The 144,179-nt window shown below is 39.7% G+C and overlaps 3 protein-coding genes across 3 annotated transcripts in view; 2 read left to right on the plus strand and 1 right to left on the minus strand.

Annotated features, from left to right (window-relative positions):
• Positions 1 to 16,282, plus strand: part of ATP6V0A4 (ATPase H+ transporting V0 subunit a4) — a 60,015-nt gene extending 43,733 nt beyond the window's left edge. Inside the window, exons 17-22 of the mRNA XM_070756312.1 lie at positions 1 to 93; positions 6,743 to 6,850; positions 9,474 to 9,605; positions 10,377 to 10,494; positions 12,868 to 13,039; positions 16,034 to 16,282. The exon at positions 1 to 93 is cut by the window's left edge and continues 124 nt beyond it. Of these exons, the coding sequence (XP_070612413.1) occupies positions 1 to 93; positions 6,743 to 6,850; positions 9,474 to 9,605; positions 10,377 to 10,494; positions 12,868 to 13,039; positions 16,034 to 16,124 (714 nt within the window). The 3' untranslated portion in view covers positions 16,125 to 16,282. The remainder of the gene's footprint in view (positions 94 to 6,742; positions 6,851 to 9,473; positions 9,606 to 10,376; positions 10,495 to 12,867; positions 13,040 to 16,033) is intronic.
• An 11,365-nt stretch (positions 16,283 to 27,647) lies between these two features.
• On the plus strand, positions 27,648 to 58,203 carry SVOPL (SVOP like). Its single transcript, XM_070754971.1, has 12 exons — positions 27,648 to 27,719; positions 32,547 to 32,671; positions 33,119 to 33,182; positions 37,010 to 37,135; positions 40,120 to 40,248; positions 43,708 to 43,781; positions 46,508 to 46,713; positions 49,428 to 49,539; positions 51,729 to 51,810; positions 52,516 to 52,605; positions 53,843 to 53,956; positions 58,084 to 58,203. The coding sequence occupies exons 1-12, from the start codon at positions 27,648 to 27,650 to the stop codon at positions 58,201 to 58,203; spliced, it is 1,314 nt and encodes a 437-aa protein (XP_070611072.1).
• A 565-nt stretch (positions 58,204 to 58,768) lies between these two features.
• On the minus strand, positions 58,769 to 108,759 carry TRIM24 (tripartite motif containing 24). Its single transcript, XM_070756313.1, has 19 exons — positions 107,978 to 108,759; positions 93,769 to 93,887; positions 90,370 to 90,517; positions 84,250 to 84,382; positions 83,779 to 83,895; positions 80,839 to 80,953; positions 79,800 to 79,946; positions 75,717 to 75,834; positions 73,561 to 73,847; positions 72,538 to 72,705; positions 72,036 to 72,215; positions 71,483 to 71,618; positions 70,824 to 70,896; positions 68,702 to 68,870; positions 66,147 to 66,433; positions 64,834 to 64,969; positions 63,835 to 63,909; positions 59,788 to 59,937; positions 58,769 to 59,454 (listed from the first exon to the last, which is right to left on the minus strand). The coding sequence occupies exons 1-19, from the start codon at positions 108,357 to 108,359 to the stop codon at positions 59,248 to 59,250; spliced, it is 3,147 nt and encodes a 1,048-aa protein (XP_070612414.1). The 5' UTR covers positions 108,360 to 108,759; the 3' UTR covers positions 58,769 to 59,247.
• Positions 108,760 to 144,179: the final 35,420 nt, after the last annotated feature.

Genomic DNA, 144,179 nt, shown 5'->3' on the forward strand with positions numbered 1-144,179 from the left:
GTCCAGGAGGCTCCAAGCATCCTCATTCACTTTATTAATATGTTTATGTTTAGCTACAACGATGCAACAAATCCTCCTTTATACAAGCACCAGGTATAAATGTCTATGGAGATTCTCAGTCTTAGATCATGGTTGTCCCAAAGGTGCTTTTTTTCAAGAGGCAACTGGACTTTCTAGTTTTTCATTAAAGACGTTTAGCTTCTCATCCAAGAAGCTTCTTCAGCTCTTGGATGAGTAGAAGAAGACGAAAAACCAGAAAGTCCAGTTCTCTCTTGAAAAAACCACCTTTGGGACATCAGGTATAAATGTTTCATTTACAACTAAGAGTGTCAAATGAAATCTATCATGCACCTGTTAGTTATGATTCAGTCCTTCTCATTTCAGCACACCTATTTAAAAGTGGATGGTTTGGGGATATAATCTCTTCTTTTTCTCAAGGAAGTGCATTTCAGTCAACCAGAGAGCAAATTTATTATACAGGTAGTCCTGAACATAATTGAGCCCAAAATTCCTATTGCTAAGTTAGATATTTGTTAAGTTAGTTTTGCCCCCATTACAACTTTTCTTGACACAATTGTTAGATTAATAATAATAATAATAATAATAATAATAATAATAATTATTATTATTATTATTATTATTATTAATTAGATTTGTATGCCGCCCCTCTCCGAGAACTCAGAGCGGCTCACAACAACAATAGATACAATGAAATACAAATCCAATATAAACTATATTAAAAAACAATTCTAAAACAATCGTACCAATCTCATATGTTGAGTCAGGAAAGGTAAGGGGAAAAATCAATCCCCCCATGCTTGGCGGTATAGATGGGTCTTCAACATCTTACGGAAGGCAAGGAGGGTGGGGGCAATTCGAATCTCAGAGGGGAGTTGATTCCAGAAGGCCGGGGCCACCACAGGGAAGGCTCTTCCCCTAGGTCCCGCCAGACAACGTTTAGTCGACGGAACCCGGAGAAGGTTGACTCTGTGTGACCTAATTGGCCGCTGGGATTCATGCAGCAGATTCAGTGCAGTTGATAAGTTAGTAATCCAGTTGTTAAGTGAATCTGGCTTCCCCATTGACTGTGACCTTGCGACACAGCAATGGTCATAGTATGAACCATTTGCCAAGGATCTGAATTTTGATTTTATGACCCTGGGGAATGGGGATACTAAAAAGGTTGTAACCGTGAAAAATGATCATAGGCCACTTTTTTCAGTGCCATTGTAATTTTGAATGGTCACTAAATGAACTGTTGTAAATTGAGGCATACCCCATCCTTGTCGCCATTGTTAAATCACTGCACCGGAGACTCTTACTGTTCAAACATATTTATTTTGGAAGGCATAACATCCAACTGGTCCTCTCAACAGTTAACTCCCAACAAGGGCAACGGCTAATCCGTTGCCCTATTTATACTTTTTCTTAAGCGCGGGAACTTCTCTGACAACCGTTTATTTTTGGCGGCAACCTAAAACTAGCCGCGTCTTAACCAATCAGTGAATTTCTCTTTATTTCTTTAAACGAACATAACACCTATACATATGGAGAAGAAAATATTTCTTTTTAAAATGGCAGCTTCTGTTAATCTACAGTATGTTTTCCCTGAGAAGCAACCTTGTATTGTGATAGCCGCAAATTCTGAAGTTAACTGATTTAAACTCAAAGAGATTCAGTCTCAGTTTTCTTTACAGAGACAGGCTATCAAATGGTGGCATCTCTAAACAATATTTTGGATCATATTTCTGTTCAGTTAATCCTAACATAGTAATTAATATGACATCTCTCAGTTTGGAATTATTACAAATACATCTTGTATTTTGAAATTTGAAAATTTTTAGGCTTACGAACGTTTTGCATTACATGTCTGGACACAAGCACATAATGGCAACAACTGTGTGATGATCCTGTTGTCCATATGCTGTCATTTTGGTGTTATGGTAGTTTGATATTAGACAGTGCTGCAGATAAGCATTCACTATCATATATTGCAATAGTGATATAGATACTAATTCAAGTGTGTAGATATATTCCTGGGACCGCATATCAAGTTGGTCCTTGGCATATTATATAGCAGAGCTGTCAAATTAATAATAATAATAATAATAATAATAATAATAATAATAATAATAATAATAATAATAATTTATTAGATTTGTATGCCACCCCTCTCCGAAGACTCGGGGCGGCTCACAACAGTAATAAAAAGCAGTATAGTAATAGAACAAATCTAATAATAAAAAGATATATAAAACCCCAACAATTAAAAACCATACAGCACATACCAAATATAAAATATAAAAGCCTGGGGGAGATGTCTTAATTCCCCATGCCTGGCGATATAGGTGGGTCTTGAGTAATTTGCGAAAGACCCACCTACATCTGGCCCGTGGGCCAAAATTCCTGGCCCACGGGCCAGATGTGTCATATACTGCCCACACCCACGCCTGGTTTAGCAAAGGGGGGAGGGGAATCCCGATATGTCATATGACGTCACTGTGATGAAGTGAATTTGACATCCCTGTTATATAGTACAACCCAGCATGAATATCAAGTTTTGCGTTGTCAAGTAGACGTGAGGTGGCTCAACCATTTTTCAATTGCTGCAATTTCACTGTAGTTTTCAAAAATGTATTTTTATCTATATTTATTGTTAGTGGCTTTGAGTTATTTGTTCAGACGGGCATCTCTGCAAGTTTGTTAAGATGACCATCTCTACCAAATTTGTTAAAAGAATAAGTGGAACAAATATCTGGATTCCCATAACACGTAATGCCAAACAAATCGAGTTCTAGCTTACTCTGAAACTAACTGGAATTTGATAATCTTTATATAATGCACTGAGAAAGAAGTATAAAGTCTGCATTCACAGATTGGGCAAAATCAAACACAACAAAATATTTTATAGTTTAAAGCATTATGTTTTATAGGAAGCCAGACTCAGAGAAACATTATTATAAAAACTCATATTGATTGATTGATTTTGTCCAATATACAATGAGGGTTTTAGTAGGTATACATTATTTAGCTGGCTTTGGAATCAGTAGCAGAATGATTGGCTACAAAACTGGGCAGCTGGTATATAATCCTCCACCTACCTGCAGCCTGGATTATTTGGACCATTAATTATGTTTGTTAAAAATAAATGAATATAGTAAAATACATGATGAAGGTTATAGAGGATATACTCATAGTAAAATATATCGAAGAAAGAATAGAAGAAAAGTTATAGGAATAGAACATATCAATGATAATATTATTTATTTATTTATTTATTTAATGATTTAATTTTATTTAATTAAATAATTATTTCATTATTTATTATTTAGCTGGCTTTGGAATCAGTAGCAGAATGATTGGCTAAGCAGGTCATAAACTGGCTACAAAACTGGGCAGCTGGTATATAATCCTCCACCTACCTGCAACCTGGATTATTTGGACCATTAATTATGTTTGTTAAAAATAAATGAATATAGTAAAATACATGATGAAGGTTATAGAGGATATACTCATAGTAAAATATATCGAAGAAAGAATAGAAGAAAAGTTATAGGAATAGAACATATCAATGATAATATTATTTATTTATTTATTTAATGATTTAATTTTATTTAATTAAATAATTATTTAATTATTTAATATTTAGCTGGCTTTGGAATCAGTAGCAAAATGGTTGGCTAAGCAGGTCATAAACTGGCTACAAAACTGGGCAGCTGGTATATAATCCTCCACCTACCTGCAGCCTGGATTATTTGGACCATTAATTATGTTTGTTAAAAAAAAATAGATATTCAGATCTAATAAGTTTTGAATACGCAGAACGTGTAAAGTGATTTGTTTAGAGAATGGTGATCAAATAGCCTGCCTCAAAAACACCACTCAAACTGAAGGATTTAGGCCACGATATAGAATTTGCAATGCAGAGAAAGAGAGAGAGGGGGAAAAAATTAGTAAGACAGCACGTATTTTCAAACGCAAATGATGAATTGGGTTGTTTACTTACTCAAGGGCAATATTGCAATGAGCTTGCTATCTTTGTCTAACCATCTTGCATTCTCTTGAAGCAAACTCAGTATCGTATCTGTTCACTTCCAGCTGGGAATGTCAAATTGGAAGGGAAATAATTTTATTTGGCTCTGTGGTATTCATGGGAAAGGTTCAAAAATCAAGATGGACTCCGCAACTGCATAAATAAAATCCCTGCCCCTTGTTTACGCGTGCTGTGCAACATATTATTAAAAAGGCAGCATTTCAATCACACAACCAGTGGCTTAATTTTTGTAGAACCCTCATTCCTAACCCCTGTGCCCAATTACTATTTAAAACATATACTGTGACTCCTTATAGATGATTAATTTATTCTTTCAGGCAGAGGCTGACTTGAGAAATCTTTCTCATTCTGCCCAAGCTGAGTTAACTCTTGACCTCAGTCAGTTACATGCAAGTAGACTCATTGGAAAAGTCATAATTTAAGATAGTATAGTTAGGTTTCCAAACATAGAAACATAGAAGTCTGACGGCAGAAAAAGACCTCCTGGTCCATCTAGTCTGCCCTTATACTATTTTCTGTATTTTATCTTAGGATGGATATATGTTTATCCCAGGCATGTTTAAATTCAGTTACTGTGGATTTATCTACCACGTCTGCTGGAAGTTTGTTCCAAGGATCTACTACTCTTTCAGTAAAATAATATTTTCTCATGTTGCTTTTGATCTTTCCCCCAACTAACTTCAGATTGTGTCCCCTTGTTCTTGTGTTCACTTTCCTATTAAAAACACTTCCCTCCTGGACCTTATTTAACCCTTTAACATATTTAAATGTTTCGATCATGTCCCCCCTTTTCCTTCTGTCCTCCAGACTATACAGATTGAGTTCATTAAGTCTTTCCTGATACGTTTTATGCTTAAGACCTTCCACCATTCTTATAGCCCGTCTTTGGACCCGTTCAATTTTGTCAATATCTTTTTGTAGGTGAGGTCTCCAGAACTGAACACAGTATTCCAAATGTTGCTCTCACCAGCGCTCTATATAGCGGGATCATAATCTCCCTCTTCCTGCTTGTTATACCTCTAGCTATGCAGCCAAGCATCCTACTTGCTTTCCCTACCGCCTGACTGCACTGCTCACCCATTTTGAGACTGTCAGAAATCACTACCCCTAAATCCTTTTCTTCTGAAGTATTTGCTAACACACAACTGCCAATACAATACTCAGATTGAGGATTCCTTTTCCCCAAGTGCATTATTTTACATTTGGAAACATTAAACTGAAGTTTCCATTGCTTTGACCATTTATCTAGTAAAGCTAAATCATTTACCATATTACAGACGCCTCCAGGAATATCAACCCTATTGCACACTTTAGAGTCATCGGCAAATAGGCAAACCTTCCCTACCAAACCTTCACTTGATGGCAGCAAAGAGTTACTGTTCTGTATGTGGGGTGGGTTTTTTTTGCTGCCATCTAATGACTATCCAGATTTTTGCATCCCACTTGTGGTAACCCTACTGTAATATCTTTTCTCTGCTTCTGAAGCTTGTTGAACAAACCATGATAGCTTAGTGCAACTCACATACCATGTACTGTAGAAGCCATTTTTGCATGCAAGTATGATATAAGGCCCAGCTGGACATTTCAATATTTCAGCCACATTGTTGTGGTTAAAGGTTCTCCATCTGATCATGATACTTTTCTACAAAAAAATCATACTTCAAGTAAGAAATATGTATGCAATTAGCTGCAGCCATATGCTTATGGTTTTCGGTACGTATTCTGTGATTATAGCAAAACAGAAATGGATTTCATGTAAGTATTAATAGGTGTAAAAGAAGGATGGAACCAGTGATGGGTGCCTACGGGTACAGTCAGGTACGCAGAACCGGTAGGAAAAAATGATCCCCCCCCCCCCTTCCAGGCTCTGGGTATGTTTTTCCTATTGCAGTAAATGAGATTGAATGTGTATAATTTTAGAAGAGCTGTTCATGTGTGTATGTGTGTACATACATATACAGTTTATATAGTAGACAATGTATATATAGTAGATAATCTGAAGTTAGTTGGGGGGAAAATCAAAAGCAACATGAGAAAATAATATTTTACTGAAAGAGTAGTAGATCCTTGGAACAAACTTCCAGCAGACCTGGTAGATAAATCCACAGTAACTGAATTTAAACACGCCTGGGATAAACATATATCCATCCTAAGTATAAGGGCAGACTAGATGGACCATGAGGTCTTTTTCCGCCGTCAGACTTCTATGTTTCTAGTTTCTATATTTTTGTGTGCCTGTGTGTAATATGTATGTACACACATGGCATAAATACATAGAATTAAATAGTATATTTTGGATGTTCAGTAATAGTAAATAGGGAAATTTTATCTCTTTGAGGCAAGGAGAGGCCAGGCACCCTAACCCAAACCCTTGACGTGAGTGACATCAAGTTGGTCACCTTTAAGTCAGTCACATGACCTTTAAGCCACCCCAGGTCACATGATTGTCAAGCCACTCCCACCTGATCACATGGCCAGCAAGCCACACCCACAAAATAAGCCAGCGTGGTAGTAAAACGTTTTGCAGCCCTTCACTGGGTGGAACCCGCAAATCTTTGATATGGAAAACTTACAGATGTCACACGTTGTGCCAGCCATTATTTCTTTAGACATAGGTGGTTGATTAGTTGGGGTTATTTGGCTTAGAGCACTGTATGATAGTATCAACTGCCTTTTTTATCCCTCTAGCGAGAAGTCCAAACTTTCCTGGTTATTTTCGCCTTGATGGCCGTACCTTGGATGCTTCTGATTCAGCCTTTTATTATTCGAGCCAAGCATCAGAAAGCTCAGAGATTGGTAAGTAAAAGGGTCATAAAGATGTTGAATTGTAGAATTGGAAGGCATCCCAAGAATCATGTAAGCCAACCTTTTGCAATATATGGGGGGGGGGGGAATATATAAGTAATCAGTGAGAGATAAGAATCAATCTTCTTAAAAACCTTTATTTTATTTATTTTATTTATTTATTCATTTGTCCAATACACAGATACATAGGAAGAAAAATAGACATGTGATAATATAAAAGAGGGTGAAAGTGAACTTAGAGGAGAGGATATATGAAAGGAAGAGAATATATAAGATAAGTGAAAGAAAGGAGAGACAATTGGACAGGGGACGAAAGGCACACCAGTGCACTTATTTACGCCCCTTACTGGCCTCTTAGGAACCTGGAGAGGTCAATCGTGGAGAGTCTAAGGGAGAAATGTTGGGGGTAGAGGGTTGACACAATTGAGTCCGGTAATGAGTTCCACGCTTCGATAACTCGATTGTTGAAATCATATTTTTTACAGTCAAGTTTGGCGCGGTTCGTATTAAGTTTGAATCTGTTGCGTGCTCTTGTGTTATTGCGGTTGAAGCTGAAGTCGTCATTGACTGGTAGAACATTGCAGCATATGATCTTGTGGGCAATTCTCAAGTCGTGTTTTAGGCGCCGTAGTTCTAGGCTTTCTAGGCCCAGGATTGTTAGTCTATTTTCGTAGGATATTCTGTTTCGAGTGGAGGAGTGAAGGGCTCTTCTAGTGAAATATCTTTGGACATTTTCAAGGGTGTTGATGTCTGAGATGTGGTATGGGTTCCAGACAGATGAGCAATAGTCTAGGATGGGTGTGGCAAAAGTTTTGTAGGCTCTTGTGAGTAGAGTGAGATTGCCTGAGCGAAAGCTGCGTAGGATCAGGTTAACAACTCTAGATGCTTTTTTGGCGATATTGTTGCAGTGGGCTTTAGCACTTAGGTCATTCGATATTAGTATTCCAAGGTCTTTTACAGAATGTGGGTTAGCAGTTTAGAGGTGGGGAATCACCGCTACTGTAAGAAGACTGTTCCACTGTAGTACAGATCTTATCATCCCTAGCCCCATCATCATTCTTTTATATATAAACGAAATCTAGGTATCTGTAATATTAGAACATAGAATAAGACAGTTGGAAATAATCTTGGGGGTCTTTTCCAAGACCTTGCTTGAGCAGGAGACCCTTTATTTATTATTTATTTTATTTATTTATTAAGTTTGTATGCCGCCCCTCTCCGTAGACTCAGGGCGGCTCACAACAGTAATAGAAAAACAGTGTACAATACAAATCTAATAATTAAGACTAAAACTCCATAATTTAAGAAAACATACACACAACACACCATACATAAACAGTATAGGCCTGGGGAAGTTATCTCAGTTCCCCCACGCCTGACGGCAGAGGTGGGTTCTAAGGAGCTTACGAAAGGCCAGGAGGGTGGGGGCAGTTCTAATCCCAGGGGGGAGCTGGTTCCAGAGGGTCGGGGCCGCCACAGAGAAGGCTCTTCCCCTGGGCCCTGCCAAACATAGACCCAAATCTGTCTTCATTGGCTAGACCAGGGGTGTCAAACTCTCAGCCTGCGGGCCAGATGCATCACACTCTAGCTACAACCACTCCCAGTTTAGCAAAGGGGGGAAAAGTTAGGTGTCAACAAAATGACCATGCGGGTTTGACATCCCTGGACTAGAAGAAGCTAGAAGAAGCTTTCCCATGATTCCAGGAAGTGCATGCATGCTTTTTTTCACATCAGGTTGGAAATATTGCAAGTTTAATTAAGATTTCCTGTGCAGAAATCATAAGTGTTATCACGGAGCCTCATTTCTTGATTTGTACAATTACAGCGGTACCTCTACCTACAAACGCCTGTACTTACGAACTTTTCTAGATAAGAACCGGGTGTTCAAGATTTTTTGGCCTCTTCTCAAGAACCATTTTCCACTTACAAACCCGAACCTCTGAAACTGTAACCAGAAAAGGCAGGGAGAAGCCTCTGTGGGGCCTCTCTAGGAATCTCCTGGGAGGAAACAGGGCCGGAAAAGGCGGGGAGAAGCCTCCGTGGGGCCTCTCTAGGAGTCTCCTGGGAGGAAACAGGGCCGGAAAAGGCGGGGAGAAGCCTCCGTGGGGCCTCTCTAGGAATCTCCTGGGAGGAAACAGGGCCAGAAAAGGCGGGGAGAAGCCTCTGTGGGGCCTCTCTAGGAATCTCCTGGGAGGAAACAGGGCCGGAAAAGGCGGGGAGAAGCCTCCGTGGGGCCTCTCTAGGAGTCTCCTGGGAGGAAACAGGGCCGGAAAAGGCGGGGAGAAGCCTCCGTGGGGCCTCTCTAGGAATCTCCTGGGAGGAAACAGGGCCGGAAAAGGCGGGGAGAAGCCTCCGTGGGGCCTCTCTAGGAGTCTCCTGGGAGGAAACAGGGTCTTCACCCTCCCTGTGATTTTTCCCAATCACACACATTATTTGCTTTTATATTGATTCCTATGGGAAAATTGCTTCTTCTTACAAACTTTTTTTACTTAAGAACCTGGACACGGAATGAATTAAGTTCATAAGTAGAGGTACCAGTGTATTGGAAAAAAATATAGGAACTCGGAGGATTATTATTGCATATGATAATCAATCTCTGTTGGTTTCTCTTAAGTTGGCTTCATCAAATCTGTCAGAAAGTCCTACTGGTGATATTGAAGTAGAGATCAAGGACCCCAACCACTCTCAGAAAACAAATCAAGAAGTTGATACCGTTGGAGGCCATGGAGGTCATGATCATGAACAAGTAAGATGTAGGAGTTGGAAGATTTAAAGGAAGGGACAGGGCAATAACTCAACAAATTTAGTATAATTTGGTGATGGTATGTATGTGAGGAGAAAGGGGGAAATGCTTAAAATGTTTTGGTGCCTGTGGAACTCAATTTCAATTTATGTGGAACGCATTTAAGTTTCTAGATGTAGTGCTCTTTAGAACCCATTTACTCTAGTGGTGTTTAGAAACATAGAAACATGGAAGATTGATGGCAGAAAAAGACCTCATGGTCCATCTAGTCTGCCCTTATACTATTTCCTGTATTTATCTTAGGATGGATATATGTTTATCCCAGGCATGTTTAAATTCAGTGGATTTACCAACCACGTCTGCTGGAAGTTTGTTCCAAGCATCTACTACTCTTTCAGTAAAATAATATTTTCTCACGTTGCTTCTGATTTCCCCCCCAACTAACCTCATTGTGCCCCCTTGTTCTTGTGCTCACTGTCCTGTTAAAAACACTTCCCTCCTGAACCTTGTTTAACCTTTTAACATATTTAAATGTTTCGATCATAGTCCTCCAGACTATGCAGATTGAGTTCATTAAGTTTTTCCTGATACATTTTATGCTGAAGACTTTCCACCATTTTTGTAGCTCGTCTTTAGAATAACCTGACTGATATCAATAGGATTTATTGAAAAATATCTAAATCAAGTTCCACTTATTGCAGTGCAATAGAAATAAGAAACCCTATAGGAGTATTCAACCTTATTTTCTTTGTTTTTCGAAAACCCTTATTGCAGTTCAACTTTGGAGACATCTGCGTGCACCAGGCGATCCACACCATTGAATATTGCTTGGGTTGCATTTCCAATACAGCTTCCTATCTCCGGCTATGGGCACTTAGTCTGGCCCATGCACGTAAGTCTGCAGCTACTGATCCTCTTGCCTATGAGAAATAGTTAAGAACATAAGAGAGCCGGGGTGGCGCAGAGTGCTGTACTGCAGGCCACTGAAGTTGACTGTAGATCTGAAGGTCAGCAGTTCAGATCTCATCACCGGCTCAAGGTTGACTCAGCCTTCCATCCTTCCGAGGTGGGTAAAATGAGGACCCCGATTGTGGGGGCAATATGCTGGCTCTGTTAAAAAGTGCTGTTGCTAACATGTTGAAAGCCGTCCTGAGTCTAAGGAGAAGGGCGGCATAAAAATTGAATGAAGGAATGAATGAATGAATGAATGAATGGATGAATGAATGGATAAATAAGTAAGTAAGTGAGTGAGTGAGTGAGTGAGTGAGTGAGTGAGTGAGTGAGTGAGTGAGTGAGTGAATGAGCCATGCTGAGTCAGGCCAAAGCCCATCGAGTCCAACATTCTGTCACACAGTGGCCCACTAATTGTCCATGGGGATCTTGAGCAGAAAGAGAAGGCAAAACCCTCCCTTTCCCTGGCCCCCCAACAAATGGTACTCAAGGGAATCCTGCCTGCCTCAACCAACATAGATGCAACACTTGGACATCCGTTTCAATAACCACCGATGCACTCAGCATCCATGAATCTATCCAATCCTGCCTTGACGCTATCAAGGCTGACAGCTGTCATGACCTCTTCTGGAAGTGAATTCCATAAACCAACGACCCTCTCGGTGAAGAAATATTTCCCTTTATTTGTCCTCGCTTTCTTACCTATGAGCTTTAGGGAGTGCCCCCTCGTCCTAGCATTGTGTGATAGAGAAAAGAATGAGGACGCTAATCTCTAACCTTCACCACAATGTCAGTCGATGACCTGCTGACCACTGGGCACTGCTTGTTCTCTTTGGCTGGCTTCCCGCTACAGGATAGTAATACCAACTTCCGCCGCAAACATTCCCTGCAAGAGCTATGTGCATTGTAACCTTGTTTTCTGGATAACCCTCGTATTTGTGCACTTTAGTTCTTAGCAGTTTTATCCTGTGTTCCTAGTTGTAGGGATTCTTTCCTTGCTCTTCCAGAACGTTGTAATTTTTTATTGGAATAGAGAAGGGTGAAGGTGGTGCAGGGACATCTACAGGAGGGATCAAAAATGTAAAATGGTCTCTGTGACCATGCCATTCAGCCTGTGATTCCCCTAGTCATAACTGCTATCTTGTATCTCCCGGTTGGACACTTTGGGAGTATCACTTCTGTCAATGTTTTCCTGCTATTTGCCATAATTGTCATTTAGGTCAGACAGAAGAAGACCAAGATGCCCTGGAGTGCGTAGAACTTAGATTTTTGGATCTTTCTCTGCAGGAATTGGTGATTTTAAGGGAGAAATGAGTGCCTTGAGGCCCTCTTTGCACCCACTCCCGAATCAGCCTAATTCTTTTTGGGGAGAATGTGGGTTTTATGATCTGAAATGAGTGCCTTAAACTTAAACCTTGGCACCTAGTAAAAAAAGCCTCCTTGGGCCAATTCTGTTCGCAATGGCTATGTAGGTATGACCTTCAAGCTTCATGGAATTCAGCTGAGCACGAAGTTCTTCTGGGATGCAAGGGAATACAGTGATACCTCGTCTTATAAACCCCTCGTCATACAAACTTTTCGAGATACAAACCCGAGGTTTAAGCTTTTTTTGCCTCTTCTTCCAAACTATTTTCACCTTACAAACCCAAGCCGCCACCACTGGGATGCCCCGCCTCCAGACTTCTGTTGCCAGCGAAGCGCCCATTTTTGCGCTGCTGGGATTCCCCTGAGGCTCCCCTCCATGGGAAACCCCACCTCCGGACTTCCGTGTTTTGCGATGCTGCAGGGGAATCCCAGCAGCGCAAAATCGGGTGCTTCCGTGGCAACGGAAGTCCGGAGATGGGGTTTCCCAGTGAGGGGAGCCTCAACAAAATCGCAAAAACATGGAAGTCTGGAGGTGGGGTTTCGAGGACTTCCGTGTTTTTGCAATGATTCAATTTCACTGATGCTCCCTTCGCTGGGAAACCCCACCTCCGGACTTCCATTGCCAGGGAAGTACCCGTTTTTGCACTGCTGGGATTCCCCTGCAGCATCACAAAAACACGGAAGTCCGGAGGTGGGGTTTCCCATGGAGGGGAGCCTCAGAGGAATCCCAGCAGCACAAAAACAGGCGCTTCGGTTGACAAAAGGGGTGAGTTTTGGGCTTGCACGCATTAATCGCTTTTCCATTGATTCCTATGGGAAACATTGTTTCGTCTTACAAACTTTTCATCTTACAAACCTCGTCCCGGAACCAATTAAGTTCGTAAGACGAGGTATCCCTGAATTTAAGTGTGTTTCTCTTTTTTCTCTCTTGTGTTTCCTTGTTGTTCAGAGCTGTCGGAAGTTCTTTGGATGTTGCTGTTTTCATTAGGCTTTAAAGTGACCGGCTGGTTAGGACTCATTGGGGTTTTCGTCTTCTTTGCCATATTTGCTGTCCTGACAGTAGCCATTCTACTCATCATGGAAGGTCTTTCTGCCTTTCTCCACGCACTAAGGCTTCACTGGTAAGTGTGGTTGTATAAGAACTTTAAGAACACAGATGTTTCCTTCTGAGCCAGCCAAAAAAAAAAGCCCACAAACAACACCCAAACAAACCACAGCTATAGGAAGGTACATACATTTCCTGTAATGTTTGCAGTGTAATGCTCAAAGAACAGTTGAAATATGCATATAAATATGCATGATAATATGGGTAATGGGTTGTGATTCTTTTTAAAGATAAACCTTATTAAAAAATTTAAAGAAACAGAATTAACCAACATGTTTGACATTAGTTGAGGTTTTTAGGCTTACATTTCAGCAGTTTGCTGTTCTTTCTTCTTTATATATTTTATATATAACATATTGGTATATACATAATATACCTTATTGGTTACATAGTTGTCTTATCACTTAAGCCTAGACTAAATTTATACCTGGTAAAAAGAAAAAAGAAAGAAAGGAGAAAAAGAAAGGAAAGGGAAAAAAAAAAGGAAATTGGGAAAATTGGTACGAATGGTTGGATCAGAAAAAATATATATACAAAGCATAAAAGATGCAAAACAAACAACATCTTGGCTCATAGGATATACGAAATAAACAGACCATGCCAACAGCCGATAGAAATAAACCTTATCCCAAATATGATATACATAGAAACTAACGAATACCATATTGATAACCAGCAGATCACATGACAATAAATACCACCTCTGCATATATTCATATACAGTGATACCTTGTCTTACGAACCCCTCTTCATACGAAATTTTCATGATACGAACCCAGTGCTTAAGATTTTTTTGCCTCTTATCCCGAACTATTTTCACCTTACGAACCTGAGCCGCCGCCGCTGGGATGCCCCGCCTCTGGACTTCCGTTGTCAGCCGAAGCGCGGGGATTCCCCTGAGGCTCATTCAAAGCAGTGCCGGCAAAAATGAAGGGAATCCCTTCATTTTTGCCAGTGCTGCTTCGGCTGGCAATGGAAGTTTGGAGGTGGGGTTTCCCAGTGAGGGGAGCCACAGGGGAATCCCCACGCTTCGGCTGACAATGGAAGTCCGGAGGTGGGGTTTCCCAGCGAGGGGAGGCTCAGGGGAATCCCCATGCTTCGGCTGGCAATGGAAGTCTGGAGGTGGGATTTTCCAGCGAGAGGAGCCTCAGGAATCCCCATGCTTCGGCTGACAATAGAAGTCCAGAGGTGGGGTTTCCCAGCGAGAGGAGCCTCAGGGGAATCCCCGTGCTTCGGCTGGCAACGGACGTCCGGAGGCGGGGATTCCCAGCATTGCAAGGCAAAAGGGGTGATTTTGGGGATGGGGTTGCATGCATTATTTGCTTTTACATTGATTCCTATGGGGGAAATTGCTTCGTCTTACGAACTTTTCATCTTACGAACCTGGTCACGGAACTAATTAAGTTTGTAAGATGAGGTATCATTGTATATATATATTATTATAAATAAATGTACCTTACTGTGTAATAACTGTATTTGCAAATCAGGAACTTACTAATTGCATAAATGTGCTTAGGAACAGTTTGCTCAACTGCATGAGTCAACTGAAATAGTTGACCAACAGCACTCTTTTTCCCTTTCTTCCTTCTTTCTTTCTTTACTTTTCCTCCCTTTTTCTTTTTCATGCTTGTGAAATATTGACAGGGCCCTAGACTGGAACCATATTGAATGAGTATGATGGGAGTTTTAGTTTAACATATTTGGTAGGTCAGGAGTAAAATGCTCCCGGTTCGCTTGTGCCTGTCAGTCATCAGAGAGTCGGTGCGAAGGGAATTTGAAACTCCACCCACCTGCCCAAATGCTGCCATTTGGATTATTTTACATTCTGCGCATGTGCAAAGCGCTCTGTGCATGCGCAGATGGTAAAAAAAACCCAAATGGTGGTGCCCAGGCATATGGCCGGAGCCTTGCGCTCCCTTCACGACTGGCTGTCCGACGACGATTGGCAGGCATGAGTGAATCAGGAACATTTTATCCATGAAACAATCCCACAACAATAATGCCACTCAAGGTGCCTTTCTTAAGTGGTCCCGGTAGCAACAGAGTACAGTGGTACCTCTACTTACGAACTTAATTTGTTCCGTGACCGGGTTCTTAAGTAGAAAAGTTTGTAAGAAGAAGCAATTTTTCCCATAGGAATCAATGTAAAAGCAATGCATGCAATTGGGGAAACCACAGGGAGGGTGGAGGCCCTGTTCCAGGAGATTCCTAGAGAGGCCTCACAGAGGCTTCTCCCCACCTTTTCCGGCCCTATTTTCTCCCAGGAGATTCCTAGAGAGGCCCCACACAGGCTTTCCCCTGTCTTTTCCGGCCCTGTTTCCTTCCAGGAGATTCCTATTGCGGCCCACAGAGGTTTCTACCCGTCTTTTCCGACCCTGTTTCCTCCCAGGAGATTCCTAAAGAGGCCCCACGGAGGCTTCTACCCGCCTTTTCCGACCCTGTTTCCTCCCAGAAGATTCCTAGAGAGGCCCCATGGAGGGTTCTCCCCACCTTTTCCAGCCCTGTTTCCTCCCAGGAGATTCCTAGAGAGGTCCCACGGAGGCTTCTCTCCACCTTTTCCGGCCCTGTTTCCTCCCAGGGGATTCCTAGGGAGGCCCCATGGAGGCTTCTAACCGCCTTTTCTGGCCCTGTTTCCTCCCAGGAGATTCCTAGAGAGGCCCCACGGAGGGTTCTCCCCGGTTACAGTTTTGGAGGCTCAGGTTTGTAAGTGGAAAATGGTTCTTGAGAAGAAAAATCTTGAACACCCGGTTCTTATCTAGAAATGTTCGTAAGTAGAGGCGTTCGTAGGTAGAGGTACCACTGTAGTTGGAAACTATACCCTTCTAATTTCTTCCAAATTTCAAAAATTGTTCCATTGAGGGATATTTTCATCTTTTGGAGGGGGGGGGGGGGACACTCTTTCTCCTTTTTCTTTTTTTCTTTTTGCAAACTGCTTTTTAAAAAATTTTCATAGAAAAATGGGGTTAAAAACAATAAAACTAAAGAAATGATTTAATCTTTTTCCTTTTAGGGTGGAATTTCAGAACAAATTCTATTCTGGTTCTGGCTCTCCTTTTTCACCATTCTCCTTCAAGGCCATAATAGAAAGGATGGAAGAATGACTCCGGTTAATGATGCTGCAATCTGAAACTTCTGAGGTTTCTCAGGCTATTCTTTTCCTTGATGAGCATCTCCTTGAGAATTAAGAGCCAGAAAGGATACAGAACTTCCCCACTATGTGTTGTCAGAGACAAGCATAATAAAAACTCTACCTATTCTCCAGATGTGTTGAGACTTTGACTCTTTCGCTGCTTAAGAATTCTGAAAAATGTGCTTCTAGCACTTCTGGGGTGTACTAGGTTGGAAAAAAACTGCTTTCCATTTGCAATTCATTTAAAAAAAAATAACCCTGTCAAACAATTAGAGCAGTCTTTTTCAACGTTAGCAACTGTGGACCTTCAACTCTTAGAATTCCCCAACCAGAAGTTTGTTTATTTATTTCTCAAGCATGTACAAGGTAGTAGGTATTGTTATAAACATAAACATGAGCAAAGTACATACAGGTAAATTAGGCAATAGGACAGTAGGATGGGGACGGTAGGCACAATGGTGTGTTTATGCACGCCCAGGGGTGGGCTACTGCCTGGACGGCGGGGGTACACAGCGGGGTAGCGAAAATGGAGGCTCCACCCCAGAGCACCCAATTTGCACTGAAAGATGTTGAAAGAAAACGCAATTTGAGAAGACTGGAAAACGTTGTTCTTCAATGGAAGAGAGGTCACCTAGGTACGCTCTTTAGCTACTTTGTAACTAAGATAAATACAAAAATCCAACTTTCCACTGCAGAAATATCATTACAATTTATTTCTTTCATGGGGAGCAAGCATGCAATAGTACTTTCTTTTTCATCAGAGATGGGAAGGAAAAAAAACTCAAAAAAACCTAGAGCTGCCATATGAATCTCAGCGACTAGTTAGGTCCTACAGAGTTGGCCTTCTCCATGTCCCGTCAACCAGACAATGTTGTTTGGCAGGGCCAAGGGGAAGAGCCTTCTCTGTGAGGGCCCTGGCCCTCTGGAATCAACTCCCCCTGGAGATTTGCACTGCCCCCATCCTCCTTGCCTTCCGCAAGAGTCTTAAGACTCACTTATGTCGCCAGGCTTGAGGTAATTAGGTCTTGGCTCTCCTGGCCAATAAATGTGATGTATGGTTGAGATCTGAATGTGTATGATTGATTTTTAATATATTGGGATTTTAGGTTGTGTAGTTTATTTATTTATTTATTTGTTTGTTTGTTTGTTTGTTTGTTTGATTGATTGATTTTTATGCCGCCCTTCTCCTTAGACTCAGGGCAGCTTACAACAGGTTAGCAATAGCACTTCTCAACAGAGCCAGGCTATTGCCCCCACAATCCGGGTCCTCCTTTTACCCACCTCGGAAGGATGGAAGGCTGAGTCAACCTTGAGCCGGTGATGAGATTTGAACCGCTGACCTTCAGATCTACAGTCAGCTTCAGTGGCCTGCAGTACAGCACTCTACCTGCTGCGCCACCCCGGCTCAAAGTTTTAATTCATCAGATTTGTCTTTCTATAACATTGTTTTATATTATATGCTGTAAGCCACCCCGAGTCTTCGGAGAGGGGCAGCATACAAATCTAATAAATTGAATGAATGAATGAATGAATGAATGAATGAATGAATGAATGAATGAATAAATGTACCATTAAATATCTACAAAGGATGCCTTGATTCATGCACTAAGATGAAAATTTGAAGCACCTCAACAATGCCTGATTGATTTCACTCTGAGTGAAATCTTGTATTACTGGACAAGGAATTGCACCCAGAATGTATTGACTATCTGTAAACTGGTTGTGAGAATCCTCGTTTACATGACAGCCTTATGATAAATACAACATCATATCCAATTGGGACACTTCAGTGAAGTATCTCCCATCAGTTTAAATCAACTCTGAATTTTACAGGACAAAACAAAAGACAAGCATTCTTGACGTAATTCTAGTTGTGTATGCGATTTCACTGTTTTAAGAGGTTTTCAGATGCGACTGCTCAAGCTTTTCTCCTTACCCCCATTTTCGGAACACCATGGGATATTGTTGCAATGGCTTTTATCCAAATGATCAGAATTTAAGTGGAAAGAAGATTATCTGAAACGGAATATGTTTGTGTACTTCTGAAAGAAAAGATTTCTTTCATCCTTTCAAATGCAGCCTATTCCGGCTGCCAAGTTTTCTTTCCTGTACAGCTAAATAGACTGTACATGTGAAGCAGGATCCAACCATTTTAGTTCTTACCTCATTGATCAATATTATTATTATTATTATTATTATTATTATTATTATTAATAATAATAATAATAATAATAATAATAATTGGATTTGTATGCCGCCTCTCTCCGCAGACTCGGGGCGGCTAACAACAGTGGTAAAACAACATGAACAATCCAATTAATGAAAACAACTAAAAAAGCCTTATTATAAAAAAACCAAACATACACACAAACATACCATGCATAACTTGTAATAGCCTAGGGGGAAAGGATAACTTAACTCCCCCATGCCTGGCGACAAAGGTGGGTCTTAAGTAATTTGCGAAAGACAGGGAGGGTGGGGGCCGTTCTAATCTCTGGGGGGAGTTGGTTCCAGAGGGCCGGGGCTGCCACAGAGAAGGCTCTTCCCCTGGGGCCCGCCAAACGACATTGTTTGGTCGACGGGACCCGGAGAAGGCCAACTCTGTGGGACCTTATCGGCCGCTGGGATTCATGCGGTAGAAGGCGGTTCTGGATGTATTCTGGCTCAATGCCATGTAGGGCTTTAAAGGTCATTACCAACACTTTGAATTGTGACCGGAAACCGATCGGCAGCCAGTGCAGGCCGCGGAGTGTTGCAGAAACGTGGGCGAATCTAGGATTATGCTCCTAAATCTCTAGTTCTAAATTAAATCTCTAGCCAGAACTGGCCAGAGCTGTTTTATTACCCGATAAAAAGAAAAGGATGGCACCAGAAATCAGCTGATTTATCCCAATTTATCAACTGACTTTTCAGCAGTGATGATGGGACATTTGGAGGGCAGCGGGCTACCTAAAGATGCTCTGAGCCCACAGCATGGCATGGCCTCTGTAAGGGATTAAAAACTAAGTACTGTTATGCCAGGTCCTTCATTAAGAGCCTCCCTAATGAGATAGGAATGTAAATTCAAACACACACACCGTCTCAGAGTAAAAAGAAAATCAGTTTATCCAAAAATAGTGCTGTACGCATGCACTTTAAACAGAGCCAAAATTACTCTCACGCAGATAACAGTCCTGGAATGTGTAAGGGTATACAAAAATGGATAGATATATAAATTTAACTATCTATATACAGTACTTATCCATCTATATATTTTCATATATTTATACACCTATATATCTATATCTATTTATATGTATATGAGAGGCTGGCCGATTTAACGCCCAGCCGACAGTTGCCAATGGCGAGAACCAACTCGGTACCCCCATCAGCTGGGGGTGTTGCCCGCGGCAGCGCGGGAATGCCCCAGACTACCCAGTGGCCACTAGGGCATTCTGGGAAGCCGGGGGCAGGGCGTGTGCCCTTTATCAGGGCTTGCTCTCCACCCTAGCTTCCCTTGCCCCCCCCAAGCTCACCACGCAACGGACAGTACTTATATACAGTACTTATATCTATCCATCTAGTTATCTTTTTAAATATAAACAAACATATTTTGTTTATATTTAAAATAACACTGTAAAATAAGAAACATAAAGAAATGGGTAAAGATCTGTAAAAATTATTGGGATGTGTATATTTTTAATTTGAAAAATTCAATAAATAAAAATTTAAAAAACAGATCAGTAAAACTGAGGAACTGAAAATAAATATACACGAAAGGTTTCACAAAAATAAGAAATGGAGAGAAACAAATAGACAGATTCATCCATGTTTCTTTTCAAACCTTCTTAGAAGATTTGCTGAATTCAGACTAGCAACATACAGTGCAAGATATATATGTGAGCAATGCATTTGCATTATTGCAATTTGACCCTTCTCTGCTTCCTTCTTGTTGTGGTTAGCTCTGGTCCAGCTCCTGCCCCAAGGACTGTGGATGTGGGGGAGACATCCACATGCTGCAGGCCTGTTTTGCCCCCAGTGGAATCTGCTGATGAAGGCTCCTCTGACCAAGAAGACATGAGTGACATGGAGGAGAGTGTGGCAGACAGCTCAGAAGGAGATCAATTATCTAGCTCCTCCTTGGATTCAGAACAAGAGTTAATGATACAGCCACGCATGCGGAGAGTGATGCATAGGCAATAACAACTGAGAGATTATTATCAAAGAAAATGAGGCCACCTGTGGTTGGATGGGGCTGTGGTAATTAGTGAGGCTGCTATAAATAGCAGCCTGTGGGTTTGACCATTGTGGAGGATTATCTGATCGTTGTATTTCGTGATTGCTTTACTGACTTTGACATTTTGTGTGCTGATTTTTCCCTGCTTTGCAACTAAACCAGATCAAAGTGTGTTTCACTTTGTGAAAGAAGAAGGACTGTGAATTGCCTCACAGCTGCAAGCTAAGTATCACAGAACTGATAAGGGAATTGTACAAATTACCAGTTTGTTTGGAGACGAGTGCTCTTTGCTATACCAAAAGAGGGCTTAGTTTAAGTGAATTTTCATTATAAAGAACATTGTTTTGAATTTTCAAATGTGTGTGTCTGAAATTTGTACCTGTGAATTTTTGGGAGGAGTCTACCAGAGAGCCCGACAGAGCACTTCTCTGGCTTGTTTTAATCAATCACTGAAATAACAGAGCCAATTTTTTGTGAGAATGCAAGAGCAGCAGTGATATATGGGACTGAAATAAAAATCCTGACTTGCTTGAAAAAAAAAAGGTAAACCTACAGCAAAAGAGCATACAATTACACACTTGTTAAGAAATTCCTGGTTTGGCCACCTGCTCTCTAAGCAGAGGGAAATAATTACTAGGAAGGTCTTAAACCTGAAATCTGAAGAGGCAAAGATGTTATAATGGGAACTGTACACCTTCAGCCATGAAGGGAAGTGGTAAATCCAGGTGTATTGCATGATTATAGCAAGCATAGTAGAGCTACATATTTGAAAAGACAAGGAGAGAGCAAGCCCTGACAATTGTTTGACAAAAGGTAAGACAAAATATTCAATATGTAGATATCAAACAAGTTATGGTAGGTCTCCAATTCCCCCTCCCCTCTTATTGTAAGAATTTAATTTACTTAACTGTTTTTAGAAATGATTTTTATGTTATCAGTGCAGTGCTGACCTGATATTCTCCAGATGTGTTTGGTGACAACTTTCATCACCAGCAACTACTATTTGGAACATAGTTCCCTCTAAGCTGAGCAGTGAGCAATCGCTCACTTAAAAATCATCATCAGCTCAGAGTTTTCCAAACCTGCCCAGAAGCCGAGAGGGAAAGAGTGAGAGGGAAGGAGAGAGAGAGGAAGAGAGGAGGAGAGAGAAACAGATAGAAAAAAGAGAGGAAGGAAAAGAGAAAGAAAAAGAATGGGAGTAAGGAAGAGAGAAAGAAAATCAAAATCTAGTTTGAAACGAGATCAACTATTTAAGTGGCATTTTGATATTGATAGAGTTGCCCTAAGATGAGCTCACTGTTATAGACACACAGTACAGTATTTTATTTTGAAATTCTCTGAGGCAAAACAGGGTGGGTTTTTTATTTGTTTGTTTGTTTGTTTGTTTATTTATTATTTCTGTGCCGCCCAGTCCCGAAGGGACTGCCGCTCAGACACTATAGTTTTCCACCACCACCCCCCCAAAAAAAATAGAAGGAACACTGATCTGGAAGATAGGGGATGTAATGTCAGATTGTGAAAAAGATTGGTCTGGAAATAAAAATCAGCCACAGACCTTATTGAATATCTTGAGGTTTCAACTCTCAATGTAATCTACCTACAAGGATGGCTGTGGAAATCAAGTAGGGATGGTGTAATAAATAAAAATGTAATAAAGGAATAGGGAGATTGTGATCCCGCTGTACAGAGCGCTGGTGAGACAGGTGAATTACTGTGTCCAGTTCTAGAGACCTCACCTACAAAAATATGATAAAATTGAACGGGTCCAAAGACGGGCCACAAAAATGGTGGAAGGTCTTAAGCATAAAACATACCAGGAAAGACTTAATGAACTCAATCTGGAGGACAGAAGGAAAAGGGGGAACATGATCGAAACATTTAAACATGTTGCAGGTTTAAGGTTCAGGAGGAAAGTGTTTTTAATAGGAAAGTAAATCCAAGAACAAGGGGGCACAATCGGAGGTTAGTTGGGGCTAAGATCAGAAGCAACACCAGAAAATATTATTTTACTGAAAAAGTAATAGATGCTTGGAACAGACGTGGTTGGTAAATCCACAGTAACTGAATTTAAACATGCCTGAGATAAACATATATCTGTCCTAACATAAAATACAGGAAATAGTATAAGAGCCGACTGGATGGACCATGAGGTCTTTTTCTACCATCAATCTTCTATGTTTCTATGTTTCTATAAACTTGTAAATGTATTCACATTTTTTTGTGACTAATTCCTGTCGAATACAAGTGTTTTTCTGTATTAAGATGGATTACCCTGCACAATAATTCTGACCACGAAGGAATTCATACATTTGCTAAGTATTGCAGTGCTCTCTTATACTGTTGTAATTATCCATCCCTTCAGTAATAATTATTTTGTTATTAGCATTCATTATCAAATTGTTGTCATCTGAAATGAGGACTAGCCATTTTATAGAATTCACAATTTGTTTTACATAAAGCCAGAAGAATATTTACTTAGATTTAAAACTGGTTTGAATGAAGTAGGCATAATTTACAAAGCAATGTCCAGTTTAAGCAGAGCTTAGTTTTGATCAGTTCTTTGAACTCAGTTCTTCAAACCCAGGAGCAGCAGCCAACAGCCCTTAAAGAAATGGTCTTTTGTATCAGAGATGGGGAAACATTTGGCATCTGGATTTTGATTTGCGGTGGCTCTTTTTTAAAGTAATTCATGCCCAACAGTAGCAGATAAAAAATAGATGAGCAGGAGAAATTCAAGTACGAAATAATTTCAGGGAACAAAGTACTATAGGTATGCCCATGTTACACCAACACTCCGCAGTCTGCATTGGCTGCCGATCAGTTTCCAGTCACAATTCAAAGTGTTGGTTATGGCCTATAAAGCCCTTCATGGCATCGGGCCAGAATATCTCCGAGACCACCTTCTGCCACACGAATCCCAGCGTCCAGTTAGGTCCCACAGAGTTGGCCTTCTCCGGGTCCCGTAAACTAAACAATGTCGTCTGGTGGAACCCAGGGGAAGAGCCTTCTCTGTGGCGGCCCCAACCCTCCGGAACCAGCTCCTCCCGGAGATTAGAATTGCCCCCACCCTCCTTGCCTTTCGTAAACTTCTTAAAACCCACCTTTGCCATCAGGCATGGGGGAACTGAAATATCTCCCCCGGGCCTATACAGCTTATGCATGGTATGTTTGTATGTATGTTTCTTTTTTTAATAAGGGTTTTTTAGCGATTTTTAATTATTAGATTTGCTTATATTGTATTATTACTGCTGTGAGCCACCCAAGTCTACGGAGAGGGGCGGCATACAAATTTAATTATTATTAATAATAATAATAATAATAATAATAATAATAATAATAATATATGTATTTATCTGAGCCCAAAGCTTTAAGAAGATCCCTTTATATCTTCTGCGTAGTTTTCAACTGAATTAAGAGTTTCTACATACAGAACCTCCAAGTAAATTAAGGAAAATTGAAAGATGTCAGTCAAGCACCAACAAGGAACAAATGCTGTAACTGTTGAGGAAATGGAAACTCGGGAACAGGAGTCAAAAAAAGGTAATATAGTTTGGTGTTCATCTTTCTCTCAGTTGTGAGTTCTTGGCTAAAGTTCCCTCAAAGTCTTAATGATTTCTTACAGAATTACAAAACTTTGAAAGCTTTAAATTCTCTCTCCCCTCAACTGAAAAGTTGGGAAATTGCTAACATAATTTAGGCATACTTTAATATTATGCACACTGAGCAGTTTTGGGATGTAGGTGCATACAATATTCTTGACACTTATGGACAAAATGTGACTTAACCAAACTTATAACAACTTCTTGGTGGATGGTCTTCTGTTTCCCTCTCATAATTCTCTATTTGAAATCATCTTCTGTTTCAACCACCCTTACATAAGATTCTTCTTTTGTGCATTAAAAAAAATCAAATTTAGTAAATAAATAGTTATCAGAAGGAAGGCAACAGGCAAATTCCCATTGATAGCTTTTGGATAGAGATGAGGTAAACAGCATATATAATTATAGACTTGTGAATAATAGTGAAATTAATTATTTTTATATGTGCATATTAGTGTGTATTTGGGGAAAATCTGTATTTCACCCTCCTGTGTTTTTGTAATGTTTTCTATGCTTAAGAATAATGAACAAATGCTAATTTATTCTATTTATTATATCTATTAATATTCTGTTTAATATTATAGAGCAAAAGACTTTTACAGTAGAAGAAGCTGTGGAAACAATTGGTTTTGGGAGATTCCACATTGCACTCTTTATGATTATGGGTAGCACTGGTGTAAGTTTTTTTTTTATTAATATTGCAATGAAATTTATCATCATTTCCTAAATTTTTTCCCCTTTGCAAAAGTGGCATCAATTTTATTTATTGTTGAGAAACATTTTGAATTTATTTCAAATTCCATGGTAATTGTATATTTTTATTTTTATTTTATTAGATCTCCCATACCTGTGTACAGTACTGTACAGAGGCATAGGAGATCTGGAATGAGCATTGAAAATCCCCTTTTTGTGTCTTCGATATGTTGAAAACTATATACAGGTACATATTTAAAATACTGTTTCCTATGTTCTTCCCTAAAGGTGGTAGAAGCTATGGAAATCATGCTGATTGCTGTAGTGGGTCCTGTCATCCGATGTGAATGGCAGCTTAAAAACTGGCAAGTGGCTTTAGTGACTACAGTGAGTAGAATTTATTTGTTTGTTTGTTTGTTTGTTTATTGATTTGATTTGATTTGAGTTGAGTTGAGTTGAGTTGAGTTGATTTGATTTGATTTGATTTGATTTGATTTGATTTGATTTGATTTGATTTGATTTGATTTGATTTGATTTGTATCCCGCACCTCTCCGTAGACTCGGGGCGGCTAACAGCAATAATAAAAACAGCGTATAACAAATCTAATATTTAAAATGACTAAAAATCCTTATTAAAAACCAAACATACACACAAACATACCATGCATAAATTGTATAGGCCTGGGGGGAAAGGAGTATCTCAAGTCCCCTATGCCTGAGGGAGGTGGATTTTAAGGAGCTTACGAAAGGCAAGGAGGGTGGGGGCAATTCTGATCTCTGGGGGGAGCTGGTTCCAGAGGGCCGGGGCCGCCACAGAGAAGGCTCTTCCCCTGGATCCCGCCAAACGACATTGTTTAGTTGACAGGACCCGGAGAAGGCCAACTCTTTGGGACTGCAGTACAGAATTGTACAGTTCAGTGGCCTGCAGTACAGAATTGCTACAGAGTCATTGTCAGATCGCAAAAGCTCTATATAGTGCCATATAATTGAAGGGGGTGAGGGGGGATCCCTGAATGTATCCACCTGCCTTTTACCTTTTGGTTGCTGCTATTTTATAACTTTTATCCTTGCGATTTTCTCACTTTTCTTGGACTGTATTAAGGGCGGAGGGCCATGTGAGTTTTTTGTGCTTGATAGAATTTTCTTATTCAGATTCCAAAAATCCTTTGACCTACCGTATTTTTCAGTGTATAAGACACACTGGAGTATAAGATGCACCTTAATTTTTGGGGAGGAAAATAGGGAAAAGAATTTTCTTACCAGATATTCATCAGGCTAACATCCTTTCCTTTGTCAGCTGCAGCACATTATTTTATCCCCTGGTTAGGGCTTTAAAAAAAAAAACAAGTCAGTAAGAGCTGGGAACATTGTTAGGGCTGGAAAGAAACATGCAGAGTAAGTAGATCAATGAAAAAACAACCTGCAAAGACTTAGAGGGCTTTGAAAACATTGTTCACAGAGAGTAACAATGAAAGAGCTTGCAAGCGGGTAAGAGCTGGGAACACCGTTAGCACCTGATTAGGGCTGGAAAGAAACATTTGCAGCAAGTTAGAGCAATGAGAAATACTCTGTAAAGACTTAGGGCTTGGAAAACTTTCTTCACAAAGAGTAACAATGAAGGAACCTGCAAGGAAGAGCTGGGAATATTATTAGCACCTAGTTAGGGCTGAAAAAAAAGCTTCGAAAAAAGCTGCACTCAGAGTATAAGACGCACCTGAAATTTCAGCCTCTTTTAGGGAGAAAAAGGGTGCGTCTTATACTCTGACAAATATGGTATGTCTGAACAGAAATGTCTTGGATCAATCTTGGCTTCCAAATAAAACCAAACCAGGTCTCCAAAATAAATAGTCATATATATTTATTTTATTTATTTATTTATTGTTAGAGTTGAAAGGGACCATGCAGGTCATCCAGTCCACCCCCTTGCCTGAGCAGGAATCCTAAAGCACCCCAGCCAAGTGGCAGTCCAATCTCCTCTTGAAAGTGTCCAGAGTTGGGGAGTTCACAAGCTCCGTAGGCAGGTTGTTCCACTGGTTGATTGGTCTGACCGTCGGGAAGTTCTTCCTTACTTCTAGGTTGAATCTCTCCTTGGTCAGCTTCCAGCCGTTGTTCCTCATCCGGCCCTCTAGTGCTCTGGAGAATAGAGTGGCCCCCTCCTCTCTGTGGCAACCCCTCATATACCTGTATACAGCTATCATGTCCCCTCTGGCCCTCCTTTTCTCTAGGCTATCCATGCCCAGTTCCCGCAATCTTTCTTCATAAGTCTTGGTTTCAAGTCCCCTAATAATTTTGGTTGCTCTTTTCTGTACCTTCTCCAGAGTTTCAACGTCTCTTTTGAATTGTGGTGACCAGAACTGGATGCAGTACTCCAGATATGGTCTGACCAGGGCGTAGTAGAGTGGTATTAATACATCCCTGGTCTTGGAGTGTATCCCCCCCCCTATATATATATATTTCATCTGCTCAACTAAGAATATTTGTAATAATACTTTCCACTCCTTTCATTTTTCTAATATTCTAAAATAGCCTCCTGTAATTGCTTTTCAAATTACTGTATGGCTATAATAATTTTCATTAGTGAATATAAAAGAACTGTAAAGAGAGCCTTTAATTGACCTTAAGCTACTGAAACTGAAAACTTCAACCTCAGTGAAGAATTGAGGGATCAGTAATTAGATAAGGGGGTCTAAAGATGGGCTCTTGACATTTAACACAACTGTACTATATCATATTCTTTCTTGTCTGTCTGGAAGCTATCATTTCCTTTGTCTTAGTGACCCCAACAATAGAAATCTGGTCATTCCCATGCTGATTATTTTAAGAACATTAATAATTGACCAGATAAAAATTTGTGATGGTACAGGTAGAAAAGACAGAGCTTCTGGAAGACAGAGCTAAATGTGTTTTAATGTTAGTTTCTCATTCATTTGTGTATTAAATCACTGTTTGATCTTGCTTGGAACTGAACATGATGACTTTCTTCCAGATGGTTTTTTTTGGCTACATGGTGGCTAGTGTAACATTTGGGATGCTAGCAGATAAATTCGGTCGTTGTAAGGTAAGTGCTTTTTTAAAATGTTTCATTTAATTTTTTAATAATAATTTTATTATACTGTTCAGTTACATACTGAATAATTCTAATCGTGCTTTTGCTCTTTACTCTCTCTACCTTTTTTAAAAAGTCGTTTTTCTCCAAAGATTGGACAAAATTCACCTGATGAATGTTACAAAACGTGTTGATTCAAAGATTCTTAACAGTTAAATCAATTAAAGTGCAATTCCTAAAGTGATGAAAACTCACTTTTTTGTCCAGCTCTTAGTTTATATAGCCAGTGATAGTGAACCTTTTTTTCTTTGGGTGCTAAAAGAACGTGGGTGCACACTATCACATATGCATGAGTGCCCACACCCATAATTCAATGCCTGGGGAGGGTGAAAACAGCTTCCCTCGCCTCCTGGAGGCCCTCTGGAGGCCAAAATTGGCCTGTTTCCCAACTTCTGGTGAGCCCAGTAGGCTCATGTTTCGCCCACCTCTGGCTCCAAAGGCTTCCCTGGAGCTGGGGGAGGGTAAAAACACCCTCTCCCATCCCCCCAGAGGCTCTCCAGAAGCAAAAAGCATCCTCCCAGAACCTCTGTGCAAGCCAAAAATCAGCTCGCCGACACACATATGCATGTTGGAGCTGAGCTAAGGCAACAGCTCCCGTGCCAGCAGATATGGCTCTGTGTACCACCTGTGGCACCTGTGCCATAGGTTCGCCATCACTGATATAGGCTATATTATGACTGAACTTAAATGAAATCCTTTGAGTTCCATCTTCTCTATTCACGAGCCAACTGCACAAACCTCAGTTCTGCAGTTTATTTACTGTAGGAGTCCAGAGTGCTTGTGGGCAATCTCACAATCTCTCCTTTGCCCAGAAAGATTTCATGGGCCAGAACTTATCTTCTGGTCATTGATCTCTGCTACCGTGTATCCTTCAGGGATCTCCAGCTCATCATGTTCTCACTGAAAGTTCTCATATTGATCTTCTTATATGGTATCATTAAACTTGTAAGAAAGAACATATCTTTTCTTTTTAAAAATAAATAAATAAATTTTATTAGTTTTTAATAATGACAGCGGATATACACTACACAAAAGACAAGTGCACGGTGATATGTGCTCCCACCACCAAACATCATTCATTCAGACCCCTCCACTGAAATGAGGGTGTACTGATTTATATTATTTTAAACCAAGAACATTACCATGTTTACAAATTACAGAGTGATTCCAGTTTATTCTTTATAACTCAGTCTCGAATTCTACTAACCGTAAAACCTCTATCCCTGTCCCATCTTCCCATAATTTTTTTTCACTTTATTTTCATTCATCATATTCATTTTTGTATCCACAATTTCAAATTGAATGTGTTCCTCTATGTAGCGGTACCAATTTTGTATTGTCTATTTTGTTGCATCCTTAAAACCTAAGCCTATTACCGCTTGGACAGAACATATCTTTTCTTGATATAGAAAATCAACAGCTGTTGGATGAACTCCACAGGGAAGTATGCTGAACTCAGATTATTTCACTTTATATACTTTCTCATACATCAAATACGTCAATACAAAGGTTTTTTTTCAAATTTGGCTGTAAATTTTGCCTCCAAAATATAATATCCTTTTTATCATAGGCAGTGAAGGGTTACCAAAATGTTTACTATCACACTGTGGGTGTGGCTTATGCATTTTCTTTCAACATCTTTCTGGGCAAAATGGGTGCTTTGGGGTGGAGCTCCATTTTTGCTACCCCACTGTGTTTTCCCCCATCCGGGCAGTAGCCCACCCCTGATAATAGACCAATACAGTGATCCCCCGATTATCGCGAGGGTTCCGTTCCAAGACCCCTCGCGATAATCGATATTTCGGGATGTAGTGGTGCGGAAGTAAAAACACCATCTGTGCATGCGCGCCCCTTTTTCCATGGCCGCACATGCGCAGATGGTGGAGTTTGCGTGTGGGCGGCGGGGAAGACCCAGGGAAGACCCAGGGAAGGTTCCTTCGGCCGCCCAACAGCTGATCTTGCCGCTCGCTTGCAGCACGGCAGCAGCGAGGAGCCGAAGATGGGGTTTCCCCGTTGCTCAGGCAACGGGGAAACCCCATCTTCGGCTCCTCGCTGCTGCCGCACTGCCGAGCAGATCAGCTGGTGGGCGGCCGAAGGAACCTTCCCTGGGTGCCGCCCGCCGCTCGAGAGCAAGAGGGGGAGAGATAGAGAAAGAGAGAGAAGGAAAGAAAGAGATGAGAGAGGGAGGAAGAGAGTGTGAGAGAGGAAGAAGCAAGATAGAGAAAGAGAGAGAGAAAGAAAGATGAGAAAGGAAGGGAGTGACGTCATCGGGTGGAAAAATCGCGATATAGCGTTTCGCAATTATCGAGATCGCGAAACTCGGGGGATCACTGTAATGTAAAAGCATATGTTCTACCAGTTTTCCTGTTTTGCACAATTTTATAGCTTTTCACTTCTCTATTTTCTTAACCTTATGCACACATACTATATATATGTATGATGGGTTCCTCCCTTTACAATCGCTTCCTATGTGCTAAAGAAAGCATAAGCGAGAATATTTTTTTACATGCTGAGGCAAAGTTCTTTTATGCTGAATGAAGCATTCATTCGCTTCTCCTTAGTTCCCCTCACCATATTTACATACATACATTTTTTGCTACACTCATCTATATATACACACACATTTATTTCTGCACATATTATACATATACAACAAATCAACATCTGAAGTTGTGGACGTTCTTACCTGCTGAAAACTTTTTGAATTTAAAGAGGATGCCATCTTATGCTTTAAAAGTTCACTTACTGAAGTGTAGGACAAAAGCTTCCATGATCCACAAAGCTCTTCAAACTTATTTATTTTCCTTGCTCTATTTCACTACTTTTGAAATATTCACAAGTATTTCTTTATAAATTCATCATTCAACATTTTTCTCTTATTTTTTTGGAGCAAGCACTCTTTTATATGCATATTTTTCTTATCTACAACTTCATCATTCCACTAAATATCTCATCAGCAAAACTACATAGACACTTCCTGGTTCACCAGTTGGGGTCCTATTTGGACAGGGAGTCATTTCTCACAGTCGCTCATGCCCTCATCACCTTGAGAATGCAGTCGCGAGTGCAATCATGGGCCTCCCCAGATATGCCCGTGTTTCATCATCACTCCGCGGCTTGCACAGTTTCCTGTCACAATTCGAAGTGTTGGTTATGACTTATAAAGCCCTACATGGCATCGGACAAAAATACCTCCAGGACCGCCTGCTGCCGCACGAATCCCAGTGACCAATTAGGTCCCACAGAATTGGCCTTCTCCGGGTCCCATCGACAAAACAATGCCATCTGGTGGGACCCAGGGGAAGAGCCTTCTCTGTGGTGGCCCAGGCTCTCTGGAATCAGCTCCCCCCCGGAAATTAGGACTGCCCCGACCCTCCTTGCCTTTCACAAACTTTTGAAAACCCATCTATGTCGCCAGGCATGGAGGAATTGATATATCCTTAGCTGTCTTGACTTTATGTATGGTGTGTTTGGGTGGTATGACTGTTTTTAATAGGGGGCTTTAAAATTGTTTTAACATTAGATTTGTATATGATGTTTTACTTGTTGTGAGCCGCTCCGAGTACTTGGAGAGGGGCGGCATACAAATCTAATAAAAATTATTTTTTTTATTATTATTATTATTATTATCTCCACATTTTGTAACTTAACAGCTTTCACTTTGATCCTTAGAGTTTCCATATTATTTTTCATTGTATTCTCATTTATTCTGTTGGAAAATTTATTTGTTTCCTTTCTCTTCCCTTTCCCCCCACCTTCTCTTCCAGCAGTTGTACTTTCATTATTGTTTCTTTAACTTGTTTTGTTTTCTTCCTATTTCCCCCCCCCCAAAACTCCAAGTTAATAGTACTGTACCTTTTAGATTTACATTCATTTCTTTGTCAAATGTAAGCTGGCTGGGTGACTTTGGGCCAGTAACACTCTCTCGTAGTTATGTTTACTATCTTAAGTTATTTATAAAAGTAACTAAGGCAAGATAAAAAATAATAACAATTTATCAATTTAATTTTAATTAAATTTCACTAAAGTAGGTGAACATCATATTTTATGCATTTTATCTGGAACACACACACGCACGCACGCACGCACGCACGCACACACACACACACACACACACACATATATATATATATATATATTGATTGATTGATTGATTGGATTTGTATGCCGCCCCTCCCTGGAGACTCAGGGCAGCTAACAGCAACAATAAAGCAGTGTACAATAGTAGTCTGATGTTAGAAACAATTAAAAACCCATTAATATAAAAAAAACCCAAACATACATACATACATATCATGCCTAGAATTGTAAAGGCCTAGGGGGAAGAGGGTCTCAATTCCCCCCATGCCTGATGGCAGAGGTGGGTTTTAAGCAGCTTACGAAAGGCAAGGAGGGTGGAGGCAATTCTAATCTTTGGGGGGAGTTGGTTCCAGAGGGCCGGGGCCGCCACAGAGAAGGCTCTTCCCCTGGGTCCTGCCAAGCGACATTCTTTAGTTGACGGGACCCGGAGAAGATCCACTCTGTGGGACCTAGCTGGTCACTGGGATTCATGCAGCAGAAGGTGGTCCCTGAGATAATCTGGTCCGGTGCCATGAAGGGCTTTATGCAATATAGTGACACACATTCAAGAAATATGTATTTCAGTGCAAGCTTAATTATGTTTTTTTCCTAGTGTGAAATGTTCAGAACTCATCTGCAAAGAAAACTTGAGATAAATATCCTACAGTGCTAAATGTTGCTTTGAAGTCAATGACTTCCTGTCTATGAATTGTCTCCCAGGTTTTAATCATCTCTTTTGCGTGGGGAGCCTATTTCTCTTTGCTGACATCGTTTTCTCCTTCGTACGTCTGGTTTGTCTTTCTTCGAGCCCTCGTAGGATGTGGCGTATCAGGTCATTCACAAGGGTAATGTCATAGTGCAAATAATAATAAGAGAAATGTCAGCATTCTCATGTGATGTTGTGTACATTCTGATGTTTTTAATGCATGCATATTTTACCATAGGATCAGAACTCAGAAGTACTATGGGTATAGCCAATTGCATATAATATTTATAATCTTCCAGAGCAGATTAACATATATTTCTTACTTTTTCAAGTTCTAGGTTTAAGCCTAAAATAAAACAGTTCAGTTATAATTGATGAGTGTTGCAATAAAAAAAAACAGTGAAGGCTTGGGTTGGGTTTGTTTAGGTGAGGTCAGATTGATTGGGTACTTTGTATGAATCTGGTCATTATGCCTACTTCAACAAACTCTTATTAAAACAAACCTGGAAGTATTTGGACCCAATAAATAACATTTCTTTTTCTTTCATTAATCTTCTTATCTTCTTTCCTTACCTTTTTTTTAAAGGCTTATAATAAAAACAGAATATTTGCCCACAAAATACCGTGGTTATGTTTTGCCATTATCACAGGTAAGCCAAAAATCTATTTGCTGAGAAATATATCAATACAGTGTTCCCTTGACTTTCGTGGGGGATGCGTTCCGAGACCACCCGCGAAAGTTGAATTTCCATGAGAGAGATGCTGAGAGATGCGGAAGTAAATACACTATTTTTGGCTATGGACAGTATCACAACCCCTAAAGTGCAATTTCCCCTTCCCTTAGCAACCATTTAGATTATTACTCACCATGTTTATTTAAAGTTTATTAAAAAAATATTTAATAAAGGCGGACGAAAGTTTAGCGATGACATATGACGCCATCGGGCGGGAAAAACTGTGGTATAGGGGGAAAAACAGCGAAGTATTTTTTCAATTGATATTTTTGAAAAACCGTGGTATAGACTTTTCGTGAAGTTTGAACCCGCGAAAATCGAGGGAACACTGTATATCACTATTTATACCAACAAAGCATACTTCAGGCTGTATTAAAAACCATTAAGAGTTTTTAAATGGGGAAAAAAAGGTTTATAAGAGGCAAAGATCTGTGCAATTTTGCGTGGATAATTTTCTTTCATTTTTCTTATATCGAAGTGGTCATGGACAGTCAATGAAACTGAATAGAGGTTAAGGACAGATAAAGTCCTTCTCCATACATTGGGCAATTACAGTGATGGCATTTGTTGCGAGAAGTTGTAGGGATAGCTAACAATTTGAACAGTTTTCCAAGAAAGATGAATTTTTAGGGGATACAGGTATAACTGGCCTCAACTAAAGAGAAGGTCAAGGGATGACACCTCCAAAAGAAGCATGCTTCCCGTTCCCAGATCATCCCCTCTGAATGGGGAGTAAATCAGCTGCTTCTTTAAGACCAGATAAAACAGAGTTATCCATATCTGATATGCTGCTCTACTTTATGGTGATGTGTGAATATTGCCTGCATCATTTTATGAAAGCAAAGTAGAAGAAGTAAAAGTCCCTAGAGTTGGGGAGAATGGTTGGGAAGAGAGAATGAGACAGAGAGTTTGTTGCCAAGAAAAAAACAACATAAGATGGAGGGATGGAGCTCAGCTCAAAATAAATAGGAATAGCACTCTGACTTATGTATTGTTTCACAGTGCTTTGCAGTTGTTGTGGTTGGTTCACAGCCAGCTCCTTTAATCAGAGACTCTGAAGAGGAGGAACTGATCCATCTGAGCTGTCAGAGGAGTCAGATAGTGAGGAGGAGATGGATATTGAGGGTCCTGCAGAGAATATAAAACACCCAGCTAGGGCCTTGTCTGGGTCTGGTGAGGAGGAGGAGATTGTGGATCCTACTTTAGACGCACAGGTGAGAAGAATGCGTGAGAGGCAAGAGCAGATACACAGATGAAGAAAGAGGCCTTGAATACTGCAATGCACAGTGTGTAATCACAGTGTTCAAAAGGGAAGGAAATTGGAAGGTTCCCTTTGCAGGAAATCAACATTTATACCTACAAGAGGGAAAGAGCAAGTTCAGAGTTTTTCCTTCTCTCAAATATTGCTGCAAAAAATATAGTTTTGAGAAGTCTGAGTATTTCTGCTTCAGCCAAGCTAAAGGCTTTAAGTTACAACTCTGTTTTTGGAACATTCCTTATCGGTTTTGCCACTCGCTTTGAATTTTGGCAGTCGGCAGACATTATTTGCTTTAATTTGTGCTTTTCAACAAGTTTGCTTGTACAATAGACTATTATACTTCCCAACTCTGTGTCTGATTGCTAATTGCTGTCTGGTCGTGGAGTCAATAAAACAACAGCCCCCTCTAAGTGGTTTAGAAAGTCATCATATTGCCCCCAATAATCTGGGTCGTCATTTTACATACCTCGGAAAGATGGAAGAGCCTGGTCAGATTCGAACTGCCAAATTGCAGTCAGCAGAAGTAGCTGCAGTACTGCACTCTAACCACTGCACCACCTTGGCTCTTGTTATGGGTGGGTGTTGGTGGGAGGTATCATTACTGAATTGTAATGGTTATGGGTTTCTTAAGCTGCCTTAAAAGTTTTTCAGGTAGTCCTCAACTTACAACCATTTGTTTAGTGATCATTTGAAGTTACAATGGCACATTTAGACTTAGCATTTAGACTTATATACCCCTTCACAGTGCTTTACAGACCTCTCTAAGTGGTTTACAGAGAGTAAGCCTGTTTTCCCCAACAATCTGGGTCCTCGTTTTACTGATCTTGGAAGGATGGAAGGCTGAGTCAAACTTGAGCCTACTGAGATTCGATCTGCCAAACTGCTGGCAGCCGCTGATCAGCAGAAGTAGCTTGCAGTACTGCACTCTAACCACTGTGCCACCGAGTCTCAATATCCCCATGGTTACGTGATCAAAATTTGGGGGCTTACAACTAACATGTGTTTATAACAGTTGGACTAACTAGGGTCATATGATCACATTTGTAACCTTCCCAATCAGCTTCTGACGAGCAAAGTCAATGTGGGAAGGTTTGTTCAATGACCTCATGGTTCATTTAACAATGCAGTGATTCATTTAACAACGGTGGCAAGAAAATGCCATAAAATTAGGCAAAATTCACTTAACAACTGCCTTGCTTATGATCAGAAACTTGGAGGGTCGGTTGAAGACTACCTATAGGAATACATAGTCAGAAGTAAATAAAATCTGGGATCCAAGGAACTTTCTTAGACATCTCCATCTGCTACATTTCATGGGATTTTGACCATCTACCTTTGAACTCTCACAAGCAGTTGTTGATATTGCCCAGGGTTCTATTGAAGTCCATTACACCTGACACAGTCTTTTCCTGTCCCAATCAAAGGAATTGGAAATGTTTACTCCCTTTTTTCAGTATTAATTTCTCTTGCAATGAATAATTGATTTATTGATTTCAATTCAGCACGAGCAAGTGGGATGAGGTTAGAGCTATCATTAAATAAACTTGTTAAATATAATTGGGAAACTTTTAGCTCTGTACAAGTTTTGTTCTGTCGGGCTCTCTGGCAAAATCCTCCCGAAAAAGTCAGATACAAATTTCAGACACACACATGTTTGAAAATTCAAAACAATGTTCTTTATAATGAAAATTCACTTAAACTAAGCCCTCTTTTGGTATAGCAAAGAGCACTCATCTCCAAACAAACTGGTAATTTGTACAAGTCCCTTATCAGTTCTGAGATACTTAGCTTGCAGCTGTGAGGCAATTCACAGTCCTTCTTCTTTCACAAAGTGAAACACACTTTGCTCTGGTTTAGTTTCAAAGCGGGGAAAAATCAACACACAAAATGTCAAAGTCAGTAAAGCAGTCACGAAACACAACGATCAGATAATCCTCCACAATGGCCAAACCCACAGGCTGCTATTTATAGCAGCCTCACTAATTACCACAGCCCCACCCAACCACAGGTGGCCTGATTTTCTTTGATAATAATCTCTCAGTTGTTGTTGCCTATGCATCGCTCTCCACATGCGTATCATTAACTCTTGTTCTGAATCCAAGGAGGAGCTAGATAATTGATCTCCTTCTGAGCTGTCTGCCACACTCTCCTCCTCCCTGTCATTCATGTCTTCTTGGTCAGAGAAGCCTTCATCAGCAGATTCCACCGGGGGCAAAACAGGCCTGCAGCATGTGGATGTCTCCCCCACATCCACAGTCCTTGGGGCAGGAGCAGGGCCAGAGCTAACCACAACACATTCTGAGAAAGATTGAGAGCTGACATTCAAGCTTCAAGAACCAACCGATAACCATTTTGCTTAACTCAATATTTTAATTGTGTTTTATGCAGCAACTCAGTTTAAACAAAGACGTGGATATTGAAAGAATGTAAAGATGTAGAAAACCTCATTGTCTCCTAATCCATCCTTTGTTTTTCCATTTCACAGGTATTTTGGTTGTCAGGTTCCTTATTAATTATTGGATTGGCGTCGGTTGTTAACCCAACTCTTGGCTGGCGGTGGCTGATCCGAATTGCTTCTATTCCAGGCATTCTACTTCTCCTCGTATTTAAGGTCTGAAAGACTTCAAACTTAGTTTTGCAAATAGAGAGTTAGGTAGAAAGGTATGTGGTAGTAGTGGGTTCTAAAACCCATTGCTATTGGTTCGACACAATGCTTCTATGCATGCGCAGATGTGCCCCAGATAGGTAGGCTGAGCCTTCGGCCACTGTTTCTACCATTTTTCAGAACCGGGCCAATACGGGAGCAATCCCCATGTTACACCAACACTCCGCAGTCTGCATTGGTTGCCGATCAATTTCCGGTCACAATTCAAAGTGTTGGTTATGACCTATAAAGTCCTTCATGGCATCGGACCAGAATATCTGTGAGACCGCCTTCTGCTGCATGAATCCCAGCGACCGATTAGGTCCCACAGAGTCGGCCTTCTCCGGGTCCCGCCAACTAAACAATGTCGGTTGGTGGGCCCCAGGGGAAGAGCCTTCTCTGTGGCGGCCCCGACTCTCTGGAACCAGCTCCCCCCAGAGATTAGAACTGCCCCTACCCTCCTTGCCTTTCGTAAACTCCTCAAAACCCACCTTTGTCGTCAGGCATGGAGGCATTGAGATATCTCCCCCGGGCCTATACAATTTATGTATGGTATGTTTGTAGGTATGTCTGCTTAATAATGGGGTCTTCTTAACTACTTTAAATTTTAAATTGTAAATTATTAGATTTGTTATGAATTGTTTTATTATGTTGTGAGCTGCCCCGAGTCTATGGAAAGGGGTGGCATACAAATCTAATAAATCAATAAATCAATAAATCAATAAATCAATAAATCAATAAATCAATAAATCAATAAATCAATAAATCAATAAATCAATAAATCAATAAATCAATAAATCAATAAATCCACCACTGGTGTGTGGGTATGTATATGTGTAGATAATTCTTGTTTATAAAGAAATTCATAGATGCTGGCAAATTATCAACATTTTTATCAGCTAATATCAGGCAAAATGCTCAACTGTATCTGTCAAATTCAATAGATTTAGTTTGTGATAAAGAGAGCATTGTTGTGCATGCTTAGCTTGAAACTCTTCTAAAGAGGATGAACCTATCATAATACAGAGAGCAGAGGTAACTTCATATCTGAAACTTATTTGGATACAGAAGCAGATTTTATATCCCAATCCTTTCATATGGGAAAAAAAACCTTTCAGACTGAATAGTAATTCAATAATTAGTAATTTTCCAACCAATCGATGAAGTAATGTAGGAATATCTTGTTTCTAATGAAAAGTTATATAAATGAAATTCCTAGGTGTGGAGAATAATAATAATTTTATAATAATTTATTAGATTTGTATGCCGCCCCTCTCCAAAGACTCGGGGCGGCTCACAACAACAATAATAACAATGTTACAATGTAAACAAATCTAATATTAAAAACATCTAAAACCCCCAACATTTAAAAACCATGCACCACACGCATACCATACATAAAAATATAAAAGCCTCAATTCCCCCATGCCTGGCAATACAGGTGGGTCTTAAGCAATTTACAAAACACCAGGAGGGTGGGGGAAGTTCTAATCTCTGGGGGGAGTTGATTCCAGAGGGCTGGGGCCACCACAGAGAAGGCTCATCCCCTGGGGCCCGCCAGGTAACGTTGACCCAGAGAAGGCCAACTCTGTGGGACCTTATCAGCTGCTGGGATTCGTGCGGCAGGAGACAGTCCTGAAGGTATTCTGGTCCAATGCCATGTAGGGCTTTATAGGTAATCAGCAGCCAATGCAAGCCATGGAGTGTTGGAGAGACGTGGGCGAACCTAGGTAACCCCACAATGGCTCTCGCGGTCGCATTCTGCATGATCTGAAGTTTCCGAACACTTTTCAAAGGTAGCCCCATGTAGAGAGCATTGCAGTAGTCGAACCTCGAGGTGATGAGGGCATGAGCGACTGTGAGCAATGACTCCCTGTCCAAATAGGGCCGCAACTGGTGCACCAGGCGAACCTGGGCAAACGCCCTCCTCGCCACAGCCAAAAGATGTTCCAATGTCAGCTCTGGATCGAGGAGGACACCAAAGTTGCGGACCCTCTCCGAGGGGGGCAATGATTCCACCCCTAGGGTAATGGACGGACAGATGGAATTGTCCTTGGGAGGCAGAACCCACAGCCACTCCGTCTTGTCGGGGTTGAGTTTGAGCTTGTTGTCACCCATCCAGACCCCAACAGCCTCCAGGCACTGGTACATCACTTCCACCACTTCGCTGACTGGAAGCCTCCATAGGGCCTCTCTAGGAATCTCCTGGGAGGAAACAGGGCCAGAAAAGGCGGGAGAAGCCTCCGTGGGGCGTCTCTAGGAATCTCCTGGGAGGAAACAGGGCCTCCACCCTCCCTGTGGTTTCCCCAATCACATGCATTATTTGCTTTTACATTGATTCCTATGGGAAAAATTGCTTCTTCTTACAAACTTTTCTACTTAAGAACCTGGTCATGGAACGAATTAAGTTTGTAAGTAGAGGTACCACTGTATTACAAAAGTGCTCTGATGCCAACTTAACCTACAAGTGAGGAAAAGGGAACCTAGGGGTGACTTCCAAAGCCAAGAATGCCAATTGTATCCCAGTAACTTTCTGGCTAAGAAACAGTCCATTTTACATTACTCTCTGTGCTAAGTCATACAAAATGTTTATGCTTCCATTCTGTTTGGACACCAATTTTATTCAGACAAATTGGTAGACTTGTAATTGCATACATAAGCACCAGTATTCATTTATCTTTTGGGGGTTTATTGGAATTGTTTCTAGCTATAGTTGTAATTTGCGGATTAGCACTTTCTATTACTTTCTGATACACTGTCCGAAAATGGCTTGTGTGTGGGCAGAAAGCATTGTACAAATTGCTCTGCAGTGACTCATCGTATTGATCTGAACGTTATAATGCTAAAACAGATACCACATCGAATCCAGTCTTTATTACAACAAGAGTATAAGATTGATGGTGCGCTGGAAATGCTGGTGCTTGTTTATCTAACTCATTTGTATTTTGCAGTTTATCCCCGAGTCTGCTCGATATAACGTATCTTGTGGAAATGATAAAGCGGCCCTCGCTACTCTCCAGTGGATTGCTAAAATGAACCGTTCTGTTATGCCTGAAGGAAAGTTGGTCGAAACTGTTGAAGTAAGTTTTTCAATATTTTTGTTAACCTCCTTCCTCCAAACCATGAGGTGCAGACTGATTCCCATTATTAAATTATCCATCTGCTGACTATCCAGCCATTAAAACGGTGTTTCTCAACGTTGGCATGTTGAGAAATGTGTGGACTTTAAATCCCAGAATTCCCTAGCCATCATAATAATAATAATAATAATAATAATAATAATAATAATAATAATAATTACTATTATTATTATTTATTAGATTTGTATGCTGCCCCTCTCCGAAGACTCGGGACGGTTCACAACACAATACACAATGTACAAATCCAATATTAAAAACAGATTAAAACCCTTATCATAAAAGTTAATCACACAACCCAAGCAAACCATACATAAATCATAGTAGCTATAGAGAATATCAACTTCCCCAAGCCTGGGGAAACCACAGGGAGGGTGGAGGCCCTGTTTCCTCCCAGGAGATTCCTAGAGAGGCCCCTTGGAGGCTTCCAGTCAGCAAAGTAGTGGAAGTGATGTGCCAGTGCCTGGAGGCTGTGGGTTTTTAAGACCTTGCGAAAGGCAAGGAGAGTGGGGGCAGTTCTAATCTCTGGGGGAAGTTGATTCCAGAGGGCTGGGACCGCCACAGAGAAGGCTCTTCCCCTTGGTCCCACCAGACGGTATTGCTTAGTCAACAGGACCTGGAGAAGGCCAACTCTGTGGGACCTAACCAGTTGCTGGGATTCATGCGGCAGAAGGCGATCCCAAAGGTATTCATGTAGCATGCTCCACACATCTTCAACTGCCATGGTTGAGAAACACTGTGTTAAACTATGACAGCAGACTTGATCACCTAAAACAGTGATGGCGAACCTATGGCACGGGTGCCACAGGTGGCACGCAGAGCCGTATTTGGTGGCATGCAAGCCATTGCTCTAGCTCAGCTCCAAAGTGCATGTGTGTGCGAGGCAGCTGATTCTGGGCTTGCAAGGAGGCTCTGGGAGGGTATTTTTGGCTTCCAGAGAGCCTCCGGGGGGATGAGGGAGGGCATTTTTATCTTACCCCGGCTCCTTTGGAGCCTGTGGTGGGCGAAACAAGCCTACTGGGCGCACCAGAAATTGGGAAACAGGCTGTTTCCAGCTTCCAGAGGGCCTCTGGGGGATGGGAGAAGCTGTTTTTGCCCTCCCCAGGCATTGAATTATGGGTGTGGATAGCGCACGCACACTCTTTCAGCACCCAAGGAAAAAAATGCTTGCCATCACTGACCTAAATGGTAGCCTTCTTAAATAAAGTAATTAAAGGCCATAAAGTACAATAATGATGCTTAACTATCTGTTCACATCAATGGAATTTAATTTACTAGATATTACAAAAGACAAGAAGATCTTATTGGTACAACTCTTCTTTTCTTATATACCGTATTTTTTGGAGTATAAGACACATCAGAGTATAAGATGGACCTTAGTTTTGAGAGAGGAAAATAGGGAGAAAAAGTCTACCTACCAGGTATTCATCTGAGTATCAGCTGGTCAGCTTTAGCATATTATTTTATGCCCTGGTTAGGGCTGGAAAAAAAACTTTTTCAGAGGGAATAGCAATGAAAACAAGCCTGCAAAGACTTAGGGCTATAAAAAAACTTGAGAGTAGCAATGAAAAAATCTTGCAAGCCAGAAAGATCGTTCGAACCTTGTTAGGGCTGGGGGGGCAATTTTTTGGGAGGGAATAGCAATAAAAACAAGACTTAGGGCTGGGGGGTAAAAATTGAGTAGCAATGAAAAAAAATCCCGCAAGCCAGGAAGATCGTTAGCACCGCGTTAGGGCTAGAAAAAACCTTCAAAAGGTACATTCAGAGTATAATACACACCCAAATTCTCAGCCTCTTTTAGGTTGGGGGGGAAGGTGGGTCCTTATACTCCAAAAAATATGGTATTCCATTGTTGGCACAACGTATGACACAATCATAATATGTATTGTGCAAGCTGTAGTGAAATGAAGTGAACACTGCAGTCAACTCCTGTTCTGCCGGGCTCTCTGATAGGAGGCTCCCGAAAATTCAAGGGTACAAATTTCAGACACACACACACATTTGAAAATTCAAAACAATGTTCTTTATCACAAAATTCAAAATAAACAAAGCACTCTTTTTGTATTGCAAAGAGCACTCGTCCCAAAACAACCGGGTAGTCTGTACAATTTCCCTTAAGCAGTCATTAAGTAGTTAGCTAGTAGTTGTGAGGAAACTTCACACCCCTTCTTCCAATGAAGTGAGACACACACACACACACACACACACACACACGTTGCTCTGCTTTGGTTTCAAAGGCATGAAAAAGCAACAAAGTCCAGCAACACAAGATTCCTGACGAACTCTGATCAGATATTCTTCCACAATGGCCAAACCCACATGCTGCTATTTATAGCAGCAGCCCTAATTACTGGAGCCCCACCCAAACACAGGTAGCCTCCATTATTTCCTGTAATATGTTCTTACTTGGTCTTTTCTATGCATAATTCTGCGCTTGCGTGGGTCCAAAATGTCATCATCTGAATCAACGGAAGATAAGGGAGATTGACTGCCTGGGCTGTGTGCCAAGCCCCCCTCTGCTGAGTCACTCCCACCTTCTTCTTCGTCTGAGGAAACTAAACCAGTGATTTTCAACCTTTTTTGAGTCGCGGCACATTTTTTTACATTTACGAAACCCTGGGGCACATTGAGCGAGGGGGGGGGGGCGCTAAAAAAAGTTTGGACAAAAAAATTATCTCTCTCTCTTCTTCCCTTTCGCTCTATTTCTCTGGCCCTCCCTCTTTCTCTCCCTTACTCTTTCTCTCTCTCTCTCCATCCCTCTTTCTTTCTCTTCCTTCCTCTTTTTTGCTCTTTCTCTCTCCCTCCCTCCCTCCCTCTATGACTTTCTCTCTCTCTCCTTCCCTCCCTCCATCTCTCTCTATCTCTTGCTTTCTTTCTCTTTCTCTCTCTTTCTCTCTCTTGCTTTCTTTTTCTTGTTCTTTCTCTCTCTCTTGTTCTTTTTCTCTCTCTCGCTCTTTGTCTCTTGCTTGCTTTCTCTCTCTATCTCTTGCTTTCTTGCTCTCTCTCTTTCTTTCTCTCTCTGAGCTTCGCGGCACACCTGACCATGTCTCGCGGCACACTAGTGTGCCACGGCACACTGGTTGAAAAACACTGAACTAAACTCTGAACTGATTCTGTCGGCAATAACACAGGCCTGTGACATGTTGAAGTTTCCCCTGCATCCACCTCCCCATTCCCTGGGGCAGGAGCTGGGCCAGAGCCAACCACAACAACTCCCAATGTCCAAGATGTGGCCTTACAGATGTTTCTGAATTTTATTTTGTCTATGTTTGCTTGGGCTACCAGGAGTTACTGAACTGAAATTTAGATTAAATTCAATGTTTCAAAGCTTGGGATGTGTCTTCAGCACCTGAGCAGCACATATCCTGTGCATTTCTGACTGTTTCTTTAACATATTTCTAGGAAAACCGAGGTAGATTCAAAGACCTATTTGATCCCAAATACTTACGGACATCTTTGCAAATATGGATTATATGGTAATTTCATACGATTTTCTTTTTTCAAACTGCAATGCACGAGGTAAAATTAATGAATGCTAAAGGGAAAATTTAGATTTATTTTGTTTTTGAATGTATTACATAGCTCCCAACTCTGATTAACTTCAGAATAAAAATTACTATTCTGAAGCTAATCAGAATAGCAAGCAATTATTATAGTAATTTAACTTACATTTATTCATTATATTCTCTGTAGGATGCTCTGCTTGGCCTTCTCCAGCCAAGCATCCTTCACGGTTCCATCCATTTGACACATTGAAATATAAATTCTAACCAACAAAATTTTATTTTACTGTTACTTTATCGGTTCTAGGATCAGTGCAAAATTTTAAATCCATTTTGAAATTACGAGAAGTTGAACCATTTAATCCAAGTGTACAAAAGGATTATTTGAATTGCTTCATTCAGTAGCAAACATTTTGTTCATCCTTGCATACTGGAAATTGTATGGGTAATTAATAGTATTTACCAATCCCTTAAAAGTTTGGTGTACTGTTAATTAGTTTGATACCATGAAGTCCTTTCCTGTTCCAGTTGGGACTATCAAATGTACCAGTGGTGGGTTCTAGTTAACTTATCTAGGTCCTCAGCAGTCAGGATTCAGGCCCGGCTACAGCACGGAAACTGCTTTGGTCGCGCTGATGGATGATCTCTGGCGGGCCCGGGACAGGGGTTTATCCTCTGTCCTGGTGCTTCTTGACCTCTCAGCGGCTTTCGATACCATCGACCATGGTATCCTTCTGCACCGGCTGGAGGGGTTGGGAGTGGGAGGCACTGTCCTTCAGTGGTTCTCTTCCTACCTCTCTGGCCGGTCGCAGTCGGTGTTAGTGGGGGGTCAGAGGTCGACCTCTAGGTTACTCCCTTGTGGGGTGCCTCAGGGGTCGGTCCTCTCCCCCCTACTATTTAATATCTACATGAAACCGCTGGGTGAGATCATCCAAGGGCATGGGGTGAGGTATCATCAGTATGCAGATGATACCCAGCTTTACATCTCCACCCCTTGTCCAGTCGGCGAAGCAGTGGAAGTGATGTGCCGGTGCTTGGAGGCTGTTGGGGTCTGGATGGGTGTCAACAGACTCAAACTCAACCCGGATAAGACGGAGTGGCTGTGGGTTTTGCCTCCCAAGGACAATTCCATCTGTCCATCCATCACCCTGGGGGGGGAGTCACTAAACCCCTCAGAGAGGGTCCGCAACTTGGTCGTCCTCCTCGATCCACAGCTCACATTAGAGAAACATCTTTCAGCTGTGGCGAGGGGGGCGTTTGCCCAGGTTCGTCTGGTGCACCAGTTGCGGCCCTATTTGGACCGGGAGTCACTGCTCACAGTCACTCATGCCCTCATCACCTCGAGGCTCGACTACTGTAACGCTCTCTACATGGGGCTACCTTTGAAAAGTGTTCGGAAACTTCAGATCGTGCAGAATGCAGCTGCGAGAGCTATCATGGGCTTTCCTAAATTTGCCCATGTCACACCAACACTCCGCAGTCTGCATTGGTTGCCGATCAGTTTCCGGTCACAATTCAAAGTGTTGGTTATGACCTATAAAGCCCTTCATGGCACCGGACCAGAATATCTCCGGGACCGCCTTCTGCCGCACGAATCCCAGCGACCAGTTAGGTCCCACAGAGTTGGCCTTCTCCGGGTCCCGTCAACTAAACAATGTCGTTTGGCGGGACCCAGGGGAAGAGCCTTCTCTGTGGCGGCCCCGACCCTTTGGAATCAACTCCCCCCAGATATCAGAGTTGCCCCCACCCTCCTAGCCTTTCGTAAGCTCCTTAAAACCCACCTCTGTCGTCAGGCATGGGGGAATTGACATGTTCCTTCCCCCTAGGCTTATAAAATTTGTGTATGGTATGCTAGTGTGTATGATTGGTTTTTAACTTGTGGTGTTCTTAAAATTAATTTAATATTGGATTTGTCTTGTATTGCTGTTGCTGTGAGCCGCCCCGAGTCTGCGGAGAGGGGCGGCATACAAATCTGATTAAACTAAACTAAACTAAACTAACTTCCCTACTGGTTCGCATTGTGTCGGAAGTGTGTCACCACGGAAATGATCCATGGCACATGCGCAGAAGCCTTTGTGCATGTGCAGAGAGAGGGGTTTTTTTGCAAGCTGTGGTGACCCCAGGACTGATTTGGGAGCGTGGACTGGCAGTCATCATTGCCAGTTCAGCAAGCAGTGGCAAATTTCCACTACTGGTTCTAAAGCAACCCACCACTGAAATGTATCCTGTAGATCAGTGGTTCTCAACTTTCTAATGCTGTGACCTTTAATAGAGTTCCTCATTTATTTTATTTATTTATTTATTGGATTTGTATGCCGCCCCTCTCTGCAGACTCGGGGCGGCTAACAACAATGATAAAAAACAACATGTAACAATCCAATTTAATAAAACAACCATAAGTCTAGCACCTATTCTTCCAACACAGCTTTAAGCTGATTGGCAGGAAGGTCAGAGGGACACTCCCACTGATTGGTCGGATTGTAAAAATATGTTCCAAGGTGCCAGAATAGAAGCTTTACTTCCTAACACCATCTTTTCCCATGGTCTTAGGCGACCCATGTGAAACGGTCGTTCGACCCCTAAACGGGTCCCGACCCCCAGGTTGAGAACCACTACTGTAGATGCATCTTATTATCTGTGGAAAATATTCTAAAGAAGGATTGTTTCCCATTGCTAACTCGGTTTGTTTTCTATGACAGGCTTGGAATTTCTTTTGCTTATTATGGTGTCATCCTGGCCAGTGCAGAATTACTGGAGAAGGACCTGGTTTGTTCAATGGGAGGATCAGCTGCAGAGGCAGGGCAGGGTCACCCTCAGGAGGAGTTTCAGAGCCCTTGTCTCTGCCACACCTTTGCACCATCTGATTACCAGATCATGTTCATCAGCACAATGGGAGAAATTGCATGTAATTTCCCATCCTCCTTCTGCCTTTATTTAAAATAAGCGTGGAGGATGGGAAGGAGACCACAAAGTTACCTTGAGTAATGTGCTGCTGCCCCCACGGGGGAGGAGGGCACAGTGGGGGTAGTAAGTTTCTGCACTATTTATTGAATACTTAATAGCTTTTTTATTGTCCTTCCTTCTCTAGTACCTGTTATGCCGGGCTTCACGTTATGAGCCCCAATTAAGTCAGAAATGTAAATTCAAACACACCCGCTGTTGTAAAGTAAACAGAAAAGCTGTTTATCCAAGATAAGGCTGTGCACACACACTTTAAACTGAACAAATTAGCTCTCACACAGATAACCATCCTTGAAAGCTGTGAGACAAAAACAAACAGAGCAGATAAGAGCAGCTGTGAGAGCGTCACAGCCACCTCTTCGAGTGAATCCACAAGATTTACTTAGCTGTGAAATATCCCAAAAAAGTCTGTGAAAGTCTAGGAACAAAGCCAGCACAATATGTCCTTCTCCAAACGGATAAACTCCCACATGTGCTCTCTGCAATGCTGGCAATTTATCAGCAACCCCATTCGCCTAATTGCCTCAGCCACTGGTGTTCTCCCTTATCTCCGAAGATAGCTGCGCAGTTGGTCCCGTCTAGCCATGAACCTTAAAATGTTCCTGTGCTCCTCAAGAAATAATGCTGTCTATCATTTTTTCCCTTTTTGTGGCTACTCAAGTAATGTGACTTAATCAACTGAAAAAGATTCCAAGCACCTATTTGAAAACTTATTTTGCTCGGTAAGCCACTCCCACCCAGTCACATGATCTTTAAGCCACCCCCGGCCACATGATTATCAAGCCACTCCCACCTGGTCACATGGCCGGTAAGTCACTCCTACCTAGTCACATGAGCATCAAGCCACACCCACAAAATAAGCCAGTGTGGCAGTAAAAGTTTTGGCAGCCCATCACTGGTTACCTTCCACAACTAGATGCACACTTACACACATAGATTTTCAGACAGATACAGACTGTTGTGTAACTTTAGGAATTCTGTATGAAAAACAACTCACTTGCTGTTGTCAACTGCTTTCATTAATGTATTTATTTAGGAATGTTAAGACCTGCCCTTAATCTCACTAATTTCAGCTCTTGAAGTTCACACATTATCAAGTTGCCAAGGTTGAGAAACATTGAACTAGATCAGGGGTGGGTTCCACTTCACTACTGTTCTGTCGGGTTCTCTGGTAGACTCCTCCCAAAAATTCACAGGTACAAATTTCAGACACACACACACGTTTGAAAATTCAAAACAATGTTCTTTATAATGAAACTTCACTTAACCTAAGCCCTCTTTTGGTATAGCAAACAAACTGGTCTCCAAACAAACTGGTAATTTGTACAGGTCCCTTATCAGTTCTGTGATACTTAGCTTGCAGCTGTGAGGCAATTCAGTCCTTCTTCTTTCACAAAGTGAAACACACTTTGCTCTGGTTTAGTTTCAAAGCGGGGAAAAATCAGCACACAAAAGGTCAAAGTCAGTAAAGCAGTCACAAAACACAACGATAAGATAATCATCCACAATGGCCAAACCTACAGGCTGCTATTTATAGCAGCCTCACTAATTACCACAGCCCCACCCAACTACAGGTGGCCTCATTTTCTTTGATAATAATCTCTCAGTTGTTGTTGCCTATGCATCGCTCTCCGCATGCGTGGCTGTATCATTAACTCTTGTTCTGAATCCAAGGAGGAGCTAGATAATTGATCTCCTTCTGAGCTGTCTGCCCCACTCTCCTCCTCCCTGTCACTCATGTCTTCTTGGTCAGAGGAGCCTTCATCAGCAGATTCCACCGGGGGCAAAACAGGCCTGCAGCATGTGGATGTCTCCCCCACATCCACAGTCCTTGGGGCAGGAGCTGGGCCAGAGCTAACCACAACAACTACTGGTTCACATTCACAATGAAAATGCATGTTTTGCTCATGTGCGCGCCCCGTCATGTCATGCAAAAGACCCATAATGACCCTCTGCAGGTTTTTTTTTTGCAAACTATGGCTAACAGAGGACAGGTCCGGGAGCATGGACTGCTGGTTATTGCTGCCGATTCGGCAAGCGGTGGTAAATTTCCACTACTGGTTCTACATAACCGGTCTGAATTGACAGAAACCCATCACTGAACAAGATGCTGATCTAGTTACAAAATCCCCGTTTGTTGTTTTCAAGTAATCATAGGGAAGCAATAAAGAAAATAGTTGTCAATAGCACTGGTCAACACAAAAAAATCATCAGCAAATGCAATATGTCTGTTTTATGGAGTTTGATGTGCCGATTCAAAAATATGCTTAGTTTTGCTCTATCACATAAAGTTTCTGATATAGAAGCATTTTTGTTATTACGCTATTTCCACATTTTCAATGCATGTGGTAATTACTGTTTTCCTAATGTCACCGGTATATTTCCTATATCTTATAATAATATTGCTGCTCTATGGAAACTATACCTGCTACAGAAAAACTATATACATTTTTGAAATCAGAACAAAAAAGATTCAGAAAAGTACAAGGTCAACTGCAATGATTACCCAAATTTTTTTTTTGGTAGAGCTGTGTAGTCTTTCCTAAGATGGTAGAGGTGTATGTGTTTTTGTGATAATTATTTAGTAATGATTCAGTTAATTAATTGAATTTTACAAGGTGACATCTTTTTCTCCTTCTTTTCCTTTTTAAAAAATAGTAAATCCCTTAAATATTCTTGTCATCAATTTCCTGGGAAGACGAGTGAGCTTGACAATAACAATGGGATGCACTGCTGTCTTCTTTCTTTTCCTCAATATATGCACCACAATGTAAGTGTCTTGGGTGGGAACATATTATGATGAAATGGCTTGGATTCCAATGCTTGCAACATCTTCTAGCCTCTAGTATAGTCAACCATATTTTGAGAAATGGACATTTAAAACATTTTACATTTAAAATAAGTGAGAATTTCAAGTCTGATGGCATAAGGTATTCTGTTTTTATTTATTTTATTTTTATTTATTATTTAGATTTGTATGCCGCCCCTCTCCGCAGACTCGGGGCGGCTCACAACAAGTGAAAAAACAATCTACAACAAATCTAAATTACTGTTTAAAAATATTTAAAAGACCCCATATTCTAAACATACATACATACAAACATACCATTCATAAATTGTATCTGCCCGGGGGAGATGTTTCAGTTCCCCATGCCTGACGACAGAGGTGGGTCTTAAGGAGTTTACGAAAGGCAAGGAGAGTAGGGGCAGTTCTAATCTCCGGGGGGAGTTGATTCCAGAGGGCCGGGGCCGCCACAGAGAAGGCTCTTCCCCTGGGGCCCGCCAACCGACATTGTTTAGTTGACGGGACCCGGAGAAGGCCCACTCTGTGGGACCTAATCGGTTGCTGGGATTCGTGCGGCAGCAGGCGGTCTCGGAGATATTCTGGTCCAGTGCCATGAAGGGCTTTAAAGGTCATAACCAACACTTTGAATTGTGACCGTAAATTGATCGGCAACCAATGCAGACTGCGGAGTGTTGGTGAAACATGGGCATACCTAGGCATTCTGCACGATCTGAAGTTTCCGAACACTTTTCAAAGGTATTTCCATGTAGAGAGCATTACAGTAGTCGAACCTCGAGGTGATGAGGGCATGAGTGACTGTGAGTAATGAGTCCCGGTCCAGATAGGGCCGCAACTGGTGCACCAGGCGAACCTGGGCAAACGCCCCCCTCGCCACAGCTGAAAGATGGTTCTCTAATGTGAGCTGTGGATCGAGGAGGACGCCCCCTGTTGCGACCAGAGTGGAAGTCTTCTAGTGAAATATCTCTGGACACGTTCAATTGTATGTTTGATATGCAGTGCGAGTTTCAGACAAATAAGTTGTATTCAAGAATTGGTCTAACTAATGTTTTGTATGCTCTGGTTAGTAGTGTAATATTACCAGAGAAGAAGCTACGCAAGATTAGTTACAACTCTTAATGCCTTCTTGACGATGCTATTACAGTGGGCTTTGGTACTTAGATAGGACTACTCCAAGGCCCTTGACAGAGTGAGGGTTGTCTACAAGGTTGTGTCTACTCAGCTTGTATTTTGTGTTCTGATTCTTTTTGCCAATTTGTAACAGAGCATTTGTTGGTCGAGATTTGGAATTGCCAATTGTTTGGCCATTCTAACAGAAAGTTAATATACTAATCAATCACCGATAAAGTTAAGCATGCTGGGAAAATGTAACCATAATGTCACAATATGATGACAACTATTACTTCCAAAGAGAAAGGTCAGGAATCTATTATCAAAGAACAGCATTTAGATAAAGCATTATTGAATAGAAATGACACATTGAGATATTAATCATTTACATGCATTCCAGCATTTTCTGTTGAAAAAAAAATCTTCTCCCAAATAATTCTATTTGACTAGAATTTGGATGATAGGAAATTAAAATTGGATAGGGAACAATTTTTGGAAAGAATGTCAGGATTTTTTTAAAAAAAAGAATCCGAAAAGCTTGTTTTTCAGGCAAATTAGTGGACAAGCATTGTTAAAGTCAAATTAATTGAATTTACAAAAAAAAAAAAAAATCTTGCCTAAGAAACACGTGGAAACCTTTCATTGTACTTCCTACATGATCCCAATCCTGACTAGAGAGAAAAAAACAGAATGTATAATTATCTCATGGATAAGACATTTTGGGATAAACAACGAAGCTAAATGACAGAAATTCAGAATAGTTAACTGGTTACTTATCTGTAATTGATGTTAAACAGCCACCTGCAGTCTTCTACTATTTATATTATAGTTTATTATTTAAGTTATATTTACATATACTATTAGGTTTATGTTATAGAACTAATTTTTGGTAGAAATATGTCCCCCTTGCATTACATATAATCTTTTCTCCTCAATAGCCATTCAAACAATCCAAGATCATATCAGTGGGACACACTACTAAACTATTGGGCTTTGTTATTATATTATTACATTACTTTCTTCATATCTTTTCTCTTTATTTCTAGTACTGGTCTTATTGGTTTCCTCTTTATGCTTCGTGCTTTTGTAGCTGCAAATTTCAATACTATTTATATTTACACAGCAGAGGTAAGACCCTCTTGGTTTATTGAATTGCAAAGTGAAAAACTACATAAATTATGTTTCTTAATAACTTTTTATAACTTATGTTTCTTAATAACTTTTTATAACTTTTCTGCTCAGCAGGATACACTTTGGCCAGTTTACTCAGAACTCTCACTGTTTATTATTTAATTCCATACAAAATAATACGGCATTTCAACCTAAGCCAGGATAGACAGGAACTGTATGCTAACTAGTTGTTTTCAAAGAAGACTTTTTAAAAATTTACTGTATTGAAATTTTTTAAAGCATTTTAAAAATACATTATCTTTGTAAACATTGCTAATTTTATGAATCTGTTCTTAAAAATGAGGGCTAATGTTTTGTACTGAAGTGCTGCACTGGAATGAAATTTAGAGAATTGATATTTTGATCCCAGGAAACTAACTAAATTCAACAAAACTCTGGGATTATCTCTAGGCATAAGATAACCAATTTTTTTTAAATTTTGTAATGCTTAGTTATATTTTTCCCCCTCTGGACCCATTCGGAAGCCGCCCCGAGTCTTCGGAGAGGGGCGGCATACAAATCTAATAAATAATAATAATAATAATTATTATTATTATCAGTAATGTTTTTAAAAGAAAAATTGATGTCATACTGCCCTCAGCTTCATTCAATACTTTTTCTGTCACAGAGGTTATGCTATATGTTTTTACTACTGTCTTATAGGTTTATCCTACCACCATGAGAGCTGTGGGATTAGGGACCAGTGGCTCCCTATGTCGTATAGGTGCTATGGTAGCACCTTTTATAGCACAAGTAAGGCATCTTTTAAGAATTTCACTGCATATATAGGAAAAGATTCCTGGCAAATATTTTTGGTATACTGTATAGAATATATAGATTGATTGATTGATGTTTAAAGATTCAGATTTGTAAGATTCTGGCTGTTTTTATAAATTAATAATTTATTTTCAGAATGTTTGGAGGGACGGAGACATCAAGAAAGCTAAATTGATATTAATGTGCTAACAATGCAGAATCCTGTTTTGGTTATGGTACAAATAAAGGGAAAAATGTGATAAACCTTTTCATTTAAAAATGAAAGGACAAGTTTTTTAAAAAACCTTAATTGCAAGAAATACTCAAAACAGCACCACTCATTTATTGAAACTTAGAAGGTACAATATGAATAAATATAACAATTCGGCAAGAAGTTAGGAGAAAGGGGTTAATTTCATCGGCTGCTTAAATATCATTTTATATTTTATTATAAAGTATACTTTCTTAATTAAAAATACTTGATATTAACTCACTAATAGGAAAGTGATTCTAGCTCATCTTTATTTTAGTGGAGAAAAATGAAATCCTTGAACTTTTCCAATAAAACCAACAGAACTGAATTTGTATAGGCTGTTGAATTTATAAATAAATGAATTCATAAGACAGTGAACTACTCTAATAATTTCAACAGATGCAGTATGATGTAGTTCACAAAAGCTTGTGCCGCGATAAATGAAAGGGCCATTATAAATTTAATATTACTTGCTGAAAACGTATAATCTCCTTTTCTACTCTAGCACAATGCTTAAGGTGGCTTACAACATAATTAAAAACCAGGTATAATATCATTTCAAAGAAATGAAAAAAGATGTTCAAACTTTTCCTTTTTATAGCTTGAGGAGAACTTGCAGTCCCCTAGAGCTTCGTGTGGAGGAAATGAATCTCATAATATATTACTTAAAGCAACAGCCTTGTATTTTCCTAACTGAACCCTTTTAAAAGCTATAATTTATTCCTACATGCATGTGCAAATTGTAATAGCAAATTTACTTCCTCCACAACCTGCCCCCCATGAATAAACTTTCCTTACGAAAAATTTGGTATTGCAATTCCATGCTAACGTCCTCCAAATATGTTCAGTTCATGTCTGGAAAGATAAGTTCTATTGAAAGACAAGTTCAATCCATAAAATAAATAGCCCAGAAAGGATTTACAGATGAATTGTCAGAATTGCACGACAGCATGACACTACTAATGCATTATCTAATTGTAGGTACTTATGAATGCTTCTTTCTTGGGGGCAATGTGCCTTTTTGCCTTGGTTTGCACTGTGTGTGCTATCTCTGCATTCACTCTTCCAATAGAGACCAAAGGGCGATCGCTTCAGGTGGGTAGTTCATTTTGCTTCTGAATAGAAGGGTCCCAAAAAGAACTCTTTTCCCACCTTTGGTTCCATTAACAAATATAAAGCCCTTCCTGACATTATTTTAGGAAGTGAAATTATTTTTAAAGACTTTTGTATGTGAAGTCAACTACGGCATGATCCCTAAAACAAATGGCTAACAACTTGATAATGCAATAATTCAAAAGCAAATGCAAATATAGGCAGTTCTCATCTTATGACCACAATTGGTACCAGAATTAAGTGAGGCAGTTATTGAAATACTGTATACCGAATTTTACAACTTTTTTGGCCACAGCTGTTTCCCATGATTGTTAAATCAGTTCTGCTTTTCCCATTGATTCTGCTTGCTCGTAGCTGGGAGGGAAGGTCAGAAATGGCAATGAACCTGGGACACGGCAGCCACCATGGATACGTGCTTGTTGACAAGTGCCTAAATTTTGACCCCATGACTGTAAGGTCACTGCAAAAATCATAAATAGAAGGACCGGTCATCACTTTTTTCAGCATGGTTATAACTTCAAATCTTAAATCTGAGTCATCAGAGGACATCAATCATATCCCAGGACCCATGGTGGCTCAATATCAGAATGCAGTATTGCAGGCTAACTCTTCCCACAGCCAGTAATTAGATCCTAACTGGCCCAAACTCGACTCGCTTCTGTCCTTCCAAGGGCAATAAAATGGGGACCCATATTGTTGGGGATATTATGGAGCAGTATATAAATCTAAGTGCTACTGCTACCATAATCAAGCTATCTTGTGAAGAATGCTACAGATACAACCATGAGAAGGTATGGTATAAAGTGGCTTGTGAAGAATGAGATATACTTTTATAGAGCCGAGGTGGCACAGCAGGTTAGAGTGCAGTAATGCAGTCCACTAAAGCTGACTGTAGATCTGGTCAGCGGTTCAAATCTCTTCACTGGCAATATGCTGGCTCTGTTAAAAAGTGCTATTGCTAACATGTTGTAAGCCGCCCTGAGTCTAAGGAGCAGGGCGGCATAAAAAATGGAATTAATGAATGAATGAATGAACATTGCAGTTAAAAAATTAAAGAGAATGAAGTACGGTATATTCTAATGCAAGTATTGCTTCAGAAAAGTTGACCATCAGGATAATTTAAAAGTGTCACCTTTTTAACTTTAGGATTAAAATATTAGTTAACTTTGTAAAGCTTCATTGCAACAAATGATTGACTCATGCAAAATAATTAAAATCTGGTTTTTTTTAATAACCTTTTCAGCAAAGAAAGTAATTGTTAATTCTTGGAAGAGGAAGACGACGTTAGGTGCTCGAATCTTGTGTGGCCTGTAACAATTCTGAAAATGTGTTTTCAAGATTAAACTAGTCTCTCCAATACATTATCAATATAATCATTAAAATATATCTATGCTTAAGAAGGAAGTTTAAAAGCTGTCACCAGAGTTTCAAGTGCATCATATAGTCTGGGCCAAATAACAAAAACAAGAAACCACAATGACAGCTTCAGCTAGCATATGCATATTTTGTTCACACCATCATGAAAGTGGAGTTTTCTACATTAATCTGTATACCTGTGACAATTCTTTTCTTTTTTCCCCTTTCCTTCCCCTTCCTGGGGTATATATAAGTTACTCCTTCCCATCTCTGGAATTTTGTGCATATTGAGTGGACAGAGCAGAGACTTGCATCGTATTAAATAACCCACTACACTATGGTTCCTCAAACTTGGTAACTTTAAACTTATGGACTTCAACTCCCAGAGTTCTCCAGTCAAGAATTCTGGGAGTTGGAAGTTTACAAGCTTTAAAGTTGCCAAATCTGAAGACCTCTACGTAAATATTTCTTCAGCCTCTTGGATCAATTTTTCTTTACAAGATTTTCTTTTTGCAATGATTAGATTTTTCTCAATTTTTTATACAAACTATCCTAACATTTTTAAACTTTATTAACTTTGTTTCCATTATCTGAAACAAAGGCAGATTTCTTTATTTGTAAGTTGATTATCAATACTGTATTTGTCAAAGAATACGGAATGCCTGGGTTTGGTTAATATTGAATCTATCCTACTTATTTACTCAGCTTAATGAAAAAGATTATTTACGCAGCTCTGTTTATCTGTTTACAGAAGAATGTCTAACTTTTACCCTAGAAAAACAAGAGTCTTTAATTAAGACTCTTGTTTTTCTAGGGTAAAAGTTAGACATTCTTCTGTTTACTTAGCAATTACACCTTGATTTTATTTGTCTGTATACATTAAACATTTAACATTGTTACTAAACTTAGTCATGATAATCTTTTGTACTTGTATACATGTACACAATAAATTTGTTATAAAAAACAAATGCAAGTCTGAGAAAAGCAGAGCTTTTGAACATGGGGCCTGCTCAGCTCAGAGAGATTTATTCCTAACTTGGACAGTCTTTGCTCAAGAAATCATGTATCTATGTATTGATCAGCTAAATAAAGTCAACCTTACATAGATTTTTAAAAACATGCCTAACATAAAGTCACGTTTATTGTCAAGTACTGTATTGCATTTTTCTTTATTCCACGATATGAAGTTGAATATGCTATTCATTTTCACTGATAAGACAAATAAAACATTCCTTCAGAGGTAGCTAATTAATGACTTTTATCTTGGGATGTACTAACTGCTTAAGAGCTCTATAATTCAATATTTGAATTAGCTGCGCAATGGCTTCTTTGTTGTCTCTTTTATATTTTCTTAATTATTTCTATATGATTGTAGAAAATATCAGAAGTAAGAACCTCAGGATAATTTATTAAGCTATATATACTGAAACCTTCTGATGAATATCTGCCACTGGATTTTGGATGCTCATGATTGGTGTTCTTCCAGCGACGTGATAATCTAAGAGTAATTTAAACAAGTAAGATAGAGAAGTTTAAATTTACTTCTGCAGTTTCCTGAAGTGAAAATAAGAATGTGAATAAAGAGATTTGCGTTCCAAGTGGAAAATAAATTGAAATGAGAAAAATTGGTTAAGGTAGGACGATAATGTTGTGGCCTGCCTGCGTTCCACACAACTGGTCATGGATCCAGAGGACCAGGAGATGATTGTGGCCAGTTCATCCCGTGCACCTGGCACCTAAGTACAATTTTGAGGAGGGCTCGGTGCCAAAGGCTGAAAGCCAACCAGGGCCTTCTGCACCTTCTCAGTTTGAGCTGAGTGTCTCAGGAGAAGAGGAGGAGCCTCTGCTTGATGCTAGGGCACGCAGGGCAGCTAGCAGATGTGACTGGCTCTGAAGGAGGTCTCCTCGTGAGCAGGCTAATTGGCCACACTGAGGCTATTTAAGGCGTAAGCACATAGAGTCACTTGCTAGAGACAATGTGATTGATTCATTAAACCTAGTTTTGCTGTGTTCTGACTTTCCTGCTTTCTGAACTCTGGATTATCACTCTGAAAATAATTAGTACCAGGCTGTCGGCCAACCTCTGTGAGTTTTGATAACTGTGGAGTTAATTGCCTTTGGGGGTTTGATATTGGGCCACTCTTAAGAAGAGAAAGTAACATTTTGACTTATTGAGAAAATAACATTTCTGCTTTGTATTAACTTTCTATCATAGTCGATAAGATGATTTATTTGTAGTAAATAATACTGTTTGCCAAAAATGGTGTGTGCGTCATTTCTAAGGGGACTCCGCACTGGGACACAACAGATAATGCTTTCTATATCAGGTTAGGAAGAGGCTTCCTGGTCCAGAAATGGGTGCAATTAATTTGTACAAAGACTTTCTAGTTATGGCTACCACCTGTTCCTTCAGCAGCAACTGAGAGTCCAGGAACACCTCTTGATAATATGCTAACTCTGAGAAAGTGTTTCCTATCAACAATAACAACTCATCCCACTTCAAGTTGCCAAAAACCCCAAGCTATTTCAACTTGCCAATTTGTCAGACTTTGTCCTCCCAGAGGCCTTGAAAGTGCTCACTTATTCAAAAGGGACCTGTTGCCCAAAACAGGGCCACCATCTTCAGATGCAGTGAGAGTGATAAAGCATGCATATCTGGTCTTAACTTTACTTGGTCAGCTTTGTCTTTGTCTCTAGTGGTAAGTTATGTATCTTTTCCTTTGTTTATTTCCCAAAAATTGTCTGTAAACCAGGAAGCCATAGTCACAGAGTCCACAAAGGCACAATACAATCAGTCCCTCAATTATTTTGAACAGGCCCATGCTAGTATACCCAACCTTTCTGCATTGGGAAGCAGTTACTGGGAATCGTAGGGTCAAGAACTAATGATGATCCAGTACTACCTCAGATCGTTTTGCCATTGCCCTGAGACAAAAACAGATTCATGTCTGACTTCTGCTGGGAACTGGGCTTCAATTTCACAAAGTATATTACATCCAGGTACATGTGGGAAATGTACTACAGGTTACTACAGCCTACTGAATATCCACTCCACCCGTATCCTAGCCTTGCGTCTCAAACCCACGATGGCACGTTTCTGAGATGAAAGCACTCCTGCACCAAACGTTTTGGTAATACCTGCATGGTATGTTTTGGCAATACCTACTGGTCAGCCCCCTCATTTACAATCAAATTATATATGACACAGGTTTCATTACAGGCTGACTGAGGGCATTCAACAGCAACAGTCAGAGTTCAAGGCATCTGAGGCTCCAGAGACCAGGCTCTGGACAGAGTATAGGGGCTGGAACGCAGCAATAGTAATATGCACTAGGTTCCTTTCCCTCCCCATCTCCTACTATATCTACCAATGCTCATACCCAGTTTGCCAACTAATGTTACATTAAGATTTTTCTGATCACACAAAGACACAAATGCTTAGGCTTTCAAAGAATTTTAATTCATCTCGCCACATGTTAGAACACAAGTCACTATCTGGTGAAACTACAATTTCATTGTACTTCTCAGAAATTTAAGACAATAGCATACCACGTGCCTTTTCTACCCTCCAATGACTAATGTTTAAAGTATAGTACAATTGTAAAGAATTTTGGCCAGCCACATCTTTTAGTAATTTTTATTTTTTCTAAGACCCCATTTTCTTAAAATAATAATTTCCAATTTTAATTTAACTAGTTGTTTTTAATTTTTTCCTCCCAAAACATCCTAGTATTTCCTGGACTGAGAGTATAATTTATTTCCAAACAATCATGGTAGATATATACCAACAGGAGAAGGCATTACTTCCAGTTAAATGTCCCTTATGCGTAGAAATCAATGATGTCAAAAATTAATTTTTAGAAAATGAAAAATTGATAACTATTTAAATAAAAAATGCTTACATATAAGCAGCGTACTTAAAAAAAATGATGCTCTTCCCATTTGAGGCGTTTTTTCCGGGGTTGTACAAATTCATCATCTGAGTCATCTGTTGAGGCGGGACTATTTTTATCAGAATGGCAATAAGGCTGAACAGAGAATTTTCTATCCGAAAAAAGGTTCTTCAAAAGTTCCTCAAAATAAGAACTTAGTTTCATTCCAGCACCAGCTACTTCAGAATCAGGCTGTTGGAGAAATTAAACATATTAATGGTGTTAGTATAATATGTTTCTAAATGAACTGCATAAAATATTGCTAGAAAAGTTTGTGAAATTTTATTTTGGAAATAGACAAATGAATCTGAAGGGCTTTGGCAATACTCTCTCTCTCTCTTGTGTGTGTGTGTGTGTGTGTGTGTTACTGATTTTGGTAGATTGATGACATAACTATTTTGCAAGATGTGGCTCACCTGTCATCCATCCTTACTCACACCCAGAGTTGAGCCTTTCACAATACCGCTTAACAATTATGGTTTCTTAGTAATGTGTATAAAAATATATTATACTCTTTTTTATCACCTCATTAAATTCAGCACAATTTTGAAATATCAGCCTGAAATCAGCTATAACATCTTCTGGTTTTGAATATATTGTGTGATGTTCCTGCAATTTATTCTTTATTTTTGACAAATCCATTGGTTTCTTAATTATTTTGTAGTAGTCAGGCACCTAAAACGAAATAGATAAGAATTTTCAGAAGTTTAGTTTAGGTTTTATTTTTCTGTTATTTTGGAATTTAAAAAGTTACATTGCAGATATTTACCCAGATGGCCATTAGATGTACAGAAATGTATTCCTATGTCATGAATGAAAACATATGAAAAGTATATTTTCAGCTGTAGTATTTCTAAAACAGATAGCAAGCTATACCATGGATGATTATACATTACATTTGTTTATTTACTAGGCTTAAAAGTCACTCCTTGCCAGTGCTCCAGGAAGATATTATTAATTATTAAACATATTAATTATTATTAATTATTATTATTAAGATAATATGACTGATGGTATATAAAAAAAGTTGGACCAGGAGGGTTATATTTTACCTATCCCAATCTGGCCACATATTATCCACAAGTTAAATTAAATTCCATACTTCTTCATCTAGTCTAAGTCCTGATTTCCTCCAAATATTTGCCATGGCAGCTACACCACCCCCAAACAACTATCCCCCCCAAAAGGAAGACTAGAGACTGGCTAACAGTTATTTACTATTTCTAGGTCAAGCAATGGCTGGGAATGAAATTGCCACCACCACCTTCAAAACTGATGGCAACATGGATTTCTGTCTGGGGCTGATAATGTTAGCTGATCTCTCTTCTTGTCCCTTAATTCTTTTTTTCTTTAAGTAGAATGAAATCCTATGCTACATGGCAATATTTCATCAAACTGGTAAATTAAGAATTTTTATTGTAATGTACAACCAGCTACAGCTGATTATTTTATTCTAAATACATCAACTAGAACCAACAAAGCTCAGTGAACTACAGTTGTATCACCTCACCCATCTCTATCAAAAGCAGAAGACAACATCCTGCTGACTTATGAAGTCAAAAGAACTGTTTTTCTTAAACAGTTACCACAGAGCCTAACAAAAATTTTAAACAGATTGAGGAAGTCTCTAACCAAGGTGTCAAATTAAAAACCAGAAGATGACAAAATGTACTAGTCACAATCTTGTGAATAATTATATTACTTTCCTGCAGCTATAATTGTGTAGAGAAAATATGTGTATGATTGACACAGAGAACATTCCTAAACAACTTGCGGTATAGAATTCACGGAGATCTTCTTTTTCTGCCTATTGATTTTTAAAATTGGAAATGAATATCTGTATAAAATACCCATACAAAAAATGTTCTAGGGCTGGAGAACAAGTTTAAATATTACTTCTGTTCAATTGCTGTTTGTACATATAACAGAAGGCTTTCTACACAGAATTAGACAAAAATCAGAAAAATCCTAGATATAGTGGGGTTGTAAAAAGAATACTGTATAGTATACCTATTATTCTGATTTTACTAAGGAGGTTGCAGAGAAGAGAAGCAGCTTTTCTAAAGCATATGATTTTGCTAAAACTGCACAGCTGCAGTTTAGAGCAGAGGTCCCCAACCTTTTTTGCACCAGGGACCGGCTTTAAGCTAGACCAGTTTTCCATGGCCCGGTGGGGGGGGGGGGAGCTAGCTGTCAGCGGCGCCGTAAAAGGGGCGATCAAGAGAGGAATGGGTGAATGAATGGACGGAGGGTGGGATGGAAGGAAGGAAAGAGGGAAGGGACAGGAACAAAAGAAGGGTGCAAAGGAAGCAAGGAAAGGTGTGAAAGGGGAGAGTAAGAGAGGAAGGAGTGAAAGAAGGGAATGAGGGAGGAAAGAAGGGAGGAAGGAAAAGGAAAGCAAGAAATGGAGGGAGGAAAGGAAGGAAAGAAAGAAAGAAAGAAAGAAAGGGGGAAGGGACAGGAACAGAGGAAGGAAGCAAGGAAACTTATGAAAGGGGAGAGTAAGGGAAGAAGGTAGGAAGGAGAAAGAAAAGAAGAAATAGAGGAAGGGAAGGTAAAAGAGAGAAAGAAAAAGAGCAAGAAAGAAAGCAAGAAAGAGAAAGAAAGAAAGGCAACTTCAAAGAAAGGCTCACTGAGCATCTCTCACTCTCTCTCTCTTTCTATCCCTCTTTCTTTCTTTCTCTTCCTTTCTCTCTCTCCTCTTCCTTTATCTCCTCTCTCTCTCCCTCTCTCTTTCTCTCCCCCCTCTCTCCCCCTTTCCCTCTCTCCCTCTCTTGCTATCTCTCCCCCCTCTCCCTCTCTTTCTCCCTCTCCCTCTCTTTCTCTCTCTCCCCCCTCTCTCTTTCTCTCTCTCTCCCCCTCTTTCTCTCTCTTCTTCTCACTTTCTCTCTCTTGTTTTCTTTCTGTCTCTTTTGCTTTCTCTCTCTCTCACTCTTTCTTGTTTTCTTTCTCACGCTCTTTCTCTCTCTTGTTCTCTCTCTTGCTATCTCTTTCTCTCCCCCCCTTTCTCACTCTCTCTTTCTCACTTTCTCTCTATCTTGCTGTCTGTTGCTCTCACTCACTCTCGTTCTCTCTCCGTTCTTCTCAGCGATGACGCGCGCACGCCCTGCCCGCCTCACCTTTGCGAGAGCACTTTCGCCCCGGGCTCTCAGCAAGGGGGTTTGCAGGAGAGGCGGGGCCGGCGAAGGTGATATTGAATGTCGGGGGAGAACGGGCGGTTGCGCGCGCTCCCTATCCCCCTGCTAGCCCACTCGGAATATTCAAAATAAGAAAAGCCTTCGCCGGCAAAGGTTTTTCTTATTTTGAATATTCCGAGTGGGCTAGCAGGGAGATAGGGAGCGCGCGCAACCGCCCGTTCTCCCCCGACATTCAATATCACCTTCGCCGGCCTCCGCTGAGAAAAGCCTTTGCCGGCATTTCCTCTCGGCGTCAAGGAGGCGCAGCGGCGGGCGGAGAGAGGGAAGGGGGGGCAGCGGCGTCCCTCCTGGCCTTGGCGGGCCGCCCGACCCTCCCCACCTCCTGCAAACGCGGCGGGCGGCGGGGGGAGAGCGAGGAGCCGGTTCCGGCGGGCGCGGGGCTTGGCTGGCTGGCGGGGGGAGCGCCGCTGGTGGTGCAGAAAGGCCGAGGGGGCCCTGGCGCCGCGGACCGGCTGAAAAGCCTCAACGGCCCGGTCCCGGTCCGCGGACCGGCGGTTGGGGACCTCTGGTTTAGAGGATGTGGTCTCTGCTACATTTTCTGTTAACTATCAGGAAGAAGTAAAAAAAAAGTTTCAAAATCAGCTGGGGCTTTTTAAAAAATGGGACTTAAAGCTGATGCTTGTTTTTTTTATATACTATTATCTATTAACAAATAATAAAGTGTCATGTTCAATCTTAACTAGCAAAAATCTTAATATCCAAAAATAAAAAAAAATAAAAAAATCTCAACACCCCACCCTTTTTGAATATTAAGAACCTTTAGAACAAATTTTATTACTGGGTGATTTTCCTTCAATCATCAGGAAAAGCAGTTTCATGTAAGTTTAAGAACTTAAAGAAATTGGACGAGATTTCTTTAAGAGATTAGACAACCGTTTATCTGAAATGGTATAGGGTTTCTTGCCTGAGCAGGAGGTGGGACTAGGTCTCTTTTATATGGTCCCTTTCAACTCTATTATTTAATCTGTTCTATTCTATATTTGGAAATAAACTACAAAAGGGTTGAGTGGAACATTAGTTTTGGAGATTTCTTAAATGGACTAAGGGGCCAGATTGACTGGAGATAAGGATATGAAATAATACGTGGTTTAAAATCTTCTTAAAATAAATGAATAGTCTGAATTTAGGAGTAAAATTCATTCTTTCCTTGGCAAAATGTTATGGATTAGAGAAAAACATGGGAAGAGAGACCTTGAAGGTTGACTACTAGAAACAACTGGAAAGAACTGAACATTATAATTAAAGAAGACATTGCATTGCATTATATTATAGAATGGAGTCGGTTTATTTTTAAGCACAATGCATAAATCTTCTTGTTTAACCAATAATGGGTACAAACAAATATCAGTGATTAGTAGTAAAGTTAATAACCTACTGTGGGAGGGACTGGATCTTGAAAAGCAAGACTCATTTCATGGCAGTAAAGGTATAGAAGTAATCTTTCACATTTCTATATATTGGAACAGAAATAACTAAAATTATTTGGATCATTAGCTTTAAAGTTTACAACAGCATTGTAAAACTATATAAACATGCAATTTTTAACATAACAATAAATTTACTCAAATCCTTGACTTTTTTCCTCATCCTCAATAGATTTCTTCCTACCAATATTTTTAGTTTAATATTCACAAATGTGAAATATCTCATTTCAATTTCTGAGACAACATATATTTCACTGATAAAGGCATATTTCATATGAAGCACAGATATAGCCAAGTTGAATATTCCATGTCTCATACCCATTTGTTACTTGATATTTATGTAAATATCGCATTTTTATATTTCCGAAGCAAAGGAAACTCAAGTTCATATTAATATAATATTCAAGAGGTGCATACTGCTCTGATTCTAAGTGTTGAGTAGACCAAATTGGTACATATGCAATTCATATCGATATCCAGGTATCACTGTTAAAAAAGTGCTTAAATACATAACATTAAAACCATCATAATAGCATTCTATAATAGTTAATAAAGAAAAATTTGAACACTTGAAATGTACATGTGCATGGCTAATAGAAAATCAGAAGAGTTGAACCTGTGGTGTTGCAGGCTAGAATGCAGTATTGCAGGCTAACTCTGTTCATAGTCTGAAGTTTGATCTTGATCATCTCAAGGTTGAATCAGCCATTCCAATGTTGGTAAAATGAGAACCCAGATTGTTGGGGGCAATATACTGACTGTAAATCACTTAGAAGCCTGTAGAACACTGTGAAGTGGTATATAAGTCTAATTGCTATTGCTATTATGCTATTTCTATCTGTATTTTGTCTCAGATACTTAATACTAATTAATTCATCATTTTATTTATCTTGCACTTTTTCTTTTTTCAAAACCTAGTTTGTAGTATTAACACAATACAATGACATTACCCTCTGATCTATTGGTGCCAAGACCAGACTGCCTTCCAGGGTTTTTCCCCCTTCAGAAACATGGCTTGAGACATCACAATCATATTCTACTTCGGGTTTAGACAAATCACGGCAGAATGTGCAAATCCATTCACCACTGGGGAGGGGGGGAAATGAAAAAAGAAGATTGACATAACTCTCCCATTTTTGCATTCTAAATGCTTGCAAGCTTTTTTGTACACCTATATTTTACAATGAATGTTACAGTGGTTAAAAAGAAGCCAATGATAGAGAAATTATATTGTTCAATTTTGAGTTGCTCAGCCAATCAGATAGAGAATAACCACTGAGATGGTAGGTATTAAAATAGTTATCCTTAAAATAGGTACAATAACTTTTGAGTGGAATCAAATTGTTCAAACATTAAAATTCTTCTCAAATGAAACTGAAAGAGCAAAAGGTCAAAAAGACCTGTTTCCTAAATGATTACTTCATGGCTTTGATAAATGTTTTATGGGAAAGAAGATAGAAGACTAGAATGTTCTTAAAATGCTACTCTCCACTTGTCACCTCCTTCTCCAATAATCCATATCTTTGCTGCAATAGGCCTGTGTGAATAGTTTTCTCTTCTCAAAGCAGGAGAAAGAGAGCTATCTAGATGGTAGAAAAAGCTGGTAAGGGCCATTCTCAACTAGCTTTGGCAAATCTATTTTCTTAGTAATCCTTAGACAAGAAAGCAAAGTATTGGTTATGAGTGGGTATTACAATTGTTGCCCTTATTTAATTTATTTATCACATTTCTATACCATCCAACATACTCATTTGCCCATACCTATTGAAAGAAAGCACCAGAAACAATACCATGGATATCTTTGGGATTTAATAGAGACTGACTTACAGCTCTTAATGATTAGCAGCATTAAATGGAAAACATAGATCCCACAGAAATATAACTGAAAAGAAGTGATATCATTATGTAATGTACCTACTTAAAGTCTATTATTTAGTTGTATAATATCTGAAGTTGGAAAAAATATTGTTGATTTTTAAGCAGCATTCTATAAGAAAAAAAAGCCAATATTCTAGATTTATTTGTTATGCATTAAAATTGAAACAAATACAGCTATTGCATCCAGGTTCATTTATCAGCCTACATAAATATGAATTAAAGATTGGAAAACCTTCTGCAATTACACATTCCACAGTGGTATTTTGTTTTATAAATCCACAGACTAAATCTCATACAGAAAATTTCAGTTAGTTTTAAAACTAAATGCAATCATTTAAATAACGTTTGAGTTCATACCATAGATGAGCATGATTTTAGACTTTACCTTGGAAAATTCCTGAGTGTAGGAACATGACATGAAAGGTGGAACACTTTGGGACATTTTTCACAACACAGAAGTTCTCCTCCATTCTGACATACTGCACACCAATCCTCATTAGGATCATCATCTTTTCTGCCATCTCCATCATGTGGAGAGCCTATCCATGTTGTCTTGCCATTGGATGGCTGGTCACCCGTACTGTCTGGTGCTTCTGTTCTCAACACTGATGCTTCCGACGAGAGGCTCCTATTCAGTAACACTGAAGAAAGAATGGCTCTTGAAAACCTGGACTGTAGACAAAAAATATCTAATTTCATTAAAATGAAGTATCTTTTTTTGCACATGTCTATATATACACATAGAATCATGCCTCTTTGACAAATCATACATATTATCTAGCCAATTGATTCAGCTGGACATGTCCTTATAAAGAGTATATTATATCAAAGATTTGAACATTTTTACCTTAGATTTTTTAAAAAACCACCAAGACTTCATTAAATATTTTTATGATAGCTTTATATAAAATGCCTCTGTGGAAAGGAAATTGACTCTTTCTACCACATAGTCTTCCTGTCTCAATCAAGACAAATGTTTTAAAATCACAAACTAGAGTAGATTCTGAACAAATTGAAAATGCAATGGGAAACACAAAATGTAATTGGGTCAATATTTGTTCTGTCTGATGTAAACCTGAAAACTTTTTCCTAAAATAAGAGAAAAGGTGGTTGTACGACCCTCCTCAAGAAGCCAGCTCTGGATCCAATTAACTTGAAAAACTATCTCCCTGTCTCCAATCTTCCTTTTATAGGGAAGGTTGTTGAGAAGAAGGTGGTGGCGCTCCAGCTCCTGCAGTCCTTGAACAAAGCCGAGTACTTAGAGACCCTTATCAGTTGGGTTTCAGGCTCGGCTACAGCACTGAAACTGCTTTGGTCGCGCTGATGGATGATCTCTGACAAGGCCCGATTGGGAACATTCCTCTATCTTGGTCCTTCTTGACCTCTCAGTGGCTTTCGATACTATCGACCATGGTATCCTTCTGTGTCAACTGGAGGGGCCGGGAGCGGAAGGCACCGTACTGAGGTGATTCTCCTCCTACTTCTCCAGTCGGTTGCAGTCGGTATTGGTAGGGGGATAGAGGTCTACTCCTAGGCCCCGCCTTTGTGCCTCAGGGGTCAGTCCTCTCCCACCTGTTGTCTAACATCTACATAAAACTGCTGGGTGAGATCATCCGACGACACGGGGTAAAGTTCCAGCAGTACGCTGACAACACTCAGTTGTATATCTCCACCCCGTGTCAATTCAGTGAAGCATTGGACGTGATGTGCCGGTATCTGGAGGCTGTGAGGGTCTGGATGGGAGTAAACAGACTCAAATTCAACCCCAATCTCACCCTGGCTGTGGGTTCTGCCTCCCAAGGACTGTTCCACCTGTCCATAATTGGGGGGGGGGGGTGGGTTAACCCCCTCAAAGTAGTTCCGTAATCTGGGGGTCCTCCTAGATCCACAGCTGTGATTAGAACAACATCTCTCAGCTGTGGCTAGGGGGACTTTCACACAGGTCCACCTGGTGCAACAGTTATGGATCTATTTGGATAGGGAGTCTCTTCTCACAGTCACTTGTCACCTTGTGGCTCGACTATTGCAATATTGCAACGGGGCTACTCTTAAAAAACATCTTGAGACGTCAATTAATCCAGAACGCAGCCATGAGAGCCGTTGTGCGTGTGCCTAGGTACATAACTCCAACACTCCGCAAGCTGCACTGGCTACCAATCGGTTTCCAGACACAATTTAAGGTGTTGGTTTATCACCTATAAAGCCCTACATGGCTTAGGACCAGATTTATGGGACCATCTTCTGCCTTACACTTCCCAGATGCCTATTAGAGCCCACAGGACCAGCCTTTTCCGGGTACCTTCAGCCAAACAGTGTGGGCTGGCGGGACCGTGGGGAAGGACTTTCTCTGTGGCAGCCCCGTCGCTCTGGAACCAATGGCCCTCAGAGATCCACACTGCCCCCACCCTCCTGGCATTCCAGGAAACTTAAAATATGGCTTTGTCAGCAGGCCTGGGGTCATTGAGCGACAGCACTCTACTCCGGCCCAGAAGTGATGATTGTTTTTATTGATTATTTTATTGGGTTTTTAATTGTTGTATACTTTTTAAAATTACTGTATGCTGCCCAGAGTCTGCAAGAGGTTGGGTGGCCTATAAATCCAAATCCAAAAGCTGCTTTCCTCAGAGATTTTGATGAACAAATGTTAAAATCACAACTGAACAGGATGTTTGTATAAAAAGCACTATTTCTCAGACATTGGCTAAATGCACTTTCTTGGAATTTCTAGAGGGCACTTTTGTGTATTTTTGCAACTGCCTCTGGTGACTTTGGGGTCTTTTGGCCACAGATAAAATTAACTGATTGATTGATACTGCACTCTCCAAATAAACAATATTTGTTTCTAAGGTTTCTTTTGCAGAAATAATGTAACCCAACTAATTTATAAAACAAAGTTAGTGCCTTTTTGTATTTAAGATTATTTTTCATAATTGTGATTACATTTTGATTACGGGGTTCTTCATCTGTTCCCTGCTTCACTATGACAACTGGGAAATCATAGTTCTCACTTGGTACACCAGACTCTTGTTTTATTCTGATAGGCTCTAACATGACCACAGGGACTCTCTGTGTTGAATCTGCACCTGAGAGTTTGCCGGAAGAAGTAGAGCTGTAATTGAAGAAAAAAAGGAAAGATCAAATGAGATTTGCACTACAGTGTTCCCTCGATTTTCGCGGGTTCAAACTTCGCGAATAGCCTATACCACGGTTTTTCAAAAAATATTAATTAAAAAATACTTCGCGGTTTTTTTCCTATATCACGGTTTTTCCCACCCGATGACGTCATATGTCATCGCCAAACTAATAATTTTTGCAAATAAATAACAAAATAATTATTGTTAATAAATAATTATGTTTATAAATATCAGGATCACTAAGTGTCTTATTCAGTAGTGAGTACCAGTAATAATGGTGAGTAAATGATTGTTAAGGGAATGGGAAATGGTAATTTAGGGGTTTAAAGTATTAAGGGATGGCTTGTGATACTGTCCAAAGCCAAAAATGGTGTATTTACTTCCCCATCTCTACTTCGCGGAAATTCGACTTTCGCGGGCGGTCTCGGAACGCATCCCCCGCGAAAATCGAGGGAACACTGTATTTGAATCAGAAATATTGCCTGCATAAGGTGTGCCATAATTTTTCCATAAAGCTCAGGGTTTAATCTGGATAACCCGAAGCCTGATTAATGTAATAGTTTGACAGAAATTATTGTATTTTTCAGAATATAAGATGCACCCCCCCCCCCAAGGTCTTATAGATTGAATACAGGTGTTTTCAGCCTCCCAAGCCCTCCGCACTTCGTGCTTTTGCCCTCCCAGGCCCCCAGAAGAATTCTGCAGTGATCTGCATGGCCCTTTATATCCAAAAACAGGCCCTTTTTCAGCAAAAACATACTTGGTTTTGGCCTATAGAGTGGTTCTGTGTGATGGGGAGGGCAAAAATGCAATGCGTAGAGGGCTTGGGAGCCCCAAAACAAGCATGTTTTTGGCAAAAACGGGCCATGTGAAGCACTGCTGAGTGCTTCTGGGGGCCAGGGAGGCCAAAAACTTGACACGCAGGCCAAAAACTATTTCTTTCTTTTTTTCCTCCTATAAATTCAAGTGCATTTTATAGTCTAGAACAGTGATGGCAAACCTTTCTTTCCTCGGGTGCCAAAAAACCGTGGGTGCGCGCTATCGCGCATGCTCAAGCTCCCACACCCATAATTCAATGCCTGGGGAGGATAAAAAAAGCTTCCCCTAACACCCCCCCCCCTGAAGGCCCTCTAGAAGCTGGAAACGGCCTGTTTCCCAATTTCTGGTAGGTCCAGTAATTTCGCCATCCCCAGGCTCCAAAGGCTTCCCTGGAGATGGGGGAGGGCGTTTTTGACTTCCAGGGAGCCTCCTTCATCCCCCCAGAGGCTCTCTGGAACTCCTAGAGCCTCAGTATGAGCCAAAATTCAGATGGCCGGTACACACATGCACATTGGTGGTGAGCTAGGGCAATGGCTCACATGCCAGCAGATATGGCTTTGCGTGTCAACTGTGGCACCTATGCCATAGGTTCGCCATCACTGGTCTAGAAAATACAGTATGTATTTTCAAAAAACATTAAACATTTTTGCATACATTTCAGCTACAAAATTAAAATGGGTGTATTATCAAACAAAATGATAAAAAGTATAGTAATTTCTTTGTCTATTTGTATTTTTGCTTCATCTAGCCCTAATTTTTAAATATTTAAAATCTAATCTTTCCAAAGACTATTATCAAAACTCTATTTAATTAACAATATTTACATTTCTCTTGTTTTTTGTAGAATCAATATAGCATTTATCTTTATATCATATATGTTTTTAGAAATTATGTTTTGTGTATTTTATACCTTGTATGCGTATCCCTACCAGCTTAATATATATTGCTGGCTATTGATGGACATTCCTATTTCATGGCCATATTGGTTTGGGAATTATTGAAAATATAGCCCACATCCCAAAAATATAAAATTTAGGGAAGATTATGCTAATCTATTTAATTTTTTTTAAAAAAAATAGAATCCGTATTTACTAACATGGTCCACTTACCTGCCTCGACTTCCTACGCTAGAGGCACTGGGTGAATGCATTGGAGGATGGATACCAGAGACAGTAACCAACCCTAAATCATCAGGGAAAAATCATCAGGTTAGCATAATATCTATTAATATTTGAAATACACATTAATCTGCATTTTAAATATTAGTAAATTATCTATTGTTTATTTTTTTACTTAAAACCAAGAAATAAAAACAAACATCCATTCTTCAGTTTTAAAAAACAAAAAATTCCAGTGGCCAAGATGAAGGATTGTTTTATTTTTTCAGACTTTAATTTTTTCGTTGTGCTCTAGTTGCTATCTTTCTTTAAAAATTATAATCAGCATTGCCTTCAGTATTGCCATAATGCTCCCCGTTTTAGTTCTAGATTACTCCACTCTCTACTTTTTATATTCATTTAATTCTGTATACGGTTAAAATTATTTATCTTCTCTTCTATTATTACTATATTGTCTTTTTAAAAAAGCTCTACAAATCTTTCTAGAATTTCTCTTTCACTAGTTATTAGGCCACCAGCAAAAGTGTTATTTCTGCATTAAATATATTATTTCATGTGATTATGTATTTCTCCTTTCCAATGCTTTAGATCTTGTATGTGTCTAAGAGTGTAATAATAATAAGTTTTTAAAATGATAATAGCTGTCATACCAGAAAGTCCTGGAGATGGAACTGAAGAGTTAGGAGACTGCACAGTTTTGCGCGAAGATTGTTTGGTTTGGGTGTATTCTGTAAATGCCTCTCTCTTCCCAATATTTTCCAATGGTACACTTCCTGAACAGTCAATCTTAATATAATGAGAGACTGTAAGGATTCTAGATAGGAAAACATTATCTCACTACTTCTCAACAAAAAGCAATTACAGTTTCCTTTAATAACAAAGTGTGTTGAAAGTTATGGGTGTTTGGGACAGAGGACTTAAAGAAAATTTAAATATTATACAGGTGCAAGTTCTTAATTGCTGGAAAAGTCATTAAGAACACAAACACATTGGAACTTGATCATTAATGTCACTGAAAAGGATTAAATTATTAAAAAGACACTTCTAGAATATGCTCTAAAAAGAACTCACTAATTTATGCACTAGCTATACTTTAATCCCAAACTGTTTGGCATAATTCAACCAAGTTTTGTATTACAATAAAGCAGCATGCTGGAATAATAAATCTTTTTAAAAAGACAAAAAAGTATAACACTATCTCACATCTGGTAAAGAAGGCAAGGTACAGGAACCACTTATTGTTGAATTAAGATCAAACCCAGATGGAACAAAAGTCTTCCCATCATTTCCAGCAGCACTATTAATAGTCGGACTGGATGGAGTTGAAGTTGTACTGCTAGCACTTGACGAAGTAGCCAAAACTTGACCACTGTGGATCTGCCACTAGAAAAAGGGAGAGGAAGAAAATAATTTAATTCCTAATCCATTTACAGATATTAAAGCTCCATGAAACATTGTGGATAAGGATTGATAGAACTATGCTTAATTATTAATATTAAAGCTGATAAAAGTAGCTCTGAAATTAAAGTGCAAAAATTATTCCAAATAAGCAAGCCAACCAACAAAAATGTGTCTCCTTTCCAATAATATAACTATTGAGCTGGCTAATTTATCTTGCTTCTAGATAGCAAAATAGATTTGATAACGTATTTTAAGATTTTTGGAAAGTATGATATAATATTACATATCACAAGGAAGAATGTACCTGTTTAATGGCTTGCTGTGCCAAAATTGCCATCTGTAGGGGAGATGGCTTTACAGATGCATGTGGTAGGCTTTGATTTTGAGGAAACCTCGCTGGCTGAGGCAGAGGAACTGGTGCTATGGATTTGAAATTGTGATTCTGAAAGTTTACCAAACGTGGAGGCAGCGGCTGGAAAGGCAAAAACAACATTCTTAGCTAATAGGTCATTAGTTATAGCAAATATTTTCTTAAATGGTAGGGAAAGAAATTATAAAGGATAAATCATTTCTGAAGTGGTATTCATTTCCAACATGAAGCAGTGCAGCCTGAAAAAAATAAGAGTTTCATAGTTTGTTTAAAGGGGAAAAGTTACACAGGAGCCTGAAATGGGAGTGGCTTAAATCTATTAATATTTTAGGAACTCTAGAGCAGGCCCTGAGCTCCTAGAACAGTGATGGCGAACCTTTTTTTCCACAGGTGCCAAAAGAGCATGTGCGTGCGCTATCGCGCATGCATGAGTGCCCACACCCACAATTCAATGCCTGGGGAGGGTGAAAAAAGCTTCCCCCATCCCCCAGAAGCCCTCTGGAGGTTGGAAAAAGCCTGTTTCCCAACTTCTGATAGGTCCAGTAGGTTCGTGTTTCACCTTCCTCAGACTCCAAACACCCTCTCCCATCCCCCCAAAGATAAAAATGCCCTCCCCCATCCTCCCGGAGACTCTCTGGAAGTCAAAAATGCCCTCTCAGAGCCTCTGTGCAAGCCAAAAATCAGCTGGGCAGCACACACATGCACGTTGGAGCTGAGCTAAGGCAACGGCTCATGTGCCAGCAGATATGGCTACATGTGCAATCTGTGACACCCATGCCATAGGTTCGCCATCAATGTCCTAGAATGAGATAAAATATAGTTACAAAGTGTAGTCAAATGCACAAAACGTTAATCTTTGTAATAATGTTTTCGATGTCTCCTAGCTAATTTTACCTTTTCCTCTGAATAAAGTTGAAATAGCTAAATGTTTTCTACTCTGGACTTGCCCTAACTTACCTGAGGAGGTGGAGGAGGTGGTAGTGGTGGTGGTGGAGTCTGTTGTATGGGTCCTGCAATTCTAGGTTCTGGAAGCCCCACGGGACCTGCCCTCCGCTGTGCCTGCTGCCTCTGAGCCATCACTTGCTGCTGCATGTGCTGAAGTCGAAGTTGAGCTAAACTGATCTGCGTTGGGAACTTGGATAGTTGATTTGAAGGCGAGCCACTTTGTGGCTGTATGTGTGGTTCCGTCACGGGGCTTTTAGGCATATGAGGTGGGAGCTCACTATCTTCAAGTACCAAAGAACCTGAATAAAGATTTTATGAATAAAATATTTATGAGTTACATTTTTACTACAGATAATTCTATCACAATGATAACTCTCTTTTCTGGCATCATTGACAACCCTCTGTGTTAAACATCCTTTGTTAAACTAGTACTACTTTGTTAGACATTATTTGCCTGAAAGAATATAAATTCATTAAAGTATTGGTCAGGCATTTATAAACTTCCAGGTACAGGTAATCCTGGACTTACAACAGTTTATTCAATCACTGTTTGAAGTTACAACAGCACTGAAATAAGTGACTATGTCCGCTTTTCACACTTAAGACCACTGCAGCATGCCCATAGTCATCAAAATTCATGATTGGAAAGGACTCATATTTATGATGGTTGCAGTCTTCTGGGGTCATGTGATCACTTTTTGCGACTTTCCAAGAAGCAAGTCAATGGGGAAGCCAGATCACTTAACGACTGGGTACTAGTAACTTACCGTATTTTTTAGAGTATAAGACGCACCTTTTTCCTTCCTAAAAGAGGCTGATAATTTGGGTGCATCTTATACCCTGAATGCAGCTTTTTTTTCCAGCCCTAACTAGCTGCTGACGATCTTCCCAGCTCTTTCCTTGCAGGCTCTTTCATTGTTTCCCTCTGCGAATAATGTTTGTAAGGTTTTTTTCATTGCTCTAACTTGCTCCTAATAAGTTTCTTTCTAGCCCTAACCAGGTGCTAATGATGTTCCCAGTCTTACCCCCTTGCCAGCTTTCATTGTTGCTCTCTGCAAAGAATGTTTTCCAAGCCCTAAGACTTTCCAGTGTTTTTTTCATTGCTCTGATTTGCTCCAAATAAGTTTCTTTCCAGCCCTAAACAGGTGCTATGTTCCCAGCTGTTACCTGCTTGCAAGCTCTTTCATTATTGCTCTCTCCGAATAAAGTTTTTTTACAGCTCTAACCAGGGAATAAAATAATGTGCGGCTAAGGATCTAGTCAGATGAATGCCTGGTAAGCAGACTCTTTTTCCTATTTTCTTCCCCAAAAAATAAGGTGCGTCTTATATTCCGGTGCATCTTATACTCTGAAAAATACGGTAACTGCGGTACTTCACTTAACAACTGTGGCAAGAAAGTCGTAAAAAGTCAGCCAAATTCATTTAACAAATGTCCCACTTAACCGTAGCAATTTTGAGCTCCATTGTGGTCATAAGTGGAAGACTACCTGTATATATTTGACAAATTACTTATTAATATGGCACTCTATTAAATTTTCCTATATAATGTCACTTTAATTAATGAATTTGTACATTTTGGGATACATAGTTGTAAGTTAGGGCTCCAATACCAGACTGGTCCACTACCAGTCCTTGAGTCTTTCGGAACTGGACTATAGAAGTGATGTGCGAACATGTGTATCCCAACTTACATAAATGTGGATGAATATATGTATATGTATCACACAAATGGAGCTGCACATATGTGTGCTTGCCTGCCACACATGGGAAACCATCCCCTCCCCTCTCCCCATCAGGTTGCCAAAAAGGTTGGGGAACTCTGATGCAGTAAACTACAATGATGCATAGCTAGAAAAGCTATAGCCAACTGAGACATTGTATCATCTACAAATAGAGCAAAGCAAATTGAGTGTACCAGAACATACACAAGGAATGCACACCGTCACATACAATTTTATCTTCATATAGGATTTCCCATGCTAGAGACAGAATGGAGGGCAAACCAAAAGGAAAAACATGTTTCACTCAAGAGATGTATTCAATAAAATGTGTATTCTACTTATTTCAAACAGTACTTAACATAAATCAAATACAATTATTGTATTGTGGTAAATGTATCAAGTAATATCAAGTTTCTATTAACAAAACCAAATGGAGTTCATCATACCTAAGTTGAAAATATTTTGGGCCCAGAAACTAGGATCACAGTGAAATTGAATGATAGTATTAGATACTGGTAAGGCATCACACCTTGCCCTAAGGAGGTATCGTAATCGGTATATAATCTAGAAAAAGAATAAGATTATATTAATATTAAACTATCTCAGTGCGACAGAACATTACAGATGACTCATAACTGGTGACATAGGGGCAATATAGCCCATTGGTCATTTTACATTTTATTTTTTTTAAGCTGCTCTGAGTCTACAGAGAAGGGCAGTCTAGAAGTCCAACCAGCAAACAAACAAACAAGCGAATGTTCTAGTAATTTTCATAGACCATCTATTGACAATCAAGGAATACAGAAGACTACAATTTGGAATGTTAGCAGGAATATAAGGTTAAAAACCTGAATTAATGAATGAAAAAAACATTTTTTATTTATTTGTTAAATTTATAACACACTCTGATTTCCAAAAATTCTACTGGACATTTTTTAAACTAAGAGAAAGATGTAACCAATTTGAATAAATGATCTCATTTTATGCAGTACAGTTGAAGAATACAGAGAGGGAAATGAAAGTTTAGGTTCAAACTTATGAATGATTAATATAGAGAAAAGCTGGGTTAACTAGATTATTTTCATGTGCACCAGAATAATCAAATTACATATTTGGACAATTGCATTATAGTTACAGTGAATATTACGTTCCAGTGAATTGTGATCATGAAAGTATCAGGAATTGTTTTGGGAAAGTATGCGACATTTTGAACGAATGTGATGCAGGAAAAACCATTCTGTTAAGACACAAATTGATGAGTGAGAAGGCAAGGAAAGAGGCCTAATTAGGAGAATCAAGAATCAATGATAATGCTGGTTGTTTGGGTGAATAATTGCTCTGAAACAGAACTGTTTGCTTTAAAAATATCATTTAGGCATAGGTCATGGTGCTCAAAGCTCTATTAAACATAAGAAGAGCCATGCTGAATCAGGCCAAAGCCCATCTAGTCCAGCATTCTGTGTCACATTGTGGCCCACCAATTGTCCTTGGGGATCTTGAGCAGAAAGTGAAGGCAAAACCCTCCCTTTCCCGACCCCCAACAAATGGTGCTCAAGGAAATCCTGCCTGCCTCTACCAAAATAGAGGCAGCACATGGGCATCCGTTTCATTAACCACCGATACACTTAGCATCCATGAATCCGTCTAATTCTGCCTTGAAGCTATCAAGGTTGACAGCTGTCACGACCTCTACTGAAAGTGAATTCCATAAACCTACGACCCTCTGGGTGAAGCAGAGTATAAACCCAAATAAATTAAAACAAGTGCACACAAGACAACACTAAATGGATTTAAACGTACTCCTAAATTTATTATTTATGATCATATAGTGAACTAAAAGCTCCGAGTGTGGGATAGGTCCATATACCAGAGTGTCGAGAGAGGATGTTGATGAACAACGGATATAATGGAAGAAAGGAATGAAACAAAAGTAGTGAGGAAACAGGAGTGAAAGTAGAACAACTGTAGGAAGAAAAAGTAGGACTCATGTAAGAAAATAATTAGAAGACAGTATAATCTCTTAGCATAATGAATTAAAGAGGACTTAAGGAAAGATAATATGGAACAGTTTTTTCAAACTTGGCAATTTTAAGATGCATGGACCTCAGCACCCAGTCAGAAAAAATGACGCACAAAAAAAAAATGAAAAGGACATTGAAGGGATTAAAAATCAAGATTCTTAAAAAGTTAAAGAAAGGAAAATAAAATTGGATAATTTGATCACAGTTAAAGTAGATATATTGTTATCTCTGTTAAGCCTTAAATAGATTTTTGCTTTTAAGGATTGGTTTATAGGTAAGAGATGAAATACTACTTGAAGAGATAATCTATTGTAATTTACTAACACATTTATACTTGTGATGAAGAGGAAAATCATTTCTTTCAAGCAAAACTGCTACTAATATCTCCCTCGAGTGTTTTCTTCATTACACTAAACATACAATACCTAATTTCCTTAGGCGACCACTGTATGATTTAGTCTAGAGATCCCTTATCATCTTTGTTGCTTTTCTCTGTACTCTTTCTAGAGCAGTCTTGGTGAATTAAAACCTCGCAGCTCATCAGAGCCATGCTCTGGAAAAGCTGAACTTCCAGGTTCTGGTACGCATACACACCCAACAATCAGCTGGCCAGCACACTTGCAGACCTCAGTTTTCGGCACTCTCATAGTTACTAAGATTGAGCCAGGTCCCCCCTATTTTATACGTATGCATTTGTTGCAGGATCTTACTTTTCTCACCAATGAACTTCATCTTATTGGATAGGGCTCAACGCACAAGTCTGTCAAGATCAGACTTTCTCAGTCTGATGTGGCCCCTTGGGAGAATCAGTTAATTCTCCCAAGGGGCCAGATGAGAAGCTATGACTGTGTTATAAGGCTGCCCTGCTGCCCCATTCCCTGCTGACACCCCAAGACCCTTGCTGCTTCACCCTCAAACAGAGATTTGCTAACTTTGGGAGTAATTCATGACCTTTCCCGATAGCTTTCCTATTGACATTATTTGTAAGAAGCCAGCAAGGAAGATAGTGACTTTGGTTCTCCCAAATGCCTGGATAATTATGTGATTATACGTTTGTGTGATGGCTAAAACTTCAGAGATCAGAAGTACATCCATTTTTTTCAGCACTGCCACAATTTTGAATGATTATTGAACAAATGGATGTAAGCCAAGGACTAGCTGTGTATCAGTTATGTAAACATTTGAAAGAGGTTTGCACAATAGAAATATCCCTCAGGTTTCCCCACTTGTCTTCCTCTGTATATGCATGTAGTTTCTCGATGGCATTTTGCTACACAGAAAACTGCAAATCTGCAGTTTTCTTATAAATATAATTGTGATGTTACACAAACAGCTAATAACAATTTTTTTTTAGAAAATTTCCTTTTTAATGGACCAGAAATGAAGAGTGGAAATGAGTAGAAAATCTAACTTTGCTTCACATGAACAAAGGGAGAGTTTGTGCAAAGAACATCAGTATACCTCTCAAACAGAAACATACAGAATTGTGCATACCTTATCTTAAAAAGTAGCAATGGTATTTGTTATGTACTTACATAAGCAGAAAATAAAATTACAATACAATTTAGGTGGGCAGCAAATAAAAAATTAAAACGATAGGTTCTAACTTTTATAAAATTGTTCTAAAACTATTTTTAATTACATTGTGTAATTTAGTATCTGATAATCCTGGTGTAAATTGAATCCATCCTGTTGATCAGGATTCTGATAACTCTTGATGATTGGTTTAAAAAGATCCAAATGTTGAAATGAAAGAAATAAAATTCAGGTTTTAGTAGGGCTTTCAGAGTTGTGGGGACCTCAATTAAATAATCACAAGCTTACAGCTGAACATATGATCATAACTACAAGATGCTTCTGTACCTTATTTCTTGTAAGCAAAGTTCCAGTTATGTAACTTAGAATCCTATCTATGCTAGCTTGAAATTGCATTCGGGGGTCTTCCAGCCTTATGGGAGAACCTATCTTTGTCCAGCACTGTATAAATGTGACTTAGAGGGAGCACTTGATCTCTGTCTCCTTGTTCACACCAAGCCACACTTGCTCCCTGCTTGACACATCACAACTACTGTAATAATCTTTTTCTCTTCAGATTTTTAGATTATCATTATTCTTTCCCACTGCCTCAAAAAACAGCTAAGTTATTAAAAAAACCAGGAAATTCAAACGAAGCCTGATTTCATCTGAGGATATCAATAATAGAAGAAAATATTCCTCCTCAACACAATGACAGCAAAAGGAACACTTTTTGCAATTAAAATTTCACAAAGTTGACAAAGTCAAGATTTCAAATACTTTTTCCTATCCATTTCTCCAGAATAGCATTTTCTTCAAACTTCAATGCTTCTAATGTAAGTTATACTTAAGGCAGAATTTAGAATCTTAAAAATATGAGCTTCCATTATAAATTATCTTTTCCATACTGCTGCAAATGTATTTCTGAAAAAGAGATGGAAAAAGCTGAAAAACTGTAAGGATTGCAAATTCAATCTAATGATTTTTCCATACCAAACGTTTGCTGTACAATAAGGCTGTGCTGCTCCCACTGGAGACAGCCCATTTAGAAAAGTTCATAACATGTTCCACTTGTTTAGAAAGTCCTGACATTTCTTGCTCCTGTTGTAAAAGCTTTGCCCGGTGCTCCTTAGCTAGACACTGCAACGAAGAAAGACAAGGTCATAATCATTTCTGCAGATCAAACCATTAAGTCATTATTCTACTTTTGTGTACAGTATATCACATTCCATCTCTTCAAGATGACCCGGCGCTACCTGGGTATTTTTTCACGCTAATCACCCCAGCCTCTTGTGCATGTGCACACAAACCCTGCTGATTGTCATTTGGAAAAATCCTGTTTTAGTAAGCACTCAGAAGCCAAGAAGAACATACATGGCAAATTTCAGGTTTGCAGGCTTTACGGTTCTGGAGATTTCGTGATTATGGAATGAGTGGTTTTTGCTTTTATATATATAGATATTGAAATCCTTTACTATATTAATACTTAGGAAATCTTTGATTCAATGATTATTCTCATTTTGCTTTGTACTAAAACAAATAAAAACTTATTTGAATAAAAATACTGAGATAGCATAAAACTATTCAATTTTACACATTCCATTTATCAGATGAAAAATGATATTATATGTAGTCTTCAATTTAAGAGCATTTAAAATTACAATGGAATGGAGCAAATGATGGTCATGACTACGCTCAAAATTCCAGCTGTCTTAACACCTGTGATCTCATGACAATGATCTGGATTCTTGGCAACTGGCTCACATTTATCACTGAATACAATACCATATGATCAGAGGATCACCGCTTGTGACTTACTGGCTTTCCCAGAAAATGAATAGGGAGACTAGCAGGGAAGATTGCAAATTGCTTGATTCTGCATATATTTAATTTTCTTGACAACAATATGGAAGTCAAGACAACAATAAGGAAACCACTGCCTCCTTTAAAATATCTTTTTCAAATTTCCATACATCAAGTACTTTGCACTAAAGACCACTTTAATAGTGTCCCTTGGGAAAATAAAATCTACCTCAAGCTGATGCAGCAGAGCTTTTCCCTTTTTGTTTATTTCTACCATCAATGTGAAAATAGCAACTTTAACATCTTGTTCCACCAATTTTTGATTCCGATTCACTTCATGGATTCTATAAAACGTAGAAAGACTATTTAGTATATTTATAACAGTACAGTGATCACAATTTGTGATGTTGCTGATGTTCAGATCTTGATAGGATATAAAATAGCACAGTAGCATATAATTAAGAATAAATCTTCAAGCTTAACACCTGATGACTTCTGCATATTTAACTTTTTTGACAACAATACGGAGTACTTTGCCACTGCCTCCTTTAAAATATCTTTTTCAAATTTCCAATGTAGTCTTGTGTTTCCCAGCTAATTATTAACCAGTTTAAATCCTGCTTACCTTTCAAAATCAACCAAGGTTGCTCAAATGCTACCTCCCTAAACATAATTTGCACATTTCAAAACTACACAAAACACCCCAACGAAAGTTAGATGCAGCACAATGTTATGTTTTTTGTCATTTTTCTTGGTGTTAATATGATTGACAAGAAATCAAAGTGCAACATAAGTATCTGGGATGGCATGGCAGTGTGATTTTTTTTCAACATAGGTATTTACATAACAATATCTTAATATCTGCAGGATGTAAGTCTATGCACACCAAAATATACAAGCGATGTGTGTGTGTGTGTGTGTTTATAATTGCAAAAAGGCATTATAGTGTGTCAGTCAATATCTTTAAGCCTCAAGAAAACACAGAAAGACTGGAGAAAACACCATATTAAAGCAACTAATAACTGTCAAAACCTAGTGTACACAGCCCTGGCACCTTAGCTCTTTCATTATTCTGATTCTTTTTTAAATACTAGCAAGGTGCAGCAACAGGTTCACAGAGAATATGGACTCAAACAATTATTGTTTTGCTTAGAAAAATGTGTGTAGTACTATATTAAAATATGTGCAAAAGCTAGTGCACCCATTTACTGTGACATAACAGGCCCCCATCTCCATCATGCCTGATTGAAATAATTTTACCTAAGAGTGCTGCATGGTTAAGTAACTATTATAACTAGAAGGGAAAATGGAAGGTATCTCTAATAGATAAGCAAGGAAATGCTACACAATAAACCGAAGGGGAATAGGAGAGTAAATTTTACCACTGATGGGTTTACAAGGGTAGAATGAAAAGCAATGCCTCCAGTGGTATAAGTCAGCAACAGTACTGATATGCTAGAAGCTCTGATGCATTATTAAGTATCATTCACTTTAATTGGCATGAAGTTGCTACTAGAAAAAGTGATATTACTATGTTTATGAAATGGAAATCTGCAGTGAGTATTCATCAGGGTACTTTAAACGACATATCATGATTGAATTTCTGACTGTCAAAGGATTCTTTCCATTTGAAATTCACTATCAAGCCCAGGTTGTTTATGGTGATGACTGTTGATGGGAGCACTGCCCAAAAAATGTAAAGATGGTGAATCAGAAGAGGCAATTTAAGCCATGAACAAGATGACTTGTGACAACGGCTGAGCTTTACACAAGAAATGTTGATGAACTGATTAGGAAAATTGGTAGATCACTTGAAAGGAATCTGCTGCCAAGCTTGGCATTTTATATGAACAATATTTATGCTTTTCTCTTCCATGTAAGAAAGATTGCAAGATGCTCCTCACAGGCTGATGGCAGAAATGAAACCTTCAAGAATTGAAATTTGTTGGTAACTGTTGTCATATTATACGAATGAAACTGAGGAATTTCTTCATAGAATAGGCTGATTATTATAACCCAGAAATGAAGCATCAATCCACAAACAACATCATTAAGTTTCACCGGTGAAAGAAAAATTCAAAAACTAGGCTTTGGCAGGAAAACTCCTGATTACCGTTTTTTGGGATGCAGATGGTGTTGTCCACATTGACTATCCAGAACTAAACATCACTATGAATTCAGAGCACCATAATTGATACTCAAAACTTTGAAACAATGATTAAGCAGAGTTCAGAAGCACAAGAAAGAAGTTTTTCTGTAACATGACCATAGTAGGCTTCACACATCACAAGCCATCCAAGAGGCAATTGCGAATTTGGATCAGATTGTCTTACCCTGGTCTGCCATACACTCCAGACTTGGTGCCATCTGACTTCTACCTTTTCCCCAAAATAATTTGTGGGCATCTATTTGACTCAAATGAAGATTTGGAAAGGACTGTCAGGACCTGGTTGAAGAGACAAAGTGTGGAGTTCTTTCACGATGGCTTTAAGAAGTTTTCTATTGTTGGGAGAAGTTTGTAGTGAATGGTGGGGGTTGTGTGAAGAAGTAAATATAGGTAACGAGCTCATTTCCTGGAATATTTTGCTGTTTAATTTATTAAAGAATACCACTATTAAACTAAAACTATGGAGGCAAAGGCATTACTTTTCATTCAACCCTGTTTTTTCCCCCTTTAAAAATATCTGGACAGCTTTATAGTAAGACAACAGCTCATCTCCTCCATAATCTTTTCCTGATTATATTTATCAGACCATGCAATCTCCAAGTTACCCCTTCTGCCAAAATTATTATATTTTAGGCAGCATGATTTAGGGTAGGAATTGTTTTTCTTTCTCTGTGTCCATTGCATTCATCTTGCTTATAAATAATCTGCAGATATTTTCTTGGCCACTGTAAGAAAAGATTTATGCTTTGTTCTGATTAACCGCCACTTTGATATTATTAAAACATACTTAAGAATAAATACATTCAAAGTCTTCCAGGCTCAAAATTATCTTACTCTGATTATCTTTTATGCATTTTCACATGCATATATTAAACTCATTATTCTACATATCAAATTTATAGAGAGGTAAAAACTAAATGAATCAAATTACCAGGAATAAAACTAAAGGAGCTAATTGAGATATTAAAATATTATTTAATACTGCAAAATAAAACTGAATACCTATTTTGAATCTGCTCCCTTGTATATTTTATATAATTGCTTTTTTCCATTAATTTTGTAATAAAAGTATCAATTATTACTTTTTGATTCTGAAAGGCTTCTTCTATAAACTGGTATCTGCAAAAGGAAGAAAGAAAGAAATAAATAAAAAAGGAAGGAAGGAAGGAAGGAAGGAAGGAAGGAAGGAAGGAAGGAAGGAAGGAAAGAAACATGTTTACATTAGGTATATTTTATATATAGTCTTTTAAAAATACATAGACCATAACTGAATAGAGAAGAAAAAAGAAAAAAAATCAAAAGATGTAAATGTAATCTATAAATCATGTCAAATTATACATATACAAACCAAATTACAAAAAAAATAAAAATCGGGCTAGCCTATATCTTGCGATCCACACTTCTCTAATAGACTCTTATTAGTTATGTATCCAACTTTGTCTCTTTTTTTGTCAGATATATTCACTTTAATACCTGTGTTCTTTGTGCTCCAACAACTGACAATCCCGACACGTCAATTTGTCACAAGTTTCACAATAGAGTTTCAACTGTTCTTTTTTGTGGTAAGTGCAGAACACAGGTCTTTGATTGGTTACACCAACAGCTTCTGTTAAAAAAGAAAAAAGGGGGAAATTTCTGATAGATAGGAATGAACTGTTATAGACCTGGACTAAAACCAAAAGTTAACTCAACTAATACAATTTTGCCACTTTTAAAGTCTAGAAACAGGGCAAAGTTTCTTTTCTTTTGTTCTCAATAGTCTCTCTCTCACACACATTTTAATCATATTTGCTTTACTGTTTCAAAATATTTGGAAAATTACTTAATGGATTCTCTGAAATGAACTTTAAAATGTTACATTCCTGAAAGGATGCAAAAGTTTGTCCCCACAGAGACAATGCATACAAAATATTTCTATCTTCTGAACTTTAATATTGCATAAATATATACAGTAGTACCTCATCTTATGAACTTAATTCATTCCATGACGAGGTTCATAAGTAGAAGTTCGTAAGATGAAACAATGTTTCCCATAGGAATCAATGTAAAAGCAAATAATGCGTGCAAACCCATTAGGAAAATCCAAACTTTAAGGATTTTTTTTAAAAAGCGGTGGGTGGACAAAGTGAAGGCTAACAGAGTGGAGACAGACAGCGAGGAGAAGAGTGAATGGAGGTCCTAACGAAGGCTAACGCCACCCCAAATTGCTCCCAAAATCACCCCTCCAGATGCTTGCTACGCCGCCCCAAATCTCTCCCAAAATCACCCCTCCAGAAGCTTCCTACGTTGCCCCAAATTGCTCCTAAAATCGCCCTTCCAAAACCTTCCTACATTGCCCCAAATCGCCTCTCCAAAACCTTCCTACGTTGCCCCAAATCACTCCAAAAATCACCCCTCCAAAAGCTTCCTATGTTGCCCCAAATCACTCCTAAAATCTCCCCTCCAAAAGCTTCCTACGTTGCCCCGAATCATTCCTAAAATCACCCCTCCAGCCGCTTTCTATACCACCCCAAATTGAGGTCCTAACGAAGGCAAATGGAGTGAAGAAAGGCAGCAAGGAGAAAACAGGCAAACACTTACTATGCCACCCAAATCAAGGTCCTAACGAAGGCAAATGGAGTGAAGAAAGGCAGCAAGGAGAAAACAGGCAAACACTTACTATGCCACCCAAATCAAGGTCCTAACGAAGGCAAATGGAGTGAAGAAAGGCAGCAAGGAGAAACCAGGTATTTTGAAAGGAGAGGTGATTTTGGAAGACCATGGAAGTGATTTGGGGTGGCATAGAAAGCTTTTGGGGGAGCGATTTTGGAGGCGATTTGGGGTGGTATAGGAAGCTTTTGGAGGGGTGATTTTGGGAGCAATTTGGAGCGGTGCAGGAAGCTTTTGGGGGAGCAATTTTGGAGGCTATTTTGGGCGGTGTAGGAAGCTTTTGGAGGGGTAACTTTGGGAGCAATTTGGAGCGATGTAGGAAGCTTTTGGAAGGGTGATTTTGGGAGCAATTTGGAGCGGTGCAGGAAGCTTTGGAGGAGCGATTTTGGGAGTGAGATGGGGCAAAGGAAGTGGTAATTTAGGGGGGATTTTGGCAGTGGGATGGGGCGGCTGTGGGGAGCAGAGGAAGAGGAGGGCTAGGGGGAAAAGCGGCAGGGAAATGGGGAGCTCCAGCGTTCCCCGCTTCGGGACTGCAGGTGCAAGTAAAAGGAGGCGGGGAATCCTGGCGGGGGTGGCAAGCAAATGGGAAATCCTGGTGGTGGCAGTCACAAGGCAGGGGAATCCCTACAGCAGTAAGGGAGCGCACACGCAGTTAGAGAGCCCAGGCACCTGGGCTTGGGTTCGTAAGGTGAAAATGGTTCTTAAGAAGAGGCAAACAAATCTTAAAACACAGGGTTTGTATCTTGAAAAGTTTGCATGGAGAGGCGTTCGTAAGATGAGGTATCACTGTATTCTCTTTTAAAATGTTATGATTTTTTCATTGTTTTGTTTCTTTGTGCACCACTTGGAATCCCATTGAGTTGGGCAATTTTACAAAAGGTTAAAAATAAAATATTTATTTCATACACATTTTTCAGATGATAAAATCTGAAAACATGTTACAAATCATAATTTATCAAAACAGGAAAAAAGTATAAAAACATTATTTTCTCATTGCCTTTTAACAGATTATATCAACATTGCTATCTAGTAAATTTTTAAACAGGCCAAACAGAAATACAAAATGACCCCCCCCCCCCCAATTATTGGACTAACCCATTCCAACCATTTAATCCATTGCAAATTCACTGCAATCTAGTGCAGTCCTCTATATGACAATCTCCATTCTGGCCCCTTTCAACATTGGTTGTAGCAGCAAGAAGAAATTACCCAAAAGAATATATTTGTCAGATTCTTGGTATACACTCAGCCTACAGTTTTCTTGAACAAAATGATTCAAGATTCATTATCTGATCATTGGAAATCTTATGGAGGAAGTTAGGCTTTCAGACTTTTAATAAGAACAAGCACTTTAGCAAGGTTTTTCTTTAAAAAGATTAAGCTAAGGATCTTAGGCATGCTGAATTTCATGCTTAGCAACATATGAACTGAATGTCATTTAAGACAATTTAAAGACTGTTAATCACAAAGCAAGAATAAGAGGAATTTCCTAACCTTTCAAAGGCATAATTTTATATCTAGTCTTGTGGCAGCAATCTCACAGACTTACAAAAAAATCTTGGCAGATCCTCAGCACGAACTGACTGATTTCACAAGATTTCACAATGAAATCCACAAAATCTTTGAAAAAAAAATCTAGGAAATAATAGCATTTTCAATTAGCCAATCAAATGTACTATTTTCTTGTTCTGTTTGATAAGATGTACTGTATATTTCGGTGTATAAGACGCACCCTTTTCTTCCCTAAAAGAAGCTGATAATTAGGGTGCGTCTTATACTCTGAATGTAGCTTTCCCCACCCCAGCCCTAACTAGCTGCTAACGATCTTCCCAGCTCTTACCTTCATTGTTTCTCTCTGTGAAGAATGTTTTCCAAGCCCTAAGTCTTTGAAAGGTTTTTTTTAAATTGCTCTAACTTGTTCGAGTAAGTTTGTTTCCAGCCCTAACCAGGTGCTAACAATGATCCCAGCTCTTACCCGCTTGCAAGCTCTTACATTGTTACACCCTGGCAAGAATGTTTTCCAAACCCTGTCATTGATTTTTTTTTAATTCTCTATTTGTTCCAAATGTTTCTTTCCAGCCCTAACCAGGTGCTAACAATGTCTCTAGCTTTTGCCGGCTTGCAAGCTCTTTCATTGTTACTCTCTGCCAAGAATGTTCTCCAAATCCTGTCTTTGTAGGGGTTTTTTTTTCATTGCTTTACTTGCTCCAGATCAGAGTCTGCGGAGGGGCGGCATACAAATCTAATAAATTATTATATTATTATTATTATTTCTTTCCAGCCCTAACCAGGTGCTATTAATGTTCCCAAGTTCTTTCATTATTAATCTCTGTGAAGAATGTAATCCAAATCCTAAATCTTTACAGGGTTTTTTTCCATTGATCTAACTTGCTCCAAATGTTTCTTTCCAGCCCTAACGAGGTCCTAATGATATTCCCAGCTCTTACCCACTTGCAAGCTCTTTCACTGTTACTCTCTCAGAATAAAGGGTTTTTTTAATCCCTTAACCAGGGGATTAAATAATGTGCTGAAACTGACCAGATTTACCAGATGAAGACCTGGTAAGCAGATTCTTTTCCCTATTTTCCTCCCCAGAAACTAAGGTGCGTCTTATACTCCGGTGCATCTTATACTCCAAAAATACTGTAAGTATTTCAAAGAATACAACCATATTACTAGATCTAGACATATTCCTTGGTGATAAAGCCTATTCGTAAATTTGGATATTTTCTATTGTTAAGGGCAGTTATGATAAAATGAGGTTTTTGTTCTTTTAAAAAAAATGAAAGTAGGAATGTGTTTTTTAAGGAACTGAAACACGATGGCATAGTTAAGAAAAACAGCAAATAGCCAAGATAAATTTAGACAGCTATAGCACTTTAAATATAAATGAAAGTGAAGAACATTATCTAAAATCTGGATGATAGTACAGTGATACCTCGTCTTACAAACCCCTCGTCATATAAACTTTTTGAGATACAAACCCGGGGTTTAAGATTTTTTTGCCTCTTCTTCCAAACTATTTTCATCTTACAAACCCAAGCCGCTGCCACTGGGATGCCCCGCCTCCAGACTTCTGTTGCCAGCGAAGCGCCCGTTTTTGCGCTGCTGGGATTCCCCTGAGGCTCCTCTACATGGGAAACTCCACCTCCAGACTTCCGTGTTTTTGTGATGCTGCAGGGGAATCCCAGCAGTGCAAAAATGGGCATTTCGCTGGCAATGGAAGTCCGAAGATGGGGTTTCCCAGCGAGGGGAGCCTCAGCGAAATTGCAGCATAACAATAACATGGCAGTCCATATCTGCTGGCACATGAGCCATTGCTCTAATTCAGCTCCTGTTTTCGCCCTCCTCAGGCAGTGAATTATGAGTGTGCGCGACAGTGTGCACCCACGGTCTGTCCGAGGAAAAAAAGGTTCGCCATCACTGCAGTATAGGTTTAAGCTTCTAGAATTTAATGTTAAGAGTCTAAGAAGGGTTATTGGAAAGATTAAAAGTATGACTCTTTTCAAACTAGCTTTTCCAACCTCATCAGAGTCATCCAAACACTGATCTATTCTTAACTGAAATGTATCCCTCCCCTTTCTTTGAAAATAAATAAGCTAAAACTAAAACCAGTTTGGTCAAATGATTGTTGTGGTCTGCCTGCGGCCTGAGCAGCTGGCAGCAGATTCAGACAGCAAGGCGGCTGGGGAGGAACCTGGGCCATGCCTGGAGTCTGGAGAAGGCTCAGTGCCAGAGGCAAGACCATCTGAAAGGTCTGTCCCTCCTCCAGAACCTGACATGAGTGAGGAAGAACAGGAAGACCCTGCTCTCAACTCTTGCATGCGCAGAGCTGCCAGAAGGCAAGAACAGTTCCACAGAAGGACTATTCAGAAGTAAGGTTTGGGGATAATTGGCTCCTCACATAGGCTATATAACTGGAGAATACGAAAGTGTTTGTTGCAGGGAGCATTTAGGTTCATCTGTAGATCTCGTCATTGCAACTCAAGACTCAGTTTTATTCCTGTTTGCCAAATTTTTCCTGCAAATTGGTCTTTGGCAGTTAGCCAAAAAAGAGCAAGGTTTGTGTGTGTTATCTGCTTTTCCCTGAAAGACTTTAGACAGACTTGTTTTGTTTGGATTTATGATGACTGCTAATGAAGATAGTTAGCAGCTGTTACAATAAAAAGAGGTTTGTGAGATGCTGCTTGTGCTGTTATGTTTAATTAGCAAGCCTAGGTCAGAACAGTGGTTAAGGTGCTGTCAGGGTTCCAACCTATGTCCTAATAAAAGCAGGAGGCTCAGACCATTTTTTCAAGAAAAATCCAGTTGTTTATTAGGAGTGCCATGTTGGCACAAACCAAGTGAACCCAGCTCTGACTTCATTCAGTTCACGCCTTGCCTCTGTACCTGTTTCCCCCTCCTCCCAAGGTATGTTACCAGTCACATTCCCCAACAAAGCAATTTCACAGGTTATAGAAGTCACTCCCTCTGACCGTTGCGAGTCTCTGCGGAGATGGCCTTGACTTCGGGTGGCTAGGATTTGTTTTGTTTTGACTCAGGTGCAAATCCTGCGAGACACAATTTCCCATCTCCTGCCTATGGCAACTCGGGGCGGGTCAGGAAAGCTTTGCGAATTGACAGACACCAGGTTTGAAAGTAGAAGAAAAAAATCTTGCTGTAGTCAAGTGAGTGACCTTGAGCCAAACACACTCTCTCAAAGCAATCCACCTCAGAGGGATTTTTGTTGTGGGGAGAATAAGAGGAGGAAGTTGTGTTGGATATGTTCACTGCCTTAAATTATGTGTAAAAATAATAAAGGCAGACTGTAAACAATCAAAACAAAAGAAAACCTAGTTCTTGCAATCAAGCTAACCTTCAAATAAATCCTGGGCTGGCAAGATAACTTAATAAAATAAAACCAAAACACACAAACAGTATCTGAACAGTACAATGGATCTTTACCTGGAGAAACCTCTTCTTTCTGTCTAACTGTATGGTCTTTTGTGAATTTCACTCTTTGATGAGCCTGTATACACGTCTTACACAACCACTCTACACAGTCCACACAAAACCCATTGGCTTCTGCATTGTCTTCACAGCTTGTACAAACCTGAAAAATTAGAAACAAAATGTATTTTGAAACAAATGACGTAGTGACATTGAAACTATTATGAAAATAGTGTTCCCCCTCCTCAAGAAGCCTTCCCTGGACCCAACCGTATTCAACAACTATCGTCCTGTCTCCTACCTTCCCTTTATGGGAAGGTTGTTGAGAAGGTGGTGTCACTCCAGCTCCAGCGGTCCTTGGAAGACGCCGATTATCTAGGCCCTCAGCAGTCAGGATTCAGACCTGGCTACAGCACGGAAACTGCTTTGGTCGCGCTGATGGTTGATCTCTGGTGGGCCTGGGACCTCTCACCGGCTTTCAATACCATCAATCACGGTATCCTTCTGCACCGACTGGAGGGGCTGGGAGTGTGAGGCACCGTTTTACGGTGTTTCTCCTCCTACCTCTCTGGTCGGTCACAGTCGGTGTTAGCAGGGGGGCAGAGGTCGACTCCTAGGTCCATACCTTGTGGGATTCCTCAGGGGTCGGTTCTCTCCCTTCTGCTGTTTAATATCTACATGAAACCGCTGGGTGAGATCATCCAAGGGCATGGGGTGAGTTACCACCAGTACACTGACGACACTCAGCTGTACATCTCCACCCCATGTCCACTCAGCGAAGCAGTGGAAGTAATGTGCCGGTGTCTGGAGTCTGTCAGGGTCTGGATGGGTGTCAACAGGCTCAGACTCAATCCAGACAAGACGGAGTGGCTGTGGGTACTGCCTCCCAAGGACACGTCCATCTGTCCGTCCATCACCCGGGGGGAAGGGAATTATTGACCCCCTCAGAGAGGGTTCACAACTTGGGCGTCCCCCTCGATCCACAGCTAACTCTGGAACACCATTTTTTGGCTGTGGCGAGGGGGACGTTTGCCCGGGTTCGCCTGGTGCACCAGTTGCGGCCTTACTTGGACAGGGAGTCTTTGCTCACAGTCACTCATGCCCTTATCACCTTGAGGTTCAACTACTGCAATGCTCTCTACATGGGGTTACCTTTGAAGAGTGTTCAGAAACTTCAACTCGCCCAAAATGCAGCCGTGCAAACAGTCTTGGGCTTTCTAAGAAATGCCCGCAACTTACCATCACTATGTGGACTGCATTGGCTGCCAATCTGTTTCCGGACACAATTCAAAGTGTTGATTATGACCTATAAAGCCCTACATGGCATAGGACCAGACTATCTCCGAGACTGCCTTCTGCCGCACGAATCCCAGCGACCGGTGAGGTCCCACAGAATTGGTCTCCTTAGGGTCCCATTGACCAAACAATGTCAGCTGGCGGGACCTAGGGGAAGAGCCTTCTCTGTGGGGGGTCCCAGACCTCTGGAATCAGCTCCCTCCGGAGATTCGCACTGCCCAAACCCTCCTCGCCTTCCGGAAGAGTTTAAAAACTCATCTTTGCCGCCAGGCCTGGGGTTCCTTAGATCTTCCCGACTGACCAATGAATGCTTTAGTTTGATTGTTGAATGAATTATATTGATGATTTTTCTTTTTTAATTAGAATTTTAAAGACTGTTTTTAATGTATTAATTGGATTGCTATTATTGTTTCTTGTTTTTTTGCACATGCTCTGAGCTGCCCCGAGACCTCGGAGAGGGGTGGCATACAAATCCAATTAATTAATTAATTAATTAATTAATTAATTAATTAATTAATTAATTATCAAAATATAGTTTTTGATTAACCAGGACCAGAATGGCAATGGTGCAATGCTGTAAATTAAAAATAGAAGTGTTCAGAAATAGAAGTGTTTATTTATTTTTATTTTATTTTATTTATTTTATTGGACTTATAAGCCGCCCAACTCCAGATGGACTCTGGGTGGCGTATATAAATAAAACCATATATAACAATAAAACAATTTTAAACCCCAGCATTCAACATTCATCCCTGGTAGTCTGGAGCGAGGAGCTATAGTTCAACAGCCCCAGGCCTGCTAGCAAATCCATGTTTTTAGGGCCTTCTGGAAAGCCAGGAGGGTGGGGCGGTGTGGATCTTTGGGGACAGTTGGTTCCAGAGAGCCTGCGCCACTACAGGGAAGCCCCCTCCCCCCCCCCGGTATTAATAGTTTATTTTTATCAATTAACAAAATGCAAAATAAATGAACAGAAGTGAAATCCAAATCAAATAAGTATTTGGTGTGATCACCCTTTATCTTCAAAACAGTGTCAATACTTCTAGGCACACAATTTTTGAAGGTAGAATTTTTATAGTTGGTTCTGCCCTCCCCACCTGGCAGACAGACTCAACCTTCTCTCTATGACGTGAGATATAAGCAGATTTCAATCAGTAGACTTCAGTGATAATATAAAGATCTCTATATTCACAGGTACTTAAATTCTTGTTCCGAATTTCCAACACTGCCCCTCATGGTTATGTGACATATTTGAGGCACATTTACAACTGTTTACAGCACTCCATGGTCACATGCGTTCCATTTATATTTTTGCCAAAACCCATTATTTATTTCTAATTACTGACAAAAATGTCTCATAAAATACAATGGATTCACTTAATGTCCACCACATTATCTTTATGGACACCATGTTCAATTACTGAGTGCTGCAAAAAAAGGTCACAGAATTAGGTCAGTTACATAAGTGACCCACTTTATTACTCTCATGACTTACGGCCCTAATTGGCAGGCTACACTATGGTAATAAATTGAGGGTTATTTGTATATATAAAATCTCATCTCCTCTGATAACATGACAGATCTGCACAATAATGGCACTGGAATTAGTTTCAGTCTTTCATCTCATGAAGTAAATTTTAAACACATGTTCTATCTTTACTGGAAATAAAGGAGCTTTCTGAAAATATCCTCCGTAAATTCACTCAGGTTTCATTAATTTGGGAGGTTTTCAATAACCAATCACAAATCGATATTTCCTCCATGTTTGGACTCTAATTGATTTATCCAAAATATTATGAGAGATTTGACTTACAGTGTCATGGCTATGTAATTGACCTCTGTATCTAGTCATTTTTCTTGCATCTGTTTTAAATCACTCTTAGGCTGAGCCAGTTCTTGTTAGCTCAGCTTCAAGACTTGTACTTTAATTAGGAGTAGAAGAATCATCCTTTGCCATTTTTAGTAGAAGAATCATCCTTTGCCATTTTTCCCAGCACAGCAAATAGTTTTTCTTGCTCCCAGCATTGTCGGCAAGGATCGGGTCAGAGCCTCTGCCGGCCAAGATCAGCAATAGAATATCACATTTGGTTTTAGGAATCCCCAAAACACACATACACATACCCTATTTGACTTTTCCACTGTACTACTGGGAACTTCAGTAGTATCCTTCACAAAGATGTTGTCAATAATATGTCTTTCTGCACATTCCTGGCCACAAATTGGACAGCGAACAACACCAACTATTGGGGGGGGAAAGTATAAGGCAAATTATAAATCAGACATTATTCACTCATTTTTCAGGATTTTTTTTTATCATAATCAATAGTGTCCCATTGCTTAGCAGCAAATAATACATTCTCCTCAGCTTATCATTGTTTCTTCTCTAAGCCGCACATCAATACATTAAAACTTTATTTTACATTAATAAATTCCTTAAACCAGAGTATAAGACCTACAGTGATCCCTCGATTATCGCGGGGGTTACGTTCCAAGACCTCCCGCGATAATCGATTTTCCACGGCATAGTGGTACGGAAGTAAAAACACCATCTGCGCATGCGTACCCTTTTTTCCATGGCCGCGAATGCGCAGATGGTGGAGCCAGGGAGCGATGAAGCCGACAAAGATTGCTTTGAATGTCGGCTGCCCCCGCCCCCCCAGCACCCGCCCGCCCGCCGTTCACCTGCCCGCTCGCCTATTCACCTGCCCGCCCGCCGCTCGCCCGTTCACCCGCCGGTTCACCCGCCTGCCCGCCGCTCGCCCGTTCACCCGGCCACCCAGCCGCTCGTTCACCCACCCGCCGTTCGCCCGGCCACCCGCCGTTCACCCGGCCGCTCGAGAGCAAGAGGGGGAGAGATAGAGAAAGAGAGAGAAGGAAAGAAAGAGATGAGAGAGGGAGGAAGAGAGTGTGAGAGAGGAAGAAGCAAGATAGAGAAAGAGAGAGAGAAAGATGAGAAAGGAAGGAAGAGAGTGAGAGAGAGGAAGAAAGAGAGAGAGAGAAGAGTGGAAGGAAGAGAGAAATGATAGAAAAAAGGGGAGAAAAAAAGAGAAATGAGAAAATGATTGAAGCAGAGAATGACAGGAAAGAAAGAAAAAGAGACAGAGAAGTGACTCTTGGTGATGACGTATGACGTCATCGGGTGGGAAAAACCGTGGTATAGCAAAAAAACCGTGGAGTATTTTTTAATTAATATTTTTTGAAAAACCGTTGTATAGCGTTTCGCGAAAATCGAGACAGCGAAAATCGAGGGATCACTGTATCTTGGGAATACTTTTTACAAACATGTTTACTTTTTACAACTATCTACACTTTTTACAAACTTCAAACTTGTCAGCTTTAAGACTTGTGAACTTCAACTCCCAGAATTCCTCCTTCAGTCATGCTAGTTCAGGAATGTTGAAGTTGAAGTCCACAAGTCTTAAACTTGCCAAGTTTGAAGATCCATGTACCCCTAATCCCTAACCCAGAGGTTTTCAAACTCAACAGCTTTAAGACTAGTAGACTTAAACTCCCAGAATTCTTCCTCTAGTCATACTAGATGGGATAAAGGCAAAAACAGCCCCATTTTTTGCAAAAACCAGGCCATTTTCGGCCATTTTCTCCCGCAAAACTTGAGTGGGCAAAGCATCTGAGAAGCCTGCAGACTGCTCTTGGGTGTTGGGGGAAGGCAAAAATGGTATTAAGCTATGTGGAATGTATAATTAGTAGCTGGATACCCGTGCTTCACTATGAAACTGAACTACTTAGCATGGAATAGAATGTCTTAATTCCCAGGCCACAGGCCGGATGAGCCACATGGTGGCCATACCCATTGGCAGTTGGAACAGTTCTTTTCAGGGGGAAAGGGAGTAGAACGTCTAACTCCTTAACATCAGAGTGTGTTAATAATAATATAAGAAATAATAATATAAGAAATAACTTAATGATCTAATGGTCATTTAGAAAAATCATTTCTTATTGAGTGTTCTGCCTGGCCTCAAGCCACTCAAGAACAAAGTAATGAATCAAATACTGTACACCCACTCAGATTTGTAAATATCAAACAAGGATTGTTCTTTATGTTCAGAAAACTGCAAACCACGAAGTTTCAGAGTAATGTGAGTTTAAGTAGGCAATAGGTCAGAGTTAATTAATCCAGTCCGTGCAAGAGACTTTCAGGCTTACAGCAACCAGCAATAACTCACAATTAGAATATCAGAATATCACAGAAATCCAAGGACCAAAACAAAACAAAGGCCAAAACAAAACCACGATGCATCAATGTCTCTCTCCAAAGCCAAACGATAATCTCCCACACAGATCACTCCAACCCTCTCCTTTTTCAAGGTTGCAGCAGCACCATTAAATCTTATCACCTGTGCCCTATAATATGTTTCTGCGTTTGTGCAGCTGCCCTTTTCTTCCCAGCATTCTCCGGACCCGATCATTCAGAATAGGATTACTCATTAACTCTTCCCTGACTGATTCAGATGAACCTCTGGCTGGAGAGCTGACTGAATCCATTCCCCTCTCTGTCTCTCCAGTCCCTTCCTGCTCTCTGTCTTTCCCTGTCTCTGCTTCTGGTTCACTGTCTGATTCCTCCTGCAACCAGACTGGTCTTTTGTGAACAGATGGCCCCCACTCCTCGGCATCAAAATCAGCCACCACAGGAGCTGGCCTGAAGCCAACCACAACAATGAGGACCCGCACTGTGGGGGCAATATGCTGGCTCTGTTGAAAAAAGTGCTATTGCTAACATGTTGTAAGCCGCCCTGAGTCTAAGGAGAAGGGCAGCATAAAAATTGAATAAATAAAATAAATTTAAAAAAAACAGTGAGCACCTAGAAGCCAAGAGGAACATACATGCCTAGTTTCAAGTTTGTAGACTTTCGTGATGATGTGAGTGGTATTTGGTTTTTATATAGAGAGATTTAGACTCAGGTCATACCATATGCATCTCACCTTATATGTAAGTCAGATCATATGCATTTTTATGAACTGATTAGTATTTTTAAAAATGGTAACATTCAGATACTTGAATATATAATAATATAAATGTATTTGAATTTACAGCATTGTAAGGATACAAATATTGTATAAAGAACATCAACAGAAAAGATGCAGTTTTATAAGTAAAGGAAACTAGTTGTATTATGTATGATACAGAGAATTATTCATGATTTTATAAAATATGCAAATATTCGGACATTAAAAGCATTCAACTAACTTCATCTGACACTGGTTATTATTCTGAAAAAGTACTGTGAGATACAATGCTTCTTCAAGAAGAGTGGTGCTCAGTTTGTAAGAATATACTTTGGTAATTACCTAGATACTGAAATGATTTGAAACCAAGAATAAGCTGAAGGAGAAAGACCAAACTCTAATGAAAGACCTAGATTATAAAGGTCAAACACTTAATGCCCTCCTTCTAAGAAACAACATAATGAGTTTCTAATGAACTCAAATACAACAAGAAAACCCAGAAATAAAAGATCAAGGGAGTTATCTTTTCCTATTGTTGTTCCCATACACTAACATGTAAAGCAGTGGTCCCCAAACTACGGTCCGCGGGACGCATGCAGCCCACTGAGGCCATTTATCCAGCCCGTGGGTGAGTGACAGCGCACCATATTTTATACCTCCAGTGCCACTAACAGTCCGTTGCTGGGGGGCAGGGACCATGGCTGTTGGGAGATTGCTGTCGGGGCAGCAGGAGCCCGCTGACATCAAGCCCTGCACCGGCCAGCAAAGCCGCCCGCCCAGGGAAGCAGCACGCTTTTCAAACGCACGCTTTTCAAATGCGCTGCTTCCCCGGGCAGCCAGCTTTGCTTGCCGCTGCCGGGCTTGACATCAGCAGACCCCTGCTGCCCCAACAGCAACCCCCTGACCGCCGTGCTTGCCTTGTGCCGCAGGGGTGGGGGAGGCCGCAAGCCCCTTGCCTCCACCGCCTCTTCTTCCACCGCCCCACTGCCTGAGCCTAGGCTGTTGGAAGATCCAGTGTCGCTTTTGCTAAAGATAGGCAAAAAAAAGAGAGGGGGGAAGGAAGGTAGGAGGGGGGGAAAGAGAGGGAGAGAGAAAGGGAGGGAGGCTGGCTGTGGGTGGGTTGGTTTTGTGGGAAGCGGCAGCAACAACGACCGGAGGAGGCGGCATTGGGGGCCCAGAGGAAGGTGCAGCAGGTTGAGGGGAGGGCTGCGGCAGCAGTTGTTTCAACATGGCACTGGTGGTGGCGGGGGGGGGGAAGGGCCAGGCGCCCCTGCTCTGTCCTCGCTTCAAGGCCTTCAACAAAAAATATGGTGAAAAAAATATAGAGAAAAAAAGGGGAAGGTCGAGTGGAGGAGAGAGGGAAGGGACAGCCGAGACCCTCACCCCACATCTCCTAGGCTTTATGCGCTGCTGCTTCTTTTAAAAAAGCAGTGAGTTCAAAAAAGCCACGGCAGGGAGGATTAAGGGCGATTCTGTCAAGGCAGCCGAAGCAATGTCAAAAGAAGCCCGGGTGTTTCAAGAATTTTTTTCTCTTAAGCTCCGTGATACAAGGCAAGAAAGAAAGGGAGGAAGAGAGAAAGAGAGGGGGGAAGAAAGAGGGAGAGAAAGGGAGGGGAGAGAAAGAGAAAAGAGAGAGAGAAGTGACTCTTGATTTAAGCATATGGTAAAAAGCACCCAAATAATAACAGAGAAAAAAAACCCAGCCCTCACCTATTTTTGGAAATGGTACAAGAGTTCACACACACACACACACACACAGGGGAGGAGACAGGGATGGAGAGAGAGAGAGTGAGAGGGGGAAGGAATGAGAGAAAAAGGGAGGAAGAGGAAGAAATGAGAAACAAATGAGAGAGAAAAGGGATAGACAGGAGAGGTACCCTGAAATGAGAACAGTGGTAGAAATTTGAGGAGCGATGATTGATTATTAAATATGGATTGACTATTGGTAAAAGATATATTTAGTGGTTGTTTAATATTAGGATGTATTAATTTGTAAAATTGGATTAGAATTGTAGAACTATAGTGGTACCTCGTCTTACGAACTTAATTCATTCTGTGACCAGGTTCGTAAGTAGAAAGATTCGTAAGATGAAACAATGTTTCCTATAGGAATCAATGCAAAAGCAAATGCGTGAAAAATAATTAGGAAAATCCAAAACTTTACGGCTTTAAAAAAAGAAAGCGGCGACCGGAGGAAGCGGCAGGCGAGAGGTTATTTTGGAAGTGAGATTGGGCACAGAACGTAGCAGCAGGCAAGGGCATATTGAAGAGACTTCAGGCACAGAACGTAGCAGGAATCCAGGGGCATATTGAAGAGACTTCGGGCATAGAACGTAGCAGGAAGCCAGGGGCATATTGAAGAGACTTCAGGCACAGAACGTAGCAGGAATCCAGGGGTATATTGAAGAGACTTCGGGCATAGAACGTAGCAGGAAGCCAGGGGCATATTGAAGAGACTTCGGGCACAGAACGTAGCAGGAAGCCAGGGGCATATTCCTTTCCAAGACTAATTACTTTATGTTTCTGGCCACATATTGAAATTGAGATGGTCACTTCTATACTTCTGTATGCTAATCTATCATTCATTCACGGAGAGTAGAACTGATAACCTTATAACCGCAAAATATTTGTGTTGCTATCTACAGAGAACTGTATATTTTACTAGTGATATATTAAATGTATTTTCAAGGAGAACGGCTACATTTTGCAGCTAGCTATTGCTGTCAAATCACTGGATTTCATTAAAATTTGCCTAGTGCAGTATTTGTAATATATCATTTTATTCACTTATTATACTCACCTCTTCTTTCTTTTTAAATTTTCTTCTCAAGATAAACATTTAAACTGACAAATATATTAAACTAGCAGTGGGATACACTTAAATCCATTTTAGGGTAGGCAGTGAGTCAATATTTTGTCATATATAGCTTTAAAAATTCAATATTTCAGTATTTTAGCTCTATTTTTTTAGTATCTTTTATCTTTGGTGATGAAAAAGCCATTTGCTCCACTGGAGATGTCTAGCAGCACAACAAAGAAATAAGCTATTTTAATCAATTTCTCTCCCTTCCAAAGGTTTCAACATGATTAGATATATAGGGTGTACTACATAAAAATTAATATGGAATATGGTAATGGAGCGGGATATCAACAATCGCCTTCCTCATGAGTCTAGTATCAGAAAGCTCTGGACTGTATGCCACTGGGATACAATTCCTTATCTATGCTTCTCTAACAAGCAATATTTTGTTTTTCCCATCCCAACTTTGAGATATACTCTGCAGTATTAATTCTTCTACTTTATTTATTTATTTATATCTTGCCTTTATTATTTTATAAATAACTCAAAGCGGCCAAAATATACAACTCATTTTCCTCATCCTATTTCCCACAATAACCCTGTGAGGTGAGTTGGGCTCAAAGAGAATAACTGGTCCAAGTCCACTCAGCTGGCTTTCATGTTTAAGATGGGACTAGAACTCATGATCTCCTACTTTCTAGACTCCTACCTTAAGCTTTAATGGCTTCCCCGGATGCCAGTGATGAGGAAGAGCCAGTTACAGGGACTTTGGAGTGGGGCACAGAGTAGCATCAGGAAGACCAGGAATGGATTGGCATGAGGAGGAAAGATCTGGAAACTTGGAGGGTTGTTGGAGGAGCAACCAGATAAATGTCTGGCTGAAGAGACAGAAAAGATACAGCTGCAAACGGGAGGCTTGCCTGACCGGCACAGGGCAGAGAAGGGGCACTGCAGAGTCAGTTAGCAGGGATGAGGAACTGCTTCCTCTGTTGGACCCCATGGTGCACAGGGCAGGATGGAGGTACAACAAAGGTCAGCAAACTACTCACAAGGAGATAGCTTCAACCCTCCTAATGAGATGCACCAGCTGGTGGCTACTTAGCCCAGCGCATAGAGCAAAGCAACATTGGAGACAACCTGGCCGTTTCCTGCAGAACATGTGCTCTGACTTTGTGACTCATGATTGTGCTTGTCCTTTTATGATTCCGAACCTGTGTGTTCTTTGCTGACCTTATGCCTGGACCTTGCATTTTGTACTTGGATTCTGGACTTGGAGCTTGTCTTTCATTATCATGCTTGCACTTTGGACTTTGCCTGGACTTCGTACTTCGTGTGTGTTTTCTGAACTTGTGCCTTGCCATTGGACTTTGTATGTGCCTTTAATTTCATGTCTTGGTTGTGTAAACCCGGACTTATTGGGACTTTCTATTTCTTCTGAGTAAAACCTGGGTAATTACTTTAGAGACTTGCAGTACCTCAATGAAGTATTTAAAACCCCTACGGGTATGGTTGCATGGTCTGGGACAGGACATAACCACCAGACCAAACTGGCTGTTTGTATCCCTCGTTTTGTAATTTATGTTTTCTCTATGTTAACAATACAAAGTACAAAAAAAGTTTTTTAAAAAAAGCTTTTAAAAAAACATATGTAGAGAATACCTCTACAAATGCCAGTAGGCAGACATGTACTGTTCTATGACTGTGCTCACATCTACAACGTAGCAACTCTTGTAAGCACTAATCAGTAAAATGTTCTGGCCTGATTTCATGTAATCTCTATGGTCTTTCTACTGCTTGCTTTTGTCCAGCTTTAATCCCAGTAAGTTCTGAAAATGATTCAATGAAAAATTGCATTGATGTTTTAGGAAAGTTCCAGAAATTCTTATGTTGTTTATTATAATTACTTCAATTATATTCATTTATTTAGATTTTTTTTCAGGATAACAAGTTCTCATAGCACAGCTTAAAAACAAAAGAAACAAATAGTAATAAATATACAATGACCATAAAAGATTCTGGGATCATTTTCACAGAACAGTACAGAGGAGAAGAAAAATAATTCTAGTACCTTCTCCTCTTTTTTCAGGGATGCAGAAGGCAGGTGGTAATAGCCAGGGTAGTAAAAATAACTAGTTAGGAGTAGCATAATCATTGTTATTGCCCCAAGGCTGCAAAACAAATCCCTTTTACTTCAATTCCAGTATTTTTGAAACATGTGTCACATATATTTACAATAAATGTATTTATCGCTTTAGTTTCTTTGATTACAATTTATTATTTGCTTGCATTATTCTTTTTTGTTCTGCTAATTATATGTCATTGTGTCAACAAGTCATTTTTAACTCCTACAGACAGCACAGATTTTTTCCCAAGATGATCTGTTCCCAACCTTTTCTTTCAAATCTCTCAATGGTACTGTAACTATGTCAATCCATCTTTTTTGGTAATCCTGTTCTTCTTTCCTTCTATCTTTCCCAGCATTAGAACTTTTCCAGAGAACTGGGTATTCATATGTATCCAAAATAATATCATTTCAGAATGGTCATTTGTGCCCTGGGAAAAATCTCTAGCTTGATTTCTTTACAAAGATCCATTATTTCTTCGGTCCACAATATTCTCAGGTATCTCTTTTCATATCAAAATTCAAAAGCATCATACTCTTCCTATCCTGCATCTTAAAAGTCCACCTTTCATTTGGAATGGAGTGTCACAGGTAATACCATGGCTTGTATGGTTTATTGTAACATCAAATATGTGTGTGTGTGTGTGTGTGTGTTTTCCATCGGATTATATTATTATTTATTAATTGAATTTGTATATATGTATATTATATTAAATATACAGTGCTCAAAAATAAATAAATAAATAAATAAATAAAGGGAACACTTAACTTCAAGTAAATCAAACTTCTGTGAAATCAAACTGTCCACTTAGGAAGCAGCACTGATTGACAATCAATTTCACATGTTGTTGTGCAAATGGAATAGTAGTCCAAATGAAATATTCAATGAGAATATTACATTCATTCAGATCTAGAATATGTTATTTGAGTGTTCCCTTTATTTTTGCGAGCAATACAGTGTTCCCTTGATTTTCACGGGGGATGCGTTCCGAGACCGCCCGCAAAAGTCGAATTTCCGCGAAGTAGAGATGTGGAAGTAAATACACCATTTTTGGCTATGAACAGTATCACAAGCCTTCCCTTAACACTTTAAACCCCTAAATTACCATTTCCCATTCCCTTAACAACCATTTATTCACCATTATTACTGGTACTCACCATTGAATAAGACACTTAGTGATCCTGACATTTATAAACATAATTATTTATTAACAATAATTATTTTTTTTGTTATTTATTTGCAAAAATTATTAATTTGGCAATGACATATGATGTCATCAGGTGGGAAAAACCGTGGTATAGAAAAACCCCCGCAAAGTATTTTTTAATTAATATTTTTTGAAAAACCATTGTATAGGCTATTCGCGAAGTTCGAACCCGCGAAAATTGAGGGAACACTATATATTATACCAGGGTGATTCGACAGCACACACACACACACCACTGGTACAAGCTGAGAGGAGGAGAGCTGTAATCTAGAAGTTAAAGCCACTGCCTTACAAGGCAGACCCTGCAGGTTCAAATCCCAGTAAGGGCATGGGTAGCTGATGAGAGCATAATAAACTTGAAATAGATCTACACTAGTCTTCCTTTTCCTTTTTATTACAGTATCAGCAAAAATATGCTATACATACACACACACACACACACACATTATATATATATATGAATGATGTACAGTAGTCATAAAATGTGACATCGCATTGGTATTGCTTACTAATGGCAATCCTGGTGGTTATTATAATCCCAACACATGTTAAATGGGAAGTCAAGGGAGTTCCAGGTAAGGAGTGCTGGCGTGACACAGGGTGAAGGGGAGATCTGGCGTAAGCTATGTGTGAGTTTGGGGGAGGAACGTCATCATTGCTGTAGCGTGAGTTTAGAAAGGTCAGGGGGAAAAGTATAGGGTGTACACATGCAAAACCAGAAGGCTGGGGAAGGAGAGTACTCTTGGGGAAGATCCAATTTATCAAAGCAACTTATGATCTTCCCTCCTGGTCTCCCCATTGACTGATTGTAGGAAGCTGGCAAAGAAGGTTGGCAATAATATCACTGCAGGATACCTGCAACTAGTTGTGACTGCAAGCTACCTGCCATGAATACATGGCGACAATGGAACTTCACAAGTTCTAAGTACCTTTGTTCAGTGGCCTCATACCTTCAAATAATTACTTGAACTGTCAAGAATTACTTGTATAAATGTATTCCTTCAGTAGTACAATGCATGATGGCTAATTTATATTTGTAAAGCTAGTCCTCACTTACCAACCTGCTGTTTGAACTTACAACAGTGTTGAACAGTGTTGTAACCGGTCCTCAAAATTGTGGCCATTGCAAAGTCCCCACTGTAACATAATCACGATTCAGGTATTTAGCAACTGGCATTCATTTATGACAGCTGCAGGATCCCAATCATATGATTGCTATTTGCACCTTTCACTGCCAGCTTCCAATAAGCCATGTCAGTGAGGAAGCTGATAAGTTGCTAGTCCCAGTCACATGATGTTCACACTTAACAAGGTGCTTAACAAATACAGCTGGAACTGATGTCATAAATTAGTGTGGTCATGTATTTTCCTTATCAACCAAGCCACTTAGCAACAGAGTTCCCAGTCCCAATTAAGATTAAGTGAGGGCTATCTGTAATTATGAGGTATTCCTTTTTAGTTGGTAGTTAAATGCCAGTTGCTAAATGCCTGAACATTGTTGAATATTGCTCGTAATAAATTTACTAATACAAACTAAGTTGTTTAAATATATATTTTGTTTTCAAAGTAGTTTATCCAATGGCAATGGATTTGTTGTGCTGATTCTTTTAAATATATGGTAGTGTTTTTGTGCCCAGGGCTGCAATTTTTCCCTCTCCCTTAAGTTCCAAAAAAGCATTTTCTTTGAGTGCTGCAAGGAATAAAAATGTAGAAGGGGTATGTTGGCCATCAATAAAGTTAATGCAATTGCATAATATTTTTAAAATATATATATATGAAGAACCAGCAATTTAATTTTGCAAAAATGTAATCTGAATGTTTATGAATGTCACATTAATTACGTGAATTTTGGAATATTAAAATCAAGTTGGGTATTTTTCTGAAACACTTACAGTGAAATTATTTTGCTATTAACATAAGATTAATACAAAATTTTGTATATACTGTACTGAACATCTCACAGGCTGTTCAATAAAGAGTTTGAGCTGGAAATACCCATTTTAAAAATGTAAACATTCATACTGTTTGGACTTTCCTTATTGCTACCATGTTTCCCTAAAAATAAGACCCAGTCTAATATTTTTTTGAACCCTGATTGGATTTATTATCAGGGGATATCTTATTTCAAGGAAAACCAGGTACATTTTGGATTGAAATCCACAGGATCATAATTAAAATGAGTTTAGCTCAATCACAGCTAGTTGAGAATATATTATGTTGGGTTATATTCCCAGGATTTGGAATCTGACCATCATCAAGAATTGTGGATTGGGGTATAGATTTTGTGATGTCTGTTAACCTGTTAAATCTAAATTAGTATTGCTTTTAAACAAAAGTGTAAGGAAGACTTTTCAGTATTTGGATTTAATTGTTTTGAATACTTTGTAACTTTTTTTCTTTTGCTGGCTAAATGTCATATTATTTTTATGTATACATATATATATACTGTATTTTAAAAAGATCAAATTAATTTGATAATACTTTCTTTAAAAATTAATAAAATAATAACTTGTTTTGCTGCTTAATTTCACTATAAACTTTGTAAAGGTTTCTAGGATTGTGTGCTTTATAAAGACCACAGGTCACAACCCCTCATATATTTAAAAATTAAAAGAGGAAGCAAAAATAATCTATGGCCCTTATAAAGACTGGACTTAGATGTAAGTCTCCAATTTCACTATCAAACCATTAGAATTTTACTTTCTTTTGGGCAGGGAATAGGTTATATTTTAGTATATCATAGATATTATATAATGAGCATAATGCTTTCACATTTTGAAAAGGATTTGTATATTTCTAAAGCTTACAGTGGACAATGTTTATTAAATGTTATGTTCTATTTAATACAGAGATATCCTTTAATAATAGGATCAGAAAATATCCCTAAAGTAATCTTAGCAATATGAAACTGATCACATAAAATTATTAAAAATACTCTATGCAAAATTGGCTCAACTCTCATAAGATCTCAGGCAATTTTATGAAGGTTGAGGTATGCACTAAATGCTTGTAATGTTTGTCAATAGATATTTGCTACATCACAAAGAAATCAGTTTACAAACATTACATTTTAATTACCAAATGTATATGTTTAATACTTAATTATTTAGTTAACATGACTTAAAAGAGTTTGCTTAATTTCCAGGGATTCTATATCTGCATACACTGCACATTTAATTAACAAGTGTTTAACTTGATATCATGCAGATCTTTAATTGTATTTACTTACATTATCTTCTACATTCTTAAGATTTTAGACTAAGCTATTTAGAGATCTGTCTGCTAAAAAATGCATCCATAATTGGTTCAGCCATGTTTAAAATTTGAATATTTGGAGAAACTAAATACTGCAACAGTAATTCAAATATATTAATATTGATTATGACAAATCCATGCAAAGACATATACAATCTATAAAACTTGAAAGAAGAATCAATAGGATAAGTTCTAAATTTGTAGATATTTGAAATGAAAATGTAGATAGTGTTAGATGCAAAGTTAATCATATATAGTAATATTATGCATAAAAGGTATACAGTATACATATATAGAATTTTCAGTATCTAAAACCAGATACATAAATCATGTGATATACCAAAAAATAAATACTTAGGAGTATGAAGAGTAAGAGTAGATTAAAATATGATGTAATAACTTAATAAACACATAATACAAAGCAGAATCAATCTTCTACTTCATCATAGGACCCCCAAGTCTCTCCACAAGTCTCTCAAATCTACTATAAGCCAAATATAAGATAAAAAGGCTATGCACATTCCTGTCATCTAGTAATAATGTTACATATACAAAATCTATCTTGTACAGGTATCTCAGAAAATCACTGCATTTTTTTTCCAACTCAAAAACAGACAAAGCCAATAAAAGTAAGGGAAAAGGAAAAGAAAAAGAATCCTGCACATAACACAAAACTACCAAGAAATCCCCCACAACTGGAGGTGTCTTACAAGTAATAGAGCATTCACCCTCAATCCCTGAAACAGAGAATATGGTATATTCTAGTATACCTCTAAATCTTTATCAGCAGAGATTTCTAAGGACACTAATGTTAGAAGAAATCAACAGTGTAAATAACTGTTCAAAAAAATAAAGGGAACACTTAAACAACACAATATAACTCCAAGTAAATCAAACTTCTGTGAAATCCAACTGTCCACATAGGAAGCAACACTGACAATCAATTTCCCATGCTGTTGTGCACATTCAACTTTATTTATTTATTTATTTATTTATTACTTAGATTTGTATGCCGCCCCTCTCCGAAGACTTTGTACAGAACAAAATATTAAATGAGAATATTTCATTCATTCAGATCTAGGATGTGTTCTCTGAGTATTCCCTTTATTTATTTTTTTGAGCAGTGTAGTTTTTCAAATATGCCGTTAAATTTAAGTACTTGACTTCCAGGTAATAAAATCCATCTTGGCATTTCCTGACTCTATATTAAACACAGGATGCGGAGCACAAACAATAGGAAGTTGCCATCAATCAGGGTTTCCCCTTCCAAAAGGCGGAGTTTTAAAATTGGATCTCAGCATCTCCTCTCTCTCAAATCCCATTAAGTTTTCAGTCCTACAGCACAACCGCGCTTGGGGAACGGAAAGCTTCCATCTTTCGCCTCCGCAGCCTCGAAACGGCCCCAAAATTACAGGACTATTGTTTGCTTTTCGTTTGGGATGCAAGTCTTTTTTTGCCTGTCGGCCGCAAACAGAACAAGCCAATTCGGGCTGTCTGCATACTCGGCTTACTTGGACAAAGCAGACGTCGTTATCCTAAATCCTTGTGGAAAGGAATTAATTAATTAGATATTTTTTTAATGCCGCCTTCTCCTTAAACTCAGGGCGGCTTACATGTTAGCAATAGCACTTTTTTAAAAACAGAGCCAGCATATTGCCCCCACAATCCGGGTCCTCATAATGCCGGGCTTCCACGGAACCAGGATCCAAGTTGTGATTCTAGCCGAGGTTCAAGACTTCTCTTCTCCCCATCCCGGAACTTCTCCGCCTAACAAGATGTCAAGACAGCAGGAAGGCAGGCTTTACGCGGAAGAAATATTGCTATTTTGGCCAATTAATCTCCCCTCCCGGCACAGAATTAACTATTGATTCCTTTGGGCGGTAACCACCCAAGCCCGCAAAAGACGCTCCTCGGTCCCCGTTCGCCCTCCTTATTTAGGGACCGTCGCGCCCCGCCGTTTGATCTTTTCCCCCCTCTTACCCGGATTACAGTGCAACGGCGAAGGCGGCGCGGAAACCGGAGAAGGCGGCGCCGAAGACGGCTGAAGCAGCGGCGGCGGCGGCAGGTCTTTGGGGCCGCTGCCGCCGCCGCCGCCCGGCGAAGGGGCGGCGGGAAGCGGCAGCACGAGGTAGCGGTGAGGATTCGGTAGGCAACGCTGACAGAACGAGTGAAGGCAAGGAAGCAGCTTGGGCCGCCGACTCTGGATGTGTTGCCCGCACACCCCACAAGTGTCCAAAAGGTTGAGACGCGACTCTCCGTTGGGTCGGTCCGCGGGGCCTTGCCGGCTTTCCGCTTCGTTCTCCCCGCTTACGGTGACCGGACCAGCCGGGCACGGCCCGGTTACCACAAGGGACTCGTCCATTGTTTAGCTGTCGGTAACAACCACACCAGGCGCTGAAGCGCCCCTCAGGGGCAACTGCCGTTCTCCCCCCTGAGGCGTTCGGGGAAGCCCCGCCTCCTCAACGGTCGCCCCGAGCGCCCGCCGTTGCCACCTCCAACCGTTCTCGAAGGAACTTCGGAAGAGAGCACTCGCGCTCATAAGCGACGCCGCCAACGGCCTCCCAGGCCCCGCCCCTCGGCGAGCCTTTCCAGTATCGGAGGTGCCGCCCGCTCCTCCAGCGCTACGCCCCTTCCCTCCTCGTCATCCAAGGCAAAATCCTCCCCTTTTGTCCTCCGGGTTCTGGTCCCTTTCAGCGTTTTGAGGCGCGTTTCGGTGAGCGAAACTCTTCGGTTTCGTTCAGCTCAGCCACACCCCCTTTCGTGTTTTCCTAATTATGACCTCCCACCCCCAGTAGATTGTAGTTTCCTGTTTGGTCGGTTTGGGTGCCGCCTTTTTAATTTGTCCCGCCCTCGTTTTCCCTCTTATTTATTTAATTTATTTTGTCCAATACATAATACACATTGAAGAGAATAGATATGTAATAATATAACTAAAGAAACGAATAGAAGAAAAGATATAAAAGTATAGGTGAACATATATGAAAGGAAGAAAAGATAAATGAGATAAGGAGAGACAATTGGACAGGGGATGGAAGGCACACTGGTGCACTTATGCACGCCCCTTACTGACCTCTAAGGAACCCAGAGAGGTCAATCGTGGCTAGTCTAAGGGGAAAATGTTGGAGGTTAGGGGTTGACACTACTGAGTCAGGTAATAAGTTCCACGCTTCAACAACTCAGTTGCTGAAGTCATTTTTTACAGTCAAGTTTGCGTGCTCTTGTGTTGTTGCAATTGAAGCTGAAGTGGTCATTGACAGGTAGAACGTTGCAGCATATGATCTTGTGGGCAATACTTAGATCGTGTTTTAGGCGACGTAGTTCTAAGCTTTCTAGACCTAGGATTGATAGTCTGCTTTCGTAGGGTATTCTGTTTCGAGTGGAGGAGTGAAGGGCTCTTTGTATCTTTGGACATTTTCAAGGGTGTTGATGTCCGAGATGTGGTTTGGGTTCCAGACAGATGATAAGCTTTGTCCCATAAGCTTACACTTTGTCACATAAGCTTAGACAGATGATAAGCTTTGTCCCATAAGCTTTACACTAAGTGTAAAATGTAATGAGAATGGTGAACCGACTGCCCAATTTTTTTAGATAGAAAAAGATAGAATTTTTTATTGGCCAAGTGTGATTGGACCTACAAGGAATTTGTCTTGATGGATATGCTCTCAGTGTACATAAAAGAAAATGTAGATTTGTCAAGAATCATGAGGTACAACACTTAACAATTTGACAATTACAATTTTCTGAGGTGCTACCTTGTAGTAAGCACCAGGATTTAGTGATTTTTCCCTTATTGCTGAGAGAGAAGATGTTGGCACCGGTATCACTGGCGAGGATATTTAAACTAAATAAAATAATTACCTTAGTATCATCTGCAGTATCAGATAAAATAATATAAATCATTTGCTACAAGAGTGCACAAAACTAAACTGGCCACATTTTAGCATAGCATTTTGTGGTGTGCGCTGAAATTTTATGAAAAAGTGCATACGAGACGCTTGGACAAAGAATAGAAATGTTTATTCTCTCTGGATATACCAAAATCGATTTGCAAAGCATGGTACTCTTCATGAGAAGAGATACAGTACAGAAGCTAAAGAGCAGGTTACAAGACCTTCTACTGAAAACTGCTAATCTCGACATCATATTTTTCTGCAAAACATGGCTAAACACATCCCTTCCTGACTCCATTATTTCTACTAGAGACTATTACATCTACCAATCTGACCGAGAAACCCGTAGAGGAGGTGGAGTTGCAATCTTCTATAAGAAACCTTCTGAACCTAAAAAAAAGTGCAAGTTAAACATGAACTTCAACTTCCTGAAACTATCATCTGTGAATTGACCTTAGATACCATAGTTCACTTCCTTCTATGTTATAGAGCCCCTGATTATGACATCTCACATACAAACAATCTAACCTCATTACTAACTTGGGCAGCCTCCTACCCACATCCTCTTATATTTCTTGGTGACCTAAACCTACCACATATAAATTGGACCCTAAACGAATGTACAGCTGAACCCATACATTCAACCCTAATAATGCTATTACTAGTTAAGGACTAGATCAACTTGTCACTGATAATACAAGACTCAAAAATTGCCTAGACTTCATTTTCTGCAACAGTCTACACTCAAAGAATCCTTTTCCAACAGCGACCATAACATGATAGAATTCTATGTCAACTTACATCCTTTCAGAAACCACCTTAACAAAACAATAACCAATTACAACTTTAAAAAGGCCAACTATGATATCATTGATGTGTACCTTTCATCTCTTGATTGGCATGCTTTATTTTCTGGCTGTATCACAACTGAAGACTATTACAATACATTTTTACGTGAAATCCAAAGAACCATTAAATTATATGTACCTATAATTTCCACCAAAACCAAGAAAAATAAGTTACCCATAAAAATAAGAAAGTTTCAATCAAAAAAGAGGCTTCTTTGGCATAAAAACAAAACAGGCTATGTTTCAAACTCTAAAAGCCGTTATAAAAATTTATGTCACCAAACGAAGACTGAATGTACGAATTATCACATCAATCAAGAAGAAAACCTTCTATGTACAAAGTCCACTCATGCATTCTATAATTTTGTAAACAACAAACTCAAAGACTCGAGATCCATCTCTCCCCTTAAAGGACCAAATGATAAAGACTACAATGATGAAACTTTTAAAGCTAACCTCTTTAACACATTCTTCAGCTCAGTCTTTGTTAATGGTAATGGATCTTGTCCATCATTTCCTAGTCGCACCTCAATCAACTTCAAAGATCTAATACAAATTGATTTTACAGAAGAAAATGTTAAAAAGTCATTACACAACTACCATAGTCCTCCAGGCTTCAAATACTACGGCTAGACAATTACAACTACGTCGCCTCCGAACTGATTTAACTGTTGTTCATAAGATCATACACTATAACGTTCTTCCTGTTAGTGACTACTTCACCTTCAACAACAACACAAGAACACTTAATAGATACAAACTAAATGTAAATTGCTCCGAACTTGACTGCAGAAAATATGACTTCAGCAACCGAGTGATCAATGCCTGGAACTCACTGCCTGACTCTGTTGTTTCTTCCCCTAACCCCAAGATCTTCAACCTTAAATTATCTACTGTAGACCTCTCCCCTTTTCTAAGAGGTCTAAGAGGTCTGCAAGGGGCACGCATAAGCGCACTATTCTGCCTACCGTCCCTGTCCTTCTGTCCTATCATCCTTTTTATCACCCCTTTATACTTTGTTATGTTAATACAAACTATAATTCTATACTCGTATGACAAATATATAAATAAAATAAATAAAATCCTATGCTAGCTAATCTAGCATGGTGGTTTCAACCTATCACAGAGGTGCACAAAATTCCTCAACCTATCACAAAGGTTACCTAAATATGGTCTACATCCTGTTTCTTTTCTCCTAAAGATGAATAGTACCTTATATGGTTTATAATATGCTCTAAACAAGGAATTGGGTAAACAATCCCTTCCAGAAGAGCAACAGATGCTTATCTTCTTATCACAAAACATAAACAGCAAGAATTTATCTTGTTAAAAACAGAACCTAAAATGGCAGACACTGATCTCCTTAAAGGAAAACCAGGGAATTCTTATCTTGTTAAAGACAGAAGCTAAAACAGCAGAGAGTTTTAAGAACAACTGATCTTCTTAAAATAAAACTTAAATTATTTTATACCCAATTGATTTTTCCTTCAGTGACAAGCCAGTCTGCATGGTTAGTTTATGACCCAGTGTATGCCCTCTAAATCCCTAATATGATAGGGAATAAACCATGGTTTATCTGACTAATGATTAAAAATTGGAAGAAAATAGGAGTACCAGCAGCAAAGCGAATAGTGGCAATAACTGCTCTATTGGAATATCTGGAACACCACACTAAATTAATAGAATAGAATTCTTTATTGGCCAAGTGTGATTGGGCACACAAAAACTTTGTCTTTGGTGCATATGCTCTCAGTGTACATAAAAGAAAAGATACATTTGTCAAGAATCATGAGATAGAACACTTAATTATTGTCATAGAGGTCAAATAAGCAATGAGGAAACAATATTAATAAAAAAACGTAAGGATACTAGGAGCTTAAGGATACTAGAAAAATCTTAAGGATACTAGAAAAGGAATCCTCAATCTAAGTATTGTATTGGCAGTTCTGTGTTAGCAAAAACTTCAGAAGAGAAGGATTTAGAGGTAGTGATTTCTGACCTCATTAGGGCTGGAAAGAAACTTATTCTGAGCAAGTAGAGCAATGAAAAAATGCCTGCAAAAACTTAGGGCTGGAGAAAATTCTTTGGAGTAACGATAAAAAAGCCTTCAAGGTAAGAGCTGGGAAGATCTAGTTAAGGCGGGGGGGGGGGACGACTTTGAAAAAAGCTACATTCAGAATATAAGATCCACCCAAATTTTCAGCCTCTTTTAGGGAGGAAAAAGGTGAGACATATACCCTGAAAAATGGGGTAAATACAATCAAATATCACAATGTATCATTAGCTATTATTAGATTCCATTTAAATTAACATAAATCATGACTATCAAGACTAATAAATCATTCTATTTAAAAAAGCCAAAGATTCACACTCTGATTCTAATCCTTAAATCATTTGCTTTTTTTATCCCTTTCCCATTTTAAAGTTATCACTATTATAACTTGACAATTTGAAAAACCAAAAAGAAGAGGTAACAAAGGAAAAATGAAACATTATTTTAAGATGTAAGGCGTGCTGTAATAATTTGCAATCCATTTTCAGGTTCATAGAAATAATAAAATCAGGCAAACTTTGCATGTTATGGAATCTATTCTCTTTCTTAGTTAATTAGGAATCACTACAAAACAAAGTCTGTCCCAAAAAGGCTAATTCTTAAGCTATATATAGGACCTGCACATATTCATGGTATTGTTTGGATTTATGTTGTACCAGTTGTTACAAGTATAATTGTTGGGTTTCTGCTACAGCTTTCCTGTGGTCTCCCATTAGTATGTCATCAACAGTAGGGAAAACATCTATTTAGCACTGGCACCAGAGCAGATATGGGATACATCTGACTAGATTCCACCTCTTCATTTTAAGCTAGCTTGGAAACCTCTCCTGTCTGTCACACCACAATGTGAGCAGATGACTTTGAAAGCTATAAACACACAAGTGAGGTTAAAACCAGAAGAGTTTATTAAGCAAAGCAGAGCAACACAATAATTTGAACTGGGAAACGTTATCTAAACATACATATCTGTAGCCAAGGAAATAAAACAAGGACTGGTAACCTTCAATACAGATGTGTAAATACATGGCAAAATCTCACATCACTTTAATAGCCAGAAGGTCCTCGTCCTCATTGAAGTCCACAGCTACAGATGACCTCCAGATTAGTTCAGTTACTATTGTAGGAAATCTCCCAAGAATATTCTTTATTCTTAATATTTTTAAAAAAGCAGAATAGAATACTTCCTCCAAAGGAGAATAGGAGAGACATCTTCTTAAAGGCAGAAAGCAGCCTCAGTCTTCCTGCTATAGGAAAACAGCCTCAAGAAGAAGCATAAAGAAACTAATCTTTAGGAATTGAGATTTTGCATCCATTCAGAAAGACTGGGCTACTATATTCATAAGCAAAGAGCAAGCAGAAACTCCAGATAAGCAACACAATGGGCAAGGAGCCAAAGCTGACAAGATTAACTCAGACAAACAAAACACCTAGGATTTGCATTTCCTCTTTTGCCTGCAATTCCAGTCCTGACCCCTACACGACCCCATAGGAATCTGGCAACAGTCTTTAAAACAGTGTTTCTCAACCTTGATCACTTTAAGAGAAGTGGACTTTAACTCCCATAATTCCCCAGCCAGCATAGGAGATGGAAGTTCACTTTTGCTGGCTGGGATATTCTGGGATTTGAAGTCCACCAATCCCTGCTGGGGAACTCTGGGAACTGAAGTCCACCTAAACTGGCCGAGGGATTCTGGGAACTGAAGTCCATAGGTCTTAAAGTTCCCAAGGTTGAGAATCACTGCTTTAAAATATTAAAGGACATATTCTTGCACAAGAATACACATTTCTATCACAAAGCTCCAAAGAATGTATGAAAATCCACCTACTCTGTCTCAACCCCATTTGAGAGTTGAAGCATTCAACCCCATTTTATAACCCCAATATATAAGAGCCGGGGTGGCGCAGCAGGTAGAGTGCTGTACTGCAGGCCACTGAAGCTGACTGTAGATCTGCAGGTCAGCGGTTCAAATCTCATCAGCCTTCCATCCTTCCAAGGTGGGTAAAATGAGGACGAGGATTGTGGGGGCAATAGGCTGGCTCTGTTAAAAAAAGTGCTATTGCTAACTTGTTGTAAGTCGCCCTGAGTCTAAGGAGAAGGGCGGCATAAAAATTGAATAAGTAAATAAATTTTGTCAGCCATTCCAGAAACATGCTGTTGTCAATGAAGTTTCTGGCTACCAAATAAATGGAGACCTTCTTTCCTGCAGCCTGCTTCCATTTTATTTCAGCATCCTTCTCCCGGTTTGGAACCAGACCAGATTTTTTTTCTAACACTAATTAGTGCAGTGATGGTGAACCTTTTTTCCCTCGGGTGCCAAAATAGTACATTTATTTATTTATTTATTCATTCATTCATTCGTTCATTCATTCATTCATTCATTTATTGGATTTGTATGCCGTCCCTCTCCGCAGACTCGGGGCGGCTAACAACAGCAATAAAACAGCATATAATAATAATAATAATCCAATACTAAAACAGTTAAAAACCCTTATTATAAAACCAAACATATGTACAGATATACCATGCATAAAATTGTAAAGGCCTAGGGGGAAAGAGTATCTCAATTCCCCCATGCCTGGCGGCAGAGGTGGGTTTTAAGCAGCTTACGAAAGGCAAGGAGGGTGGGGGCAATTCTAATCTCTGGGGGGAGTTGGTTCCAGACGGCCGGGGCCGCCACAGAGAAGGCTCTTCCCCTGGGTCCCACCAAGTGACATTGTTTAGTTGACGGGACCCGGAGAAGACCCACTCTGTGGGACCTAACTGGTCACTGGGATTCGTGCAGCAGAAGGCGGTCCCTGAGATAATCTGGTCCGTTGCATGCTATTGCACGTGCCTGCATGTCCACACCCATATTCAATACCTCTCCACTTGCCCAGGGTCCCCCATTTCTTGAATTCCAGTGGGCCCAATAGGCTCATTTTTTGCCCTCTCCAAGCTCCAGAGGCTTTCATGGAGTTTGGGGAGGGGGAAAAAAACAACCCCTCCTGCCTCCTGAAGGCCCTCTGGAGGCTAAAAAGGTCCTCCCAGGGCCTCTTTGCAAGCCAAAAATCAGCTGGTGGGCTGGAGTTGAACTAGATGATGGCTCGCATGCCAGCAGATATGGTTCCATGTGCCACCTATGGCACGCGTGACATAGATTCACCATCACAGATATAGTGTTTTGAACCCACCTTAGCAGAAGCAAGAAATAGACTGCTGGTCATGAAAAAACCCTCTTTATTTACCTCTTGCGAATTAATTGCATTCACCCGCAGAAAAGACCAGGCAATAATCCTTCACGGAGTTAACTGCAGTAACAGACTGTTAGATAAATCAACAGGAATCCATAATAATAATAATAATAAAATAATAAAATATTTATTTCGTTCATGCATGAGTGGATCTAAGAATAGAATCAAGATCCTTATCACAGAGGTAACTTTCAAATACAGATGCCACATATTTATATAATCCAACTCTTTAACCTCATTCCTCCTACTTCCTTGACCACTCCCCCCCTTACATAACATTTTATATAATGATTTTTGCCAAGCTTTTACAGTATTTGGAACCGTTCTCGATAACTTTCCAACATTTCCAACATTTTAAGAGATCCTCCATCATTAATCACTTACATAACAACCCATTTTCCAAGTTTATGTCTTTATCAGGTCTCCCTGCCCTGAGTTCCTGATACTGACCATATAAATATCTTTCTCTAGAGACAGATACATATCCTGTTTATTAAAACCAACTGAAGATTAGCCTGCAAAAGTACATTTTTGAATATGTTATCATATACAACAGCCCTTCTTCCAGATACTTCTCTCACAAGAATAAAGGGTTATACAGTGTTCCCTCGATTTTCGCGGGTTCGAACTTCGTGAATAGCCTATACCACGGTTTTTCAAAAAATATTGATTAAAAAATACTTCGCGGTTTTTTTCCCTATACCACGGTTTTTCCCATCCAATGTCGTCATACTTCATCGCCAAACTAATAATTTTTGCAAATAAATAACAAAAAAAATTAATTGTTAATAAATAATTATGTTTATAAATATCAGGATCACTAAGTGCTTTATTCAATGGTGAGTACCAGTAATAAAGGTGAGTAAATGGTTAAGGGAATGGGAAATGGTAATTTAGGGGTTTAAAGTGTTAAGGGATGGCTTGTGATACTGTTCATAGCTAAAAATGGTGTATTTACTTCCGCATCTCTACTTCGCGGAAATTCGACTTTCGCGGGCGGTCTCGGAACGCATCCCCCGCAGAAATCGAGGGAACACTGTATAAGGAAACAGAGGGTCTTTTCTCACACAGACTTTATCAGCTTCTTGCAATAATTGCAAGGCTAAAAGGCTGCAAATTGAGTTCTGGCAAGCAGTCTTTGTGGCATGAAACACAATGAGCAAAATCTTAAGAAATATGAACTGTTATCTCCTGTGACCATGATAACAAACCTATGGCAAACGTGCCAGTCCTGGCACGCAGAGCCTTTTCTATGGGCACACGCACATTCGTTTCATCTCCACTTGGCCCCCCAAAAAAGCAGTTTATTTTCCTGCAGAGAGGCTGCAGGAAATGAGTTGGAATGCCCCACCTCCCTGCCAGCAAACTGGGATTCTTCAGTCACTTAGCTTGGAAACTGTTAGCTCCACCCCACCTTCTGCCTCAGTGAGTAGCACTTAATAAGTATGTTGGCAGCAGTGGGCTACGGGCCGGAACGCTAAATTGTGCTCACAGCCGCTGCTCGTAAGTTCTTCCGGGACCAGTGCGATTTTGCTGCTGCACCTGTGAAGGTAGGAAAATCGCGCACGAAGCCGCAAGTGCGCCCATGTTTTGGTGAGGAGAATCTGAACTCCAAATACGAACTGAATAATCAAATTATCACAGATAATCCCCACTCGGTTAAAGACCTGGGTATACTAATAACAAAAGATTTAAGTGCCAAAGCCCACTGCAACAATATAGCCAAGAAGGCTTCAAGAGTTGTAAACCTAATCCTACGTAGCTTCTGCTCTGGCAATCTCACACTGCTTACCATAGTTTACAAAAGTTTTGCCAGACCTATCCTCGAATACAGCTCATCTGTTTGGAACCCATATTGCATCTCAGACATTAACACCCTTGAAAATGTCCAAAGATACTTCACCAGAAGAGCCCTTCACTCCTCCACTCGAAATAGAATACCCTACGAGACTAGACTTTCAATCCTGGGCCTAGAAAGTTTAGAACTAAGACGCCTTAAACAAGATCTAAGTATTGCCCACAAGATCATATGCTGCAACGTCCTGCCTGTCGGCGACTACTTCAGCTTCAACCACAACAACACAAGAGCACGCAACAGATTTAAACTTAAAATTAACCGCTCCAAACTTGACTGTAAAAAATATGACTTCAGTAACCGAGTTGTTGAAGCGTGGAACTCATTACCGGACTCCATAGTGTCATCCCCAAACCCCCAACACTTTACCCTTAGATTATCTACAGTTGACCTATCCAGATTCCTAAGAGGTCAGTAAGGGGCGAGTACAAGTGCACTAGAGTGCCTTCTGTCCCCTGTCCTATTGCTCTCCTATATCTCCTATACCTTTCTTCTATTCCTATATCTCTTTTTCTATTCTTTCATTGATATGTTCTATTACTATATCTTCTTTTCTATTATTTCTTAGATATATTTCACTATGATATCTCCTCTATAACCTTCATCATGTATTTTACTATGTGTATATAGATATATACCCACTAAAACCCTCATTGTGTATTGGACAAAATAAATAAATTAATTAAAAAAAAAATACCTGCAGCTCCAGGTGCAGCAGCAAAATCAGGCTGGCCCCGCAAGAACTTACGAGCCGTGGTGGCGAGCGCAATTTAGCGTTCCGGTTCTTAGCCCACTACTGTTTGTTGGGCTCCTTCAGAGATGGAGTTTTCAGGTGGCTGATCCAGCACCCGGGCTAGCTTCAACACAAACATTCATTCTTGGCTTTTTGATTCTTAGCTGCAGTGGGCGGCAAAGCTAGGTTCATCCCGCTGTGCCGATCTGGCAGACAATGTAGGAAAAGTGGGCAGAGAGAAACAGTCCCTTGCCAAGCTGCGCACAGGTCAGAGTGAGTCAGAAATTCCAACTTCGGTCTCCTGGTGCGTTGTGGGGATTTCATTATTATTATTTATTAGATTTGTATGCTGCTCCTCTCTGAAGATTCGGGGCAGCTCACAGGGTACAATATGAAACAGTGAATACAAAACCAAATCTAATTAATTAAAAAACTACGTAAGCTAAAAATCCAATATATTAAAATCAATCAAACAAATTCAGTCGGAGCCATACATCACATTTATTGGCCAGGGGGTGGGGTGGGGGTCTAGATCTAATTTTCCCAAGCTTGGTGACATAAGTGAGTCTTGAGACTCTTGCAAATGGCGAGGAAGGTGGGGGCAGTGCGAATCTCGGGGGGGGGAGTTGATTCCAGAGGGCCGGGGCAGCCACAGAGAAGGCTCTTCCCCTCGGCCCTGCCAAATGACATTGTCTGGTTGACGGGACCTGGAGAAGGTCAACTCTGTGGGACCTAACCGGTTGCTGGGATTCATACGGCAGAATGAATCTGCCAAAGTACATTTGGGAGATTGCTGGAAGGAAGCATCACTGGATCACTCTGTTCTCAGTTTGCGGTCTAGCTTGACACAGGTGTCAGCACAGCTCACATTGCCCTTTCCAAGTCCGCTGTCAGTGAAGTTAAGCTGGGTGCCGGTGAGGACTGGCCTTTTGCCTAGCTTTGTCCAGGTGTCAAGGGAGGGGGGAACGGATGGGAGCCTGGGCCAAACTAGACTGGGAAAGCTGGCTGTGAGAGGACAAAAAGCCGAGTGAGTTGGACCCAGACGTTTCCTGAGTCACCGAATCCCAGAAGCAGCAACCTGAAGAAGAGGGTGGCATTCCTTTGTGCTGCCCTTTCTGTGTGCTAACACTGCTGTTCCCTTCTTTGCATGGGATTCCCCAGCAGCAGGAATGGAAAGGGAGAAGTGGGTGGCGTCATGCTGCCATTTCTGGGTGCTAACACTGCTGTTCCCTGCTGGGAGATCCCATGCAAAGAAGGGAACAGCAGTGTTAGAAGACAGAAAGGGCAGCATGCAGGAATGCCGCCCCCTTCTCCCTAAGGTGCTGCTTCAGGGACACCTCTCTCACTTTCCCTATCTGCTCCCCGCCCCCACACAGGTAGACAAAGCTAGGTAAAAAGCCAGTCCTCACCATGCAACAGCGGTGAAACTGTTGCAAAGGGCAATGCGAGCTATGTTGCCATCTGCATCAAGCTAGATTAAAGAGGGAGAATGTAAGATGACTCTAAAGTGTGCAATAGGGTTGATATTCCTGGAGGGGTATGTAATATGGTAAATGATTTAGCTTTACTAGATAAATGGTCAAAGCAATGGAAACTGCAGTTTAATGTTTCCAAATGTAAAATAATGCACTTGGGGAAAAGGATTCCTCAATCTGAGTATTGTATTGGCAGTTCTGTGTTAGCAAAAACCTCAGAAGAAAGGGATTTAGGGGTAGTGATTTCTGACAGTCTCAAAATAGGTGAACAGTGCTGTCAGGCGGTAGGGAAAGCAAGTAGGATGCTTGGCTGCATAGCTAGAGGTATAAGAAGCAGGAAGAGGGAGATTATGATCCCGCTATACAGAGTGCTGGTGAGACCACATTTGGAATACTGTGTTCAGTTCTGGAGACCTCACCTACAAAAAGATATTGACAAAATTGAACGGGTCCAAAGACGGGCTACAAGAATGGTGTAAGGTCTTAAGCATAAAACGTATCGGGAAAGACTTAATGAACTCAATCTGTATAGTCTGGAGGACAGAAGGGAAAGGGGGGACATGATCGAAACATTTAAATATGTTAAAGGGTTAAATAAGGTTCAGGAGGGAAGTATTTTTAATAGGAAAGTGAAGACAAGAACAAGGGGACACAATCTGAAGTTAGTTGGGGGAAAGATCAAAAGCAACATGAGAAAATATTATTTTACTGAAAGAGTAGTAGATCCTTGGAACAAACTTCCAGCAGACGTGGTAGATAAATCCACAGTAACTGAATTTAAACATGCCTGGGATAAACATATATCCATCCTAAGATAAAATACAGGAAATAGTATAAGGGCAGACTAGATGGACCATGAGGTCTTTTTCTGCCGTCAGTCTCCTATGTTTCTATGTTTCTAAGCAAGCACCAAGGAGACCACGGAGGAGGGAAGCCAAGCAAAGGGGCATCTGCAGCATGCCAGGCCTGGCAGACTTTCTAAGCCCACCTAAAGCAGGGATGGGAGAGAGAGAGATCCAATCTAATGTGTGTGTGCGTGTGTTTGTGTGTGAGAGAGAGATTGGATCCATTGTCGGAGAGTTGTATCAGAGCTGGCAGTGGTGTTCTCTCTCTCTCTCTCTCTCTCTCTCTCTCTCACACACACACACACACACACACACATGTTGGATTTTACTTTCCTCCCACCCACCCCTTCTGCCCCATCCACCAGAGACTCCAGGAGCCTCTCCGCAACCCTGCCTGCCTCATAATGGTACTACCTACATATCTGATGTAGAGTTGGCCACGCCCATGAGTCACATGACCACCACTACCACACCCACTGGGTGATTAGGAAGAACCGATTGGTATTTTGTCAGAAATAAGTGGGGTTTGGGTTGCAGTTTGGGCACTCGGACCCGAAAAGGTTTGCCATCACTGTCCTATGACAACCAGTCCTCTTTCCTTCTGTTAATTCCCCAACCAGGGAGGGGCCATTCAGCGTCCATGTGTGCTTTGCTTCCTGAGTCAACTCCTTGTCCCCTGTTGTTCACCTCTCCTTGTTCTGCACATACATGCATCTGGAACAGACTGTTCTTCCTCCTCACTTATATCAGCCTCCAAAGACAGCTGCTTCTCCAGTGGCTGGGAAATGTTAAACGACTCTGGCTCTCTCTCTGCATCCAGTGCAGAGCATCCATCAGAACCTTCCCCAGACTTCAGAACTGGCCCACATTCCTCCCTAACCTACTCATTGCCAGCTGGTGGACCACAACATGTAGCACCTTTCTTGAATAGATCTAAACTGTGTCTGGTTTCTTAGGAGCAATTCAAGCAACACAGGCACACACTTTCATTTTAACAAAGCATTTCTGTTACTTTGAAGAAATATACAGTGATACCTTGTCTTACAAACTTAATTGGTTCCGGGATCAGGTTCTTAAGGTGAAAAGTTTGTAAGACGAAACAATGTTACCCATAGGAATTAATGGAAAAGCGATTAATGCATGCAAGCCCAAAATTCACCCCTTTTGCCAGCTGGATCGCCCATTTTTGTGCTGCTGGGATTTCCCTGAGGCTCCCCTCCATGGGAAACCCCACCTCCGGACTTCTGTGTTTTTGCGATGCTGCAGAGGAATCCCAGCAAAAATGAGCGCTTCACTGGCAACGGAAATCCGGTGGTGGGGTTTCCCAGCGAAGGGGGCATCAGTGAAATCGCATCATCGCAAAAACACGGAAGTCCTTGAAACCCCACCTCCGGACCTCTGTGTTTTTGCAATGCTGTGATTTCACTGAGGCTCCCCTCGCTGGGAAACCCTACCTCCGGACTTCCGTTGCCAGCGAAGCCCGTTATTGCGCTGCTGGGATTCCCCTGCTGGAATTCTCCTGCAGCATCACAAAAACATGGAAGTCCGGAGGTAGGGTTTCCCATGGAGGGGAGCCTCGGGAATCCCAGCAGTGCAAAAACGGGTGCTTCGCTGGCAACAGAAGTCCGGAGGCGGGGCTTTCCAGTGGCGGCAGTGGGTTTGTAAGATGAAAATAGTTTGTAAGAAGAGGCAAAAAAATCTTAAACCCCGGGTTTGTATCTCGAAAAGTTTGTATGACGAGGCGTTTGTAAGATGAGGTATCACTGTATTCTCAAATATTGATATACATACTGCTGGCTGTTGTGGCCCGTCCACATCCCGCTCAGCTGATCATGGATTCTGACGATCAAGAGATGGATGTGGGTTGGTATCCTAGGCTGGTTATCCGAGTCTTATAGTGAGGAGGTCGGAGAGGATGTGGTGTCAGAGACTGAATAATAATAATAATAATAATAATAATAATAATTTATTAGATTTGTATGCCACCCCTCTCCAAAGACTGAAAGTCAACCAGGGCCTGTTACAACTCTAGAGGTGCCCATGAGTGACTCAGGAGAAGAGGAAGAGTCTCTTCTAGGTGCAAGAGTGCGCAGAAGTGTCAGCAGGCAGGAATGGCTGAACAGGAAGAGGTCTATGTGTGAATAGCTCTCTATAACAATTAGCCATGCCTTTTGGGTATTTAAGGGTTAGTCTTGTAACCAGCGAGTGTGGAAATCAACTGTATAATGTGAGTGACATATTTAAATGTTTCGATCCTGTCCCCCCTTTCCCCTCTGTCCTCTAGACAATACAGATGGAGTCCATGAAGTCTTTCCTGATAAGTTTTATGCTTAAGACGTTCCACCATTTTTGTAGCCCGTCTTTGGACCCGTTCAATTTTATCAATATCTTTTTGTAGGTGAGGTCTCCAGAGATGGACACAGTATTCCAAATGGGGTCTTACCAGTGCTCTCTACAGAGGGATCACAATCTCACTCTTCCTGCTTGTTGTACCTATAGCTATGCAGCCAAGCATTCTACTTGCTTTCCCTACCACCTGACTGCACTGTTCATCCAGCCCTAATGAGGTCAGAAATCACTACCCCTAAATCCTTCTCTTCTGAAGTTTTTGCTAACACAGAACTGCCAATACAATACTCAGATTTAGGATTCCTTTTCCCCATTTGGAAACATTAAATTGCAGTTTCCATTGCTTTGACCAAAATATGGCTAAATCATTTGCCATATTACAGATGCCTCCAGGAATATCAACCCTATTGCACACTTTAGCGTCATCGGCAAATAGGCAAACCTTCCCTACCAAACCTTTCCCTATGTCACTCACAAACATATTAAAAAGAATAGGACCCAGAACAGACCCAGGAAGATGTGGTGTCAGTGGCTGAAGAGCAACCAGATGAGTGACTCAGAAGAAGAGAAGGAGCCTCTTCTTGATGCTAGGATTCGCAGGGCCTCTAGGAGGCATGAGTGGTTTCTCAGGAGGAGGCTTCCTCGTGAGTAGGACTGCTGACTACTGGGCTATGCCCTCAAGGTATTTAAGATGGAGGCATGTGTCCCTTCTGCACAGAGAATAATACTTTTCATTCTAGAAATCTAGAATGTGTTTCTTCTTGGGTTTAAAAGGATTATATTCTTGGCTTTCTTGATGAGTTCTGGGCTTCCAGCCAAATTCTGTAAGTTCACGATAAGAAACCTACTACAATCTAGTAATTATTTGCTTTATTTATCTATTCCTGGGACTCTGGCCAGCTGCTAAGACTTTATAATCAGCACAGTGAAGCCTTTGCTAGATTTCATCTTCTGTACAAAAAGACTCAAACTCGAAAGACTTTTGTAAATATTAAAACCTCCGGTGGTGTGCATCTGGTTTTAGGGGGGCTTGTCGCTGGGACAGAACAACTGTGTATTAATATTTTTGAGGGTGAAAAAACATGGTATTATTTCAAGATAATGTTTTTAGAACTGTTAGACGCATTTTCCCAGTCAGATACTTTCAACAGGGCGACTTTCAATCATAGACTACTACTATAGTAAGGTTATGAGTTCGCTTGTTCACTATTAGTGTTAGGCTTAAAAACATAATTTGGCACTAGAGACAATCTTCTCCCTGATTCTTTTTCCAGGGTTCACATGTCGGAAAAACGTTGATGGCATGCCAACTTACAACCTCATTAGTCCACTCCATGATATCTAATGACACAACAGTGTTTAGTAAGACAACTGAGAACTCTTGAAGTGTTCACTTTCCTGTCTTAACTGTAATTTAAATATAGAGGAAGTTTACCCACAAACCACTTCCCTTTTTTCTATAGCTGGTTGGCACAGATAAGAGCATAGCCACAACATCTAAGTTTAACCACACTCAAAGAGAAACAACTTTTATACCTGCACAAGGAAATCACAAGGAAAACCAGAATAAAAAAAAATGCAATGGATTGCTACAGAAGCTAAAGCCCCATGTTATTACCAAGGTGTAGACCAGTGTTTCCTAACCTTGGCCACTTCAAGTTGTCTGGACTTCAACTTTCAGAACTCCCTAGCCAGCGAATGCTGGTTGGCGAATTCTGGAAGTTGAGGTTCTGATGTCTTCGAGTGGCCAAGTTTAGGAAACATTGGTGTAGACCAGTATCGGGTTCCTACCTAGTATGGGCCACACTGCGCACCAGTAGTAAAATGGGAGATGTGCACGCAGCTTTCGGTTGTCGGTGTGTGCATGTCCCGACAACACTTTGCTTCTGCGCATGCTCAGGGAGCAAAATCTCTTGAGGGGATGCACATGAGAGAGAGATTTCGGCAATTTTTTGCTGCTGCGCCTGCACAGTAGCAAATAAATCGCCGAAATCTCACGCACATGTGCATCCTCTCATAAGATTTTATTTATTTATTTATTTATTTATTTATTTATTCATTCATTCATTCATTCATTCATTCATTCATTCATTCATTCATTTATTTATTTAATTTGTATGCCGCCCCTTTCCGTAGACTCGGGGTGCCTCACAACACAATAAAACAGTTCATGACAAATCTAATAGTTTACAATTTAAAATTTAAAATAGTTAAAAAAACCCATTTTTAAGTAGACATACCTACAAACATACCATACATAAATTATATAGGCCCGGGGGAGATATCTCAATTCCCCCATGCCTGACGACAAAGGTGGGTTTTGAGGAGTTTACAAAAGCCAAGGAGGGTTGGGGCAGTTCTAATCTCTGGGGGAGCTGGTTCCAGAGAGTTGGGGCCGCCACAGGGAAGGCTCTTCCCCTGGGGCCCACCAACTGACATTGTTTAGTTGACGGGACCCGGAGAAGGCCAACTCTGTGGGACCTAATCGGTCGCTGGGATTCGTGCAGCAGAAGGCGGTCTCGGAGATATTCTGGTCCGGTGCCATGAAGGGCTTTATAGGTCATAACCATCACTTTGAATTGTGACCGTAAATTGATCGGCAACCAATGCAGACTGTGGAGTGTTGGTGTAACATGGGCATACCTGGGGAAGCCCATGACTGCTCTCGTAGCTGCATTCTGCATGATCTGAAGTTTCTGAACACTTTTCAAAGGTAGTCCCATGTAGAGAGCGTTACAATAGTCGAACCTCGAAGTGATGAGGGCATGAGTGACTGTGAGCAGTGAGTCGCGGTCCAAATAGGGCCGCAACTGGTGCACCAGGCGAACCTGGGCAAATGCCCCCCTTGCCACAGCTGAAAGATGGTTCTCTAATGTGAGCTGTGGATCGAGGAGGACGCCCAAGTTGCGGACCCTCTCTGAGAGGGTCAATAATTCCCCCCCGGGGTGATGGACGGACAGATGGAATTGTCCTTGGGAGGCAAAGCCCACAGCCACTCCGTCTTAGCCGGGTTGAGTTTGAGTCTGTTGACACCCATCCAGGCCCCAACAGCCTCCAGGCACCGGCACATCACTTCCACTGCTTCATTGATTGGACATGGGGTGGACTTGTAAAGCTGGGTATCATCAGCGTACTGATGATACCTCACCCCATGCCCTTGGATGATCTCACAGCATACACAGAAGCAAAATCTCACTGGTACATGTGCATATGAACACCGGCGATCTGCAGCCGTGCACACAGCGCATCAGTAGCAGCGGTAAGTAGCAACCCCCGCCTGGAGTAGACACATTCAATTCAATTCACATTGGAGACCTTGTGAAGTGAAGGTATAAGGAAAGCTCTAAAAATCTGGGATACAGAGAGGATAAACGTATACTAAGAAGATGAAATCCTACTAACATGCTCAAATTACATTTTTTTTTGTCCTTTCCAAGTCCATGCTGTAGGTTCCCACTTTTCTAGTTTCATGATTTTTTACTTTGCTAACTTTGGGCCTTCTTTTCTCCTGGACTGATGACTTTGCAGCTCTAGTGAATGTATTATCTCAGGACTGATTAATGCATATTCTGCAGCCTGAGGAGCCACCGAGACAAATGGCCACTATTTACTGTATATTAGAGACCACTCCAATCTTCCACCCAACCATATCTTCATTTTAGTGCAGTGGCAGGAATTGCAACAGACATTCCGGTCAGGTTGGAATAGGAAAGAGTTAAGAGAGGAGCAGAAAGGAAACAAAAGAGGGAACTATGCAACTGATACGTTTAAAACTGTCTTACTCTCTTAAACCAGAATTTCCTCTGAAATCTTCATTAAGGATATCCTAAAACACAACAAAGAACATTAAAGGGTGGTAGTCCCAAGACTCTATTTGTAAGACTTACTCTTTTTGCCACCCAATGCTCAATATAAATGCAGCTGACTTATATATAAACCTAGCACTGCGCATGTGGGGAAGCAAAAAACCTTGCTGAAACACACATGCACAAGCATCCCTGGTGCAGGCAGCGTAATTGCGCTTGAGCCCGTACTTGCGTTCCAGAGCTGTGGGACTGCCCGCAATTGATTTGATTTGATTTGATTTATTGGATTTGTATGCCGCCCCTCTCCGGAGACTCGGGGCGGCTAACAACAATAATAGAACAGTATACACAGTAATCCAATAGTAAAAACAATTAAAAACCCATTAAAGTAAAAACCAAACATACATTCAGACATACCATGCATAAAATTGTAAAGGCCTAGGGGGAAAGAGTATCTCAGTTCCCCCATGCCTGACGGCAGAGGTGGGTTTTAAGTAGCTTACGAAAGGCAAGGAGGGTGGGGGCAATTCTAATCTCTGGGGGGAGTTGGTTCCAGAGGGCTGGGGCCGCCACAGAGAAGGCTCTTCCCTTGGGTCCCACCAAGCGGCATTGTTTAGTTGACGGGACCCGGAGAAGACCCACTCTGTGGGACCTAACTGGTCGCTGGGATTCGTGCAGCAGAAGGCGGTCCCTGAGATAATCTGGTCCCGTGCCATGAAGGGCTTTATAGGTCATAACCAACACTTTGAATTGTGACCGGAAACTGATCGGCAACCAATGCAGACTGCGGAGTGTTGGTGTGACATGGGCATATTTAGGGAAGTCCATGATTGCTCTCGCAGCTGCATTCTGCACGATCTGAAGTGGAAATGAGGTGTTCCGGCAGCAGCCCACCTCTGTATGAAACGGTCTAAGCGCTATTGCCATTGGTGACTAATCCCAATAACTTTTCCTAACTTGCTGTCATAGGAGAAAAGCAACTTCTCTAAGTAGAGAAGTCACCAAAATCCCCCCACCTCCCAAAGTCATCAAATATGTTGTAATTACCACAGTATCATTATTAGATGCTCAGTTGAAATTCTGGGAATCTCAATACTGTAGGGTTCTTGGTGCTCAGTAAGCTTGGTTGTTGTCGTGCAGATATTTCATTATCCAAACTAGATAACATCATCAGTAGTAGCAGGAAGTTGGTTTGCTCTCCTTTTGTATTCTAGTGGCTTACCCTTTCAGTGTTGGTGGGTGTTATTTGTTTGTTTAATTTTTTACTTATCTACTTATCTTATTCTTATACTTATCTACTTACCTACTTATCTACTTATTTACTTATTTGCAGGTTATCTAGTCCAACCTCCTGCTGATGCAGAAGACCCTACGTCACACTAGTCCAATAGCAGCCCAGTCTTTTCTTGAAGGTCTCCAGTGTTGGAGCATTCACCACCTCTGTGGGCAAGCCATTCCACTGTAGTTTAATTGATCATTAACTAATTATACAGATGTTCCAGCTACACAGCTCTTGGTGAAAACTGCAATCCAAGAAGAATATTTCAGGTTAAATCTATCTCTTTCCAAAGACCCTTACTCTCACCTGCCTTATTGAATTTAAGTATCTTCTCTGGCAAAATTGTGTTGGTGGTAGTGAAGCAGGGGTGGGCAGCAGGCAGGACAGGGTGGAACGCAGTTCCACCGGCGGAAATGAAGATGTGTGCGCAGCTCCAGCTCATCGGCGGCTTTCACTTCCTGGATTACTGGTCTCGGCTCGGCTTGTCTTTTTTTCCCTGCTGCTGCGTCTGGGCTCATTGCTTTTTTCCTCTTTCCTCCTTCCTGGCCTTTGACGAGCTTCCCTCTCTCCTGCCCGGCTCCCTTCCAGCCTCATGCAGCCACCTCCCACCTGAGGTGCAAGCAGAAGGCGTGGGTGAAAGCGACGCTGGCAGCATTTATGCTTCTGGCAGCACCCGTTCACCTAGCTACGCAGCCTGAGGTGGGGGGCAACCCAGGAAGGAGAGCGCGGGAAACGCGAAGCAAATTGTCACCCCAGCGAGTGACTCTTATAACTGACAAGGTTGTAAGTTGAGGACTTAACAGTTCACTTGAACAATGATGATCATTCAAGACACTCCCACCTGGTCACATGGCTGGCAAGCCACTCCTACCCAGTCACATGACTATTAAGCCACACCCACAAAATAAGCCACAACCACCAGTGTGGCAGTAAAAATTTTGGCTGCCCATTACTGTAGCGAAGTATACCACAAGGAAGTATCAGTCCGGTTTATTTTAATATTATGCTGATTTTTAGTAAACGTTCACTTGCTCGCATAATTTTAAATAAAAAATCTGCTGCTACTATAATTTGAGTAAAGGAAAATGACCCAAAACACCAATTCTTTAGTTCTACCTAATTGATCCATTTTTATTATGAGAGTGTGCAGTCTTCTTCTATGCAATCCAATACTGATATGATGTAAGTTACATATTATATAACACCATGGTTAAAAATTAACATTTCTCTTTTGATGTGTGTGGGCATTGACCGTTGACCCTATGTTTATTTTTTTAAATGGCTTTGTGTTTATCTTGCATGGGACTTTAAAGGATTTTGCATCCTGCTGCCTACCCAATGCAGGATTTTTTAAAACAGAAATTATCTTTGCAACAAAGTACAGTGATACCTTATCTTACGAACTTAATGGGTTCTGGGATGAGGTTTGTAAGGTGAAAATTTGTAAGATGAAACAATGTTTCCCATAGGAATCAATGGAAAAGCGATGAATGCGTGCAAGCCCAAAACTCACCCCTTTTGCCAGCCGAAGCGCCCGTTTTTGCGCTGCTGGGATTCCCCTGAGACTCCCCTCCACGGGAAACCCCACCTCCGGACTTCCGTTTCCAGTGAAGCGCTTGTTTTTGTGCTGCTGGGATTCCCCTGCAGCATCGCAAAAACACGGAAGTCCGGAGGTGTTGTTTCCCATGGAGGGGAGCCTCAGGGGAATCCCATCAGTGCAAAAACAGGCGCTTCGCTGGCAACGGGTTTGTAAGGTGAAAATAGTTTGTAAGAAGAGGCAAAAAAATCTTACACCCCGGGTTTGTATCTCGAAAAGTTTGTATGACGATGCGTTTGTAGGACGAGCTATCACTGTATTGTACCTCTGTATGGCTTGGTTGGTAAACCTAATCAGGCAATGTGTCCTTTGAGATACAAATGGACTGTATCTTTCTTAGCTTGGCAGATGATTTTCATTCTCCAGCAATAGATCTTTATCTGGCTAAAAAGAGCTCTCTCCTACAACACATTTATATTAAAGGAAGAAAGTACATTCTAAAGCACACAACAAAAGACACCTTGAATTAATTCACCAAGGCTTTACTGAATTTGAATTTCTTTTCAGCCAAGGGGGGAGAGATTTTTCTGTAGGGAAGCAATAAATGCAATCCCCAAGAGCTTCAAGCATGAAGAGAACCCTTCCAAAATGCAATCCAGCATTTGATATGATGAGAGGTATCAGCATTGTTTTTTATTCCAAAATAGGAACATTCGCCATAGCAAGGTAGAGGCTGTTCACCCCAAAGTTTATGGGGCTGGGAGAAAGATTAAATTTAATTTCATTTTAATTTATGTTTTATTTTTATTTATTAAACATCGTACTTCCTCAACCCTTGAATTATAAATTTAATTGAAATGAATTAAATGATTAATAGAATTACTCACTTAAATGTTTAATGCATTTTACATTCTTTCGTGCTCAAAATTAAAGATTGATGGCGCTGTTCAGAGGTGGGCACATCCAAGATATGAAACGGCCAAGGAAAAAAAAGCCCAGTTCATAAAAACAAGCTAAAGGTTAGCAGAGCTAAAATGAACTTAGACAAAAATATCTTTCTAATCAAGTGGAAGGAAGAGAGGAAAGGAGGAAGTATACAGGCCTTTGTTCAGGCTTGCAGGAATGTATGTACGAGGGTCACCTAAAATGTAATGCACCACATTTTTTTCCTCAGCCTACAGTAATGGTACAAATGCGAAACTTTAGATATACATTATTTGAATTGTCAGGAGTGCATGTGTAAATTTTGCGTTTCTTCAGACAGATAGCATAGCTGCAGCAGTATTTTGAAATGGCATCTGTAAGTGACGTATGTTACAAGCAGCGTGTCGTCATTGAATTTCTCACTGCAGAGAAAGAAACTGTTGGGAACATTCACAAACGTTTGTGTACAGTTTATGGAGAATCTGCAGTCGATAGAAGTATGATTAGTCATTGGGCACAGAGGGTGAGGCCATTAGAAAACAATACACAGTGCAGAAATGGCCTCGTGACCAGAACAAGGAGTAGTACCAACAGGGCATACACGCCCTTGTGTCTCGCTGGAGGAAGACCATAGAACAGGATGGAGATTATGTGGAAAAATAGGGAATGTAGAAGAAACATCATTCTTTCTTGTGTGTAAGTCTCATTGTGTTCAATAAAGCCCTTCATGGCATTGGACCAGAATATCTCCGGGATCGTCTTCTGCAGCACAAATCCCAGCGACCAGTTAAGTCCCACAGAGTTGGCCTTCTCTGGGTCCCGTCGACTAAACAATGCCATTTGGCGGGACCCAGGGGAAGAGCCTTCTCTGTGGCGGCCCCGACCCTCTGGAACCAACTCCCCCCAGATATCATAGTTGCCACCACTCTCCTTGCCTTTCGTACGCTCCTTAAAACCCACCTCTGTCGTCAGGCATGGGGGGACTGAGATATTCCCTTCCCCTTGGCTTATAAAATTTATGCACGGTATGTCTGTATGTATGATTGGTCTCTTAAATTAGGGTTTTTTAAATTAACTTAAGTATTAGATTTGTTTATATTGTCTTATTATTGTTGTTAGCCACCCCGAGTCTACGGAGAGGGGCGGCATACAAATCTAATAAATAAACAAACAAAAAAACAAACAAATAAATAATTGTTGAAGAAAAAAAATGTGGTGCATTACTTTCTGTGCAACCCTCGTATTTTGCTCAGTTGTAGGTATTCAATGATACAGTTGTGCAATTCCTTTGGTTGTTATTAGTTGTAACTTACCATGGCTATTAAAACTGTTAATGTAATAGAAGAAAAGGCATGACTCTTTATGAACAAGAACTGAAAAATAAATGGTAGAGTAGTTGGGATATTTTTCAACATATATTTCACTTTTAATGAGTACAGATCACAAAATGTAATTTTTATGTCATATCTTTAACAGTTATTTCCTCTTTTTATTTCCCTTTCTGATAAATCACTTGACAAATAAATATTAGATGTTTGACTAGAAATCTATAGAATAAGCTGCCACGTTCATTTGCTACCACTGTTCTTATCAGCAAGAAAATACATTTCTCCAGGTCTTGTATTTTTTATATTTGTGCTTTCGCTGGGAGCATTAAATTATTTTATAAATAGTGGGCCAGTCTCTGAATGCAAACACAAAAATCTTTCATATGTATTTGATTTCTCTTAGTTTATTTTAGTTCTTATTTAAAAAATAAAAATATGTATTTTGAAAAATACATTTGTTAAAATTCATTTACAAAGATTTGGACAGCTCCTGAGGGCATATATTTAGATTTCTGAAGTGAGATTTTTATTAACTATGCCTGTTAAAGAGGTGTTTTTTTTCCAAATTCTCTTTAAAAAGCTCAATAAAAATTGAATTAGCCAGGCACAGTCAGCTCAGCAGTGTCCAAGGCACAATTCCCCAAAGAATTGATCATAGGGAAATTTCTTTAGGGAATATAACATCCAAGCCTGGATTCAGAAATGGCTATTCAGAGTCCAAGCCTGGCCATCCCTGATATTATGATTGATTGATCTTTATTTATCATATGCAGCTCACATCTCACAAGTCACTGATTGTACAATAATATTACAATAATATTAGTGTACAATAATATTAAAAAATATTTTTAAAATACCCATAAAAACAATCATTCTTAAAAACTATAAAAATTCATGTGAAACAAAAGAAGATGATAATAATAATAATAATAATAATAATAATAATAATAATTTATTAGATTTGTATGCCGCCCCTCTCTGAAGATGTTAACCATAGTAAGAGAATCAGTGTAAGATCTCGCCAGTCTCCTAAAATCCCCAAGCCTGGTTGTGAAGTTTCTGAAAGATCCCTAATTAATTCATGAGCCACAAGCCAAGTTTCAAAAGAAATACAATCATTTATTAGGAGCAATATTTTAGCAATTACTTCGATAGACTATTACTCAATTACTCAGACCTCACATAATTTATGCGCTGCCATGAGCCTGTCTCCCCACCTCCTTCCTGGCCATGTCATCAATCACATTCTCCAATGTGATTTGAAATGATGAGAGATATCAGCATTGCTTTTTATTCCAAAATAGGAACATTTGCCATAGCAAAGTAGAGGCTGTTCACCCCAAAGTTTATGGGGCTCATGTTACTCCAACACTCCGCTGTCTGCATTGGTTGCCGATCAGTTTCTGGTCAAAATTCAAAGTGTTGGTTATTACCTATAAAGCCCTTCATGGCACCAGACCAGGATATCTGCGAGACCGCCTTCTGCCGCACAAATCCCAGCGGCCGGTTAGGTCCCCCAGAGTTGGTCTTCTCCGGGTCCCGTCGACTAAACAATGTCATCTGGTGGGACCTAGGGGAAGAGCCTTCTCTGTGGTGGCTCTGACCCTCTGGAATCCGCTCCCTTCAGAGATTAGAACTGCCCCTACCCTCCTTGCCTTTTGTAAACTCCTTAAAACCCATCTCTGTCGGAACTGAGACATCTCCCCCTGCCTATGTAGTTTTTGTGCATGACATGACTGTATGCATGTTTTTTTATATTGGGGTTCCTTGCTTTTAGATTTTAAATGTACAATTGTTATTTTAGATTCTTATTATTAGATTTGTCATTATATATTGTTTTTATCACTGTTGTGAGCCGCCCCGAGTCTGCGGAGAGGGGCAACATACAAATCTAATAAATAAATAAATAAATAAATAAACTCTGGCCTGCATGCTTTGTATAATATGTTGTTTAAAGCACAGATACAACTATAGCTAGTAAGCTAGTCTACTGCTGCTTTATCTTGGTGGAAAAGATTACGTAAAAACCATGACTGATTAATTATGAATAGCTGCAGAGATCAATCAAATTATTTTGATGGAATATAGAAGAAATCTATATGGCTAAAAGATCCGAACAAAAATTAAGGAAAGAAAGAAATTTTCCTTAGGACATTCTTCCAAGCAGCCAACACTCTGAAAATAAGGAAACAGCCCAGATGAACCATTGGGGAAAAATAATGTTCTAATCAAGGAGCAATCAGGGAAGAAATTACATCCCAATCAAGACTGGGAAGGCAAGATATGGCATGTAAACAGCCAGCAAACTCCACACTCCCTCACATCTACTGATGTTACCTTGCCTGCTAATGAACATTTGTTTTTTAAAAAGCCCAGGCTAGAGAATGCCAACAACCCAACAAAATATGTTTATTCACATATCACGTGGGAAATGAATTAATCAAAATGTGCAATCATTACTCTTGTTTTAATTGCCTCTTAATATAATCTATATATATAAAAGCCAAATGCCATTCATGCATCATCACAAAATCTCCAAAACCATAAAGCCTACAAACGTGAAACCAGGTACGTAGGTTCATCTTGGCTTCTAGGTGCTCGCTAAGAAAGGATTTTTTGAAATGACTATCAGATCATTAATTATTTCTTATATTATTATTAACATGCTCTGATGCTAAGGAGTTAGATGTTCTACTCACCCTCCCCACTTAAAAAGCATTCTGTTCTAACTGCCAGTGGGCGTGGCCAGATCATAATCATCCTGCCTGTGGGCTGGGAATTTAGCGTTCTATTCCATACTAAAGAGTTTAGTTTCATAGAGAAGCATGGGTATCTAGCTACTAGTACTTATATATAGCTTTCACGTTGTACTAGTATGCTACTCAGAGTCTCACTGTGAGGGAGATGAGCAGTTTATAAATTTGAAATATATATATATATATATATATATATATATATATATATATATATATATATATATTTAGTTTGAATTTTTTTAAAATTAATTTTCTTAAAATTCACACACAAACTTACAAACACTTAACACATAGTAGGGGTTACAGTTACCCCTCTCATTTTAGAAGATTCATTTTTAATATAGAAAAAGAATATGTTCTTAATTCATTAAGTCAACATATTAATCTAAATGAAAAGAAGAATATTGTTCAAACATTCTAATAATATAGAAGTTAAGTTAATAAAAAAAGAGAAAACATAAAATCATTTTGGTATTGTTCTGTCTGGGTCCCCCCAGACGCCAACACCAACCAAAAAGAGTATCCAGACACACTGGTAAAAAGCACAGTTTATATACTGGAAAGCAAACACAGGTAACAAAAACTGTTCTTACAGACAGGAACACGATGAAGTTTCACAGAGGTTTCACGAAGGCCAGGCAATAAAATAGGATTCTTGCTGGCAAAAACAACACTGGAGATAATAAAACCCACGCCTCCCCCAAGTCTTTCAGCCTTCTAGGCCACAAGCCAAGATCAGAGACGCCAAGAATCGAAGCAAGGTCACAGGACTCCCAGTTGATAACTCTCCACAAGACTGTAAGGGCAGGCCTGTCTTTTCAACCCTGCTGAGGAGAACCACACCCAAACCCAGCTGTTGCCAATTCAGGGATGGAAATATCTTTCTAATTGGCCCCTTCTTTGAGCTGCACGTCTCTGCCTCATGTCTATTATAGCCTGTGCATCTTCATCCAATGAATCCAGGCTACTAGCTGGGGAGAGCCCCCCCCCCCGGGGGTCTCAGGCTGCTCTCCCTCCTCCTCTTCCTGACGTTCCTCTCCTCCGTCTGCCTGGTCCTCCCCCTCCTGGTCACTGTCCTCCTCCTCTGGGCATGGATCCGGCAGAGCTCCAGCCGGTCCCTGAGGAGCCTCAGGCTGAATCACAACAGGTATATTCATACATTTCTCATATTGTTCAATTTTTATTTTTATCTATCCACTTATAAACTTTATTCCAAATAGTATAAAATTCAGATTCTTCTTGGTCATTCAACCTTCTTGTCATCATATCCATCTCTGCACAATCTAAAAAAAAAATAAAAAAATAAAAAAAAAATTTGAAATATAAATAGAAATTGATAAATAAAAAGGAACAAACTGATTATTTATGATGAAAACTGAATCATGGAAGAATTCAAATGTTAAGGAGGATTGTGCATGTACAACCGTTCCTTCTTTTGTAGTAGTGCACTAAGAGCAGATTTGGAACAAACAGGATCTGGAAGGAGAGAAACAACAATAGAATGTTTCAGGAAGAGAAGATGTATGAAAAATTATTAAACCATGGATTAATTTCCCAACAGAAGAAATGGAAAGTGAATGTGGAAGCTGCTTCAAATAATTATATTGCAGAGCACCAGTGGAATTTATGGATTTATCCTAATAGGAAATATGAAAAAAGAAGATTGGTGAAATGATAAAGGGAGAAACTGTGGCTGAGGAAACAATGCACGCAAAAAAGTGATTGCTGCAAAAAAAGAGAGAAGAAGCTGAGATAAATATATTATACAACATATATGGAAAAATAAAAGTAGTTGAAAAGACTATAGCAGGGAACAATTGATATTAAAAGAGGCAGGTAATGCGGAGAGCAATTTTGATGGAATATCATTATAGTGGAATTAGGAGAAGAAGATTAAACAAAGAACCTTCAGCAAAACAACTGGATTACTAATATTGCAATGTTTTTGAATAAAACTAAAGTCGGGGAATGAAGGAATTTTATTTATACATATCTTGAGATTTATAAATATTAAATACTATATAAATATTTAGAGATTTACGTGACAATGATCTGTTGAAGCCTAGAATGGAAATAATACAGAGCTGAGCAGTCTGAAAGAAATAAGAACTATACACCCTTCAAAAGACTATCTGTAATTCCAGGGTAAATCCTGGGGGAAATACAGATCACTGGAAATCATAAGAGAAATTTCTAACCATCATGCATTCTGAATTCATTATAATGGAATTTTTGAAACATTTGAAAGTTTTCTTCCTAGGTTTCTTCACATTTAGAAGATAGGTTGCCAATCTATCTATCTAATCAATCTAATCCAATCTATCTAAGGGGCGTGCATAAGTGCACCAACGTGCCTTCCGTTCACTGTCCTAATGTTTCCCTCTTACTAGTATCATGTATGTAAACTGTTATATCTTTGTATACCACCAATACTTACTTGACAAAACAAACAAACAAACAAACAAACAAATAAAATCTAATCCCATTTCTGTTCACATTGATGTACCCCAAGGCAGAGTACTAGGACCAACTCTCTTTACACTCTATATAAATAACCTTTGCAATCACATTACAAGCAACTGCGTTCTCTTTGCCAATGATGTAAAACTCTTCAACAGCACCGATAACACTGCTACCCTCCGAAAAGACCTTGACTTTGTGTCAGAATGGTCAAACATCTGGCAACTCCAAATCTCAACCAATAAATGATCTGTCCATTGGCAAAAAGAATCAGAACACCAAATACTAGCTGAACAAACAAGACCTTGCAGACAACCTTCACTCTGTCAAAGATCTTGAAATACTCATATCAAATGACCTAAATGCCAAAACCCACGGCAATGACATCGCCAAAAAGGCTGCAGGAGTTGTTAACCTAATCTTACTTAGCTTCTTCTCTGGTAATATTTGCTAAGGAATGTGCAGAACCCTTTGTGTTATCAAGGACATGCACAAAGGAAAACGTGAGATTCCAGCAGGTATCCAGGAGATATGAGTAATTATTCAGTCATACAAAAAACAGATACATTAAAGTTCAATTAGTGTTTACTTTAGTTAAATAGTTGGGTCATACACATTCAACTCAGCCAATATCTATCAACACAATAATAATATTACAAGGTTGTCTTTGTCTTACATATCAGACATACATTACAGCTTAAAAATATATCAAAGTAACACAGAGCTTACTACATCAGTCACAGTGAATCAGCAGAAAGAACAGAGAAAGCAGAGAATTATGCTTTCTGGCTCCCTCTTATGGCAATTTGCAACACTATCTCTTAAAGCTATAGTACTTCAATACATACAAACATTCATTATTAGCTTGTTTATATATTGCAAACCCAACTGTTTTGTACACAGTACTAACATTCTCCCCTTTGGATAGCCAATATATAACATTTTCAAGTTATTGGGTAGCCAATATATTTACATTTTCAAGGTATAATTTCCGCATCATTCTTTATGCTTAATAGCACCCTGAGCCTTTGTAAATTGACCTGCAATATTGTTTTCACTTGTACAATATTCTAATTTAATCTTTTTACTTTGTACACACTGTCTAACCATTAGATACCTTAGGTCAGCACGTTTTGATCTTGTTTTTCAGCTAAATTATTAGCCATACTAATTGCAGATTGATTGTCTTCATACACTGTAAATGGCTCATGTACACATTTATTTATTTATTTATTTATTCATTCATTCATTCATTCATTCATCCATTCATTTGCTTGTTTGTTTGCTTTCTCAAGTATGCATTGGTGGTATACAAAGATATAACAATATCTATATACTGGTATATGATACTAGTAAAAGAGAAACATTAGGACAGGGAATGGAAGGCACATTGGTGCACTTATGCATGCCCCTTACTGACCTCTTAGGAAGAGGGAGAGATCAACAATGGATAGTCTAAGGGTAAAGTTTTGGGAGTTAGGTAATGATACTACAGAATCAGGTAGTGAGTTCCATGCATCAACTACTCGGTTTCTAAAGTTGTATTTCCTGCAGTCGTGTTTAGAGTGGTTTACTTTAAGTTTGTATCTGTTGTGTGCTCGTGTGTTGTTGTAGTTGAAAATGAAGTAGTCATTCACAGGAAGGACGTTGTAGCAGATAATTTTATGGGCGCAAGCTACAACAATTGCTTCAGCAACCTAGAAAGAATGTCTTAATTGTAACATTTCCATCCTTCTGGTCTTCCATCATGGAAATCAAGGCATAAGACTGATTCAAATACCATAAATTAATCATGGAAGTTCCCAAGCTATTTCCAATTCAGATTCTGATCAGATTGTTTAGCTTCACCAAGATTTATCAGCTGTCTTCAAAACCATGTCCTGATATTAGAGAAGTGAAGTATTACCATATGGTTTCTGATTCAAATAGAAATAATTGCCTCTCTTTATCATTACAAGATGGATTAAAAACTTAGAGTAATACTCTGGATGCATGATATTCATTCCTTATTAATGAGGAGATACATTATGGGGCTGAATATTAAGTGCTTGTTTATCCATTATACTCTCTTTTCAATTTCTCAAAATGAAAAATGAGCACAGCACTATGAAATCAAATATCTAGAATTGCCTAATCCCCTTGTTGTATGTTTTCTTTTTTTTTTTTCCAAATCTTTTTATTAATTTTCTTTAAAATGACAAACAAACTTACAAACATTTAACATACATTGTAGGGATGTATCATCCCTGCTCTTCTCAAAAGTATAATTGCAGATACAGAAAAAGGAATACACAGTTGGATATCTAATTCAATGCTACTAATACAAAAAATATCTAGTAAAAAAATTAACTGTCATATAAAAATTTCTAATTAATTTCAAGTCAAAAAAATCTTTAGAAAAAACAAATTTCTATTCTATCTATGTAAACTAAATCTAGTATAAATCTTAATAAGAAAAGATCATCTAAGATATCTATACTTATTACTACTCTTCTTTCTTTATTTTTTTATTCTTATCTATCCATTCATAAACATTGTTCCATGTTGCGTAAAATTTGGTTTCTTCCTGTTCATTCAAGCGTCTTGTCATCATGTCCATTTCCGCGCAGTCTAATATTTTTGCGATAACTCCCTCTTCTTTGGGGATATCTTCCCCTTTCCAATTTTGCGCGTATATAATCCTTGCCGCTGTAAAAATATGTATAATCAAGTACAAAATTTCTTTTTTATAATTTTGGTTAGTAATTCCTAGCAAACAAAACTCCGGGGTGAAATCTATTTTCTGCTTTGTAATTTCTTTTGTCATTTTTTCTATCATTTTCCAATACATTTTAGCTTTATTACATGTCCACCATTGATGGTAATAGGATCCTATTTCTTTCTTACATTTCCAGCACAGAGGTGATGTCTTTGGGAACATTTTTGCTAATCTACTTGGAGGGAGATGCCATCTATAAAACATTTTAATTTGGTTCTCTTTCAAAGAAACTGATTTAGTCATTCTCCAATTGCACATCCAAACTTTCTCCCATGTATCTAAATCAATTTCTTTACCTATGTTTCTACACCAATGTATCATACTATCTTTTAATGTTAATTCAATATTCTTGTGGGTAATCAAATATTTATATATTTTTCCAATTACTCTGTTGTGGTTTTTAGTGATTAACTCACTTAACAGGTTTTTACTTTTATTAAATATATAAAGTGTACTATCTTTCTGGTATCTGGCTCTAATCTGTGCGTAATGCCACCAATCAATTTGTATCCCTTCATCTTGTAGTTTAATTCTAGATTTTAATTTCATTTGATTATCTAACAAGTCTTTATATCTTATATTTCTTGAGTCATTAATGGAATTTGGATGTATTATTGCGTCCAAGGGGGTAACCCAATCTGGAATTGTTAAAAAGTGGTTTTTCTTTATGTCTTTCCAGACATCAAATAAATATTTTCTCAGCGTGTGTCTTTTAAAGTAAGAATGGTTTTTATCTTTATCGTACCACACAAAAGCATGCCAGCCAAGCATGAGGTCATGTCCTTCTAATATTGATGTTCTCATGTCCTCTAAAGTTATCCAGTTTTTAATCCATGTTAAAGCGGCTGCCTGATAATATAGTTTCCAATTTGGGAGCGCAAACCCCCCCCTCTCTTTTATGTCTTCTAACATATTTATCTTAATTCTTGCCTTTTTCCCTTGCCATAGAAATTTTTTAACCACATTTGTTAAGTTTTTAAAAAAGTTAGCTCCTGGATTGATTGGGATCACTTGAAATAAAAATAATACCTTAGGTAAGATATTCATCTTAATCGTAGCAATTCTTCCCAAAAATGATATTTTTAGATTGTTCCATATTTCTAGATCCTTTTTAATTTCATTAATTAATTTTATATAATTATCATTTTTTAATGTTATTGTTTTGGCTGTTAGCCATATTCCCAAATATTTTACTTTTTTAACTATTTGCATTCCAGTAATACATTCTAAATTGCTTTCTTGTATTTTACTCATGTTTTTAGTTATAATTTTTGTTTTATTTTTATTTATTTTCAAACCTGCCACCTTGCCATATTGTTCTATTGTTTGATTAATCTTGGTGCTGTGACTAACGGATCTTCCATTATAAAAGTCAAATCATCTGCAAAGGCCTGGACTTTGTATATCTCTTTTCTAACTGTTAAACCTTTTATCTTTGGATCTGATCTTATTTTTATTAAGAGTGCTTCTAAAGTCATAATGAAAAGAAGAGGTGATATGGGACATCCTTGCCGCACTCCTTTATTTATTTTAAACGCTTCTAATTGTTCATTATTTAATATAATTTTTGTCGTTTGTTCTGAATAAATAGCGTCTATTAAATTAACAAATTTGGGGCCGAATCTCATTTTATTTAATTGCATCTTTATAAATGTCCAATTCACGTTATCAAAAGCTTTTTGCGCGTCTAAGAACACTTTTGGTCTGAGTGAATTTTGCTATTTATCACATTTTTCAATCTATCTGCGTATATTGCTATAAAAATTTTATAATCTACATTCAATAAAGATATTGGTCTATAGTTTTTAATTTTTTCTTTTGGTGTATCTGGTTTGTGAATTAAAGTTATCAAAGATTCCGACCATGATTTAGGAATTTTACCATCTACTCTACATTCATTAAAAATTTGGAGCATATTATTTCTTAATACTTCATTTTCTATTTTATACCACTCTGCCGGGATAGCGTCCGGTCCCGTGGCTTTGTTGTTTTTCTGCTTTTTAATAACTATAAGGAGTTCTTCCATCGTTATTGGACTCTCCATCTTTTCTTGTTGCTCTTCTGTTATTTGTGGTAACTCTGCACTCTCTAGGTATTTAAATACGGCTTCTTCTTCAATATTTTCATCTTTATACAATTCTTTAAAAAAGTTTTGAACTATAGTTGCTTTTCCCTCTGGGTCATATTTTATTATTCCATCTTTATCTTCTAATTTTCTAATTAATTTAGATTGTCTCTGTTTTCTCAATTTATATGCTAACCATCTACCTGATTTATTGGCATGCTCAAAATATTGTTGCTTAGCTTTCTTTATTTTTTCCAATAGCTGATTTTGTTCTTGTAATCTAATTTTGTGTTTAATTAAATTTATTTTTTCCCCCAAATCTTTATTTTTCACATTTTGTTGTGATAGAAACTCTAGTTGTTTTAATTCATTTATTAATTGTTCATATTTTCTTTTTCTTTCTTTATTATATTTTGCAGTATAGGATATTGTTAATCCTCTTATGTATGCTTTAGTTGCATCCCACAAGTTCTGAGGGGTGGTGTCTGTATTTTTATTAATTTCAAAAAATATTTTTAATTCCTTTTCAATCCATTCTTTATATTCTTTCTCTTTCAAAATATTTCTATTCATTTGCCAATTGCGATGTTTTTTAATATTTCTCATATAGACTATAACTGGATTATGATCTGCCCAAGTATTAACATCTATTTCTACGTCTTGTATGTACTCTGCTGTTGTTTTGGGAGCCCACACCATATCTATTCTAGTCCAAATTTTGTGGGGGTTTGAGTAAAAAGTATATTGCCTGCTATGAGGATGCCTTTCCCTCCATATATCATTCAATAGCAATTCTGCTTTCATTTTTTGAAAAGTTGAGGGCAGTAAATTCTTTTTTTTCTTTTTACAACTTTTCTTCACCCCCGAATGGTCTAATTGTCTATTTGTTATGGCATTAAAATCTCCAATAATTAACATATTTTCCAAATTTAATTCTAAAATTTTTTGATGTAATTTTTCATAAAATGCAATTTGGTCATCATTTGGGGCATATATAGAAACAATAGCAAGCGATTTGGGTTCAATATCAATCTGGACAATCAAAATTCTACCTTCATCATCACTATATAGTTGTTTGGAATTTATAGAACTCTCAACATACATTGCCACTCCTCTTTTCTTTTGGTCTGCTAACGCAGCATACATCTTTCCAATTTTATTATTTAACAATAAATTCCGATTACTTTTTTTTATATGCACTTCTTGGAGTATCACAATTTGAGCTTTTTGATTCTTAATTTTGGAAAACATTTGTTTTCTTTTTTTTGGTTCATTAAGTCCATTGACATTTACTAAAAAGATTTTTAAATCTCTCAATGTAGTCATTTGTTGTATTTCTTGGTTTCGCGTTGAGGTTGCTTTCTTCTGGCCCCTTGGTCCTGGTCCTCCACTTGTGCAAGTGCCCCCATGGCTTCGGCCTGCATTGCTTCCAGTTCTTTTGTTATCTGTTCCATTTCGCATATTCCACTGTTTTCATAAAAGTCTCTTGCTTGGTCTAGATTCTCCAATTTATATCTCGTTGATTTCCATGTCAATGATAGACCTTGTGGAATAAGCCAACGAAAAGTTATGTTTTCTTTGATCAGAAGTTTGGTCAAGAAATGATAGTCTCTTCTAGTCTCTCGAACACGTCTTGGGATTTGTTTTAATATTTTTATTTCTTTGCCTTGGTGTTGTAGTTGTCCCGCTCTTGACCAATGCAATATATCATCTCTCATGCTTTTTCTTACAAATTTGATGTGAATCTCGCGTGGAAGATTAAAACGGCGAATATAGCTGTTAGAAATTCTGAAGACTTCATCGATTTCTCTTTTTATGTCATCTGGGTCCATCTGAAGGATTTTCCCAATAATGTCAGCCATAATGGCCTTTAAATCTTCATCTTTTTCTTCTATTACGTTTTGAAATCGAAGTCCGTATGACGCACGTTGCATTTCCAGATGTGTAATTGATTCATCATACCCTCTGTAACGTGAAGCAGCTTTGTCCT

This window comes from Erythrolamprus reginae, chromosome 6 (assembly GCF_031021105.1).
Source record: "Erythrolamprus reginae isolate rEryReg1 chromosome 6, rEryReg1.hap1, whole genome shotgun sequence".
Classification (NCBI taxonomy): Eukaryota; Metazoa; Chordata; class Lepidosauria; order Squamata; family Dipsadidae; genus Erythrolamprus; species Erythrolamprus reginae.

Bases quoted from the DNA above. Each gene is read 5' to 3' on its own strand.
- TRIM24 (XM_070756313.1), bottom strand. From the start codon at position 108,359: ATGGACGAGTCCCTTGTGGTAACCGGGCCGTGCCCGGCTGGTCCGGTC. The intron at 75,835-79,799 runs GTATGGAAAAAT...TTCTTTTTCTAG, and splicing joins TATTGTACAGCAAACGTTTG to ATTATATACCGATTACGATA. The intron at 73,848-75,716 runs GTATGATGAACT...ATCTTTATTCAG, and splicing joins CCAAAATATTTTCAACTTAG to GTTCTTTGGTACTTGAAGAT.
- SVOPL (XM_070754971.1), top strand. From the start codon at position 27,648: ATGGTTTTTTTTGGCTACATGGTGGCTAGTGTAACATTTGGGATGCTA. The intron at 27,720-32,546 runs GTAAGTGCTTTT...ATTGTCTCCCAG, and splicing joins ATAAATTCGGTCGTTGTAAG to GTTTTAATCATCTCTTTTGC. The intron at 49,540-51,728 runs GTAAGTGTCTTG...CTTTATTTCTAG, and splicing joins CTCAATATATGCACCACAAT to TACTGGTCTTATTGGTTTCC.